This window comes from Semicossyphus pulcher, unplaced genomic scaffold (assembly GCF_022749685.1).
Source record: "Semicossyphus pulcher isolate SPU_LCO1_2020_fin unplaced genomic scaffold, fSemPul1.0.p SCAF_4, whole genome shotgun sequence".
Classification (NCBI taxonomy): domain Eukaryota; kingdom Metazoa; phylum Chordata; class Actinopteri; order Labriformes; family Labridae; genus Semicossyphus; species Semicossyphus pulcher.
The window spans coordinates 2,797,543-2,933,904 of NW_027211715.1; the positions used below are offsets into that span (position 1 = coordinate 2,797,543).

The window sequence follows — 136,362 nt, forward strand, 5'->3', positions numbered from 1 at the left end:
ATTTTCCTGTGATTTCTAGTGAAATAAAGCTGATTTGTTTTTTCATACATGTAAGTTTGTTCTTCAGCAGCAACATTTAGTCTTGGGACAACAAACTTATACTGAACACACACATACAGAAGGATATCTTTTAGTCCCCTTTGGCCCATTAAACAATAAATTGTGTTTTATAAAATTGTAGCTGCCCTCATCTTGTGATTTTTTTACATTGCAAACATTTGATTATTCCACAAAAATGAAAAGTACCTTGCTTTGACTTGTACGCTTCTGCATCTTTTCTTGATACAAAATAAAAGTGATTTAAAGATAGACAAAAGGCCATCAGGGACGAGGGACAGCACTTTCCCAAAAGGCGCTGTTTTATTTTAAAGAAACACACACATTTGAAGTAGACCTTTGACTCCTAATAACCTTCACCGCAAAAGCACTGAACTACTTGAGGGAGAGGAGGAGGAGAGAGACACAGCAGACAATAAACATGTGATTTATTTTTATCTCATTCGGAGGACGCTGCATATTGAGCAAGAGGGAGAGATGAAGGGGAGGGAGAAAAGAGCAATAAAGCAGGAGATTTATATGGAGGTGGCTCTCTGCTGTCACATGTGATCCCACAGGAGCCGGCAGGAGCCCTCAGGTCATATTTCCTCACTGTGAGGAGGCAGCGAGTCCGCCCCTCCACCTCTGCACAGACAATGGCCCCTCTGCCCTCCTTTTCTGCCTGACCCCTGTATATCTACCCTCACACTCATGTTCTGCACACATTCAGGCTTGTTCTGTGGAAATGCTCCAGCAGACATTGCCTAATGTTATTCAGAGAGGCAGCAGGAATGATTTGTAGGCAATAATCTTGCATGATGACTGAACCTGAGGGCAAGAGCAAGATCACTGCACACACAGAAACACACAGAAACACACACACACACACACACACACACACACACACACACACACACACACACACACACACACACACACACACACACACACACACTCATATGATGGAGGTGACAGCTGTGTCACTGCCTATAAATGTGGATGAGGAAAGCCGGAGAGAACATGACAAGACATATGTCCCAATTTCCATTTGGCTTGACAGAAATATTGCCCTCCCTTATACGGTTCATTTTTGAAAATAGATGTTCCAGCAAAAAACAAAGATTTTAACTAGAATCCACTTTTTAAAATAATGATGTTGTAACTGAAACTAGACCAAAAATCTCCGAGGTTCAATATGCAATGAAGATCAGGACACTCCCGTCCACTGATCTCCATTTGTATTACTTTGATAAGGCTTTCAAACTTACCAACTCAGCCCGAGGCAACCTGCTTTCAAATTAGATTAGGGACTGAAGCTGAATGTCAATGAAGGCTGCGTGATAACGGTTGAGTGCATATATTTCTCTGTGGGGTGATTTTTCTTCCCTCTAAGAGCTGGGATCGAGCCAAACACGGGCCGTATGGAAACATTCAAACCGAGAATTAAATCAGTCCAAGCATAATGTGTCAAACAGTAAATATATCTGCGTGTATGAGGCTGTGTCATATTATAATTACAATCTGATTGGTCTTTTTGTTTTCCTCAAAGCCCAGTCTAATCTTAGCATCGTTATCATGTCTAAAAGAGTTCACAGACAAAGAAATGCAGATATCTGCTGCATTCTGTTTATAAAGATGAAGGCTTTTTACATCTTTCTTTTTTGTTTAACTGCTGCCAACCGAGACACAACTAGATATATTTTTGGTAAATCAGAAACACATCACTCAGACAGACAGTTTAAAAGGGAAAAAGTTGACACTCAATATGAACAAAGCCATCAGAGCTGCTTTAACATGATTCCAGCTGAGCCTATAAGGTCATTTGTCAGAAGCCCACGTGCTCTAATCTGTTGCCTACCTCCGTGTACTGTATGTGCCTGTAAACACTAAAATGCAAATCACTCCGGAGATAAAACGACCACGCATGCATAATACAAATCACACAGATAGCGGGACATAAAACAGAATTACTAAACGGAGCAACAAACAAAAACACTGCCACCGTGCAGCATGAATATTGAATGAACTGCTCTGGAGTGTAACAACTTCAAGTGTTCCTTCAAATAACATCTCAATTAAAGCCAGAGTGGATAGTAAAGATCCAGATCCAGCCAGAAATATTATATAGAGTCAATGTGTATTTTGTTTGGCTAAATCCAAATTTAATTCTGCATTGAAAAGCCTTGAGAGGTACGGAAGCCATAAGCGGAAATGCATCCATACATTTTATTTACTCTGCTTCTGGTTGTTTTCTCGAGATCTCGACTTATTTATCTCGTTATCTGGAGATAACGACGCTGCACCACCGTGACGTCAGATGATCATAACTCGGATCCCCAGAGCTGCAAAAGAACAAAACAAACAGAGAAACAGGCTCAACTTACCTCATCAGTGTGGGCGATGGCAGCATGGCACGTCCTGCTCTGTAACATCAGTGAGCAGCCGGTTGTTCTGTTTTCTAGATCGACAGAAAATTGTCTCATTACCACAAGAAAACCAGCTTTGTCATCTCGAGATAACAACTTGAACAAGTCTGTAAGAAAACAACCGGAAATGAATCGTTATCACTGGAAAACGGAGTAAATGAATGTATGGATGTTGTCTGCTTCGGGCTTCCGTAGAGAGGCGAGAGAGAAGAAAAATAAACTTTTGGTGAATCAAGTCAGATCTGAAGTTTTCTCTGCAGTGTTTATGAGGAAAAAGCAGGAAAAATAGCTTGAAAGGACAATTTACTGTTTTTATTTATTTTCTTTCTGTCTGCAAAAATAGTTGAACAAAATAGGCAATTATTATTTTTCTTTTAGTTTCTTTTTTTCAGGCAAGAATTTTCTAAGTACTATGTATTGATGCACATTTCAAGGCTGAAAATAGGAAAAAACACACCTGCCAATTTGGCAGACTTTGTCACCTTTTTTCAACGATTAAATAAATAAATAAATAATACGTTAATAAATAATAAAGTGAAAACCAGAAAGATTATTCTGGCAAACAGGACAGCCTTCGCCTCTCAGTGCTTCTGCATCATTCCAACCAGTTAATGAAGAAAATGTAAATATATTTAACATCTTTTTCAACTGGTATCCAAAACATAACCTGGCCATGTTTAAAAAGAAACATGAGTCATTGATGGCGTATGCAAAAGAATGAGTTCTGGACTTTCATAGACAAAAGTACAAACTTTTAAATGATTAGTGTTAAAAATGATGAAGACTCCAAAGCTCCGTAAGTAAAATTGTTTGTTTGTTCTGATTGAAAGGATGCTACTGTTAACAACTTGGTAATGCTCCTACTTAAAGGAAACGCACCCTCTCCTCCTGTCACTCTAAATCACACATGGTGTTAGAACACAGGAGGATCCTGTTATAATATTCCACAGGGATGCAGCTACAAATAAATCCTGCTGACAGCAGGGTGAGGGGTCTGTGAAAGGGCTGAGGATGGAAATAGTTTCGTGTACTCACCGGTGGCTCCTGATGACGCAGGAACAGAGTTTTATTTTAAAGCACCACATTTTCAGTCATGGGCGTTAAGTTGAGATAGAAAGAAATGTAGAATAAAGTCCTTAAGGTTCTTTAAAAAAAGTGTTTATTTCATATAAAGATTTACAATATTTATTTGACAATCAAATATGAATTATTGTTAACATCTTTACCATTGCTTACAAAGTCAGTTCAAGTCTCTGCTCAAGGCATCACACCCACCACTCCACCGCCTCAGTCTTGCTACAGTACCCTGGAAACAGTGCAGTCCCACGCCAACATGTGATTTAATCGGGGTTAACAGGAACAGTAAGAAATCTGGAAAATGTTTCATATTTAACTGCTTGTTTGGTGAAAAGAGCTGTAAGAAAAGGAGGTTCAACTGGTTCTGAGTAAATTATGGTTTGTTTGTGTTGACTGTGACCTGCTTTTGAAGCTATACGGGCGAGTATGTGACATTTAGAAAGAGAGCACCTGAGAGGACCAGACCTTCACCCGCCAAAATAAAATGCTGATTCTCACTAAACCAGCGACCAACTAAAAACACAAGCAGCTTTATGCGATTAATCAACATGAACACGAGTTTCATTCAACTACAGACACAAACTCTGATGAACATTTGACGTTAACTTTGGTTAATAAGAACACGTATATGATAATGCACTTCTGAATGAAAACAGGTGAGAAACAAGTGTCAGGTGATGATAGTCAAAGTAAGAAATACAGCCTCGAGTGTACTACTTATTCATCATGCAAGTGTGCCTGAAACACTGTTAGATGCAAGGCCGCCACTCTTCATGCATAGATCCTTCTGCCAATGATGTGCGTCATGGGAAGACGTCAGATAGCCAGCAGATTGTCATCGCTGCCAGCAGCCGCACAATGTTGTCCCAAACATCATTCATCATTATCTAAGAGAGGAAAGAGAGGAGAGAGAGAATTATGTTGGGACAGATAGGTCATTAGAGGGTCAGAGGTCATTGTTTGGACCATGTCTCTTTCATGAACGCAAACACACATATCTAATCTAATTCTTGTGATGCAAAGTCAGCCACACCAAACCTTTAGCTAAATTCAAGCACAGTTTAACCTAAACATTTTTAGCTGGGCTCTAGACTCGGCTCTAAGGGTGGCAATGTCCAGTCCAGTCCAGTGCGTCCATTACTTACTTACTAGGAGCCACATAGAGCAGGCTTAAAACTTTCCTTTTTGATAATGCTAATAGTAGAGACTGCAGGGGGACTTGACACACTGAGCTTCTGTCTCTTCCTCTTTCTATCTGTATGCATGTTTGTCCCATTAATGCACGTTACCAACTTTATTTCTGCCTGGGAGTTTGTGAGCTTGCTTGTCTCGCAGGCTCCTGTGGATCGTTGTTGCGGACCGCCTGCTGCTGCGGACCTGCTTGACTCCAACTGCAGCAATTATTTATTTATTTTTTAAAGATAATTTTTGTGGCTTTTGCCTTTTAAGCTAGAGAAGCTGAAAATAGAGAGGAAATGTGGGGAGGGGAGAGTGGGGGATAGACCAGGTTAGCCTGCGAGCACTACACCGAGGACTGTAACTGTATCTACCAACTAAGCTAGACTAACCCCCCTGCTACATTTATTCTTATCAATCATTCTTACATCATCATTATAGTTGGTATGGCTAATATTAGACATATTTCTACTATTATTAATGCCATTGTAACCATATGTTTGTATTATTAGTCCATGGGCCAGACCAGATATCGGTACCATCTGAGTGGGCAAAACCTTACTTATCCTAAATCGTCTATCGTGTCAATATAAGCAAATTAAAATATCAAAGCCTTACAGGAGCAGCTTTTCATATTTTGTGAGCATTTTCATATTTTCCGTTATTTGCGACTTAGCATGATTAGCAAAAAGCACAGAAACAGCCAATATCTTATAAACAGTGATGTAATCTTGAACCTAAGGAATCTGAAACATTGATAAAGGTTGTTCACATTAATTTAAACAATGTGTTTGAATGTGCAAACACATTCTGTTGTTTTAGAATAAAAAATGCTGCTTAAATGAGTACTTATAGGGTGAAGTGGGACATTAAGCTTAATCATTTATGGATATACTAACATCCTACATACTACAGATCAACACTGAGCTCATCATAAGCAAATATGTGATAAAAAATATATAGCAGCCATGACATCTCTTCAGGGGACGTAGAACACATTCAACTCTGCAGTGAACTGTGATGGTAAGTAGCTACATAGTATTCTGTGGGTACCAATTTGTAGTATGCAGTTGTTATATAGTTATGAGATGCAATGGTAAATTAGAATTTAAAACAAACCACATTCATATTCATCTTTTTTTAATGTGATTTATGTGATTGCCATTACCTCGAGTAAACCAACGTGGAACAAAGTCCCAGAGAAAGAAGGAAGCTGGTAGTGGAGCAGGTAAGTCTACAAGAAGTTCTAAGGTGTACTCAGGCTGTGGCTCAGGCTAAGCAGGGACAGTGGATGAACTGAGACAGTGTAGAGAAGAGGAAGCTCAGCTGGAGGGACCTGTGGAGTGTGGAGGATAGTCATACCATGTTCCTGATAGGGGCTACTTACGATGTGCTGCTATCACCCCAGAACCCAAAACGTTGGATAGAGGGGGAACCATCGTACCCATTGTGTTAAGAGACAGACACCTTGAGGCATATTCTGTCAGGTTGTAAGATTAGTCTGTCACAAGGTTGGTACACATGGAGTCATAACAAGGATTAGTAAAATTCACAATTTGAGAAAAAGTGTCTGTAATTAGAAAACTGATGGCACTGATTCTGACCTGTAAATCTGCCAAAGGTAGCTTAAATATTTGTGTATTAGATATTTTTTACTTCAAGCAGTACTGAGGAGCTTATTACAAGTATCTATAGATGGCCAGCAGTCCAGGGGGGATAGAAAGAAAGAAAGAAAGAAAGAAAGATGATTTCAAGTGAAGACACTTTCCTGATTTTGAATGACAGCAGTCCGTTACTGTAAGAGGTGATAACCACTAATAAGCTGCCACTCAGCAAGCTCTATCATATCAAAACATAATCTAGGGATGTATAGGAATTATAAAATCACAACTACAATTTTCCCCCCCAGATGGTAGCGATATGTTACATTTTGGGTCTTGGCCCATGGACTATATTTGTTGCTGTCTTAGTTGCAGTGTGTATGTCCACCTCTTTCTCCATCTCTCTCTTTCTGCCTCCTTCTGTCCCACTTTCTTGACTGTGCAGCCTCAGCAGATGTCTGTTCACCATCAGTCTGGGCTCGAGGTTTCTGCCTGTTAAAAGTTTTTTTCTTGCCACTGTTGCAAAGTACTTTCTCATGTCATTGTCTGTTAATGACATGAGAAAGAGTACGATCCGGACCCTCTCGATGCTCTTAACGTAAAGTTTCCTGAGATAACATTTTTTGGTGCTATATAAATAAAAATTGATTGATTGTTTTGTTTATTATGTATGCTATAATATGCTATTATTATCGGTGGTGTGCGTATTCACAGGAGCTTCAGAGATACCTGATAGCTGCAACATGGATTGGCCATGAAACTTTGTATAAACATCGAGGTAGGCCTGCAGGATACGAGGAAAATCTGCTATGTGCATTAATTGTTCAACATTATGATGGCGATATGCTCTGTAATAATTAAAAAAATAGCGTGCATGTAAGTTATAACTTACAGTTCCCGTGTATTTTGCTGTACAGCATGTTTGTCACAGTACCTGTGTTTGTTACATGTCGTCTCTCTTGTATCTAAATATTCCAAATACCAGAAGTGCTGTTCTTTTCACCATAAGGTTTTTGTCAACCACTGTTTCCTCCCTCCTAACCTCACGGTCAAAACCATATTGGCACCAATTAATCTGAGGGTAACTGACGACGCTGGGGCTTCAACTGACTGGCTAAATGGTGTGAATGCATTGCCACAGTATCCAGGGCTCCATCTGGTCAAATGTTCGCATGCTGGGTGTAATTGAATAGGGCATAAATTTAAAATGTGTATTTTATTCAGTCTTCTGTGATGCGTTTATTGTGCATGTTCATATAACTATAATGATGAAAATACAATTTATCATGCAGCCCTGATTCAAGGTCCCTGAGGGTAAAGACGGCTGACTTCATCTAAACTGTTAAATATCTCAACATCACAGTGTTGGGTCGGCACAGACATACTGTAGGTACAGATGTTTGTTCACCTGTTTATTTCTATTTATGATACTATTGAGTTATACGTCATCCTTTGTTTCTGTATAGATAATACCTGTCTTGTTTGGTTAATTTTATTGTGCTAAATAAATAATAACCAAACATTGGTACAGACATGGCTCCCATAGGAGGTTTCTCGTGACTCTTCCTGTAGAGTGACCATCAGGTGTGCAGTTTTCCAGATCAAATATCTCAACATCTTCATGTCCCCAGCTGGATGACTGTTAACATCTTAAATGATCCTTCATTTTCTATGCACAGTGCTATGATCTGTTTAGTTTTAATTAAATCAAATAATCAAATACATGCAGAACTAATGGCATTCCCATCAGCCTGAGCAGCACTTCAAGTTTAGGGTTAATCAGCATTCTGTTGTGTTTTCTGTTAGATGCCTCAAAAATACTTCAAACGATCCTCATCGTTACGGCTGTATGTGCAGGAGCTTCAAACCGCATCTCCCACAGATCTTGAGATAGATTCTCGAGGGAGATATGCGACATTTGCATCCTTTATTTCTTCTTCTGAAGACAGTAAGAATAGAAAACAAAAGAATGTATCAAAAGAGAGTTTATCTGAAGACTGCTCCCATCCTGAGGGAAACCTGTCAAACTCAACAGCAACACTCCCCCGCCCCTCTTCTCTCTGTATCTGCTGTGGCCTCAGCCTGACAACTGAGTTAGCAAAACAGACGGACTGTTTGTTACAAAGCAGTGAAGAGAAGTAGATGTGAAACAATGTGAGGAAAGATGATAGAATTTAGAGATTACATTAGACACTAGCTGTAATCGGACAGAGCTCTGTGTGTGGGAAACCACTGAGGACACTTCAACACTATTGCTTACCAAATCAAATAAAAGAAATACATTTACCTCTGTGACCTAAACACTCAGGGAGAGAGTAATGTGGGAAATAGAGTTTCAAATACTGTCATTAAAAAAAGCTCCAGTTAAAATGATGAAAAGACATCCTCACTAAACTTAGAACCGGCTACAGTCACCAACCTTCTTGGTAAGCACCGTCTGCCATCACGAGATGGAGGATGTTGGGATACAGATGCTGATGCTCAGTTCCCAAAATGCTGAAGACCAAACTGGAGCCCAGGTCAATATTCTCATCTTCATCTTCATGTATAGCCTTAAATGTTAAAAAAAAAGAACAAAACATCGGTTTAATAAACCTGTTAATCAGCCTTATGTTCAAGCATTTAATATTTAGAGAGAAACATTTCACACCTTTATCTTGTTGTAGGCCTCAATGAACTTCTCAAAGCCCATCTGCTGCTCCAGGTTGAAGCGAAGCTCTTCCAGACGGCTGAAGATGCTGTCATGATGCGCAGCCTCTAAGCCGTGGTCCTCTCCACTGCCATCTGTTGTCCAGCAGGATTTATCAGTTCCCACAACAGTGCTAGACTTACTGGGGAATTCTGGTATTTTAAAACCTGGTCTATTTTAGGTACAAAAAGTTTTGGACTTCAGCAAACAGCCATAAAGCCCTGTTTTGGCCACCGACAGTTTCAGATTGTCTTTCAAAGTGTCCGGCAACATTTCAGGAAGATCCCTACAGAGACAGACATCAGGTATGATCCTTCTTTTTTTTAAAAGCCGTTCCATCGCTCTCTTGAAAGCCACCAGATTCCGACTGAGGGACGACAGACTCTCCCACTTAGCCACAGCTGGAGTAGGAGTCTACATTGGCCTTGGCCTATTTATTTCTCCATGTTTCTCTCTGTACCAGAGCAACTGTAAATAAAGTATTCCTGATTCTGAAAAAAAAATAATATCACACAACCAAAAAACAGATCATGGCAGCAGCTACCATGATCTGTGAGGTAAAATGAAGAATGTTTTCTGGTGGCTGTGCAGACAGGGCTGTGTTTCTGGTGTCATTAAAAGCATCCTACTCATTAACAAGAACGTGCCTCTCTGTGGGGATCCTTCCTGTGATGTTATCAGACACAAATAACTACAATTTGAGCCAACCAGAAGAAAAAAAGACAAGCATATTAAGTGGACGGACTTTGATTGGGCACATTTGCCCTGAAAGGTGACGCCGCTGGCATAGCAGCCCATCTTACAGCCGAAGCAATCTACTGGACCAAGTTCACTTTTTGTTCCTGTTAGTCATTTAGATCCCAAAATATATCAAAAAAATATGTTGAAAAATATCAAAATTCCCCTTTAGGGTCTCACTCAGTCTGACGGTGCTTATTTTATTACATGGCCACTTATTAAAGGCATGAATCATGGGTCATAAAATATTAATTCAACATTATGTTCAAGCTGAAGTAATTTGCAAGCTTTCTCAACTTTATTAACCATGGGTATTAAAATTATATATATATATATATATATATATATAGGATATAAAAATAAAAGTCATGCAAAAGGGTTTGTTCCTACATTAAAGTAATTTATACAAACTAATGTAACATAGTTCACAAACTCTTCCCTCGTACCTGAATGCCACTCTTCATTGAGCTGGCTGTGATTGCTGTGGTTCTCCTCTCCCACACCGTTGGAAAGCAGCTCCCCTGCTTCTTCATCACCAGGACTCCCATTAGAGCACTCCTCATCCTCATCCTCGTCTTCCTCCTCCTCGCCTTCTTCCTCCTCATCCTCCTCTTCTTCCTCATCCTCATCATCATCCTCATCCACAGCCATCTGGTTGCTGTCCTGATTCATCTCAGCTGCTATCCTGTTGAAGAGCTCATCGTCTTTGCCCTCTGGAGGGTTTCCATTAAAGTCTCCTGCACCGACCTCTGCAGAACTCATCAGCCCTCCTTCGTCCTGCAGCAGTCTCTCCATGGAGGCCCGGATGTCCCGCAGGTCTTCATCCTCATATGCACTAGGGAACAGGGAATAGTGTTAATAAACTCAGGGCCTAATTCAGAAAGGGGTTGTGCGGCCCCTGCTAAACCTGTGCAATGAGACAAAAAGACAAAAACAGGTCCTCTAAATCTCAAAGAAGACACAAAGGGTTAAATGCACCGCCAAACTGCACTGCAGAGCTAACAGCGTCTCAGTGCTCCGCTGCTGTTTGTGTGTATTCAAATCAGCCATAATGCATCAACTGGGGCAAATTTGACGATTGAATGTATATTCATAACCATCTGCAGAGAGCTGGTAGTAGCTGCAGTGCTGTATTTATAAGTGTTGCCACTGATCAAGACAATTCCACCTTAGTGGAAAATGTTTTATTGTCAGTAAATGCAGTCTTAAAAAATATTTTCCCGATATAATTATAATCAGGAGATCAGTCGGTCCGTAGCTGTCTGAAGCTCAACCCCGGCACATACAGGCACACTTTTTCAAGACGTGTGGAGATGCTCAGGAGCTGCTACACGGGACAGGGGTGATTATATGTGGACGACCTTCTATGGCACGCTCGCTCAACGAATGAAGATGCGTTACAGACTAGTAAAACTAGTAACACGCCTGTCGAGTCTGGGCTTTACAGTATACCGTTAAAAGAGCTGCACCCTCCTCTCCTTGGTCATCATCGATCTGTGGAAGGAGGTGAGCTCCGTCAGTGTGGAGCTCAAGTCATGATGTATAGTGAGGCTCTGCGCAGCCAAGACTGGAGGTGCAGACAGCTCCTCTCCACAACCAGACACAAAACCAGAGCAAACTGCAGAGATCTGCAACGTTTTATGGGTGTGTTTTCACTGGAATACCATCGAGCATTTTGCCTTGGCCTTGAGACAGAGCAATTCATGGTGCTATCATTGGCTGCAATCCATTGTTTGTGAATTCCCTCTACAGGGCTGCAATTATCAGGCTGTATTTTCAGTTTTTAGCAAATAAAACCAGCTCTTAAACAAAGAAGGAGGATCATAATTTAATCGTGACTGATATCTTGCCTTTACCCTGATTATGTTAGATAACAGAGGCTAATGATTTGCTAAAACTGTGCATCCGTGTTTCTTTTTACTTCTGAGATGTTATCTGTGTTATTCTTACTCCTCAGTCTCTGATTGGTTGTCGTCTTTAGCCGCCTCTTCTAGGTCCTCTATTTCCAGGTTGTTTTCGGGGGCAGTATTAGCATCAGCAGTCACCGCAGCGTCCTGCTGAGAGCTGAAGAGGCGACTGAGGTCGGGTAGAGAGCAGGTCCGCAGCATCTGACAGAACAATGCAAACAGAAAGAGGCTCAGACAGGAAGTCTTGATTGACAACTCGGTCATCAAATGTGAGAAGAAAAAGGTCAATTATATAAAATCAAGTGTGTGAAAATTATGCAACACTGAACCAGGGGAGGCCAATAAAATGTGCTCTGTTACTGGATATATTTTTTTATTGAAAGTACCCCTCAGAATAAAAGCCAGAAACAATCAAACCCTTACTAGAATCAAACCCACCTCGTTGTATACCTGCACTAACCAGTGAGGAGTTGTATGTTAAAAATATTTTAAAACACCTCGGTAAGTAGGCCGACAGTAAACAGGAGAGGTGGCATCACAATCATTTAAAGGAGTCTCTCTCTCTCCGTGTTTTCCTGATTGTCAGTAGATCCTTCTCCGGAGCAGAACAAACAGGTACACGTCAGGTGTAGTGAGTGCAGATGGTCACTAATCAATCATGTAAAAAAAAGAAGGCAAAACAATAGTGGGGGTGTGAGTGGTGACCCTGACCATCTCCTTCCTGCGATATCGCGTTCACAAGAATTGGGCTCGAATAATGATGAAAAGTGTTTTTTTTATAAGATATTATGACTTCACAATGATGTTGACTTTTGACCTTTAGGGTAAAAATCCATCGTTTTATCCTATTAGATATTTGTGTGTCATAATTAGTGTATGAATTCTGGAGTCATTCCCAAAAATACTTTGATGAGATCACAGTGAGAAAGACCTTCAAACACCAAAATCTAATTGAGTTTTAATTTTTAATTTAAATAAATGTCTTTATCGTCGAATGAGCTAACGCAATGGTGATGCAGCCTATGGCCCACTGATGACAAGCGACGTCCAGTTAGTGACGCGTTTTCCATCAGCTAGCAGTGGTTGGTCTGCCAGAGAGGGTAGGCGGAGCTAAGCGGCTGCTTTTCCGCTCTCTGCATGTGTTGCGAGTAAACAGTAATCTACTATGGCTGAACAAACAAAGAAAAGATGGATGACTACAGATACAACTTCAGAAATAAGTCCAAAGAAAAAGAAACAAACTCGACGCTCAGATGAAGGGAAACTGAAAAGGAAAGCGACCGTCAGCGAGGAAAATCAAGAGTTACAACCGGAGCCAACCTTGAACGTCACACATGCAGCACTGTCTGGATATCTGGGAAGTGTGCTCCCTCAGTAACCGTTTATCACCACAGGTGCCGCTAAAGAGAACGAAACTGAGATCTTCGAGATTACCACTTAAAGTGCGTAATTTGTGATATTCCCTCAAGGTGTTCCTGAAATATCTTATTTATGACGATGGAACGAACAAGCAAAGACCAAACCATAATGCCTTTGACCATGGCTGTCACTGGCACAGAGGAAGAGAAACATACTGACAATCCTAGCCCATTTATATTCAATGTAGCTCTTTGTGTGAAACAATGTAGAGCCGGGCTCTGCGGATCTCAGTGTCCCTGATGAAGGTTATGAAAGATATAGGTTGATGGATGCTCTCTCAGTCCTATCAGACCCACTGCAGGTACAGCGGATGTGATTAATGGCTCTGGCTCTATTCCAGACCCCCTCATTAATAAAAAAGACTGAAGTCCTCCTAAAAATACCTCACATACCCCGACATCACACCAGGCATAAGAGCAGGACTGAGCTTCCTCAACCCCTGCTACAGCTGTTCTTCCCCTGGTCTCCTGATCCTGAATTAAATAAGGTCATAGACCACATACTGTTGATGTGATGATTTATCTAACTTACGTTAATCCTCACAAAACTGATTTACTGTAAAAAACAAAACAAAGTGTATTTACATAATTAAAGTAATCACCTTTGGGTTGTTGGCGTCGAACATGCCCGTGGAGAGGCCGATGAGGAGGGCGTCGTGGTGTTTGGAGCGCAGAGGTGAGACGGAGCGCGAGCGAGAGGCCAGAGAGGAGGATGATTCATCCATGGAGGACTGAGCTGAGAGGATTGCAAGGGCAGCAGTGCGCCGGTGGGCCGGGGAACACAACTTCATAAACAGGGGCTCCTCACACTGTGCTGAACCTGAAAGGGGAGGGGGAGGGCAGATTTAATTAAGATACGCTGAAAAAAAAAAAAATAGCCTTTGACTCACTTTAAATTAATCTCACCGGAAGAGTCAGTTGGTTTCTCTGCACTCTTCTCAGCCTCCTCAGAGCCTGCTGGTCTCGTGATACCCTCTGGTGGCCTACGAGAAAAATACACTTTAGCTTTACAAACATGTTTTTTATCTTTAAATATTTTTAGGAAATGTCCTGTATCTATTGGAGGTGCTCCACAATGGTCTTGTTTACTTTACTCTAAAGGTTAACTCATATTAGGGTGAGTGAACGAATAAAGAAATAAAGATGAAAAGTCACATTGGCTGTTTGGCTTGCTGCTCCCATGCCTGCTGCACACCAGTGGGGGGATGCGAGGCCTGTTTGGGCGTGTCCTCCAAAACCAGAGACTCCAATTCTGCTGGATCTAAGAGAATTCAGAACAGATAGGATTGCATTATACCAAATATAAAGCTGACAAATCCAGTCAATATAAAGGTTGAATGTCATACTGACCCTGAGGCTCATTAAGGTCTGGAGGCAGTGTCACTCTCTCTACTGCTCCGTCCACAGACAGTCCCTGACGTGAGGCCTCTGTGGTGACTGCACTCTGCTTCTGAGCGTCTGGGCCCTCGACCACAGCAGACGGCGTTGGCTTAGAAGGCAACACTTCTTTAGGTGTCTCCACAATCTCAGCTGCTGCTCTCTGGATAGACTTATCTAAGAACAATATGACATTATAGGTTAGTGAATAAATAAGCAACACTTTCTCTGAAAGAGCACACTTACAGTAAAAAAGAAAAAAACTTTGTTTAAACTTTAGAAAAAGTGCTATAAAGGTAGAGTTCATTTAGCATCTGTGTGCATTTGTGTATAGCATGATGTTGCTTGGTGTGATCTCCAAACAAACATCCATCTATCGCATGGAGCCAGCTGTCATTGGGCAAGAGGCGGAGTTACACCCTGGACTGATCACCTGTCAATCACAGGGCTGACACAGAGACAGACAACCTTTCATGCTCACATTGACACCTACGGGCAATTTAGAGTCACCAATGAACCTAACGAGCATGTCTTTGGACTGTGGGAGGAAGCCGGAGTACCCGGAGGGAACTCACGCATACACAGGGAGAACGTGCAAACTCCACACAGAAAGACTCACTACGTCCGAAGTGGGATTCAAACTAGAAACATTCTAGCTGTGAGGCAACAGCGCTAACCACTGCACCACCGTGCAGCCCTAAACTAACATGCAAAGCTGTGAGTGTTTCATTGCACTGAACATTTTCAATTAAATTAAGGAGGTAGTTGCTCTACAGGGCTTGTTTGAGGTGCTGTGTGTGGAGGAGTGTATGGATGCTTTTCATTTCTGATTTTGTGTGATCTCTAAAAACGGTTTGATTTTCAATGAAATATTATTACTCTGAATGGTTGCATCGATTTTCTTAAGTATACTTTTATGTATCAACTCTGATGTGTCAAGGATTTTATTTTGGCCTCACTTTTAAAGGAAGCGTTTAGTAAGTTTCTTTAATATTGATTCCTTTTTATCTCTGTTTAATAATGTTTGATCTTTGCCTCTACTTGTTTTTCTTTCTATTTCAACACATTGCATCAACACCTGTCATCTAATCAAATTTGACATAAGTCATCTTTCACTGAATGTGTGTTGTATTCAAATAACTGATGGATTTAGGAGGGCTACACAAAACATCTGCCATGTTTTAATCAAATTTACTTTAGAAACAGACAGGAGAGGTATGTCTGAGTGCTGTTTGTACTTAGCCTTTTTGGATGGTAAGAACATTAAGACTGAATGGAGATTTACCAGGGCTAAGGAACACTTCCTCAGAGATGGTGATGCTCTCCAGCTGCTGAGTGAAAGGCTGAAGCTCGGCCTCCTGAAGGACTCGCAGCACCTGAGAGTCTGGATTCGCTCCCCACACTTTCCGAGGAGCTTCTTCATGTAGAACACCCATCTGTATAACTTCACCCACTGTTTGCTCTGAAACACATGACACATATGCACACATACAGAGTGAGAATGACATTTTAATGTGCCTGGCACAGACTGGAAATCAAGAAATCTGCATGTGTGATCTCACTCACCGATGGTCGGCATGCACGTCTCCTCTAGAGTTTGTCGGGCTACAGAGAGGACAAGTGGTACTCCTGCATCCCACTTCTTCCTGTCTCCAGCAGAAGATGGTCTATCATCTGGAGATGCTGAGGTGGCTATAGAAAGAATTTTGTAGGACAAAGCTGAGTGACGTATCCCACAAAACCTTGAAATAAATGTAGGACTTTGCGATCATACAGGACTTGCGCGTTTTGTCCTGCTTGACTTACTGCTCGCTGTTGCACATGTTCCCTCTAAGGTTTGTTGAGCGACAGGAAGTACAGGCAGTTCTGCTGCGTCCCACTTCTTCCTGTCTCCATTTGAGGAGGGACGTTTCTCTGCGTCGGCCTGGTTCTGTTGGGGAGCAGGACTTGGGTCTGCAGGAGGTGGAGGCGACTCCTCCTTCTCCTCGACTGGGCTCTGGGCCTTGAGGTTCTGGTTAAGTCTGCGCAGGATCTGCTTTTTCTCACTCTGTTTAGGAAAAGCATTTAGTTGTGTCATCTTTCTTAAGATTGATCAGAATACCTCTGATTGAAGTCCACTGTTACTTTAATAAATGATTGCTGACATGTCAAACACTCACCTGGATGACAGCAGTGGTCTCTGGCTCAGGCAAGTTTTGTTTCAGTGGAGTCATCTACCAGACACAAAATTCATAATTGATATAGGAATACAGCTGCAAAACAATACAATGACATATGTTGTGATAAACTTCGTAAATGTATACTGACTGCTCCAACATTCTTGAGGGCAGCAGTCATGGATATGGCGGAGATGGAGGGTTTGGATGCGGGCAGGTCTGGAGCTTTGGCAGCTATGTCTGGCTGAGAGGGAGCGGGCTGTTGAGGAGGACCGTCAGAGGTAGAAGATACTGATACTGCTACTGCTACTGCTTCTGCCACTGCTATGTTTCCTGCTGCCATGCCAACCTTCACCCCCCGAGCTGCAAGCTTTAACAATACACAATACTCAAGATTAGATTATACTTAAACCACCGAACCTTTAAGGCCAGGTATTGCTATCAATCAAAGAATATCAGGGTGGAACTTACGTGGTCCTCCCAAGCTCTCTTTTCCCTCTCATGCGCTTCTCTCCTCTTCTTCTCAAGTTGCTCTTTCAGCACAGCAGCACGAGCATTTGCTTGGGCCTGGCAGGTACATACAAATATACACATGAAGAAGAATAGGAATGTGGTCAAGCATGTTTTTAAAAGATTAAAATAAGAGTTCTGTCCAATTGCAGTCAGCTAGTTCCAATAGCAGATAGCACCTTACTTGTCTTAATGGCATGCTGTCTCATACAAGGGGAATTACAGTAGTTTCAACCTCGGCCCAAGTCTAAGTGGCTATTTTTCAAATAGGTTTTGAAATTGCTCCAGTAGGTAGCTTCAGACCGAAGCCGCGAAACTGGCTGTGATTGCGGCAATGTAGATCATTTTTTTAAACCAGAAACAAACGTTATAGCTCCCTTAAAAGCCACCAAACTCAACGGACAAAAACAGTAATTTTACCTTGGAGAACACTGGAGAAGCTAGTTTACTGTTTCCTTGAGCAGTTAGTTTGGTTAGTTTGTGCGGTGTTTCTAAAAGGTAAATCCCAATCTAACACACAATAACACAGTCACGGCAGCAATAAGCCAGCAACTCTGATGCTCTGCAAGGTTAAATGACCTGTGTTGTCCATGGCTTTGAAGAGAGCAATATAACGGCTGTTTCTGGTTTAAAAAACAAAACATCTTTGTTTGTAGGGATCCTTTCTGTAATACTGTCAAACCTGTAGAACAACAATCCTGTTAGTGGCAAAAACTACAACATTTAGCAAAGTAATCATTAGTCAACGATTGCATTGCAGCCATTGCAGACCATGGTGTCTGCATGCAGCAGCAAGGCTTTGATGATGTGACAATAATAGCCCTGTTTTATTTTCTCTACACTGGTTGGTTGCCAGGAAATTGTTGGATTGATTATAGGACTGCACTGCTTGGCAACAGGGCCCATGTTGGGTGAGCATCAAACTACATCTCTGAGCTCATTAAAATAACCGAGAGAGGCTGAGGTAGTCTGGAGGGGAGCTGTGGATCACTTCAAACCCAGGCTAAGATTGACACACATTAGCTTTTTCTTTCTGTGTCATTTAATTATAATAATAATATTACATTTTATTTGTAAAGCGCTTTTCATGGTACTCAAAGTCACTTTACATAATTAAAGAAACAAAAAAATGTTATTGTTTTTTACAATCTGGTCACTGTGTCAGAGTTTTCGGTGAGCTTAGTCTATGTCGCTCCTGTTATCATCTAAATATAGCATATGGTAAAATGACTCACTTTTAAGGCCTCGATCTTCTTCCTCCTGAGCTCTGCCTCCTCGCTGGATTCCTGGCTGTCAGAACCATCGCTGTCGTACTGAAACGCACGCAAACAGAATCCAGGAGACAAACTGTCAGAGAAACTTGAAAACACCCTTTAAAGCTGCGTTCAGCATCTTAGAGCGGAGGGTCATACCTTCTCTCCTCTGAGTCGGGCTTTGATCTGCTGACGCTCATTGAAGTTCTGCAGGCGGATCTGCCTCAGTCTCGACAGGTACTCCTGAGAACAAATGCAGAACTGTTACATACTGCATGACACATACACCTGCACAAGCAAACAGCTTTCACACCTGTGGTCCCAGAGAAAAACAATTTATATGAACACTTTCAAAAGACAAAAAGTTTTACTCACAATACAGTATGATGTTAAAATGCAACACATCAGCATTCAGCCAAAATAAAAATAACACTTTTCTTACATATTTCAATTAAGGCAAAAAAAGCTACGATACACAACTGAGGAGGATGCAGATATTTGAAATGGGACATTATGCATAATAAACAAACAGAAACAATGGTATTTATTGTTGAGGAAAACAACAGGCATTATTGGGAGGCAAAATAAACACTGGAACAGCTCGGACTGGACAGTGGAACACCACATGTTGTGCAGGGAGTGGACATGAGCTGCTGGGTTGAATTATGGGAGTGTCAAAGGGACTTTTGTGCAGACATATGAAGGAAGACGAGCCAAGCCGGACGGGAGGCGGATTGTGAGGCCGGGCATTCAGGCCTGATCTCCTACCTCCTCCTCTTTGTTGGCTCTGGGCCTCCTGCACCGAATCGAAGCGGCCCGGCTTCCATAGAGAGCTGCCAGGTTTGTCCGAGTGCCCTGTTTATCGATCAATTCAACCAGATTTTAGAAGGACAAAGCGCCTCACATCTAACTGCCACAACAGTGATGAGGGGGCTCCAGGAAGTAAAGCTGCATCAATCAATATTTTTATATTGACACAGAATCAACTGGCCACATGTTAGTCAAAAAGAAGTCAATAATAATAATAATGAACCTACAGGAAACTGTCACCTGTGAACTCTGCAGATATACAGGATTTTAGTCTGTGTTAGTTACCGATTTATTTCAGTCTGACCACTCCCTTTCCTGCAGCATGCAGCTGCTGGTTTCAAAGCAGTAAACCTGCCCAGCATTATAAAGCAGACAGAGAAAGTAAGCAGCCAGCTGTTTAACAAAGTGAAGCATCTAGTCAGCTAAAAACCCAGAAATGTTTCTCTGGGGTTGTTACAGAACAACGACTGTTTAAAAGATGTGGATGTAGCTTTTTTTGTTTTAAAAGCCAATGTTAAAGCTGCATTCCTTTTAATGACCAACAGGGGGCGACTCAACTGGATGCCAAATTAAGTTAGAATTAGTCTCTATTTACAGATTCTACATTGTAGAATAGTCTACATTGTAGAATCTGTATGCAGGGACGTGGATTTCCAGGAAGTGTTCTGGTTTCCATTTGAACTACGCTTGTAGTCCGAGTAATATTGAACAATCACGTATCAGCAGGTTGTGGTGTATGCAAGAAAAACTGCATGTGGAGAGCAAAAGCAGGCGGAACGTAATCCGCCGTATTGCCATCCCGGCTCCCATCAGCGTGATCTGACGAAGATTTAGCTTCTTATCAATCTCTATAAACAGACATCTGCATGCTAACAGCTAACAATCTGCTCTAGATCTAAAATTTAACTTGAGACGAATTCCCTTGACGCTGTCCACACGAAAGCCGTTCAGCGTTCTGATTTCCCGACTTTCTCGAATGCATCAGATTGATCCGACCTCTGTTCAACAAATGAGCATTTTAAAAGTTTTCTTCTCCTCTTGAGGACAGACCTGACAAAGCTTGAATTTTTACTTCTTACAAATCTGCATCATGATGTTGAAATTTGGGCAAAGACATGTTAATAACGAGTACATCACAAGAACACGGTTTCTCTTTCTGTAACAATGCAGCACGCGGAAAAGGAAGTCTTGACGGGAAGTCGTTTATCACTTAGCGCCCGTAACGTTCACTGGTGTGCCCAGAGGCGATATCGTCTCAGACTATAGTCGATGGGATCTGAGATTGAGTTAGAATGTATAGAAGTCTGTAAGTAGATGAGCCTATGTGATTTATTACCTCAGTAAACATTTTCCTAATGAGTTTATGGTCTCAATTGCTATTCTGAAGTCTTCTTTTATACAGCATGGTGTTTATTTAGTAAATTGTGGTTAAGTAGTTCCCTGGTGGCTACATCCACTACTTTTATACAGTGTATGGTTAAGATAAAACAATCCAGTAAATATTGGATTTAGGTTCATCAGGCAGCCAGAAACAAAACGTCAGTGGGATCATGATGTTGCTCTATGACTGCTGGTTAAAGCACAACACAACACATTATCTTTAAAGTAGGAATAAAATGTCATCTTGTAAACTCGCTGAAATTTAAAGTAAATGTTAAAGTTTATAGTTAAAAAGTTGAATTCAATATTTTTTTAACACTAGGGGAGGCAAAAACAACCCACAGCCACACTTTATGTACTCTTTATGTATGTTAGCTAACTATTGCACACATACATAATGAGCGGAACCAAAACAAATGGGCATTAAATTTTAATCCAGCATCTCTCTAACTAGCAGTGTGATTGACTGGAGACCTGTCCAGAGTGGACCCCATGTCCCAACAAATGTCAGCTGGGATCACTCCAGCTCCTCACAACCTCTAAGGATAAGCAGTATAGCTGAAGAGTGGATGGATGGATCTCTCGAGCTAATCAAATATTCACTTTTCTTTAAGCTTTTTGTTTGATGTTAATAGTTATTGCAGCCAGGATAAAAAAAAGACTAAAATTTACCAGTGTTTGGACACAAGTCTTCTGCAACAATTTTTCCCTACACAAGTGCTCCTGCCACGGTCAGCCTCTCAAACGCTGGTGTGCATTCCTTTCCTTTGAGCTCTGGTTTGTTTCACCAACTCATCAGAAAACTTTTCTTCACCAGCCACTGAATTTCCTTTCTTCAATGCTATTTGTTCTAGCTTACAAAAGGCTCAAGGTGAGAGCAGGCCTTTCATGGTTTCACATGGTGTTGACAGCTCTCTACAAACCAGCAAACAAAATGGAGCTTTAAGATTCTTGTTATTCACTAGAAATAAATCATCTTGTGCTTTAAAAAATGTCCTTCCTAGGATGTTAGGGGTCGTAAAAGATTCAGCATTTCAGTTCCAGAACTAAATATTTAATATGTTACCCTTAAAATAACAGTGTAAGTAAAAGTACGTACCAGCTGTCCTTCAGCGCGGACTTTGTTGAGCATGGCTTCTCTCTTCCGCTGTAAAAACTCCTCTACCTGATAGGCCCGTTCAGGAGCCATCTGAAACCGCTGCCTGAACACAGAAGGTAGTAAATAATACTTTAACAACTTTTCACACTGTTAGAGGAGCAAAGAAGCAGAGCTTCAGTTCTGATATGTAGCATCGTATGCTGCTTGACTGACCTGCTGATATGGGCTTGTTTAGAGACATGCTGCAGCCTCTGGAGTTCTCTCTTGATGGCGTCAGGGTTTAGGGGTCGGGCAGGGCCGTTGGGTAGTACCGGGCCAGCAGCAGACGGCACACTTCTTACACAGAGAGGTTATGCAATTAAAGTAAATATTCAACACAATAAATAAAACAGAGACATGTGGACTTACCGACTGGGACTGCCCAGTCCTGCTGAGGATCCCTCCCTGCTGACGCCTTTAGGCTGTGGTTTTGCCATTTGGTCCAGAGCGACGTGGTAGTGTTGATACAAATTTTTACTTTGGACTGGGGCAGGACCCTGACCAGAGCTCGGGACAGCCCTCTTTCCTACAAAACACTAAGTTAACAAGGCAAAAAGGTTGTTGTGAGAGAGAAGAAGGAGCTGTACGACACAAAGTAATATGGATCTGCCATGTTTTAACGATACAGTCACAAAGAATATGGAAAGACTTCGAATGTAATAATACTTTCTATCATTAAAACAGGAAAATGGGCCTCCCTTACCTTCCTCTCTGGGCTGCTGCCTCCACTTGAGCTCAGGACGTGCTTCCAGCCTTGTTCTCTGGCTTGGTTTATACGGTTTATCTGTTAAACATCAAGGTTCTTATTCTTAGTTTCAGACATAAGTTTGGTAGGCATGTGTTTGCTCATTTGAGATAAATTTCTGTCTTTGAACAAGCCAGTCTCATTTCTAGGTAAAGTACAATAAATCAGGATTACTTTCTTAAAGCACAATCTGCTATTCTCCGTGAATTCCAGCGTGTATAGCCCATAGACTGTATAAAAAGATGGATGACATGAGAGCTCCCTAAAAGTGAGCCAAACCCTCTCTATCGCCCCCTGCTGACTGGCTGCAGTATAGGTCATAAAGCCCGCCTCCTCCATATTAACAGATGGGAAATGGGTCAAACTATAAAATCTAAATACACGTGTTAGTTAAGTTTTAATTAGATACTTGATGCTATAAAAAAGGGGGTGTAACCTCATGATTGACAGCTCTGCTGACAAATGTGGCTCCAGCAGCCGATCTGTTCCGGATTAGCAGAGTAGAGGAGGAACGAGGAAAAAGAGACGCAACTAAAACGGTCACTACTGTCATTAAAGTTTCCGTATCTGTGAACTTTTGCTTCAGACCAACACAAGAAGCTGTTCTGCTGTTAAATACGCCGACGTGTGGGATCTTTGCCGGGGTTTTTTGTATGTTAAGTGTGTGTATTGGGTAGCGGAGGTGACTAAGGCAGCTCCACCCATCGATCTCTACTTAGCAGCTCCGGCTCCAAATGACTTCACCCGGGCTAGATGGCAGTGCCTGTCACAGGGGCTATTTTGGCTTCAATTTTATGCAATGAGAGTAGATGGAAATACGTCTTCCATCTTTATATACAGTCATTGGTATAGCCTCATTGAGGATAATTGCACAAGCGTCTGATACTAAATTTAGGCACATTTTTGCAAAAATAACAGACAAAGGTATTTATTTAGTAAAATTAATAACTTTGTAAAACCAACGACACCTGATTTTTATGTTGCTTCCCTTTTACGTAACAAGTTTAAAGAGATTTCTGGGTTCTTTGACACTAGATATTTTTATTTATATACTTGCGAGGGACATTTTATTTTGTCCTGTTGGCAGATAAAATCGTGAGTTTAAGTTATATTTTCACCATTTTATTGCTGATGTTTTGTGGGTTATGATTTTATGCATAAAAAAGAGAAATATCTGACTATCAAAGAGCGAATAGAACACCCACCTTTTCCTTTTCGAATCTCTTCATTTGCTCGGCTTTCAGCAGGAACATCTGAGGGCAACACAGGTCAGGAAACTTATAAAAGTGTAACAACTATTTATTACCTGAACGTGAGGATTCAATTCACCCACCTGCTCTCTTTGTTTCCTTTCTTTCTCAATCAGCTCCATCCTTTTCTTTCTCATGCCATCCTGCAGAGGGAAGCAAAAGCATCTCAATCAGAAAGAGACATCTCGAATAACCCCAGACTGAGGCTAGAGACAGCAGGACTGCTCTGTCACTGAGCAGGCAGGTGAGAAGGGAAAGGTTGGTTAGCCGAGAGATAAATAAATCTGGCACAACACTCTGAATGGGCCGAAAGCAGAAAACAAAAGGATATAGGGATTGAGCGTTATGAGAGGAAGGAAAACTAAAGATGCTGGGAGGAAGGGACCTTCATGTGGGAGTAAATGAGTCGAGTAAATGCAGGAAGTTGAAGAGTAAGTTTAAGTTATGTGGGGCTCTCAGCTGTACCTCGTGTTTTTTCCTCTCTTCCTCCACTTGACTCACTCTTCTCTGGGGGGCTGCTGGGAGAGGGGCCTGAGCAACATATGACACTGGGGTTCAGAGGTTGCAAACAAACTATGATATAAGCAGCACAGACTCACACAGACAGATGGGAGAAGCCTCCAATGTGACACACTAGGAGCTCGACATCAAATAGAGCAACAAAAAATGACGAGTGAAGCTCAAAAATCAACAACAATCTACAAACCGGTTTATGCTTCACGGCTGGTTTCCTCTCCGCAGGCTTTTTGGCTGCTTCTGACACCTTCCTCACAGTTAAAGGCACTCCGTATTTGCTGGCTGGTTTGGTGATCTTTTGGGCTGGGACGAGTGGTATGGAGCCAGGGGCAGATCGCTTGGCTAGCAAGTCAACAGCAGAGACAACGTGAAAATGTGCAAAGCAAACAAAAAAACACTGTTTAAAGTACTGCTTATCATGAGGGGTTCTTCTTACTGGTCTACAAAGTGTAATAATAAGAAACATTTAAAAATCTATATTTGCAGTCTAAGGTCTGTTTATCACTTTATGAAACAGGGTATTTAGGTTGAAAACACAGAGAAATAAACTACATTTTCACAATAAATCGATCGGCCATTTAGTTAATAAAATCAACTTAATAACTTGTGAAAAATGTTCAACACAAATTTTCTGTTATTGTTAACTGATTGCCACAATGGAGCTGAGTTAAGGTACCATTACAAAACATTTCTTCTGGGAAAACATTTCACTTTTAGTGTAAAGAAGTAATAGGAAATACTTTTTGTCATTTTTGTCACCATTTTCCAAGAGCGTCATTAGAAGTGCTATTCTTCAAGACAGGTCTGATTAACCGGATATAATAATTATTATTATAACTTTATTTGTACAGCACCTTTTTAAAACCAAGTTTACAAAGCGTTTTCCATAAAACAAAAACAACGTCAATAAAAGAATTTAAAGAAATCAAACAAATCATGGGTTACATGTGAGGTATACAGGTACAACTAAAAACACGTGATAAAAACAGATGTTGGCTAAAATAATACGTAAAATCAGGGCAAAGGCAATTAAAAGATGCTTTACATAAAAGCCTGATTATAAAAGTGTGTTTAAAGAAGAGATTTAAAAGATGAAACTGGTTGTGCAGGCTTAATTTCCTCAGGCAGGCTGTTCTACTGAACATGAGTCCTGACAGAGAAGGCACAGTCACCTTTTGTCGTGGCCTTGCCAGAGGATCTTAAGCTGTGAGTTGGCTCCGAATAAGTTAAAAGGTCAGAAATATAGCCAGGGGCCAGACCTTTCTGTGCCTCATTAAAATCTTAAAATCAATTCTAAAACTTACTGGTAACCAGTGCAGGTGTGCTAAAACAGGAGTGATATAGTCTCTATATTTTGTGCCAGTTACAATTCTTTATTTTATTCTCATTTTGGACGAGCTGGATTTCTGGCTGAGGCAGGTGTAAAGAGAGTTGCAGTAGCCTAAACAAGATGAAATAAAAGCATGAATTACCTTCTCTAAACCAGCGTGACAATAGGATATGAACATATTCTGCGTTATTTGGTAAGAAGATCAGTTTTAAATAATTCAGAGAGGAAAAGTACAGACAGAAGCAGCCACAGTGAGCCGAAAAGGGATGCAGAGAATGCGCTCTTGCTGTGGTTTGTGATGTCATCAAGGTAAACTACTTGACCTTGCCTGCATGGCATGGCTCAAAATCACTACTTCTCCTCTGGAAAACACATATTTGCTTACCTGGTGGCCCCTGCACTGCACCCACTTTAGGCTGCTTGTGTAGAAAACTATGATGGAATTCCTGAGCAATGATCTGGAATCAGGAGCAAATAAATATCTGTACACTGAACACAGTTTGGTTCACATCCATTCTGAAACTATGAAGACAACTAACTGTGTACTGTACCTGTGGTGTGAGGAACTTCTCTATCCTACAGGTCAGGAAAGGTTTCTCCAGTATGCTGCTGACTGATGGCCTCTCTCGAGGGTTGCGTTTAAACAGTTGAGCCAGGAGAGATCGCAGTTCTTGGGAGTAGTGAACAGACACAGGAGGGTATGAGCCCCGGATGATCTTCAGGACCAGGTTCTTCATGTTGCCAGCCTCAAACTGGAGAGAAATAAATGTAGGAAGTAATTACTGAGGGTAATCAAATGCGATCATGGAGTAAAGCAGAGGTTATTAAAAGTGAACTACGATATGTATGAACCATGATTCTATTCGATTATATTTTGTTATGTAAATGTCTAGTAGCTCAAACAAGCTGGCAGATACGTGGGATGTAATGGCAGCAATATTATCTTTGGGAACAAATGCTCCCAATCAAAGTACATCCACGAACAGTACTTGTTTTGGCCACTGAAAGGCTCAGATTGTTATTCAAACTTTTTGACAACATTACGGAAAGGATCTCAGAGATACACCATATATTTAAGATAAGAAACCCCTTCTTAACTAGAAAAAACATTAAAGCTATTAGACTCCATTGACAAAAAGAGTCATTTTACCATGCAAAACAAAAGGAGCTGCTGGCCTCAATCTGTTAGTTTGTTCTGGTAATTCTGTGGCTTTGGTGTTTTAATAATTAGCAGATCCAACACAACATTTGTTAACACAAAATAACACAAACAAACAAACCAACAGAACAAAGCAGCGGTAGAACTCCTCTATTCTGCGAGGCATAAAGGTTTTGATGGCTGGAGTGATACGAAGGATGTTTCTGGTTTCAAAAAGAGCATCTTACTCTTAACAAAAAGGTCCATCTCTGTAGGGATCCTTTCGTTCACACCAAGCACTTTTAGTGGAAGTTCTTGGAAGGGGTTTATTTAACATGAAGGATAACATTGCAGCCATTACAGCCAGTTTTGCAGTTGCAAGTCTAAGTGTTTTGTTGAAGCAGTTCCAAAACTAGCAGTATGTTAGGGTGCATTGAAATGCTGCATAAGAGAAACATCAAATCTACATTAATTAGTAAACAGCTCACACACAGAATACTTACTGCATGCTTAAGAGTGCACATTTCATATAGGACACACCCTAGGGCCCAAATATCACTGCAGAGGGAGGGAAAGTGAGAGGAGAAAGCAAACAAACGGAGAGGCAGGGATAAGTTCGGGGATAGATTTACATTCATAAAATAATTTATTAACGACTACATTTCCTTTGTGTATCATTTACTGGAATAAAAGCAACGTCATTGCTGAGAAAAACTCTGTATTAAAAATTGAGATACAGTTTAGTTCACTCCATGGTTGTAACTAAAGAGGATTAGATTACATGCACACTTAACATAGTTAAAGAGGAAATCAATACTTTTTTCCGGCTGCAGCTACAGACTGGCAAGTTCACTCAATAAAGGAGGAGACATGATACCTGTACATCACCCACTTCCAAGTCATGAATGTTACACAACTTGCTAAGGCAGAGCTTGTCTCCTAATTGCCTTTTAACACCACGAATGATACACACTTAAATTATGATATTCCAGAATACCATGTTACCTTTTGTTGTTGTATGGTTTATTTTCGCAGATCTCTGGTGATAGGTAATATGGTGTTCCTATACATGTTCTTGCCAGTTCCACAGTGCTGCAATTGAGAGAATGTAAATTGTGTTATGTTTTAATATTACCAAACCTCTTTTATAGAAATCTTGAAATCTGTTCAAATGATAATTTAATTACCTGTTCAGCACCCTCGCAATTCCAAAGTCTCCGAGCTGCACAGTCCCATCTTTTGTCAAAAATATGTTCTGTTCATAAATAATGAAAAGACATGTAACTAAGACAACACATGACAAATAAACAACTTATAATCCCAGAGACGCATGAAGGAATACCTGTGATTTAATGTCCCTGTGGAGGATTTTTCGATCATGTACATGCTTCAGTGCAAGACAAATCTGCACAAACCAATTCAAGATCTGGAAAAGTGAAAAGAGAAGTTTGTAAACCTTCCTTAAACAGATTCAAGATCTAATTCCAACGGAAAAACAACCAAAGGATGAACGATCATCCATTCTAAAGAGTATGATTACATTTTAAGACAGAGGAAAAAATACGGAAATAACAGCAGCTAAAAATGATACTTCACTGCAACAGGTATGTCCCAAATATCCATGATTGTTTCAAAAGTGAGTAACTTACCTGCTCCTCTGAGAAAAGTACTCCTTTCTGAGAGTTGATCTTCTTGAAGAGGTCTCCACCCTCACAGTAGTCCATCACAATATACAGACAGCCCCCCTCTAAAAAGAGTTTTAAAAGGCATTCTAATAAGTCATAATACACACCTTCAAGATATAATTGCAAGAGCAGTAGTTCCTTCACCTAAGGGCTAACATTTTTGGATTGTGTGAATACCTTCAAAAGACTCCTTATATTGCACAATGTTGGGATGACTCATGTTGGCAAGGACAGCAACTTCTTTCCGAGATTCCTGCCTCTCTTTACTAGACATCTGTTGGAATAAGGAACGAAGAAAGTGATAGAGCAACGTAGCAAAAGCGGGGCACACATTATACAGTAACTGCTAAATTATACATGGTAACTTACTCCAGATATGCCAATCTCCTTGATGACATATTGGCGTCCATCCTCTTTGGATTTGACAAGGACGGCCTTTCCAAATGAACCTTCCCCAATTTTCTTCACCTTTTCGTACTTGTCCATGTCAGTAGAATAATTGGCTCCTCATGCTGGTTCTGCAGAGAGATCAAAGAACATATTACAAAGCTAACTTGTGCTCGAGCTGACTAGGCTTTGAACATAAATCCAAGTGTTTAATGAAGGTAGTATTGTAAAGGCAATTATATGTTCCTATATTATTAGCGGCGGTGATGACTATTATTTGTTAAACTGTAAATATACAGAAATGTCAGCTCATAAAAGTGATGCTAGACAGAAAAGGTTGTCATGCCTCAGACGGGCTGTGATGCTGAGACAACACACAATACAGTTGGCAGCAAGACAGCTAGCGTTACCGTTATATAGCAGTAAGAGAAAGATAGAAGAAAAAGACTACACAACCTAAAATATATATCGTGTGAATAATTGAGAAATACAATCAACATAGCTCACTAGTTAGCAGTAAATTGATAACATTAGGGGGCTAACACTGGGCTTACCATTAGTGATTTTCGCCGCTGTCTCGCAGAGGCTCTGCTACTTGCTACAGCAATCGCGCTCTCTATCTAACTACAGTCCTCTTTTTGCTGTATTTTGATTGGCCACCTACATTTTTCTCGATTGGGGATTGGTTTGTACAGCGGTCCGTCATAACAGTGACTGACAACCCTAGACTCCACCCCCAGTGGGGCTGTTGCTGTGGACATTTTCCATAGCAACCACAAGCCAACCGTGAAGGAGTGGCGACCATGGCAGAATTTGAACCGTGTTTTTCATCCAAATAAACTGTGAATTAAAACTATTTTAATTTAAATAGAGCAATTTATTTTTACTGCCAACGTTTTGGTATTCATTTGTGCAAATATATAATTTTACTTTACTTTAATTGAATCAGTAAAAGACCAATGGCTAATAGGCAAACTGGTTCTTATGAAAGTGTTTAACTTCTCTTGAAATTCAATTGTCAAGAAAAAAACACAAATACAGCTCCTGTGAGGAGTTTTTCGCTGGTTATGAAACAGACTGGAAGTAATTCTGATTTCTTTATTTAAGCTCCAAAAGCAAACCAGACCATCAGTGACAAGATTGATTATTTCTATATAGTTATTTGTAATGCCTGAAACTGCTGGCGGGGGGCTAGGTGTCAGACGCAGCGATTACTGCATCCTGCCTTTATTTACATTTGCCAGGGCAAAAATGTAAAACGAGTGATGCATATGACTGTTAAAAGAAAGTAGGATGAGATTTTGTGTTAAAAACCACCACTTAAGCATGTACAGGACAAAATCAGCAAAGAGAAAAGAGGCGCCAAAATCAATATAAGACCAACAGTTTCTCACAGGAGCTTTAACTCTCACAAAAAAAATATAACAACGATGGAAGAATGACCAAAAAGCCTCTATTGTAGTGGCTGAATCCTCATAAAAGCCTGTAATAAGGTAATAATCTATTTTTTTATTTAGGTTAAATTTATTGAGTTACATATGGTTAATCTTGATTGTAGCTATTATAATATAGTATGGCACTTATGGTCGACCAAAAGAAGTTTGTAAAGTTAATTGTTTGTCTGTATGAGTTGTGAATTTTGCCACACCATATTGGTGATAAAAGAAACCATTTAAAAAATATCTGTTCCTTAATTATACTTGAGTTTTGTATACTTTATAACTATGACTATTTTACTGCAAACTGTAGCCAAAAAAAGAACAAAAGAAATGAAGTAGGAGTAGTTAAGGAACAAATATTACCTCAAGTAAAATCAAAGCAGAAAACAATAGATTGAATGGGTGGAACATTTTAGAATGTATATATACATTTATAAAATAAGGAATAGCTGTGCATTAGATAATGTGAAAAACACAACAATATCAATATAGTGTTAACAGTGGCATTTCCCCCCCACAAATACAGTGCCTTGTTAATATTTTATGAAGTAGCCAGATAGCTCCTAATATGTGTAGGTAATAATCTGTCATTCAAACATTCATCTCAGTGTTCAGTGTTTGTAATATACTGTAAACGACTGTGGACGACTTTCACATTTAACTTTTGGTCACGTAAGTCGCTCGCTCACGCCTCCTTGTTTGATTGTATCACCGACTGTGCAGATGACGCACTGAGCCTCGGTGTGTGAAGATGGCTCCCTTTCCGGACGAGGTGGATGTTTTTACTGGCCCACACTGGCGAATGAAGCAGCTGGTGGGCCTTTACTGTGAAAAGGTGCGTGTAAATAATGTCTGTTCCCGATTTTGAGTTTTATAGAGGAATAAATGACGGTGTATGACCAACGGACGAATGAACGTCAGTTAGCATGTCAGCTAGCTCGGGTCTGTAGCACTGAGTCAGTAGAAGCAGATGAACTGTCGGGTGATTGTCTCACGACTACATTGTGACCATTTGGCAGCTCCGTGGTTCGACTTTGAACACATCAGATAAATTAAGGTCCATACTTAGCCACAACTTTAAAGTATGTTGTGGTGTTTGTTACTAAAGTAGTTTCAATATCCCATCCTCTTCCCAGCTAAGGCTGGTTAAGCTAGCCTAACTAACTGGCAAGATAGCTTGTTATGCAACATGCTTTAAGTATCATAATCTAGTTTACAATGTTTCCACAAACTGTCTATAATATATATATATGTCCAGGGTTTCTTTTCAAATTGTCCCACATCTCAGATTAGGTCAGATGTGATACGAGATTATACAAGAAGGGTGTGTTTACGACAGATACGTAGCTATTCAGTAACGGTGTGCTGTTGTTATGTTAGCTGTCTGAGTTTACATTCCGTTAGTACTGCAGCTATCAAACTGTTATATGTCGCCATATCACGGAACCAGCAGAAGTGCTACATGTATCTCGTTTATCTCAGTATAAACTTAGCTGATATTATATTTTATAATAAACGAGTTTTCTTTTGTTTTTCACAGCTGTCAAAAACCAACTTCTCCAACAACAATGATTTCCGCTCATTTCTTCAGTCCTTGTGTGCCACCTTTAAGGAGTTCAAGATGCATGAACAAATTGAGAATGAGTACATCATCGGCCTGTTGGAGCAGCGCTGCTGCACTGTGTACAATGTGCACTCTGATAACAAACTGTCAGAGATGTTGTCCCTCTTTGAGAAAGGCTTGCACAGCGTTAAGGTAAATTTGCACATATTAGAAATAGCTGTTCATGCCCCTGGTTTAACTTTTTTTCAAGGGAAAATATCTGTGATGTCTGCAGAACTCAGCTGATACTTAGTGCTCAATTGTTGGTCAACACTGTCATTAGAATAACTGTTATGTTAGCTATACAAAGATTGTAGTAAAAACAACATTACAATTGTTTTTTCAGGTACACGCGATTATTGTAAAAACTGACATTTATTGTTATATGTCTTTTAAATGTAGAGTAGTTTATATTGAAACCCTCATTGAAAACCAGCTTTTTGTCACTATTACTTGAGCTTAAAACTTTAGATTTTATGTATTAAGGGGCCAGATGCAGAAAGAATGCTGCTGAATTCTTAAATAAGGGCAGGGTTGTTTTTGTGATCTGCTTAACAACAGAGAGCAGTTATTGTTCTCTCCAAACCCTAAAAATGGGCTCTCCAGAATGATGCAATTGTGTAAATCTTTGCTTCCGCTCTGCCACAGTCAGTTTGGTAAACTGAGAGGAACATGGAATTTGATGCCGCACTCTGTGCCAAGGAAAAGATGTTTCTCCTGAGATAGAAATACTGTTCATAGATTTACTTTTTTATTTAGAACCTTGTTTTAAAATGAGTTGCTAAAGAGACTGTGGGCAGAATATTAAGTCAGACAAGATTATAAATTATCATAGACATGTCTAATAATCAAGCTACTGAACTGCTAGATGTTTTAGACAGAATTTTAAGTTGTCTCAAATGCCATGTTTAAAAGTGATGCAGTGAATTAACAATTGTTATGTGTTTTTAGAGTGAATATGAGCAGCTTAACTATGCCCAGCAGCTGAAGGAGAGACTGGAGGCTTTCACACAAGACTTTCTGCCCCACATGAAGGAAGAAGAAGAGGTATAAGATGTTCAAATGTCTCTTTATTGTTTCCATAAATTACTTTTAATTCACTGATTCCCTAAAGAATGGGTAAGACTAAATTTAAAGAATGAACCCAAGGATAAACAAAATTAAAAACATGTTCGGTTCACATCCATCCTGCACTGTATAAAAAGCTGTTTATAACCTAAGGAGATTTGTTGCAGGTGTTTCAGCCTATGCTTATGCAACACTTCACCTATGAGGAGCTCAAGGACATCAAGAAACAGGTGATAGCACAACACTGCAGCCAACAGCAATGGGACTGTGCCGCCGAGGTGCTGAAGGGCTTCAGTTTGTGGAGCCAGGCAGAGGAGCTGCAAAAAGCCTTTAAATATGCCGATCATGAGAAGACAGATTATGGTTAGTGATGTTAATGAAATGTTAAAATGTATTTATGTGAACAAGCTGGGAGTCAGAAATAATTTGAAAGTGCTTCATGTATCTCACACCTAAAGGGAGGTTCTTGCATATGCAGGCTTTAAGTGGAGCACTACCTCAAGTGTTCAAATCTTGTGTCAAGTTCAGGTGAAATATTAAACATATTTGTGAGGGGTCAAGCTCAACAATATTACTATTACTGTACATTATCTTCACAAGGAGAAACTTGTACAGGACCCTGACCCTCATTGCACAGTTTAGTAGTATGTTAGAAAATGTCGCACTTACATCGACATTAATTGGACCTTGTTGAGGCTGTCGATGAAGCTGTCTGTTGGCACGTACTGACTTCCTTCCCTCCTGTCTTGATCGTTGCTTGTGTTGTTTTAACTTTCAGATGTACGTCGCTTTAGACAAAAGCGCCTGCCTAATGAAATTGTAACATCGTAATTTGAGCTACCTTCAAGCTACCTTTACTTCACAGTTAAACTTATTCATAGCAATAACTTATTAATCTCACTATACTTAAATGAATAAACAGAATACAGACTGTGCTTATCGAACTAATACACATAACTTGGCATCGGAAATACTGTTGACAGCTGGTACATGACTGGCTAGTCCTGCCAGTATTCTGGTTACAACAAGCCCTTAACAGGAAAGTCTCTACGCAGTGGAATGTAGGTACATGGAAACACTTAAGCAAACTGTATTCAGCGCAAATAAAGGACAAATTTGATGTTTAACTGTATCATTTCATATGTCAAAATCTGTTTATTAATGGGTCAGTCAAAAGAAGTCATATAGTCGTATCTAATTTTGTAAGCAGTCATTTTAAAATGAACAACTTGATTTACATAATAGTAGATTAATAAAAAAATAGCATTAAGTTTAACATTATTGTTTGAATGTGCAGTTTATTAGGCACCTGTCTCCTATGCTTTCCTTTGACCTGTCATAAAAAGCGCCGGTGTTATATTAACATTAACATTGACTCAAAGTTCAAGCATCACATAAAGTTATGGCCGTTAGCCAGCAGGTACAATAGGATGACTGTGAAACCAAAGCAGCCATTATGAATTTATACCTGTGGGTTTGTTACTGTGACATTTAAAATATCTTTTTTTGTTTTGTTTTTGGGCAGTTAAATAATTTAAGTCTAGCTTCATTAAATGATACATATTCTTGGCATTTGTAAAAGATGCATTTCATAATTTCAGTATTTAAGTCCGTTATAGGCTGAACTCTTTTGCACTCTTCTTCAGAACTGGAAAAGAACTGCAATCCGTCAACCCACATCTCCCAGCTTCCCGCTGAGATCATGCTGAGGCTCTTCCACTATCTTGGGCCTGTAGATCTGTGTCGCTGCAGTCAGGTGTGCAGCTCTTGGTTGGAGCTGGCCAAGACAGGCTCGCTATGGAGGCACCTGTACCCTGTGCGCTGGGCCAGAGGTAGGCTGCTGATAGCTGGTAAAGCAATATAATCTAACATATATATATATATATTTTAAGTATGTATTGTCTATGCCACGCTGATGAATGTTTCTGTGCCTAATATAGGTGATTACTATAGTGGCCCTCCTGAGGATCTGGATCAGGAGCCAGATGAGGAGTGGGTAAAGAGCCGTGAGAAAGAAGGTCGGGCCTATCAGGAGTGGGACGAGGACGCTGATGTAGATGAATCTGGTGAGATTTTGTCTCAAGCTAAGTACATGCAAAAGTTATTTCCTGTAACAGTAGAACTTGCAGTATGTATGATCCTTTTGAAAGAAGTGGACGAAATGGAAGAACAAAAATATGTAGTTGCTAGTTTGAAACCCCTTCAATCTGCTTTCTATGACTTGGTGTCCTTAAAAGTAGTTTATGTGTAAGCAATGCCTTGTGCAGATATCATCTTAGCACTGGTCTGAAAAGGCATGGGATGTGGTGTTTATAACTGAGTTTACAACAGTGTGAAGTATTTTTTTGTTTATGAAAGGTAATAAAAGTACCATGTGATGAAATCTAAATATTTCCCCCGGATCATGAGGCAGGGGACTCCACATTTGCTCACCTGTGCTTTCGTTATCACTTTCATGAACCTTGTAAGACATTGTAATGTAATCCGAAAGGTCCTCCCTCTAGGTGTCAGGCTGCAACCTGGCATAAAGGTAGCAAACAGATCTTTGGTCCATTCATTGATGGTGATGATTAAACTGAGTTCTGTGCCTAGCTGAATAAATTGTTTCCTCCTTTTTGTCGTTTACTGTCGGTTTAGATGTGTCGGGCCGCACACAGGGCTCCCTGGCAATCAGCACTGCACAGCGTGAGAAGAGACTCCTGGATGGGATTATTCAGAACCTCCTGCCGTCTGTGGGTTCATCTGTGAAGTCCATTGTCCTGGCGTACAGTTCTACAGTCTCTAGTAAAATGGTAAGCAGTGTAAGACCTTAATATTGACACTGGAATTGCAAAATACCTGATCATAAAGATTGTGTCAGTTTTGAACTGTCAAACTGTTTTTTCCTCTTTTCAGGTGCGCCAGATCCTCAGTTTCTGCCCCAATATAACTCACCTGAACCTGGCCCAGACTGATGTTACAGATGCCGCATTCGACAGGTAAATATTGAATGTCTTAATATATTATTATTTTAAATAATAATTTTAAATTTTAAATTTTAAACCTACCCTGGTCAATTCTTTTATTATTGTACAAGAAACTCAGCACTCATCACGATACCCCTTCCTCTTTCAGCTGGTCATCTCTCGGAGCTTGTCTCTCTCTGGAGCACCTGGATCTGTCAGGGTGTGAGAAGATTACTGATCACACCTTGAAGAAGCTGTCTGTCGGGTTGGGTGACCGCTCGTCTTTCACCTGCTCAGACCGTCGAGCCAAGCTCCTTAAAAGTTCTCCATTACCCATCACGCTCATGGACGAGAAAGGTCTGCATCAAGTTGTGCGGAAGCGACAGGCTCTCATTTTCAAGCAAGGGACTGGACGGTGGGGCGCTGCCTCCACACCCACGCAGGTGTGGGTCCTGGACTCCTCAGACCTCGCTGATATTGAAGATGCTGCAGAGTGGAGCCGTCGTGGTGGGATGCCACTTCCTGCAGCAGAAAGCTTTGTAGAGACGCAGCTTGTTGGAGGTTCATGCTGCTGCAGGAGGAGCAGGAGGCGCGGGCACAGGACTGGCGCAAACGCCTCCTATTTGCATCAGCAGTATGCCATGTCAGGGGAAATGTTTTGTGGTCACTCCACCTGCTGCAGCAGTGATGTGGCCCTCAGGACTTTTGCTGGGCCTCAGAGCGAGTCGAGCACATTCAGAAGCAGCACTGCGGAGTTTCGGACTAAATGCTCCTCAGGCGGGGGCCTGCAGTGTGACAAAAGGACTGCCCAGTTAGAGGCAAAGCGCTCACTGAGGTTTCTCAGCCTCTCTGGATGTTATCAAGTCACAGATTTGGGCTTGAGGTAAAGATGCGTTGCAGTTATTTAACCTAAGAAAAAAACACCCGCTTTATATAATAGCATGATTTCACATACAACCTGGGTTTATATGGATTCATTTAGTTAGTATCTTTAGAAAATAATAATTATAAGCTGAAAAACACAGCAACATTTTGTGAAGTTAAAATGATGTAGTTTCAAAACAACATTTAGGTGTATATGTTGTAATTTTCATTGTTAGCTGAAAACAAAAGTAACACGCGGGGTGTTTATTTATCTTGGTGAACTCGTCCTCCCTGCCACCTTTCTCTCCTACACTGTTTTAGTGAGAGCTAGTGTGTGTTAATTCATATGGATAAATAAAAAGCAACAGTAGAAATCATAGACTGTACATCAGGAGTGGACGTAGCCACCTCCACCTCATGCATTGCTCCTTTTTGGAAGCCGTAATATTGTCGTTTCGGCTGTCCCATCTTAGTTTTTTGAAGCCAGTAGTGACCCTAATTGTTCAAGAGGGTGAATACCTACTGCTATGGCTCTATCTGGTTGACAGGCTGCTGTGGTAGCGACTTTGTCAACTCTTCATGTTTATTGTCATTTGTGTAACTTCTGGTCTTGGTGGGGTAAAATAGGCATAAAAGCAGAGCATGCCTTAGGGCGGTGCTACCTTGTGTCTGTCAAGTCTCGTCCACAGCGACATTTCACTAAAGAAAGAGCAGTTAGCGAAGCGTATCCATCCTGTCCTCCAAATTTGGTCACTTCTGGCTTGGAAAATACAAGAATGTGACAGCTGAAACGATGGTGGTGAAGACATGGCGACATCACCTTTTTAATACAGTCTATGGTAGAAATGCAGTTTTGTTTATCAGTTAATGTTCCAACAACCTAAAGGCTGATTATTAGAGACGGACATTGCCAGTTACATTTGCTAACTACATTATAATTGTTCGTGTTGACATCCCCACGTTGCTGCACCTGTAATAAGGTCGCACTGTATGTGTGCGTTTCAGGGCTCTCTCACAGCGAGGAGGACTTCCTGTCCTGGAGCATCTCAACCTGTCTGGCTGCCTCTTCATCACTGAGGTGGGGCTACAGGAGCTGGTGTCAGCCTGTCCTTCCCTCAATGATGAGCACTTCTATTACTGCGACAACATCAACGGTAACATTCACAAGTGAAACTGTTGAGGTTCCTTTTTTCTCTGAAACGCAAAGTTGAAAATGCCAATGATGTATTGTGCTTTAGAAACGAGCCGTGTTGTGTTGAACTGTATCTAAATATGTCACAGTGAATGTAAAAGACTTTTTGCAATATGTGGCAACTGTATGAAACATCACTAACCCCACCTGCAAAGCATGTGTCCCAGTGTAAGTGACAGATGCTACTGAGGTGGAAGGTAAGTAGGCAGAACAGTAGCCAGTAAGATGCCATCAGTATCATTTTATTCATTCATATGATTCATTTATTTAATATACAAACAGTTTGTTATGAATATGTGTAGATAGTGTCTGCAAGTGTATGAAAAGGCTTTGATTTTCACCATGACTGTAAATAAGAAGTGGACGTAGCGATATCAACATGAAGCCTCAAGTTCAAGACAGCTAACCCCTCGCTCCTCTTCAGCTCCACCCTAAGTTATCAGCCAGTGCTAGCACTAGCTTGGTTAGCAAGGTGAATCTGTAATTCACAATAACTTTGATAATTGGGATGCTAATTCTGGCTAGCTTTAAACAGGCTTTAAACAAAATGTATCTCACTGTCTTTAAGTACAACCCCTTAAGAAGACCCTACTTTATTGTTTATTTTACCTTAAACGGGACCATAATTTACAAAAGGAACATCATGCTGTATTGAAGACCTGAAACTAGCGATGTGAGACCATAAACTTGTTAGGTAAATGTGTAGTAATAGGTGGTAAGTGAGTGGAGTCTCCTCCTGCTGATCATTAGAAAGATGGCAGATTTATGATGCATCGCCTTCACTATTCAGAACTGCAGGCTGCGTCCACTTCTTATGTACCGTCATGTATTTTTTGTCCCGTGTCTTCTGGTTCAGTCGATGACCTGTGTGGTGTTTCTCCGCAGGTCCCCACGCAGACACGGCCAGCGGCTGTCAGAACCTGCAGTGTGGTTTCAGGGCCTGCTGTCGCTCCGGAGAGTGATCGTGCCAAGCAACGCTCTCCTACATTGTCTCGTCTCATTTTTATTGCACTTTATCCTGGGAATACCGGTTGCTGTATTTTGTGTCACTTCAAAAATGTTTCTGGATGAAACTGTAAATTTTGCCCCTGTAATTTCCATTTCCATCTATATTAAATGGAGGTAAACTTTTAGGAAAGGTAAAGGGGTGATGATGGATTTGAAGTGTCTAAAAATGTAAATTCTGGTTGTTGTTTTTTGGCTTTGAAAAATTAAAAAAAAGTAGAGAATCGTAAACACCAAGTACTTTGAGTTTCTGTAGTTTCTTTTGTCACTCAAACGTAACTCAGACACAAGCGTCCTCCCTGGTTGTGTTTAGTTGATCCATTTATAATCCGAGTGACAATAGGACCACAATGATGGTTGTCATGTCATGTCACAATTATCTACATAAAGACACACTTTCTAATTTTTTGAACCCTCTGTGTTCCCTTACCTTCATTCTAGTTCACTGCTGATGCTGGCACAGCCACCATTAATTGAGACACCAGTACAGGATGTACATACTGTACATAGCAATCAGTACATGATTTTGCAGTGTAGTCTTAACATTTTTGTCAATCTTTCTGATACAAGATGTTCAAAGTCACCAAACGAGCTTTTTCTTCTTTGACTTTTCTTTATGCACTCCAATATTGTGGGCCAATTAATGGACCAATGTTCATCTGAGACGGATTTTGGGTTTAATAATGGAGAATAAGAACACTCAGATTGGGAAAAGCCTTCCGTGTAGATTACACTTCATGTTGGATCATTCTGCTGCAGGATTTATTTGCTTGTTGAAAAGTCTTGCATGAGGAGCTCTAATGGAAATGTTCAATTGATAAATGAAACAATAAAAGTATCTTGGGGTTAAAAGTTTTGTTGTTGGTCATTTAAGTTATTTTGAAGACAATCTAGTGACTCAAAAATGCTTGCAAACGTTTGGTAAACATCTTGCACGAGACAAATATCCTGAGCTGTCAGTAAACTACATACTCTTTCAGTGCAGTGATAAATCCTATTTTTGTTAAAGGTTGTAATCCTGCTGTTTTTTATGACTGTTTGAGGCTACATACAGGAACTCTACAGACTTTTACACCTGTTGCGTGAAGGTCCAATTTTAAGCCAGAAACTGTCATTACATTTCTCTATTCAAAGCCACCAGACTCCATTGAGAAAAACAGTAATTTAACCTTGCAGAACACCTGAGTGAGTTGTCTACTGCTGCAGTGATCGGTTCATGTTTTTGTGTTATTGTGTGTTACACCGATATGGTTTCAGTTTTGAACAAACCATTAAAAACGCCTTTTAGAAAAATAGAGAAGATTCAGAAAGGTTGGACTTGATGAAAGGTTATTTGGACTGGATTTAATGTACAGATACCAAACTGTGTCTTATCAAAATGTACCTCATATATATTATATACATCCGATGTACAATATTGTGCAAATGTTATTAATGAAGTCATCAGTTTAAATAAAGCTAAAGCTCATTAGTATATAAAAGCAAAGTGATAAGACAGGAACGTGTTTCTCTGGGATCACGTTCGCACCAGTGAGGCCAGGTACACCCACACAGACAGGACATTGTTGGGGTAAGGGTGCACATACACGGCCAGGGCAAACTCCACATTTGACGAGTGGACATTGTGCACCCCGGTGCTGTACACGGCCTCTATGATGGGCCGGATCTCAGAGAATGGCAGATGCAAGGGGAATCCTGAAATCTGAAACAAAATAAAAGTCTATTAGCAGTCATTTTTAATCGGAGCTCATTCATGTTAGAACTTGTTTATTTGACAGTAGACAAGAGCATTGCAATTATGGATATCTGATGACATTGACCTAGCCTAACCAAGGTCCTCCTCTTTCAGACTCACCCTGTTGTCTCCCAGCAGGCTCTGCAGCTCGTGGCGGTGCCCCTCGGCCACGTCCCGCCCCCCACTCAGCTCCAGTTTGGGCAGGAATTGTTTCAGGGTGGTGGTGCAGAAGCGGTTCCAGCGTGTTGGGTGGCGAGGACGCCACTCCATGATCTTCTCCTTCAGGATCTTCTCGATTCTACGGAGAGTGAGATGGTAAATGTGTTATCTCAGGTGTGGAATTGTAGCCTGAATTGAAGCCTTGTCTCAGTGTTAACTTGCCTGTCCTGAAGCTCCGCTGCAGCTGCTTTGTCTGTGCGTCGATACACCAGCTCCTCGGGCTGATGTAATCAGATTTAGAAGGAAATACAAGGTTAAAACCAAATAATGCATCAAGATTGTAGAGGAATTTTGCACACTCACTTGTACGCTGGACAGCCCGGGGTGGGAGAAGGATCTGGAGAAAAACGGCTTCCACAGATTGGCTTTTGTGATGTCAAAACTCATCGTCATCGGTGACGTATATTCCTGAATGTTGAACCACACCTGTAGAAATAAAATTAGAAAAAAAGTTAGAGAATCTTCTGCAATCTCAAGGAATGTTTAAGAAAAGCCACATATTTAATAAGCCGCATATCGCATCTCTCTCTTCACTCACATTGTCAGCATTGACGAGGCAGCCGACTGTTTGCAGCGGGCAGAAGGTGTCGTACTGTCCGTAGAACTGACTGCTGCTGGGATTCCAGATCAGGTAGCGGCTCTGCTCATAAGTCAGGACGTATGCTGTGGGTCCCTGAAAAATAAACAGGTAAAAGTTACAGTGCTGCCACAGAGAGACTTACTAATATATTGCTAAAGCTCTCCTACATTTAGGGGCAAAGGGCCTAACTATTCTCTGGAGGAAATGCTTTCTTTACAATATCAATTATACAACTAATATTTTTAACATTTGTCGTGTTTAAAGAAATATTTACAAAGCAAGTTATTCAAAGAATCAACACTACTCAAACCCATCAAATTAGATTATGTTCATTGGGAACCATAGTATCTCACAGTTAGTGATTGGCCGCCCTATTTAGAGGCCTTTTTCTGCACACTTCTCACACATATTTACTGCTGCTGCAAGATGTTGCAGATGTGAGCTGAGAGTGGAATGCACTGTTTGCTGTCCACTTCCTGCAGCTGTACCTTCATTTCAGAATTACTAACCTTCTTTCTTATGGGTGGAGACTGTTGTCTGTTGTCTGTTGACTGTTGTGCTCTATTAACTTTAGATTCTTGTTTAGGTATTCTTGATTTCTCTTTACTTTTGTTTTTACTGTCTACGTCCACACAGCCGTGCAGTCTCATGCCTTTTATGGGGATTGGCGGGGTTTTAACCTGTGCTAACGATGAACAACTAGCATGCGCTTTCAATTTAGGAAAATGGCAGTCAGCTGCAAAAATCTGTGGTTATAGAAGACATCATGAATCTGAACTCTGAGATCTTCATCGAGAACAATATAAGAAAAACAAATAAGTAGATATTGGTGAATAACTGTTGTTGTAGGAGATCATCACATTCCTGAAATCCCCCTGGGTTAACATATGATTGATACACACCTCTGGAATAGCAGTGCCGATTATAAGCCAGGCTTTCTTTCCCATAGACAGGAAGTAGTTGCACAACAGTACAGCGTGTTCTTCCTCGTCTCCGGCCAGGAGGGTGAGGAATTGCTAAAAACAAGAAGAGGAAACACGAGGTTCTGTAAGACGGGTGTTTCCATCCTCTTACAACCGCAGAAAATCAAAGACAGTTCACTTACATCACAGGTGCTCCAAAGGTCACAGACCCCAGAGAACGAAACTCTGTCTGGCAGAGAGGGGATGAGAGAGACGAATCGAGCAACCAGGGCCTGTGGAACGAACGTGTCAGAGTGTCGGTACAGTAAAAAAGTACTTAAAGATGATCAAGCAGCCTGTCTCTACATTCACTCTAATAAGACGACTGACCGTGGCCTCCTGGGGGTTATTGGGGAATTCATCGAGTAACTCCTGCGGGGGGTTAAGCGGTCTAATGTAGCGTGTGATGAAGACCGTCTTCCCATTGAGGTCTATGATGGTGGTGAGGCAGGGTCGGTCCGGGTATCCCTGCGCTGCTTCGCTCTCAAACCTCTCTGCAGCCTGCAGCAAACGCTCGTCCTCCTGGCTGTCAAACTGCATGAAAAGGTCAAAGGTTACGGCAGAAGAACAGATGTCAGCACTGAGTAAATGAATGTATGAAAATGATGTTAGCGTGGATTTGATGAGTTTATAAAAATGTGAGTGTTTTAATGGACAGTTACCTTCATTTCCTTTATCTAGCACATGCAGCAGAGCAAAAGCAAATCATTGACACAGAAGGATAAAAACATGAGAATTAATGAACACACGGATGCATAACCATCTACGTCTAAGAGCATGGATGACATTTCAGAGTACTGACATAGAAACATATGAAATGAAATGGATGTTAACATGTGTTAGAGGAATGATGGACGAACACAAACTAACGCACAGCGACGCAGGCTCTAAAAAGCATCCAACCTGGCACTAAACATGACTCACCTTCTCCCTGACAGACTCTCCGGGCACCAGCTGCGGTTCGATGGTGATGAACAGCGTGATAAACGCTCCCTCGCTGACGCTCCGTAAAGTATCGTAAACACTGTTAGTGCCGTGGCTCCGCTCCTTACTGTACCCGAGCAGCACGGCCGGAGTGTCCACCTTGAATGTTCCATCGATCTATGAATGGATTAAAAAAATAAAATCAGTCAGCCGTTCAGGCAGTCAGCTTATTAACACACATCGACAAAGAGTCTCACCCTGGACTGAGAGTAAATGGTGCTGAAGGGGATCTTCACAGAGCCGAGCCAGTGCTTCTCCACCCGGGTGTGTATGGACTTGCCTTTGTCTTTGTCGTTCTGAGGAGCAAATAAAGGTTAAATTAAGATGTAGACAACAATTCATGGAGCATGTTGTGATATAAATACTTTAAACAGTGTGTCACTCACCACGCCAGTTTCAAAAATGACTTCATCAAATATGTTAATGAACACTTCGTCTTTCAGTGACTGCAGGCTAGCAGCGCTGTAGTCACCATTCGGAGCACTGTAGAGAAAAAGGTTTACATTTAAACTAGTAGGCAGGAATTACAGCTGGGCAATATGGCAAAATATTATTATCATACATTTTTATATATAGAAAAACATATTATTCTTGACATATAATGAGATAATGCTGCTGAAGCTCCTAAATGTACACAGAAGGTCTCGATGTGCTGCAGGCTGAGCTGTCCCTAACTACAGAATCTCATGTTCAGGATTAACTCAGTGTTCATCGTTCAGGAGGTTTTTACTGGCAGCCGAATTATAAAAGAGGTCTTCTCCTTTATAAGACAAACAAACCCGGCAATTAATATTGGTCAACACACTGAATAAAACAGTTTCATGTTCAGTGTTTTACTGATGGTCTTTGGCAGGGCGTCGGGGCTTGAAGCTGCTTACTTACATTAACACAGCTTATTTCTTTCAGAATTTATAGACATCCAATGACTAACAGTGGTGTAACTTGGAAAGGAGCTGCAAGGAAATATTTCAATACCAAACCTGCATGGCTGTCGAGTTTGTTTTCACAGTGTTACACTGTGTACAATAAGCTGTTAGATCATCCACGCACAGTAAAAATTGTCCAAACTTTGTTACCATCATCAACATGAATCCTATCACGATATATTGTGTTCACTTTGAAGCCCTAGTTAGGGATATGGAAGGGTCTGATTTTTTTTAGTTATGTAAGTGAATAAAGCTGTTTTTTGGAATAGACCAAAGAGCCTTTGAACAATCTACCCTGGAAACATAGTTAGGAGCTATGAGTCAGCCTCTTCAGTGTTTCTGATCAAAGCTGTGTCAGGAGGATAGAAATGCCCGCAAACTAAATGCATATTATAAAACACAGAAGAATACAAAGCTGTCAACCTGAACGGCAGCTGCAGCTCCTCGTTCCAGCAGGGGTTCGGTCCATCAGCTGTGGTCGTTTGAAGGACTGTGCGCTGGAAGGAAACCTCCACAAAGGGCCTCACTTGTATCTTAATCACACCAACAACAAACAAAACAAAAACAGTTCATACATGTAATTATATAAGCAACTTTCAAACAACATACTTGCTAAATTCATGTTTGTTGGAGTTCAACTGGGTGGACATGCTCAGACATCACTGGTTCAACCAAGTTCACAGAGTTCTTTATGTTTTCATATTTAACTTTGTTGTGCTACGTTTTTTCTTCTTTTCAACAAACAAATAAATTCATTCATAAAGGTTGAAAAAGAAATGTTGTCAGCCCATCTCTAACAAAGCACCTTCTACTACTGCAGCGTACAAGGGAAATCTCTACATCCTCCTTTCAAGCATTATTTGTCAAATATAACTCAACGAAGATAAGCAGTTAAGGTGTGTATGTACCTGGTTGAGGAGCCAATCACTGTCCTGGATGACACTCTGAGACGTCTGTCCTGGTTTACTGAAATAAAAACAGAAGGTTTAACACTGTGCCAGGTGCCTAAAAATCATGCATTACACTTATCTGTGAGGACAAATTAAGACTTTTACTTTGATCTGAATTTGACTGGTAGCGGTCGTCACTCACTTGGTCTGTGGCCTGCGGACGGGGATGTCATAAGCCCGCAGGATGTTGATCAGCAGCTTAATGTCTCCGTCAGACAGATTCTGAGCCGTCATCTTCTTCCTCTCTTTCCTCTGAGGCTTCAGCGGGCGTTTGGGTTCAGCCAGCTTGAAGAGGTTCAGTCCCAGAATCCTGATAGTCACAACAAACAGCTGTTACTATTTAGCTAACAACCAATAAGGGACTTCAAATTACTCACTGAACTGACAACAAACTGAATGCTAATTATTTAAGGAGAGATTAAAATCTTTTTTGATTGTAGGAGAGGATTTTTACCACCAACAGGACTCAGTCCCGCCAGGAATTTGCAGCATTATCTTTAAAATACTCCTTTTGAGACGATGTTAACTAAAATATTTTCATGGCTTTTATGAGGAGCTTTGGAAAAAAGGGTCAGTAAAGTGAAAAGTGGTTTAAACAATGTTGTTTGTTATGTAACTCCTGTGAACTACAACAGCAAATATTGTGGCTCAGCAGGAAGAGAGTTTTGCCACACAAAGAAAACATACCTTGCTTGTATAGTGTAGGCAAACGAACAAGACCCATGATGCCTTGCAATATGTTTTAGCATGTTTGAATTTAGTACAATTGCAAGAAGCGCATACGATTATAGTACTACTGTTACACTTTGCAGTAAGCCGTCTTTCAGGTTTACATCAAGCAAAGCTAGATTACTATCATCTTTAAGTTTCTTGTATTATATATATATATATATATATATGTTATAAATATATTTTAATCTTATAAAAAGTAAATAGAAATAGAGTCAGCACACAGAGCAAGAAGAAGTCTGAAGAAGAACATAGCTTTGAAACGTTACCCACCCGTGGTGGTAGTTAAATAAAAGGAACTACATGGGAACATGATCCAGCGTGTGGACTCTATTTTTCGCTTCTATGTGCCTTCTCTGCCCAGCACCTGGGCTTTATCGCCTGGACGTGCGCACCTTGGTAAACTTTTTAAAAAAAGTAATTATGGCAATATAAAATAAATACTAACTGCATTAAATATTGGTCAGTAAAATCTGTGTTGGATCATTGTTGGAGAGGTGCTGAGCACTGCAGGAGCACTGCTGTTGAGAAAGTAGTTGCACTCTTGTAGCCTAAGTTACAATGTTTGGACATGACAGTGTTCTGCAGGGTAATGACACAAACACCCTGTTACTGAACCTTATATAGATAGCCATTACCATGAAGATGACATGTTGAGATAGCAAGTAGGTAAATCATTAAAACTCTTTCTTACGTTGTTCCCACAAGTGCGAAACATTTCTCCACACTAGAAAGACATTACTAATTTTTTACAAACTTACAATAAAAAATAACACAAACTCATCTTCCTTCAGCGGACAAATGCTGTTAAACTGCAAAATCCTGGCAGGACTGAATACTACACATGGTCTATGGTCACTACAGTTCTGGTGCTCAGGGTTCAAACTAAACGGAGAATCAAAGACACAGGGGGGGAAAGAAGAAGAGAAACTCCGGCACATACCCTGGACCTGCACCACTGTTACAAATGAACAGCAGAAGAATAACAGAAACATGGAACAGAAAAAATTCAACATCAAAAAATGAAGAAAACATGCAAAGCAACAGCCTGATTGTCATCGACATGTATTGTTTGTATTATTCATCAAAGACTAATTTTCTGTTATCCAGTCCACATGTTGTGAAACCTGCTTTAAAACAGCGACTGAGTCGGTTCCAGAGGAGAGTGTTCGTCAGCCAGGGGAATGTTGAGTTCAAGATCAAATGGGCCGAAGCAGCGCCGAGCCAAGAAACAAACTTACATCAGCCTGTGATTTATATCGGCCTGTCAATATTTCTGAGTGGTTTGATTTGACCCCTGATCCCACAGTTCAAAACAATCCAAGTTAAGTTAACCTTTCCTTTAAAGTCTGAGCGAGGAGTTCAGGCTGCCTTTGTTATTATTTTCATTGCCATATTGTAACGATACATCACAACACTGGGAGTCACAATTTGTATGAATAATTTGTGTGTGATTAGCAAGAAAGAAATATTTGTCATGCATTAAACACAAACATGAAAGAATGTCAGATGTGAGAGAGAGGGCGAGAGACGGACTCAGCCTGGAGGTGTATTTACCCGATGCTCGGTATCTCCTCTTCTAGCACCAAATCAGACAGAAGGTAGTGATGCTTGGCAATGAGAAATCTGTTGATGACAGACTCTCGGATCTGTGGAAAATCAGTCAAATCAGTTTATTTTCAAATGAACCAAAATCACAAACCACAGTTTGTCAGAGATGGTTTTAGGATCTCTACCACAATACATCCTTTATCTGTAGACCCTTGATTTGAAAAATGATCCCTGAAGAGTTTTTATTAACCGAAAGTTGTCTTAACCCCAAGACTAAAGCTGCAGGAGAGCTCGGGCTCACAGATATGATCATAGATTTGCACTTAGATTTTGGCTTTAAACTGCCAACACAGCTGCAACAACAGCTCGACTTCCTGCTGATTTTTAAGCGACTTTTCCCTGACTGTTGTTAGAATATCATAATTACCATCATTACATTGCACTGTAAAATATTTACTACTAAAAAGTGCTAGGATTAATTGACATTTAGATGGACTATATTATTATTACAAATTGGGGCGGGGGGGTGTTTTGGTGTCCAAACGTAACAAACCTTGACTGTAAAATGTTGATAGTTTGGTTAAGTTGAAGAAAAGATCATGATTTGAGCTTAAATATTACATCAATGTGGCATTTTGCACAGTGTGCACAACATCCTGCAGAATCTACGCCCAGGCTTTTTGGGAGTACTTTCTCAGGACGGACACAAAGGAAATAGATGTTGTGCAAACAAACAAGTACAAATCAAGGTCAAGAAAATGCCAAGATTACACAGGACTTGGTGTTAAAGATTGGGGTAATATAGACATGTTTACTCACCTTCTGAAGGTATTTGGCTACTAAGGCTCTGTGTGAATCCAGATGTTCTTTTGTGTCTATTATCTCTCCTTCTTTTAGTCTCCTCTCATAATCCTAAAAAAGAAAAAGAATTAGCTCAACAAGAAGCAAATAAACCCTCATTCTGCCATATCTACAATATTCTGCAATAAATACTGGGACGTCCGACCTGGAACAACTTATCAGTGACCTCCTGCTCCAGAGCAGGAACACACTTGTAATTTCTAAACTCTGCAACCTCCTGGTTCCTGAGCCTGAGCAGGCGAAATCTTTTGGACCTCTCCAACTCCTCATCTGTGACAAAGTTAAACTCTTCCTGCAGCTGTTCAAGACGGAAGTACTCTGGAGCGGTTACCTCCCCACTGCTGGCCACCTGGTGAACCACAGACACGAAGAAAGAAGCCGTGTCTTTATTGCATGAACTAGAACTCTTGCTTAAGCACAGCTCTGTACTCTGATACCAACTTTTAGCAGCTGCATGATGGAGGCATTTTTTGGATCGTTGGGGTCCAGTCTCGACTGTGTGGCCCACTCTCCAATTTTTTTCATGTCATAAAGTCCAGATGCCCCGATGTAAGTGACAGCATCGAATCGTCCCAAGCCACTGAAAACACAGAGACAAAACGTGATTCATATTACTAAGAACAATGAACATTAGTGGTTTGTTACAGAGTTTAGGGACAGACTGTGAGGACGACACAGGTGTATTGACATGTTTCAGTCCAATAACTGCATATTAAATACTTTATTTTCCTAAGCATTCTGCTTTCTGCCTATTTCTACCTGGTTCATCCTTCAAATAGCATCTGCTTGTCTCAAAGTTGAAGTCATGTGAGTCTCAAGGACACGCTGCAAATACAGTGAAACTGCAAATGGCTTATTAAATGATTTTTTTGTTCCTCTGACGTCCTTTGGACCTTTGGACCGATGCAATGAGGTGCTAGTAGAGAACTCTGACATCAATGTTTTGGGAATTTGCATTTCGCCTTGAGATTAATTTATGAGCCAGAAAATACAAATGGGAATGTTTGTGGCTTTGCAGTTTCAATATGATGTCATGAATGTCAGCATTTCTATTTCCACTGAGCAGTTGAAAGCATCAATTCTCAGGACGTTACCCTGCTACATAACCTCTGAAACATAAATAAAGATAAAGTTTAACGTTGTAAAATTTAACTAGTGTCTGCCTGGAGGGGAGGAAAAGAACAACACCTGTGGGATGCTTTGGAAGTGGTTAGCAGAGATGTAAATCACACAGGATGTGTCGTTCAGGTGCTCAAACAAGCAAAACCACTGTATTGTCCTTTAGGTGACATTACCTGTGCATGCCACCAGGTTGTTGAAACACAGGAGGGGCGAGCGGGACATCATCCTCCCCGATCCCCCAGGAAACACAGCAGGACAGCTTCCCAGAGGTCAACAGGGTCTGTCTGTTACCGCCGTCAGCCTCAAAGGAGAGCGGCACGTCTGATGAGGCAAACAGAGAGGAGGAGAGACGGGAAGACAGACTGAGATAAATCTGAGGGCTATGCATCACATTCAAATATAGACGTTATTTTTAGAGTGGAAATCGTTTGTGAACGTATGTCAAATGAAGGTGTTTACCACTTCCTACTCCCTCGTGGTCGAACATCACTCTCTGGTTGCTGCTAAACTCAAATTCCTCAACAGGAGCGCTGCCCGTCAAAACGGAGGGTTCAGGCACCGGAATGAACACTTGAGCCAGGAGGGAGCACGATGAGCCAATCTCCTCAAACACCTAAAATATAGACACACAGGCAACACTGAGAACGTAGTAATTTATCAAGCAGATGTGGATTAATCACAGTGGCAGCACGCTATATTTCTCTGTACTGTACCTGCAAGTTGATGCTTTGGGGACAGTTAACTATCTTGAGGTTGAAGATCTGACCAAAGTGCACTCGGAAGTCAGTGTTCAGGGAGCGGCTGTCTGTTCTAGAGACTTCTTTGTCGTTGTACAGGATCTTGGTGAAAAGAGAACGCCTTGTGACATCCTCTCTACGAGCCGTTTCAGCTCTAAAACAGGAGAAAACAAATGGAAAAGGGAAAAAGCATCAGTCGCACCAAACTTCTTAAAACATTTGACATTTTCTGAAAGAACCACAGACTCTCTCTGTGTGTGCCTGCTCATACCTCGGGCAGAGTTCACTCGCTGTGATGTTTCCAGATGCAGACAGCTCGGGGATCAGGATGGATTCTCCCGGTTTCCTGCGAATCCTGGAGGCTTTCTCTCTAACTCGCTGCTCTATGGAGTCAAACTCCGGCATCTCTGGAGGCTCCGGCTTCGAGGGCCCTTCTTCAACGGGCCCCTCTGATTCGCTCATCTCCTGGTCCTCGTCTTCTTCTTCTGTGTCGTCCTGTGATTGACCTTTCTTCTTCTTTTTTCTCTTCTTCTTTTTGGCTTTCTGAAAACAGTGAACGCAGGATGTGAGTGAATTTTTATAGCTGTTTATATTCACAAGATACAAGGCCGTTTTGATGTCAAACCAGAATATGAACCTCATTTTTTTATCGTCTTATAGTGACACTCTTCCTTTATTACTTTAAACCTAGTTTAGAATTGTTCCCTGCTCTTTATTGTTCCTTATTGGGCAACACATTATTGATACTGTATATCTGCATTAAGCTAATTTCAGCCAACATCATCTTGGTAGATTTATTAGCCTCGCTCTGGTACCTGTTTCCTTCTCCAGAGTTTCCACTCCTCCAGCTGCTTCCTGTACTCTGCCAGCTTTCTCTGGTAGTCCTCGTCGCTCTCTGCCTCCAATTCCACAACTTCTGCCAAGATTTCCTCTTCATACTCTCGCTCATCTGTCGCCTGGTCCACATTCTCTCTGGGAAAAAAAAAGAAATCACACAAATGTCAAGAATGTATGTAATGAATCTGTCCGATATGTTAACATGGAAACACAAACATTTCCTGCAAAGCATTTGCAAAGTGTAGTAGAGAATGTGTACTCAGCTTTTTTATCAGACAAATGTAACCCTGAACAAGATCTACATGCAGGACGGGGGAGGTTCATGCCTGTTAAAAGATCTCTCTGCACAAAGCATCTGCCACCAACAGTCCCAGATTGTTATTCTATGTTTCTGACAACATTAGGGAACGTTTCCCTACAGAGATAAACATTTTTGAAACCACAAACAGCTGCCGCATTACTCCATTCAAAACGACCAGACTCCATTGACAATGTAATTGTGTTACACTGACATTGTGTTGGAACAGAACCATTTAAACACAAAGAAAACAACTGATCATGGCAGTGGTAGACAAAGCATCTCCTCTGTTCTGCAAAGAAAAATGACTGTTGTTGTCAATGGAGTCTGGTGGCTTTGAAGAGAGCGATGTGACAGCTGTTTGTGGTTTCTTCCTCTTTAACAAAAAGAACACAAAGGTCTATCTCTGTTGGGATCCTTTCTGTAATGTTGTCTCACACTTAGAACAACAATCTGAGCCTGTCAGTGGCCAAGAACTTTCAGGGACCATACTTTGATTTAGCGCATTTCATTAATTCATGAATCCACATTTTACAGCTGCTGGAGAAATTCCAAACCCCCAAGATTTGTAGAATAGGGCCCAGGTTAAAAATAGAATTCCCCTTTAAAGCTCTAGGGAGCAGCACCAGTAAATGTATAATCACAGACAAGGGCCGATTATCTAACTGCACAAAGAGATTTACCTTCTCAGATAAAGCTTGTAGGGAGTGTTTGTGTACTTCTGAAAGTCTCTCAGGGCCTTGATCTCCTTCCAGACTTTGACGATGTTCTTCAGCAGAGTCCTGTCTTTCTCCTGCTCGCTGTCTCGCAGCTGCCGTGTGTTCCTGTGATATAACGAAGAATAAAATACAGCAGTAATAAATGCTTGACGTGGTGCTAAAGGTTATCTCTTTATAGGCTGGACAGGATGGAAGGTAATCAGAGGGACTTACCTAACCTCCAGACTGTACTCAGATATCCTGTGCTGCATGGCTTGAGTGAGGCTCTGCCCACCATGGATATTAAGCATATTACGCAGTGCACTCCTCAATCCATGCAGCTGTGGCACACAGGAAACACACAACATACCAGATATTTACCATGTTGTTTACTTGGGTAATTTAAAGATATTTCTAAATGTATTCAGAGAGAACTTTTCAGAGGGGTTGTGAGAGCTCTGCTATGCAAGGACATTCGGCTGGTGAAGTCTACCTTGTCTGTAAGGTGTCCTGTAAGATTATTGTGCTGCCTGGTGAGGTACTGATCATACAGCTGAGCGAGACGGGCACCCAGGACATGTTCACGACTGAAGAGCGGGTGATGGGAGAAGATCAGCCCAGAGACGTCCACGTCAAGCTGGTAGTCTCCTTCAGGGTCCGCCGCACCGGCAATAAACAGATTTGCATACTTGGACTTCAGCGCCTGGGGGATAGAACAACATCATCCATCATGCAATGTTCTGGAAAATGATAATCATTATGAAATATGCTGGTGCTTTTCTCAAGTGTATTTATGTATGTAAGCTTTAAGGAAGCGTGAAACAGTTGGCGAGATTGATAGCAACATCAGGGAGTGCTGTAATGAAAAGTCATGCATGAAAACAGAGTAACATAAACAACCCATTAAAGTAAAATGAATAATCTGTTTCCTGGATGAGGCAGCTGTTTCTAAAACAATGAAAAAAGCATGAGAAGACCGAGTTCTTTAATAATACTGATTAAATACACGGTTGTTTCCCACACAGACACTCCCATCCAGTGAACCACATCTGAACATGGTTTGGGGATCTGTGTAACCTGCATTGTCAGTTTCTTCATGGTTTACATATTACGCCTCCATGAGCAGTGATGCTGCAGCGATAGCTGAGATGTATTAACTTGAGCTGCTTCCAAGGCGGATGCAGATGGACCGTGCAATCACAGAGCTGTCAGTTGATGAGTTGTCAGCACTGGCTTCTTCTGTCCTCGAACACTTGTATTTATTTAATTATTTGGAGATGTTGTTCATGCTTTCATTTCCTCTTGCCTCGACTAATGTAAAACTCATTATGTAGGTAGGAGTCAGTACTTTCTCTCCTGCAGCTGGTTAAAATTTCAGAAGGGATTATTCATCCATCCATTATCTACCGCTTATCCTGTTCAGGGTCGCTGGAGGCTGGAGCCGATCCCAGCACTGCACTCTTACAGTTTTTACATGCATTATCCAACTTTTATGTAAATACAAAGAGGAGCTCAACAATGTGATTGTGCCATTCGGAAGTGTTGTCCCTCACACTGCCTTCTTCTGTGAAGTATTACCATTAGGTGCCACAGTGCCACAGTGCTCTTCAAAGAACTGGGAGGTCTGTCAGAGCTTCGTGGAACACATTTATGTAATGAGGATCTCCTGTGGCTCTCACAAATAGACGCTGAGAAGAGTAATACAATTAATAAAGGAATTACAATTAGCTCTCTAGGAACACGTAGTTTCAGTGTACATTAAACCGACCTTACATCATTTTTCCTTCTGCTTTATTTATTAGTTTATTTGTCAGGGACAATGTAGAGACATTGTGACCGGTTACAGTAACATGAGAAATATGTATTGCATATAGGGTTTCTAGCCAAGGCTTATTTGCAAACCTTGTCTCTGGTTAGGCTTTTCTACTATAAGGTCAGTACAAGTCATCATTAAATAGAGCACATACTTAAGTTGCATTCTCGTACATTAATATGAAGTTTTAAAAATTACAAAAATATACACCTTACAAACATTTAAGAGTGGCACATACAGAATGTATGTATAAAGTGTCTGTGTGCATGATCCCACTTCAGTGTGCTTTCTGTCTGATAAAATGATCATGCAACTAATTTGACTGCATGGCTGTATTTTGGCAACAATCAATATGAAAAATAATCAGAAATTAAGATTCAATAGATTTAAATATATTTTGAAACTGAGAGCAAGGCAATATTTTCCCAATTTTCTTACCGTGGTCATATTACAAAAACACACGTTCATATCCATACAATCTAAATTTTAAAAAACATTTTTTTATCCTATTTTTTAAACAGAGCGATCTGCATTTGTATTTAGTCCCTGTAACATCTTTTTTCATAGCACTACTTTTGTGCAATCTGGTTAATGGAATTAACATTTGCCTTCACCAGTAAAGAAAAATTTAAATCTTTACAAGTAAAATATTAATTAAATATTAATACAATGTATTTGAGAATCAACACAGTATCACAAAACATAACATCATTATATTAACATGCATGTGATGGTGGTGAGCTGTGAGATAATCTCAGCTCTGACAAGTGCTTCAAAGCTGTATCAGGAAAATGTGCTTTAAGTGTTGGTTAACGTGCACTGTGTGTTGACTTGTCTACTCCTGACATCATGTGTGAGTGTTTGTGTCGAGACAGACCACAAGTTTATACTCTCCTTCTTGTGACATAGAAAAAAGGGAGATACATATAAAAGCTGAATTATATTTATTTTCACTGCCTGTATTTGGTTAAATTCCCAGAATGCTCAGAAGCTGTCCCTCGAGATGCTAGAACAGATGGGTCTGCCTCCACCTCTGCTCTGTTCCCTGAAGCCTCCACCCTCTCCATTCCTTTGTACCAAATGCCAAACTGCCCTTTTGCATTTTTTCAAAATGGCACAGGGGTTAGAGATAAGTCAAGTCTGACAGTCAGTGTATGAGTGTGCAGCGCTTTACATGTGGCTACAAATGGAGTGATGAATGTGAGAGTCACATTGGGAGTGTGTCTGACCTTCCTGTACACAGTCTGCAGTGCAGGGTCCAGGTCCTCCTCCATCTGGAAGAGAGGGGGTCGAGTGGAGGACTCCTTAATGGGGTCAGGCAGAGCCATGATCCTGCCGTCGTCTCCAAACCACTTCTTTCCCTTCATGAAGGGTTGAAAAATGTTTATATTTTAAAGAACTCAGAGACAGTGACATATGCCGAATGTTCATTTGGTTTACCTCCTCCATTTTTAAAATGCGGTTCTCCAGAATGTTCTCATTGGTCAGAGACACAGGAGGCCTCTCCCCTACGTACAGACCCTCGTCCTCCAGATAACGAGGCTTCATGTTTTCAGGAAGTTTAATGGAGGTTGGGACTGTGACATTAACAGATAAAAGCAGTCAAAAAAAGAGTTAAAATCCTGAACAGAATATTAATGCTCATAGCATTTAAAAGCTGTGGATGTGAATAAGGTGGTTTCGTACCTGTTCGAAAACTTGGCGTAAAGAGAAGCTCGCTTTCTCTCTGAACAAGCCTTCTGTACCCGACGTACTCTGCTTTCTTTACTTCCAAGAAGTCCTGGGACGACTGTTCAATGACGAATAAATCCTCCTCTTCATCTCGAACAAGTGGAGCTTCTTCCCCCTATAGCAAGACGAAGAATGTGTTTTAAATCTATTCTGTCTCATGTAGCAGCAACAGGACAGATAGAAATGACCATGAAACACACAGATCAATTCCTACAATGTTACTGTTGGTGTCTTACCTGCTCTTCAACTTCATCTCGGTTATCTTCCTCTACTCTAGCTTCGTCCTCCTCTTCAGCCTCTTCTTCTCCTTCTTCCTCACCTCCGTCCTTTTTCTGTTTTTCTTTTCTTCCGCTAACATCCTCAGTTCCATCTTGTGGCTCCGGCTCAAAGTTGAATGTAAAGAAATTGTACGCCTCCTCAGCAGTTGGTAGGCCGTTTTCTGTCTGCATTTACAAAAAGTTAAAAATTAATAAAACACACAAAAATATTTTTCTGAGGAAGATTTCAATTTTGATATCAGGCTTACTCTTCTTGCTGCTTCTCTGAACTTGACCCTGGTGCCAAGGGAGAGAGGGACATCATGTCTTCCAGCTCTGTCGGGATCAACCTGTAAAACACTTAGAGTTAGACCTCCACTGCTGACAGGATTAAATGGGTACCATCATGTTGGGGAACCCTGTCTGGCCACAGTTGATAATTAGATGCTCACCTCTGGATCAAACCTTGTCACAGTGTCTCTGTCTCTGAGTTCTTGTAAGCGAGAACTAGGTGGGTCCGTAGCGGCCTCCTGCTCCTGAAGGCTCTCACCTTTAGACTAGAACACAAGAGGCCATACTTAAATGTCAAAACTTTTCACTTGCAGAGACAATTTATTTGCACACAAGTAGTTTTGTGCTTGTTTGTGCAAAAAAAAAGAAATTTGGTTTTACTCTGGCTGCTTTCAGTTTCTCTTCCAAGCGGCGTGTCACAGAGAATGAATGCTGAGAGCTGGTAGAATGCTGAATTCTGGAGGGTTGACCTAGAGTTGCAAGGTGGTTTGAGCATACTTGCATACAAATTATACACACAAATACAAAAAAATAAACAAGGAGCATGGAGCCAAAATATGTATCTAGAATCACATCTTTTAAAAGGATATCACCAAGTCAGCAGTTCTTTTAATGGCTTCTCGTTCCTCTCCTTATGCATTAAAAACAGTTGCAATTGAAAATTCTAAGACGATTATAAAACGAAGAAAAATAAGATTTTTTCCTGCAGTGAAGAGAAAAGAATCCTTCTCTGATGGTTTAATGTTTGAAAGCAGAATCCTTCAGTAATATTGTGTTTTGGATGCTTTGTATCTGAAACCCGTTGATGTGGGTATGTAAAGTTATCTGATTAATGAAACACTAATACAAATGATCTCATACCAAATGTTGGCACAGAGTGCTTGGACAGCCTCTCCATTTTGTTTATTTCCTCTTTGATACAATATGTATGATATGTTCTACTTTCTAATTGTGTTTTATAGAGTAATTTAATTTGGGTAAAGGTGTTAAATGACTTTATTAACTAGGAGTGTAGGTCACTTTATTTAAATATAAAGTTCTCTCCACTAAAACACCCTAATATGCTGCAACATAAGAACTGTTGATACTGGTTATTTTATCATAATAAGTTACCCTGGAACAGACCGAAAGCATAAAGGGAAACGGCCATTTTCAAGACAATGTGGACACTAACCTCTCTGAGAACCAGTCAGAGGTCTTGACAAAACCACAGGCTTTTCACCAGCCTTTTCAGCCAATTCCTCATCTTTGCTGTGGCGCTGGACGGAGGAGATCTCCTCCACACCATCATCTTCTTGGGGCGCCTGGGCTGAAGACTGCTCAAGCAGCCAATATGCAGAGACACATAAATTATGTACACAGAGCTTTCAAGTGGGTAGTATGAAACAGTTATTATTAGAATTATAGAATGAGGGTTGGAGAGGATGTTGTACCCTTTTCTTTCTCTCTCTTTGAGCCCTAAACGTGCGTTTCAGAGTCTCCCCCGGGTCCTCTTCACTACTTTGAGGTTCCTGGTGAAACACAGTTATTAAGTAAGTAAGTAAGTAAGTAAGACAGCAAAAACTGCAAACTGCACATCAGTCCACACTACTTTTTAGGACAGCTGGAAAGTGGCTCATTGGCAGAGGGAAGAGAGCAGAGGATTGTTATGAGCAGCCAGCAACACACACAACTACAGGCTACAGGCTAAGCTACAAAACACACACCAACCTTCATTGTAGTTTGTAGTTTCCCCTTACTCATTTTGGTAGATGGAACCAGAGCCTGTCGAGTATAATTAAATTTACTAAAGCATTAGCAGCTCTTCTGTCTGTGTTCCTCTGTGTTTCCGACTTTGAGTGTGTATACTGTGAGCTGATACTCCTCCAAGTCATGTTGAGTCTTGTTAAATGAGGGCTCTTGTGATGCACTTTAAGAGGTCGCTATCAGTCCACAGAAACAACGCTGGATATATTGTTTATCTGCAATATCATTCACTTATGAAACAACTTTTATAGATTTACCTGAATGTCGTCCTCATTTTTGTTTTTTGCCAAAGTGTCTTGCAAAGCTCGCCGTTTCTTTCGCAGTTTTTCACGAATGTCACTGAAAAAAAATTGATTCACTCGTATAAAAAGCCTGTAGAGCTAACGTTAGCTTAGATAGCTAGCGTGATGAAAGTGGCATCTCAGAGACGTATTAGCTTGCTACATTGAACTGGCTATTGGCAGAAACCAAGACATTAACAACTAACTTACCCTGGGGAGGCCATGGTAGTTTTCTTTAGAATAAACACCAATGTTGTTTTGGTCCAGTCTTATAAACGTGTGACTTCCTACAATGTTTGCATCTCTTCCCTTGTTTTCTTCCTGCCTTCGTTTTGAATTTTTCGTTGACAGAAAATATCTAAGTCTATTCAGGGAGTTTTTAAAGATATTCTCCCTCAATTCTTAGCAAACGAGAGCCGTTATTGCTGCCTAGTAACGGGATAAACTACTTCTCAACCTACCCACGAAAGAACCGCGATGCAACCGAACATGTTTTACTGTATTTCGATTTCCATTCGTCCGGCGGACCGTCAATCAAGCAGACCTAGTGACAGATTGGCTCCGCCCACTACGGGGTCCGAGAAGCCACAAATGCGCACTCACAACATTTGTTTTTCTCGGGTTTTATTTGTTTGTATATTTTGCAATATGTTTGTGTCACATATGCTTAAGTTTACTCATTTTGTAAACAAAAAACAAAAAACAAAACCAAGCTCTAACTGTCAAATGTGTTTATTTATGTCTTTTTTTAATCATAAATCCACCCAAAACAATTAAATCAGAGACTTATTCAAGCTTATCAAACAGTATAATTTTAAATCAGTAGATAAGTCTCTATATAATAATATAATATAGCATTACAAACATTTGTACAAAAATATAGTTTGACCTAACCACATATGTAATAAAATAACATTGACTAGCAGTTCCTGTTTTGAGTTTTACATGGTTCTATGAATAGTCCGCTGCCAGTGTGTCAAAGTAGTTTGTGTCTGCATAAAGAAGGAAGCCAGAGAATAAGCTATCAGCCCATCCTGGGTCTGCAAATAAACCATTCTGGTCGTTGAAGAAGATCTCCATCCACACCTCATCTTCTGGGTTCAGATACATCACAGTGGACCCAGAGGCCACGTCGTGGTTCCCCGTGTTGGCATCAAAGGTTTTGATGCGAAACTGACCATTCTGCACCAGACCAATGGCCAGATGTTTGTTGGCCAGTGTAATGTCATAGGAGAAATAATAAATGCCTGGGTATGCACAGATGTACTTGCCCGTCTGTGGGTTGTAATGTCCACCCTCATTAAACAGCACCTTGTTAAACTTGATGGGGATTTTCTCTGCAGGGTAGCTGCTGGTGATTCCCACAGAAAAGGCAGATTTCGGCAGCAGGCTGCCACACTTGCAGGTGCCTGCAATCCCACGTGGCCCTCTCGCACCCTTGTCCCCTTTGTCTCCCTCACGACCTGGAGGGCCGAGTAGGCCCAAAACTCCGTTCTCTCCTGTGGGACCTCTTTTACCTGCAGGGCCACGCTCACCTCGGGTTCCAATTTTACCTGTTAGACCGACTCTGCCCTTTATCCCTGAAACAGAAAAATCAGTTGAATCATTATTTCTGCAAAGTTACTGACAGAATGATTTCTTTGGTCAGTTCTCTGCCTTCTGTTGACTGTTAACGTAACTGTCAATGGAAACATAAAACCCCACCCAGTGTCGTGCATTAAGTCAACCTTGGAGCACAGCCACTTGACATTTGAGCAGCACAGCTCTGATTCATGCAAACTTTCTTATATCCAGTTCACCACATGAAAAAATACCCTGTAGCTAGGAAACAATGTGAATCACATACAGTATGTAGGATATTCTGAATATGTAGTTTTATGTTCATATACAGGTGTGTGGCTGAATTCCTATTCTCACACATAATGGAAAACTCGTGCCTTCAGCTTATTACTCACTGACAGATTTATTGTTCTCAGACTGCACAGATGATACAGTACAGTACAATGGCACAGCTGGAAGAGACACAGTCACGGTCCTTCCAAATATTTTTACAGCTTTATGGCAGCTTTACCTGCATGACATTTTTGGCTGTGAACACCAACTATCAATCTTTCTACATTGCTCAAATAACTCCTCGATGGTCAGGCTGCTCCTTAAGTGAAGAAAATGCCATGCAGTACCGTAAGCTGCCCTGCATGTTACACAAAGTTTGGGAATTGGTCATCATTAATACTTTTGTTGTGTCTGCCCCTGTTGTGATCTATGGAGGACAGAAGCTAAGAAATAAAAACAACTATTCAACTAAGAAATAAAAGGAAAAAAACAACTCCATAAAAAAATTAATATGCCATTAAATTATAACATATCATATCATATCATATCATATCATATCATATCATATCATATCATATCATAATCAATACTGCTTTTCCTGTTCAGGACTGCGGAGGGGCTGGAGCCTATCCCAGCAGTAATTGGGCGAGAGGCGGGGTTACACCTGGACTGATCGCCAGTCAATCACAGGGCTGACACATAGAGATAGAGAACCTTTTACACACCTACAGGGAAATTTTAGAGTCACCAATGACCCTAACGAGCATGTCTTTGGACTGTGGGAGGAAGTCGGAGTACCTGGAGGGAACCCATGCATGCACTTGGAGAAAATGCAAACATGCAAACACCCCACTACGTCCGAACCAGGATTGGAACTACAGACCTTCTAGCTGTGAGGCGACAGCGCTAACCACTACGCCACCGTCCACCATATATATTCAGACACATATGGTGGTTGTGCTTGTAGATTTGCACATCGTGGATGACTGGACTAACGGTTGGATATCTGCATTGTGTGAGTGTCCTTCTGATGTTTGTTTTTGTTGTTTTGTGTTGCATCTTGGGAAAACACACACAGAAGCTGCTGTTTTCAAGTTCAGGTCTCATTTGTTTTTATAATCTTAAATGATGACCATCTTCTTCTGCGTCAGTCAGATGCTTGAGGCCTGATCACACAGATTTGTCATTAATGTATAAACCTGCAGTCGGTGCTTTTCTAAACAACTTCTGCATAGTTTGTCTGAAGCATCATTTCATAACGATGATATTAATAGCTATTAATCTTCTGCTGGAATTCATGAGTTCATCTTCTCCATGGCAGCTCCCACTCATGCCAGCTGTCAAGTAGGAAACTTTTCTGTGCCAACTTTTCTCTGGCTCACAGCGTTTTTTTTTTATCTACACACATAAGCTGATGCTGTATCTGTTCATGTTTTATATTATACCTGTGTCTCCCTTTTCTCCCTTTTCACCCTTCCTGCCATCTCTGCCATCTCTTCCTGGGATACCCACATTCCCATCTGCTCCCGGGGGCCCGCTGGGGCCGGGTTTGCCGGGCAGGCCAGGTGTCCCGGGGACACTGCAGATCAGGCGTGGTGCTCCTTTCAGCTTGGTGTCAAACAGCTGTCCAAAGACACAGTGGCAGAGACAGACTGCTCCCATCAATGCCCACATCTTCACATCTGTGAATGCAAACAGCCATGTTAAGATAATATTTACAGACATCCCTCTAATATGTTCATGTTTTATATTTCCTCCTGAATAGACTTAAATATTTTGTGTTTTCAGGTGTGAGTTTTGTGGTGCCAGACTCTTAAATAAGTTCTGACCAGATTGGGAACCTGTTAACAGTTTTGAAGATGCTATAAAACACAGAGGAGATCTGAAAAACAAATCAATGATCTAATTTTTGATCAAATACAGCATGAGGCCAGATGTGATCCTCTTAATGAGAAGCAATGTCTGTGTGACTGTCTCACACTGATGTTCTCATACACCACAGACTCGCATGTGAGAGACCTCAAACTAAAACCTTGTCTCTGATCCAAGTCCTCTTCTTTTTTGCCAAAACATTCCCAAGTTATGACATAACATCCAGCACGATCTGTGTCAGGGGAACATAATCATGAGGCACTTGAGTGGACAGAAACATAATACATTTACGTTTCACAGAGACAAAGATCTCAACATATTAACTGACAGGAAATAAACATGACGTCAAAAGTAACAACACAGATGAAGATCGAGCAGTTGTTGTGGGAGACGATCCTCCCTCCCTGGTAACCTTTAAGATGTTTCCAAAATTCCATAATAGTGACATCTATGTGCACTTCACATTGAGATTAGTGGTTTTGATTAATGCACATTTGTTCTTTGCATGTTTGGCCATGTGGGCGTGAGAATGTGAGTTTTGCATCTGCTCTTTGGCCGGCCGTCTGCGGCCCGTGGGGATGTTGGAACATGTGCGTCAGGTTTAGAGAGGAAGATCATCCCCTAGTCTGTCTTTAAAAATAACTGCGTCTCTTTGTTGCAACATGATTTCTTTGCTATTACACATTCGGTTTGTCTGGCAGTGTGAGATGTCAGCACGTCAGACAAATAATGTGCTTACTACGAGACGATAAACACGATGGGATAAACAGGAAGGACACTGTCACAGACATGAACAAGCTGGGCCTGTTGTGTGAAACACACACGGTCCCTTTGCGCCGTTAAAGCAGCATGTTTTTCATTTTAAGGGTAGTGAACTGGTCACCGAGCCAGTGTGAGGTCCTGAGAGAGAGACACCCCGCCCGCCTATTCCGCTCTGACTGCAGGAATGATGTAAGCATCAGTAAAGTGGCTATTATTAAAAAAATGTTGCTCTTTTACACACAGGCTCATTCACTTGTGCATGAGGACATGCAGTGAATGCATGTAAAAAATGCACTCACGCACACAAATATGATTCAATCACAAGCCGACCAGGGATTATGGCCCACTAGGAACTAGCTAAAAACTTGAAGTTGGCATTTTATTTGAAGGAAGCATGTGGAGCTTATAAAAAGATGATGTTCGGACATTCTTCACAAAATAATATCTGTGTCCACTTTAAGTAATGGCAGCCTCCAAGATGGCCTCTAGGTGTTTGTAATTCAGGTCAGGCACAAGGCTCCCGATAGTTCCTGATGCAGTTTGTCAGTTATGTGAAAAACGTACCCTTTTTTAAGGGGTTAATTGGACATACAAACATATTTAGATGAACACATGTACACATGTTTAGAAGCATGCATGCATAAATGTGGCTTAAAGTGGACACAAACACTAACACAGACAGGTATTTGCAAAGTTATTCAAGGTTTTTAATCTGAATGTTCTGCTGAAAGTCTGCTGAATTTCTAAGCTGTGCATCAGTCTTGCTAATGATCACTAAACACAGACGGGATTAAAGAGATATCTGTGTGGTTAGTGTTCTTACCCCACAGTTTGCAGCTGTTCATCTCCAAAGCTGATCCAGAATGGTCACAGTACAGTCTCCTCGTCCTATCTGCTCAGACTCCGGTCTTTTTGATGATCTGACTCCTTGGTTAACATTTTCTTCGCCTCTGTTCTGCCGTGCTCTCAGACATCTGCGTGCAGAGCTGCTGACAGCGTCTTGCAATGCAGAAGCTGCACAATGCACTCCCTCAATCCCTCCCTCCCTCCTCCGCCACACTCCCTTTATCCACTCCCTTCTCCCTGCCTCATAAACTTCCCAAAGGCAAAAGACAATCGTGCAGCCAAAACACAGTATGTGCATACAGAGTCAGCTCCATTATGTCATCCATGCAGACTGCGTCAGTATGAGACACCCAGTGTAAAGTCAGCAGCTTGGATGCTGCAGAAAAACACTGTCGCTCTATGAAGTCAGATTAATGAATGGCACAAGTCATTTGGGCCTCTTTGACCTCAGTGTTCACTGCTCTTGTTGTTTCTGGCAGTCGCCCCTTGATGAGGCCAAAACTGAACATTGGAGGTGAGCCACAAACGGTTGGGTTGGGACCACCGTTATAGAAACCATATGATAACTACATCTCCAACATCAACTTATTAACTTTGAAAGTGGTTACACATGTATGTGTATGATGTAAAGATATATACTGTATGATGTAAAGATATATACTGAAATGTGAATATGGAACTCAATAATCCTGGTAACTTAAAGAAATGTTTTTTTCCTCATGCACTTTGTATAAGAGGTGCATGTAGCTTTCGGCTCTGAAAAGTGAAGCCAACGCAGAAGGCCTTAAACCTGCATTATTTCTCATGGCCAGCAGGGGGCGACTCCAGTGATAAAAGAAGTCTACAAGAAAATAAGCCTACTTTCAACTCCATTTATTGCCTCAGTAAACATTTTCCTAATGAGTTCATGGTCTCAATCTCTAGTTTCAAGTCTTCTTCAATACAGCATGATGTTCATTTAGTCAACTTTGCTCCCATTTAGAGTCAAATGGACGATAAAGCAGAGTATGTTTTAATGTGTGGATATCTTTGGATAGACGAGCAGCTACCACAGCAACTCGAAATATGTCTTGATCAGTGTTCAGTTGGACTAAAAGACACTCTGAGGAGTCGACTGACCATTTATTTAGTTACTACATTTTGTTTAAAGCCTCCTGATGAATATCACATTTTCTGTGATTTATGGATGCATATTGCTAACCAAGCTAGCACAAGCGTTTAACTGTATGTTTATTAATCTTTTACTCCTCTCCAACTCTCCACCTTCCCATTATCGTCACTTCTGGCTAAAAAAAAAACAAGATGGCGATGGTCAAAATGATTTCAAACAACTTTAAAACAGTAAACCTCACTGTGGACAGGTCCACCTCTGACCTCTGGTATAAAGTCTATTCCTTAATATATTTTGTACCTTTAATTAAATAAAAGTATAAAAGTGTATTTAAAGGTTCAGTAGGTAACATTATTAAAGCTTTTGCTCAAACTGTCACTTTAAACATGCAGTAGTACATGAGAAAGATAATCTGTGAGAAAATCCTGTTCTTCTGGCTCCTCCTACTGCTCCTAATGGCATTTGCAAGTATCCACCACTCTCGAACCACAACAACCAATCAGAGCCGAGCAGTCTCTCAGGCAGCGCCACTCCTCCGCGCATGCTCACATGGTCAAGCTCAATTTATTCAGTGTGCGCAGCGTCAAGCCGGTTTGTGTCCACAATGGCTGAAAACAACCACAGGAAATGAAAAAACTGCCCATTCCTCCTTTGTCAACTACGGCTTACACTACAGGACCGTTAAACCGAAGAAGACAAATGAAGAAAAGCAAGCTAAAAAGAAAGAGTGGTAATGAGACAGAAACAAAACCAGAGTACATCAGAGCAGCATTTTCGAGGTGGAGAGAGCTACGGGACCTGAGAGGATTAAAAAGCGATGCTGTTCTGCTAGACAGGTAATTACCCCAGCTTCATTTCTGCTGTATTTATTTCACATTGCTAAGATGTCTGCGGTTACTGTGAGGCTGTGTTATGTTGGTGTTGCAGTCAGGCTAACGTTAGCTTGTTCTAAATGCTGCTGCTGTTCAGCGTTGTTTCATGGCAGAGTGGCTGAAAATATCTCTGTGAAGTGCCCAGACAGTTTGACCGTTTCAGACTTTCTCCTGATAGTTCTGTGTGCCTGTGCTCTCACGGCTAAATGTTCACAACATCAGTGTGTTAGTGCTTAGTCGGCACTGTTTTTTACCACAGTCTCTGTTAGCAAACTGAGTACTGGTGGTTTTGCCAAATAGAATTAGCTGTAGATTACCGTTCACAGCAAAAACACTGATTTTCGCTGGTTTGATGTGTATCTGCTTTGATAGTGTTGGTGGTGTGATACAACAATTTCACATTTTTACCGGTGCGCCATATTGTATACCTGGCTTCTTCAATTGCCGTGGTTACTAGCCTGCTAGCATGACAGCCTCCTCTGCTGGGAGGGGCTTTTGCGGCAGGACTGAGCGCAGCGGAGAGAGAAGGGGAGATGACCTGGAGGTTGTCATCTTTAAAATTCTGAAGCAAAGTCTACTCTCTTCTCCGTCTTACCTACTGCAGCTTTAAAGAGACAGACATGCAAGTTATTCTTTAGCTGAGCACAGAGACGCTGTTTGCTCTGCAGTGCAGTGTGGGGTGCATTTAATCCTTGTGCTCAGAGAATTAGGCTTTTTGTGTCATTTGCTCAGTTTTAACGGGCGCAAAAGCCAAAAAGTGTCAAAAGTAAAAGATGTTATTCTGCAGAAAAAAACCCTGTAAGAGACAGATGATTAAGTATGACATTATTAGATTGTTGAATTTAAAACATTTTATTGTTGCAGTCGATGGAGTTGGACCTAGTTTTAACTATTTTATTTTACTTTATATGGTTCCAAACCTTGGGTCCTCGCCCCTCCAAAGGATCACAAGATAAATCTGGAGGAAATTGTGTTTGTTCACCATCTGGCTCTCATAAAGCTCCTACTGTCATCCGTAACAGAAAAACCCTGGTATTTTCATACAACACTTTGATGTACAACTGGCCGTTAGTTATCCTGAATCTACATTGAATTTGTGTGCAATAAGACAAAACAAATAATTTATTGAAATCAAATTCTTCTTTTGTTTTTTTTACTTATTTGATTAATAATGTTTTACAGTATTCTGCAACACCCTGTAGTACAAGTGTTTCTCAACTCCTTTGAAGTCAAAACTGCTGCTCCAAATAAAATAGTTTGAATCAGCTCACAATAAGTAACGACTGGACAACAACACTGTCTTTTTACAGTACAGATTTTTACCATCATCTGGAGATACAAGGTTCCACATTTTAATTAGTCAATCCTAAATTAATTTTGAAGCTCGATCTCAGAATAAATGTGCACGAAGGCCCTTAAATCATGTGCCCTGTAAACGTAGTGTTAAGTTAAATCTATGTATCCTTGTTTCTTGTCTTTCATGTTGCAAATGGACACGACTGGGATGCAGGAAAATTCAGACTTAGTCTGGCGATAAAATATCATCATCATCATCATCATCATGGTTATAGGATGATTAACAAGGGCTGGAGAGAAGGAAAAGTTCTGCTTCACACATTTTTATTAAAGTTTTAGTTTTTTCTCCAGTGTTTGTGATAACATAATTAACTGCATCCGGCTGCTATTTAACAGAAACCATGTGAGAGAAGTTTTGAGATGTAATGTGTCCTTGCAGGAACTTCTAACCATTCATAGACATCTGAAACTGGACAAGACGCCCCCAATTGTCTCCGCGGGAAACCACTGGATCCATCTTTAACATCCTTCCATTATCTATACCACTTATGCTGTTCAGGGTCACGGGGGGGCTGGAGCCTATCCCAGCTGTCATTGGGCGAGAGGACAGATCATTCACAGGGCTGGCACATAGAGGCAGACAAACTTTCACGCTCACTCTCACACCTCCCTATGTCTAAACCAGGATTCGAACCAGGAACCTTCTAGTTGTGAGGCAACAGTGCTAACCACTGCACCTCCGTGCAGCCCTAATCTTTAGCAATTCATTGTGTATCATGAGATTATCATCAGTTTTTCATATGTAATTGTAATCTGCAAAGTAACTGTGCCTCCAGCTGTCTAACGTGGCTGCACACTGCCCAGGCAAACGCAGACCAACACAAACTGTCGTTTCAGTGTGCGCCGACAGCCTGTTTGGAGTTTGACATGTCCAGTCGCCACAGACGCCCAGTCTGTAATAAGACTATATACTGCAAATGCAAAGGCTTTCATCAGTGGGCCATAGGCTCAACACCATTGTGTTACCTCATTCGGTGATCGATAGTGACCTAACAGACATTTATTTAAATGAAAAAGTTCCTTTAAACTTTAACAAAGACAAAAGTCTGTCCTGTCAGTCTGGGCAGTGTGGAGCTGGCAGCTGGTTTTCAGAACATTGTGAAGACGGCAACCAGCAACTGCTACTTTAGAATGTTGATGTGAGTTGGGTGTTTGTCTGGGCAGAGTGCAGTCACCTTTAGTGCCCCATCAGACAGAGCGCGTTTTAGCAGCTAGGGGCGTTTTTTTTTTGTAGTTTTCAATGAGGGGGAAGCTTTTTGCGCGCTGGTTTTGCGCCCAATGTCATGGGCATTTTTTTTTATGATTGTCCAAGCGGATTAAAGGAGAGGCGGGCCTTCTGTCAGTTTACAATATAACAGTTGGGTTAATGACAGCTAATGACTCGGTGGTTGCCTTAACAACAGTGAAAAAAAAAGGTGCAGCGAGCTGCTCTTTTTTAAACCTGCAAAACGCGCTCTGTCTGATCGGGCCCTTAGAGTGCAGTAAAAAGCTGAGTCTTTCCCTCTGACGTGAAAATGCAAACGCCCATTTTAAAATGAAACTATGACTTGTATGTTTTCACTCTGTATTTGATGTGTTTAGCTTTGAAGCCATGCAGCAGCAGCAGTCATGTTGTGTCCAAACAGAATGGGTCTTTATTCAGGAAGTGAAAGAAAAAAAAGATTGTAATCAACACCCCATTTAAATACAAAACCAACAAAAATAAAAATAACCATGATATTCATTTTGCATATCAAAGAACCATTCAGTAATAATTACAATCCAAACACCTCATAAACCACTTTGTGAATCTATACACAAACTCTGATTTAGAAATTAGTCACTTTAACAATAAAATTACAAATATTTAGCTTTAAAAATAATTAAACTCAAAATAATATCTTAGCAATTAGCATTTTAAATTTATATATAGTGTATTTCCACATAAAAATACAAAATAATACCAATGACATTTAAATATGAAAAATTATTCAGAGAAATCTGCTACTATTAAACGAAAGAAAAGGTGGGATAAAACAAGATGAAATGAAATAGAAATATGCATGAAAAAGTCTCTCCTTTTGTTAGCAAAACACTATCCAAAATAACTACAATCATTTACATCAGTACAAAGATATCTGGATTTAAAAATAGTTGCAATGAAAAAACGGGGTTTTATTTTTCTGACAGTAAAAAATGACACTGTGGATCAGAAATCTGCAAAATATGCAATGAAAAAAATAAATCTGCATTAAAAAGGTTTACACTGTAGTTCTTACTTTTATACAAACATTAGAAACAGTATTGCACATCACAACACAGATTCGAGGTTAGTCAGCCTTTCAAAATGTGTTATATTCAAGTTTCAGAGCATCTACGAGGACAGGCAGCCGGGGCCTCGATGCAACAGGGGAGAATCTCAAGTGTCTTCCAAGAATAGAATAAAACCTTCATGTTTCCTTCCTTCAAATGAAATGTGTCATCAATGTGTATCAAAAGAAGAATATATCAAAAACTTTGATGTTAATGACATGATTCTTTGTCTTTGAACAGAACTTTTGGACATAATTAGCACAAGAGGGGGAGGGGGAAATAAATCGTATAATAGTCCTATTTAAATAGAAAAATACAATCAAAATCAAATAGGTTTTTTTTGTCTACAAAAATAGTGAAATAAATATGATTTTTACAAAAACAAAGACACGTACAGAACAAAGTAACAGTGTTCAACATAGAAAATAGAACCTCACAATAAAACAGCACGAGTCAAGTGTTACAGGTGACGATATTCAAACATGTTCGCATCATGAGAACAGAAAGCCACGAGGCGGCGACGGGAGCTCGCTCTGTAACGTCACGCTCTGACTCCCGCGCCGCACAACATCCAGACTACATCAGAATATATTAGAACATATTGGATTCCTGCTCTACTCATACAGAATATATAGATAACTTAAGACCACTGCTTCACGCTACATCTTAAATAAGTAATCATGAAAAAATAAAAATTTAATAAATCATCTGTAGAATTATAAATAGGTGGAGGCTTCTGCACTGAAATCACTTACAGGGGTGGATCAGAAGTAAAACGGGAGGGGGTATAGAAAAGTAGTGCATAAGATATATTATAAAAAACATACTGTAGGGCCAGTGATGGGTAAGTAGTTGACACAGACAAATTTGACTCAACTATAAGTAAATAAGTTTCAGTTTCATTAAGGTTTTGTAACAGTACACTTTGACGCCTGAACATCGACACAGAGGAGCACACAGCGGGGCGTGGAGCACGAGACGACACGAGAGCGACACACTTTTACAGTACCAAACGGACGGCTGGGCCACCGTCCTCACAAAAAGATTGTCCCTAAATACTTTTTTAAGGGTCGTTCAAGGGTGAAAATCCAACAGACAAACATTAGAAACAAAGAGTTTTATCTTTAGTGTCACTGATGTGGAGATCTTTCAGTAAGTGATCCGGAGTTTCCCTGGATTTAAACAGCATCAAAGCCCGACTCTTTCAACTAGTCCTCACAAAATGAGCCGTTCAGTTCATTTGGAATTCCTAACTAGGGCTCTGTTTTTATATATTTCAGGGTCTATTTTACTTATTGTTGCAAGAAGTTTTGTAATTGCTCCAGTAGACTGCTCGGTCAGCCGCAGCAAAACAGGCTATAAAGACTGCAGTGTAATCTCTCAGGGTGAATGCTCCCAATTACAGTACATCCAATAACAGTGCTTGTTCCGCCACTGGCTCAGGTTGTTATTATAATATATATATATGTGTGTTATATATAATATAACAACATGAATGAAAGGTCCCCTACAGAGATAAACATGAACAGCAAGATGCTTTTTTAACTAGAGAAAGCCGTCACATCACTCTCTTCAAAGCCACCAGACTCCATTGAGAAAAACAGTAATTTTACCTTGCAGAACACAGGAGTTGTTGGTCTACTGCTGCCTCAACTGGTTAGTTTGTTCGTGTTATTGTGTGACTTTGGTGTTTAAAATAGTTAGTTAGGACACTACACAATGTTTGTGAAATTCACAATAACACAGAAAAAAACGAACCAGTTGAGGCAGCAGTAGACCTGCAGCTCCTCTGGTCTGCAAGGTAAAGTTACTATTTTTGTCAATGAAGTCTGGTGGATTTGAAGAGAGCGATGTAATGGATGTTTCTGTGTTTAAAAAAAGTTACTTAATCCTTTCTTTAGGGATCCTTTCTGTAATGTTGCCAGACACTTAGAAAATCAATCTGAGAATGTCAGTAGCCAAAACAAGAACTTTTAGTTTAATCAGGCGCGTTTGCCACCAAGGAGGTGGCAAAGCAATCTACTGGAGCCATTTCGAAAACTACTTTTTTAAACAATTTGTTATTTAAACCCCAAAATATGTAAAAAAAAAAAATAAAATAAAAAAAAATTAGAGCCCAAGTTTAAAAGTACTGGCATCACCCTTTAAGCCTTCTGTTTGCATTTGGTCTTCCAGGGCTACATCAGATTATCCTTTGGAACTATACCAAGACGCAGGACAGGAAGGGTGAAGGCAGAATAACTATGATGTTTCAATAATCTGTTGGAAACTAAACTAGAGCCTCAGTCTACACTAAAAACAGTCACACGGCACGGGGACGACACAAACACAAACCACTGAACACCACTCTGCTTCTCAAAAGGATTTTTTTTGCCGTACGAGCCATCGTGTCACAAAAAGATGGCGTCTGCTAAGTCTACAGTAGAACCAATATCACTTTTTAAGTATGTAAACGGATCAAACGACAGATAAACATCAACGCATGCAAGTTTAAATATGTCTTTTTTTACTTCTTTGTCAGATTTTTTCCCTCTTAGGCGTTTATAATAGATGGTCATGCTACTCTGTAAATTTAAAGTCTTTAATTTATGATTTCAGTGGTTTGTTTTTTGTTTTTTTCTCTCACACATCTCTCCTGCATGCTATCTGTGCAGCTAATCCTATTGTCATCACATGCACTTTCCATGGCAATGGGGGCCATTAGTGGTTGAGTGCATACTGCATTTCATTTCACATGATTCTGGTTATAAATGGCATTAAATATAATACCTACACATTTATTCATATATATGTATATATAGCAGCAAAGCTTCTAAAATAGCTTGTTTAGTATAAATGTTGAATAGCAGAAACCAGATTCAGTATTTTGAGGTATCACTCAATGGGTCAGTATGAGCGCAGAAATAACCCTATCGTCTCTTTTTGATAATAAACCCTCTAAAAAGAAGAAAGAGCCCATGGCAACGTTAGAAAACAACCGTTTGTTTTGCGGCAGAAAATGTGTCAATTTTACGCGTCCTATCTTTTTGCTACCTTTGGTTAATGACCTGGGGCAGGCGTCAACGTTAGAGAATCAAGATTTTCCCAGAAACAAGTGTGCACTACACGCACTGTAGGGTGGCTAGCAGCAGACAAACAGACAGACAAGCTGCCCCCATGCAAAAACATTCCCATATCTACTTTAAATCTCACATACAAAAATAATAATAATAAAAAAACCTACAAAAATCAATCTCTTTTTTAAATCTCCTCTTAGAAAAGATGAAAGTACCACAAAAGAGTTGTAGAGTTGTCAGAGCCTGAGATGTGAGGGGGGTTTTGGTGAAAAACTGAGGCTTGTGGTGTTTGGCTGCTACAAAAGATATAGAGATATATATAGTATATACTGTATAGTGTTACGTACTCGGTTATACTGATAGCTTAGAGAGCAGGAGAGGCAGAGCGATGCTCGTCCTGTTAGCCAGTGTTTAGTTTCCCTTCCCTCTGACTGTGTCACCGTGGCTGCGGTCGCGTCTTCAGTTCCAGCGGAAGTGGATCTGGCGCGGGCGGTCGGCTCCCTCTTTCACCAGCGGCTTGTGAAACTCTCGTCCAGCGCGGGAGTGGATGTTGGCCCAGCAGAACTCGCAGTAGTACTGCAGACAGGTGACGTTAGCGCAGAAAAAGGGAGCAAACTTCCCTCCACAGCGTGCACCCTGACACTCATCACACAGCTGGTCGTCCAGGACGTACGGCTTCACCTCGACCTGCACACACACACGCACGAGAGAGGACATAGAAAGTGAATGGATATATACAATAATATGTGCTCATGAAGGCCTGTAACAGCAGAGAATGGGATGGAGGCTAATTCAATCCGCTCTAATAAGCTTTTACTCGCCATAGCAACAAGCTGCTTTGTCTGGGGAGATGTTAATGGAACACACACACACACACACACGAACAATAGGACTTGCTCACGTTCTAGCTTTGCTCTCAGCCCACAGACGTTACATTGTGATAACGTCATAGATATTTATTTAACCTCAACAGATCAAGAATTCATCATATGAAGAATCAAAATTTACCCTGTTTCAATTCAAGGTGTCCAAACAGTTTTACAGAAATCTCTTTCACTATGGTGGCCGATGAGCAGACAGACTGGGAACAAAATTCAGCCCGAGCTAATTTTCGCATGCAACCCGTCCCGATCCCTTACAGCACTCTGAGAGCTACGCTACCACCGTCAGCACTGTCACAACATTAATACACTGCTGGGAGGTTCTAACGGCTTCCTCTTGCTGCTGCTCAGGCCTTAATAATGCATTCATAAATCACTTATTGACCCATCACAGGTCCTGCCACCTCAGTTAGGGTTAGTGAGCACAGTGTGTATTAGCTTCTTAGCATCAGGCAATACATGTGATAGAAAGATATATTCATCAGCTTCTATAGATAAGGTAATAAGATGTGAATTGTGCAAAGACACAGAGGAAGACGAGGCAACCTGTCAGCATCTCCTCTTTGCTGTTTGTGTCCTCTGTTTCCCTGGTGTGAGGTCCTTGCTGACAGCTTTTTCATACTTTATTGCCTGACGCCCTCAAAGTAATACACATTTCAACAAGTGGGTAACTGTTGGGAATGAAATGACCACAACACCTTCCACACAGTCGGGGTATTGAGTGTTGCTTTCACAGTTACCACAGCAATGTCCTTTAACAACCTTCATATTATTGTTTGAGCCTAACACATAGTCAATCTAGCTCAGTAACTCTGTAAGCAGCAAGGGGAAAGCTGACTGAGTTTCTGCCAGGGATCAAGCTTTGAGCACTTCTCAAAAAGGAGTTGACAATAGGAAGGGTCAGTTGTGTGAATGACACATCGGAATAATCACTGAATCATATCCACTTCAAATAGGACATTTGGGAATTGTGACAGAGTCCGTACCCGCTTGTCAATGTCTCCGTGCTGCAGCTGGACGAATCTGGCGCTGATGGCAGCGATGTAACTCTGCTGATTGGAGAAGGCCACTCGCCCCGCCCCCTTTGGGTACTTGAGCTCTGGGTCGGTGTCAATTCCTGCGTAGCAAACTCCGCCGTACAGACGATCCATGATCATAGCCAGCTCAACTAGACGGAGGGTACAAAGAGATGATGTATTTTGATTAGTGAAAGGACAAAGAAGGAGATGTGGATGTGAGGAAGCAGAAATACGGCAGGTGTCTTAGGCTCAATGTGGAGGGGATTTCCAAAAATCTGTTGTTAGACCAAAATAAATAACTGCTATGAAATTGCTTGAATAAAATTATGAAGTTTAATTACTTGCTCTCAGGGGGCGAGGGACGCCTCCCACAAAGATGGTCTTGCGGGGATCAAGAGGCTGAGATCCGTCCATCACAAAGTCGCTGTCGCTCAGGTTCCAGGGTCGAATTTGTACCTGAAGTCAGAGTCAAAATTTTACTTTACAGTCCTTCAATTTCTATTTATTCAAATAGAAATGACAGCACTGTGTCTCTTCAGTGTGAACTGGTGAACTCACGGGTTTGTCCTTGATGGTGGGGCTGGAGACACACAGGTAGAGCTTCCCGTCCTCCTCCATGCAGGCTTCAATCAGAGCCTGCACTGAGGTCTCCTCCTGGAACAGCAGGAAGGCGTAACCTAGGAAAAGAAAAAGATTCAGGGTGTACATTAAGAACATGGTTAGTATTTTATTTTGTGATCCTAATCACTTATAGTTACATAGAGTCTTTGAATTGTTCTGGAAGGTTGCAACAACCATAACATAATCCTTTGGGGCAGATGCACCTGATCAAAGTACGTCCAGTAAAAGTTCCTGTTTTTGGCACTGACAGATTCGGGTTGTTATTCTATGTGTTTGTCACACTTTACATCACTCTCCTCAAAGCCACCAGACTCCATTGACAAAATAGTCATTTTATCTTGCAGGATAGGGAAGTTTGTAGCTGCCTTGATTGTTTAGTTTTTGCTACACAAATATTGTGTTGGGTCTGAACTAACCATTTAAAACAATAATGTGTCAAAGTAACACTGACTAAGGAGGCAGCAGTAAACCAGCAACTCCTGCTCTCTGCAAGGCAATAGTCCTGTTTTGTAAATGGAGTCTGGTGGCTTTGAGGAGAGGCTACAAAAAAGGAGAATTCTCAAATAATGCTTTGTTTATTAACATCCCATCTTTACAGCATCCAAGCTCAGTGTAGATAAAGTTGAGTAGACAGTGTTTAATAAGAAGGCTCATGTTTGTCAATACCTTTAGGTGGAAAATAAGACTTGCTCTCTGCTTTGTGTGGCCAGTCCACCACCAGGTGACCGAAGCGGCGGAAGCTTGAGGTTATTTCATCTGAGGAGAAAAAGAAACATTAGACAGGTGAAGAGAAAGACAGAACTTTCAGAGTAATGCTGAAAAAGTGTGGCATAGCTGTCCTCACCTTCGTCTATGTCAGGGGGCAGACCTCCCACGAACACCTTACGGGAGAAGCGCTCGATGCGTTCCCCGTTTTGATGTGGGTAACAGTTGGGGGAGCCGAGGACTCCTGGGACACCCTGGTTGCCGTGTCCGTCATCGAGGAGATTGTCATCAATAGGGAAGAGGGAGGAGCGACCTGGTGGAGAAAGAAAAGATCGTTTAAGCTACAGCGTATGCAACATGCACACCCAAACACACAGCAGAAACACAAATCACAAACATGGATCTAAACCTGCAGAATCGTATCAGCCTGTACTTTATGGAGGTGTATATTACTGCCATGACAAGGACACATCCAGAGCACAGTCTATAAAATAATGTTTCTGCTTTTATTGCAGTTTTACGCTGCGTGACTGTGAGACAAAGCACCAGATTAAAGTGAGGAATCGTGTGTGTGCCGCTCTGAGCAGTGTGGAGGGGAAAGCAGGCGTGAAAGGCAGGCTGGGTAACAAAGCTGTTAAAACATCGCTCAGCAGTATGGAGGCCCAAAGTGTTCAAAACTAAATATATAAATCTGTAAAAAAAATATATTCATATGAATACGTAAACATAACGTGAAGTCTTTCAGTTATTACGATCTTATTTAGAATACGTCTTGTTGGTCGATTCAGAAAACATTAGCATTGTTATTGTTGCTTTAGCTAACAGAAGCTAAATGGCTAACTCTGATTAGCTCTGCTAGTTTATGAGAGGTAGAAGGCATGTGATTGGCTCTTACCTAATGACATAAAATGCTTGTTGCTGTGTAAAATGACATCATGAAATAAAAGTGTCATTAAAGCAATTACTATTATAAATAATACGTTATCAATAAAAATAGACTTTTGTGGAGTTTTAAAATAAGAGTATCTATTATGAAATTTGAATGTATTAAAATGATTTTTGAATTTTTCTTAATTATTCTTCACATTATTTGCTCATTGATACACAGTAGTTTACTCATGGTTCAGTAGGATGGCACTGCCACTGTGCATCAAGTAAATGTGACCAACCTTTGATATCATGCATGTCTGAACACTAAAGGATTTTGTCTATAGCTATGCTTTTTGATAGCTAATATAATTTACTGGGAGAAAACCTCACAATGGTAAACAACAACACAACAACAACAAAAACAATCAATGCAATCCTGAATATGAAAACAGGAACACGTCTGGCTCCAGGCTAAAGGCCTTAGTTTGGTATCAATTGAAGCAGTCAAGCATGCCACAAGAAGCCACAAGGAAACAGGCACGTTGTAGAGAGTTTACCTCGACGTCTCCCATAGCTCCGGGCTGCATGTAGAAAAGTACAGAGTTCAAGTTTCAGCTGAGCAGACATTCTCAAAAAATATATATTCAACCTCTAAAGACCTCTTTTTTCAACCACCTATCAGTTTAATCACTGTCGAATAAGCTGTCAATCAAAAAAAGTCCATTAACTTAACATGGGTAATACTAATACAGCTTATCTTAGATCCTCCTGAGACCCAGATCAGGATTTATGCCTTTTTATGTCTTATGAAATAAACATGATAGAAAAAGCAGCATGTATCCTCTATTGAGGACACGAGGACAAGGATTAAGAGTCTGAAGTTGTGCAATCATGTTTCACCTTCAATGCTGCGTAGTAAAAAAATAATTGATTAATCTATTAATCTAAATATTCTGCATAAGACATATAATAAGACATTTCCCAAACAATCCATTTGGCTTCTCCTTAGACACTTTTGAAAACCTCACGTCTGTGTTTATATAAATGTGTCAAAAGAAGCCATTTTGGAAAGCAGAAAAACTCCACATGTTACATCACTGAAAAGCCCTGGACGTCCTCTGTCAGGGACAACAGGGCTCATCGCAGCTGCATGTTCGGCCTCAGAGACACGAGCCAGAATCTGCCTCCGACACAGAGCCAAATATGAATTTGTGATCGCTGGGTCTCAGGAGGAAAACACAATAAAAAGCAGGCTCACAATTATTTCCAAACCTGTCTGACCCAGATTCGTGTCCTGTCGAGACTGTTATAGAACACAATTTATTTCTGACACCGGCGTGACGTCTGTCCTCATGTTTGCCTATTTTAAGTGAGACTATGAAATTAATCAGGAAAGTCTTGTTTGAGGTGCAGTCAAAGTCCTCAGATGACTTAGTGTAACAATGGAAACAATGTTCATCATGTGAGCGCCGTCACTAAACATGAGTGAACACCTTTGAACAAAGGAAACGCACCAGTGGCATTTGGGAGGTTACAAATTAAACATAAAGGGAATTCTGGAATTCTGTTTATACTGAGGCTCTCATTTTTTAGTTTCTTTCTTTATTTTTTTTGAATATATTTTGTGTCTAAATGACTTAAAAGGTTTGTGCCTCTGTTTGCATCTGACCTTCTTCAGTTATTCTTTGTCTGACAACATTACAGTTCTTTTTTGTTTAAGCAGAAACAGTCACTATTTTGCTCTCTTCAAAGCCACCAGACTCCATTGAGAAAAACAGTAATTTAACCAGAACACAGCAGTTGCTTGTTTATCACTTCTTGAATCGTTCAGTTTGTTTTACGTGACTCTGGTGTTTTGAATCATCACTTCTGATACAACAATATGTGTGTTTTATAAACAATGCCACAAAAAACTAAACAATGGAGGCAGCTGCAGACCAGAAAGTCCTGTGTTCTGTCAGGTAAAATTACCGTTTTTGTCAATGGAGTCTGGTGGCTTTGAAGAGAGTGATGTAACTTCCTAATCTTCCTCTTGAACAAAAAGGTCTATCTCTGTAGGGATCCTTTCAGTAATGCTGTCAGACACTTAGAATAACAATCTGAGCCTGTCAGTGGCCAACAAGCACTTTTAATGGATGCACATTGATTGGGCGCATTTGCCCCTGAGGACAATACTGCAGCCGTAACAGCTTCATGGCTGCAGGCTGAAGCAATCCACTGGAGCAATCTAAAAGTTTTCATACCTTTTAATCATTTATACCTTAAAATTATGCAAGAAAAAAGACCCCTTGTTATATTGAAATTCCCTTTAATGCAAATATACTGTGTGGATTTGTTAAATAAAATAGGCGCTAGATTAGGTGTCTGCAGCAGGCCACATGTCACCTGGTGTGACCCTATTGTACCCCTGTGAGTCTGGAGAGTGTTTCTAATGAGGCTAAAGATTAACAAAGGAAGCATCATGGGAACAGTGCTCATGATGCGCCCATTGTTTCTCTGTTGAAACTGTGCGTTAAAACAGCTGGATGGAGAGGCTGAACATTTGCAACAGAGGCAGATGATGCTGAGAGATAATTACCATTGAGCATGAGTAGGCCGTCAGCCCCGGGGTTAGGGCATCCCACACGGCCTGACACGAGGAATAGACACACGCGCACACACACACACACACACACACACACACACACACAAATAGGGATGAGACACAGAGCAGATGGAGAGGACAGGGTGAGGCCAGTGTGTGTACATGGGAGCGAGAACACGCAAACAAACACACACACATATAAGTACAGTTCCTGCCTGTGAGTGTGTTACTGCAGCCTTCTCACATGTCTGCAGGGAGCATTACACAGGAACAAAGCTCTCCTTATCCCCAGTGATCATTTGAGTCGGTAAACAGAGGAAACTTTGCAGAATGAAACACAGCAGATAAAAATGATCAGTTCTGTCTCATGTTAAAGAATCAGACTCTAAAAGGTTTCATCCTATGATCTTATTCCCGACTGAAGAAGGGGCTGTGAGTCTGGAGGAATCACACTTTTTTGACATAAAAGTTAAGTTAATTCAGGTTCTGGATAAAATATCACAAAAACATGAAATGCTAGACGTGTTATATGCAACAAATTTGACAACTGATACATTAAAGACATTTTTAAGCGAAAATCATGAAAATAATCATCAGTTGCATCCCTAATTTCAATCACTATTATTGATTATCATTATTATTTCAAGCTCCATATTTCACTAGAGTAGGTTAGCATAATTTACAGTAAAAAAAACTCTATTTATATCACACTGGTGCTCTGTCCAGGCCCTCATACAGCCTCTGCCTGAAACGCCTCAGTCAGCGCTGTCCCTTTAAGAAACCCCGCCCCTACACTTTCTTCTGATTGGCCAGCTCTCCAAAGCCCACAGCGACGTGACAAAGTGCAGCCTGTTAAAAAAACGGTCTGAAACCTGGCGATCACAGCAGCCTGCAGACTGAGCTGAGAAGCCTGCGGATTACTCCAACGTACTTTTACATTGTAACATTATATATGTTGTTATATATGTTGAGGCTGGTCTTAAAATGTGACACAACATAATACGCCCTCTTTAATTAAGAAAAACCTTGGTGCAGCCGATTAATCGTCCGATACTGATTGTCTGCCTGTCTTGTATTGTGGACAAAGAGCTAATATTTTTGTGTGTACATTATATTTGTATGCTAACTTGTGTGGGCAGCCCTGTAGAATCAGCTGTTCTGAGGTTTAACCAGGAACAGCAAAGGTTTAGCAAACATTTTCTTGGAGAGGAGGAGAGCTGCAGATGATTGGGCTCCCTGTCAAAACCACATGAACTATGAACACTTAAGTAACCCTAACCGAAAAACAAGCTGAACACAGAGAAACACACTATGCTAATAGCAGACAAGCTAGTTTTTTACTTTATATTAAAATTTGTATTCAGCATTGTGAAGGTTTCTTATGTAAATGTGTATTTTTTTTAGACAATTCTGCTGGAATATTGTGTTTTTGTTAGAATCAGACAATAACAGAAAAATTGCTATTCAGCATTTCTTTCTCTAATAGGGCATTCATTGCTGTCTGTCTGTCTGTCTTTGTCTTTTGACTATATTATATAATAAACTATATAAAAAGTGACATTCGGATCTTAAGTTTTATTGGCTGGTTAGAAAAAGAAGCCAAACTGTATTTTCTTTTAACTTTTAGCATCACAGCTTTGGATATTTTCCTTGCTAGTCAGACCACTGTTTTGTTAGCTGCAGCAATGCTATAAATGGCCGAGCCCACCCCTGCAAGCCCTCCTCCCCTCTCGTCTCCTCTCTTGGCTGTCATGCACAGTGTGTGAAAGTGTGATCACATCTAAAATTAGTCCAGATCCCCCCTCTCTCTGCTGTGCACACTGGCCCATGTCCTCTCCATCTGCTCGGGCAGGAAAAACAAGGAACTCGCCCGCGAAGAGGAGGGCGCAGGTTGAGCCCTGAGGTTTCATCAGGGTCTTAATAGAGACTACAATTAACTTCTCTGTTTAAATGCACGGTTTGTGTTGATATATCTGGGTCATATTTAAACATGAAAGTGTAGCTGTCAGCCTGTGAGGCTGTAAATGAGCTACAAGCAGCCGTCTGTAGGAGGGGAGGGGAAGAGCAGTGCAGATATTTGACACTGCTCCTCTGATGTCCAGCAGCTGAGCCCAGGAGGCCACGGCAGTGTCACACTACAGTGCACTCTCTCCTCACTGCTGCCTGTACCATTGTGAATAATTTAAATGAAACCCATGACTGCTTATATCTCTTTTAGTTTAATCCAGGTTCATGAGTCTAAACACCCAGAAACCACCATAGCAAAATAGACATGATGATTTCTCTCCTTCTCTCAGCAGCTCTGTGTTCTGCTCAGGTTAAGTAGCCACAGGATCAGAGCTGGAAGGTCACGTAAATGTGCAGCCGGTGGCAGAAGTATTCTTAAGCTCTCAGCGGGGAGAAAGTAAGCTGGTGTGTAGAAAAACAACACAGCTATGGGAGCAATGGGCCTGTCACTTCTCTGCACCGCTGTCAGGCCTCTGAACCGAACACGATCACCTTCGACCCCCACAAACGTAGACAGAAAGGTAAAGGCCGTCTTACCTTTCATCGGATCCTGCTCGGCTCGCATGATGTCGATCAGAGAGCTCTCCAGGGAGTGCATGTTCAGACTGTCGTACATTCTGGAGCGGTCCTGAAAAACACAGAAGGTTTTATATCATTAAGAGTCGCAGCTTACAAAATAAATCATGATACACGTCTAAGTCCTCACGTTTGTCACACACTTCAGTGATTTGGCTTATTCATAACAAAGCCCCTGAAGAGTGGGTATTTGGCTTAACATGTAAGAGATTATGGAGTATGAGTAGCTCACGCTTGGATTAACATTCTTTCCATATTTATGCACTTTATGAGTCTGAAGGTATATTTGTGAGCCGCCTATAGAGCCGATTCTGGGAAAGGATCTCTTTTTCCCAGAGAGAGACGGAGAATGGAAACCAAAACCAGGAGCTGCAGAGATGAGAGGGAGGTTATGAGATTATCAGCTGATCAATGAGACATTAGAGACAGAGTTTCAGCTGGTCCTATCCCGACAAGAAGCTGAGAAAGTTGTTTTTGCATTTACTTCCAGTAGATGAGAATACCGTAAAGCTATTTTCACTTTCTAAACTACAGTCATGTCAGCCTCCTCACTAGAACAAAAGAAAGACTACTGCTGTTTCACAGGACAGTGAGGTCCTGACATTGTCCGGACTTGCCCTTTCACACATGCAGCACACAGCGTGATGGTCTGCAATCTGTCTGGTGTAGGGGAGCGGGCAGGAGGAGGAGGAGGACTCTTCCGTAATGATAAATGATTTTGTGTTAATATCTCTTTGACTAGAGGAGTACTCACGTTACTGTAATTAAGTAGTTTTTTCGTGTACTTGTACTTTTTGGAGCATTTTTTAAAGTCAGTAAATGTAATTTTACTGAAGTATGTTTTCAGTAAAGTAAGTAAAGTAATTTGCTACATTTGTACACCCATCCGTTACCGAGTAAAATATTTATCTACGGATAGAAAGAAAACTGACTTTGACCAGACACCAATCAAATGCATCGCATCAAAAACCGGCCAATCAGATCAAAGTGTCGAAAAAGCAGTGCCGAAGATTTTATTTAACCAAAAACAGCTGTTAGATCGCTCTCTTTAAAGCCAGTAATTTTACCTCACAGAACACGGGCCTTGTTGGTCTACTGCTGCCTCGTTACACGTCGTAACACACGTTAGTCTGGAACTGAACTAACCACACAACAACACAAACAAACTAAGCGATCCAGGCAGCGGTCGACCATCAGCAACTCCCCGTGTTCTGCGAGGTAAAATTACTGTTTTTGTCAATGGAGTCTGGTGGCTATGAAGGGAGCTGTTGACTTTTGTTTTGTTGAGAGTCTGAAGAGTGTAAATTCAATGATGTTTGTTACTGAGGCCATGGTTAAAGGTGGCGTTGTGCTGAACTAAATTACATTCAGATGTGTCTCTAATTTTTTGTCTTCCCTATTTACATACATGAGGGGGCCAGAATATTAGAAACACCTCTGAATATAATGCAGCTCAGTACGGCCCCACCACCAATTATGAGTTTGAAATATCATTAAATTAACACCTCTATGACATTACAGGAAACATAAAAGGTTGAGCTTTGAGATTTTTCAGGTGTACCTAATGAAGTGGCCGGTGAGTGTTTACAGGTAACGGAGGCAGGCAGAAAACAGCATGAAGCTCTGCTCACTCGGACATTCTTCGTATAGGCGGCCGACAGGTTAAAAAGCTGTTCGATGTCATCGAACGGGTCATCGGATTCGGACATTTGCATGCTCACAGGCAGCTTAGCCGGGTAATGTCCGGACATGTTCACAATTCGTAATTCGAGGCTTTATTGGCAGGATTATTGTGCTAGTTTACAAGACGCTTAATGGTATAATGGGACCGGCCTACATTCTTCTTTGTTTCATAAGCCCTCAGCCGGTTTACAAACTGTTACAGGAGTAGAAAAATCTGGAGCTCAGTCTTTATTAACTTTGCACCAAAACTCTGATAATCTGCACCGAACATATTCAAACTCTGACCGTTTGTTTGAGCTTTTTGTTGTCTGATTGCTTGGCTTTATGGCATATATTAACTTGTTTTAGCTTGTCCATTTTGATTTATTCTCCTGTGTCTTCACTTTATTGGCTGCTTAATTAGCTTTTTTTTAGTTTCCCTTTTGTTGGTTTTGCACAATAGTGCCAGTACTTCATCAAACAGGGAATGAGGAGTTGTATTTCTGCTGTCGTGCACTGGGGCAGCAGGGTGAAAGCATTCAACGCCAGCAGGATCAATAAGCTCATCAGGAAGGCCGGCGCTGTCCTGTCCTCTGACTGCAGCGCACTCCACAAAGTGCTGAACACACAACAGTGTAATGTTTTGATGCAGCACAGATCACCACAGGTAGTTTTCTCTTAAACACAAACAGGGAAAACAACATACCATTTCTGTCAACTAGTTTTGCTACATTTTGAGGGGGCTAAACTCACCCCTTTTGCCCATATTACCCACAATGCAACTCTAAACAATGGACTTCAATGGACAGATTTAGCTGTATTATGCTAGCAGTGGCTAATGTAGGCTTGAACAGCGATCCAACCTGCAGAGATGTGTATAAACCACAGACTGCATAAAAAGATGGCCGACATGACGGCTCCCTAAAAGTGAGTCCAAACCCTCTCTATCGCCCCCTGCTGACTGGCTGCAGTATAGCTCATAAAGCCCGCCTCCTCCATGTTAACAGATGGGACATGAGTCAAACTATTAATGTTAACCTCAGACCAACACAAGAAGCTGTTCTGCTGTTAAACACGCCAATGCCCGATCTTTGTTGGGGTTTTTTCTGTAAGTTAAGTGTGTGTGTTTTTGTTAGCGGACGTGGCTACGACGGCTCCGCCCTTGGACCTCACCATCGAATGACGTCACCATCGCAAGGCTATTTTGGCATCACAGATGGAGACGATCTATATATACAGTCATTGGTATAAACTCTACTGTATTAAAATTCAAGTAAGCTTGTGTCACACAACATGCACAACGGGGTGTTCAAACTACATCATTTCTGTTTAAATAAACGTGTTGCTGTGTTTTGTCAGGGCTGACAGCATCCCCTGTGCCCACATTACCCACAAAGCAACTTGAAACACAACTCTAGAGATTCAGGTGGATTACGCTAGTAGTGGCTAATGTAGCCTTAAGCAGAAACAAGGAGCAACCCTACATCGGTCAGGGGAACGCTCAATACCAAACAGTTTGCTCCTTTCGGCTTGTCCTTCGAGATAGAGTACCATTTGACCCGACGCAGTGTGCAACAGCCTTTGACGTATGTTTTTCTCTTGTGTCAGAGGTTTTACAATGTCAGCAGTGACGTGTACCTGACGTATTAAAAAGTAAGCAGAGTTAAGGGGTGTCAGTTTAGCTCGGTGGTTAAATCGTGCATCCCAAATACAGAGGCTACAGTCCTCTATGCGGCGGCCCCGGGCTCGACTCCCACCCTCGGCCCCTTGCCATGTGTCATCCCAACTCTCTTTTCCCCTGTTTCCGACACTATCCACTGTCCTCTCTCTCTGAATAAAGCCAGAAAAGGCCAAAAAAAATTAATAAATAATAAAAAAAGCTTGAGTAATACATCATGCATAACAGGGTGTTCAATGCAACACCATTTCTGTCTACATTAAAGTTTTGCCTTGTTTTGAGGGGGCTGCATGCTGCCGTGCTGAGCCCTTGACCTCAGCAGAATAAGCAGAATAAAACACAGGGCTGTTGGAAACACGGAGGCAGATCAATACCCTCGCTTACTTTAGTGTTTCAGAGTTATTTTGTGCATTAACGAATTATTGATGAGTAATTCCAAGAAAGGTCGAGGCAGAGTTCTGTCAGTGAAAGTCAGAGCGGCTCTCTCCGCCTCTGCGTAACACATGACACAGCAGACGGCCACTGACTGCCAAACATTAAACAGAAAGGAAGGAAGGAAAAGACCTGGAATCTGAAAAATTCTGGATCCGACGCTGTTTATGGAAATTAACAATCCACAGAGTCAGAGCTCTTTCCTGGAATAGGAAGTGTCGTACTTCTTGGCACTGACATCACTAATAATTTGATCTCATAGCAACAGTAAAGCATCCGATGACACCACTGTCTCATTACTTCAGTCTGAATGAGTCACAGTGATAAATATCTTTTCTGATTAAAGTCATTAAAGTGTTCCCTTTATTCTTATTATAAGCAGACGCTCTAATTTATTAACAATGCTTTTATGTTTAATGGTGTCTCCTGAGCACGTTTCCTGCATTATAAACTGCTCTCTGACCTCTTTATATGGAGAGACACTTTTACAGCAGTTTTTCTACTCAGTTAAACTCGTTTTAATTTAACTACCAGCTCTGTTAAAACAATCATCAGCACCTGTAGATGAACTAATATAGACAATGATGCTGTGGGTTTTCAGGACATTCTGTTGAATTATAAATTACAGACAGAAAACCAGTTACACAACTATAGAATAATTAAAACATCCAAATACTTACATTAGCCACTTATATCTAACTGATGCTTGTGTAAGATATATAGTTGACCATGTTTAATGATCATTTACAATTATTTACTAGTGTCACTCACAGGATGTAGACTGTGCATATAAGCATGCCAGTCAGGGGCGGATCCAGACCTTTTTGACTGGGGTGACTTATGCAGGGGTGGCATGAGGTATATGTCCACACACACACACACGATTTAATAGCATTTAATTAACCCTTTCTGCTCAGCTAAATTCTTTAACTCAAAAAGATGTATGACCAGATTAACAATTTAAATACTAACGGCTATGTGCCACACTGAAGTACAAAGAAATCTACTCGCAGCCTGCTGCAACACAGCCCACATAGTTTATTTATTTAAGCCCCGCCTCTTACAGGGCAAATAGCCAATCATAGTTTAGGGGGTCCCAGGCCGCCCCTGCTGCCACGTATGACTTTCATGTTTTTTGAAGTGTTTTCGTTTGCAAAGATTTAGTATGGACTGTATAAAAGAAGTGGATATAAACCATGGTGTCCACCACTGGTTGGTGGACTACCATCTTAAAGCCTCGAGTTTGTCCCCTGCAAATATTGGAGTGGCCCCCTGCTGGTCATTAGAAGGAATGTGGGTTTAAGGCACTCTCTCATTGGCTTCACTTCTCTGACTTGTAGACTACGCCCACTTCTTCTTTATGCAAATGTTCCACCACAACAAGTCATTGTCCTGTCCGTGTTTTGAAAGGGCGCTGTCGCTCCACCCTAGAATCAGAGCTTTCCAAGAGAATGAAGCTTGTTTTAAAGAAATACAAACAACAGAGTGTTTTCTCTCTTAGTAAGAGTTCAGGCAGACCGTTCTCCATGCACAGGGCAGAGTGGAGAAAGATTTAATGACATACAAGCACAGATAGCAAATGACGACCAAATGGTGACTATGGTGACCCCACTGCATGTAATATATATAATTACAGCAGAAAGAAAACACATAACTTGGTACATATAATATGGAATAAGATTAGCCTCTGATTCTGTGCACACAAATAGCTTTAGAAGGAAGCTGAGTTAGATCTCACCTACAAGATGTGAGCTTCCTGAAGTGAGAGCAGCCCAGCCCCCACTTTGTTACACCTTCAGCAAAGCCTGCAGAGCAAATCAGCTCAAACTCCCCCCATCTGTTTGAAATGCTAACCATGGCTGCCACTTTTATGTTGATCTACATCTACAAACTGCTCTCTAAGTCTACAGACTCCTTTACTTTTAGTTTCTCTTCTAGTCTCTCACACAACAACCTCTCCGTCGTTCAAAGGTTTGGGTTTTTCTCTTTAAAAAGTTCTTTCTCACCTTTAAAGCCTCCGATTCTCACGCTGCGCTTACTCACAGACAAACACACATTAAACTGATTATCCTACAGCCAAAGTAAAAACACCCAAAACACTTACCTGCAGGGGCAACATGGTGTTGCTGTTGCTGTCTGTGCGAAACATGTTCTCCTCGATCCAGGACTTAGGCCCCAGTGATCCTGCAGAGCGTGGGAACTTGGGAGGAGCGATGACGTTACTGGAGAAGGGCTTCTTCAGGGGGGAGATGTGACTGACCGAGCCAGGTACGCCCATGCCACTCCCTCTGCGGTGGTCCCGGCCCCAGGACATCCCCCCGGAGCCCCAGCCGTTCCCCTGATGACCGCCCCAGGGAGAGGGCTTCACCATTGGCTGCAGAGGGAGACGGAGGGGGTGGAAAGGAGGGAGGTTAGAAAGACTATTTTTCTACATCGTATTATTTCTGTTTCCTCATATCCTTCTTTTTCTCCCACAGCCCAGCTTGATCTGCTCTTGTACTGGGGGGGTAGATAAGAAGATTTAGGGCTTTAACACTAATACTAAGTATCCCGTGCGCTGCGACACCGCGAGTGTAAGTTACACACACACACTCTCTCTACCTGGACCTTGTGTCCACTCTTAAGCATGTCATACATTGAATCGCATCAGACTTAATCTTGCGTGCTTTCACGTGAAAATCTTACAAAGACGACAATCGACTTTCTGTTTCTCACACGCTCAAATTTGATGTGAGCTGAATTCTCCTTTTCTGTCTAAGAACTGCAAACAGCACCGGAGCGGCTGCAGACGTGTTGAAGGGCCATGCGAAGGACAGGAGGACAGGAGGAGGATGATTTCTATTTTGCATTGGTGAGAATTATGCGGATGTTGACAATAAAGTCCATCTTTAGGTAATAATGTTGGGTTTAAGAGAAAATACATCAGAAAAGGAGGAATTCCTTAATTTATCCCCACTGATTTATTTTTCTTATATCTTGCACGAATGCTGAAAGTACGACTTCATTTTCAACTATTGACTTTCTTGACTTTCCTCCTGTCATTTTTTTCAACTGTCCCTGACTACTTCTGTACATGGTGGGATGGGAAAATGTTCTGTATAACCTGAACAAATGAGATGTTGCAAGCTGTGTTAAAGAAAAGGGTGACTCCTGCAGAATTTAAAACCTTGATGGAGATGAAACCTGTTAAAAATGGCTGCTTTACTCGTACACAAAAGAAGCCAAATAATGAAACATGCTGGATATCATTAAATAAATCTCCTTTTAATATGTTAAAGCTTCGGTTTAATGAAACTACATTCTACTCAATAAGACACACTCATTGGCAGGCCTGGTCTTCCATAAAATGTGTATTTAGTAAAGTTAAATGTTTTCCTAAACAAATACAACCATGCACTATGTAGTGAGCTGTCCCATTTCAGCAATAAAAGCATTTAAATTCTGTTCCCTTCATTTTTTGACTAGTTTATTTCCAAAGCACTCCTAATCAAAGCGCAGGGTTAAAGGTCAGTGAAACAGCGACACCATAGATGCCCTTTAAGACACACCCAGTCACACACACGTCTGCATACACACCCAATATGCAAATCACATGAAACCTGAAGCTGCTGACACGTAGGCCACAAGACGTTCATGTAAGCACCCACTGAAACTGCTGCTGCCCTAACACAGTGGTCACGACCTGTTTTAAATAATTCACCTCCTTTAAGGGACGTTACCCCCCCGACCGGCAGCCTTCATGCTGCTGTAGGCTCCACTGACTACGTTTTAACATCCATTTTTTAAATTACTGTCTATCCTCCAACACAGAAACTGGCTATAACGCTACAGACAAACGTAAACTTGAATATGCTTGTAGGGACAGTTTATGGAAGTTAATTATTGCACTGGAGGAAGAAACAGGCTCATGAAATACAAAAAATGTTTCTTCAGACTTACATGTACATTTTTTATTGAACTTTTATGTTAAAATATATAAATGTTTCAGGATTTATGCATGCCTGATATTTCTGAAATATAACGCTTTCATTAAAACCTCAAGTAACCCCTGCAGTCCTCTGAAACACCCCTAGGGGAACTGAAAGACCCATTTGAAAAACACTGCCCTTACAGACTTTCAAAACACACAAGCACACGCGCACACACACACACACACACACACACACACTCCTCAAAGATACAAGATGTTCTCATTTCACCCAAAAAGAAGCGTCCATTTATGACAGCAAACCCTGCCAGCCTTTGTGTTCCCACTGACTGAACCACAAGACAGGGATGGTGCACCATGTGACCACATCCCACTGCTGCTTCCAGGAGAGAACAACAGCCAGATTCAGAGATGCTCCCTCACTCACCCCCTCCTCCCCTCCAGAGGACAGATTCTGTCCTCACATGACAAATGGATTATATGGAAAAAAAGACTATTTATTTTTCAGAGATTAGGGAACACAATGTACAAACACACATATAACGCTTTTAGACTAGCTATTTGCAGACGCTCCCTAACCTGAGAACACCCCTGCCTGAAAATGAACGATGAATGGAGACATTTCCTCATTCAGATACTCTAAAGAGACTAGAGCTGTGCGGAGCCTGAGGCCTACTTCCTGTCATCTAACAGGGATCAATAAGACAGCAGAGCTCCTGTGTCAGCTGCATGTGATGTCGCCCTGCAGCAGCTCACCTGATGTTGGTTGTAGTTGTTCCTCTGCTGCAGGAAGGCTCCCTGCTGGGGGTGCATCTGCGGACTGACCGGGGACCTGCGACTCTGCGGCTGCTGAGGGACGTTGATCTGAGGCGAGAAGGGACCGCTGAAGCCCTGCACGTTAATCCCGGCGCACGGATTAGCTGACACCGGCGAAAAACTCTGGAAGAAGGCCGGGTTGATGGAGGAGGGGATACCCGGGTAGAAACTGTTCTCAGAGTCCGTGTTGGGCATCTGGTTAATGGCGTTGGCGTGTATGGGGTTGATGGGTGCGGGAGGGGGCGATGAGCTGGTCTGGACGGACCAGGGGGTGCCGAACCCGGGGAGGGAAGGTGAGGACGAGCCGCCTACGCTGCTGCTCTGCAGCTCCTGGGTGGGGAGGTTCGGGAAGGCGGCGCTGAGACCTCCGGCCAACATGTTGCCGGTGCTGCTGCCATTGCCATTGATATGGTGGGCGATGGGGGAGTCCATCTGGAGCCTGTTTGGATTCACGGAAGTAGGCGATGGCGACGCAGCATCAGCTTCAGCCTCCTCCGGTAGAGAGCTGCGGGGGTCGGCAGCGCGCTGCTCGGGCAGGTGACTGAAGTGTCCCTGCGGTGGGGGCGACTCTGAGGGGCTAAACTCAGTGTGCTGACTGAACTGCTGATGTATTTTTCGGCTGTGCTGAAGGTCACAGAGAGACTGCGTCGGGTAGATACGCTCTGGGTTGAATTCGGTGAAGGCTACCTCCTGGTTCTGGTTATAATCCGGACTGGATGAGCTCAGCTGGCAGCCCTGCCTGTCGCTTTGGCTCGGTTGCTTTCCGGATTTGCTGACCGTGCTGCTGTTGCTGTCCTTTTCCTCGGTTGACGGGGGTAATTGCGTGGTTGTCACCCCCACAGGCTCATCCTGCATGTTTTGCTGATGCGCAGCAGCTGACAGGAACAGCAGGGACGCGGCGACGCTGCTGAAGGGCGAACCGGGGCGCAGGAAACCGGCAGGACGAGGCGAAGGCTCCGTCAGCCGAATAAAAGGAACCGTATTCTGCTTTTAAATGAAACACCTATGTGGGTTTTAAATATATTGAACCACTGTTTCTTTAACAGGAGAAGGTCTGTGAAAAGGCTCCAGGCAGAGGCAGAGAGGAGGGGGTCCGGCCTGTGCGGATAGTCGGCTCGTTCTGGTCCTAATCTCGCTTTTCCTTGGTGATATTTTCATCTAACTAAAGACCGAGCTATTTCGGCCTTGCAGTAGGCTAGGCTAGCTTGTGCGGTCCATTCCTGTCCGACCGTGCTACCCCCTCCTCCGGTTACCGGCTGTGCTGCTGCGGCAGAGGATTAAAGATCCCCGACTGAATCTACGTCACCGCCGCATCACGCCTCGCTGCGCCCGCCTCCAGCCTCGAGCCCGAGCTGCAAAGAGGACCGCATTGTTTACGTCATTTTTTCATTATTCATAAAGTGCAGTAGGCCTACACCCATCCACAGCGCTGGGAAGTAGCCTACACCACACTCTGTCTAATGACAGAGAAATAGTTCATTAATGATCCTGTAGAAGGTCGTGTCTCTGTAATGAGTCTGTAAAGACCCCGGAGCAGCCAGAGTCTCATTTATAAGGGTTTTAATTTTGTATTTATGTCGGCTAAAAGTCTGTAATAGTTTTGTCACGCTCCTATTGTACCAAAGTTACGTTTTTTATTTTATTGAAATGATCAGCTGTGACATATCCACAAGCCCAGAGACATTTATCAGATTTGATTTCAGCCTCGATCAGAATAAATATTAATCTGACGCAGAACTCAGAGGTTTCAGAAGTTGCTTTAAGAGAAGAATCATCGGGAACAAAATGTTTCCTTTAAACTTCACCTGAATACACAGTGTGGAACAGTTTGTCTCTGCTTGCAGTGAATCAGTATTCAGTCCACAACCATTGTTCGTGCGTCTGCGCCAGCGTCACTTTACGCACGGACGCCAGCAGCTAAATATAGTTTTCTATGTCAGCGCGTGTCAGGGGAGATGAATCTCCATCGCCTGTTCTGAACCCAAAGCTGACAAGCAAGCCCGCCATATGATCTGCCTCGTAAATGCCCCCCACAAATGCTGGCAAATGATAGTTTAGTGTTTATGGGAAAGTGTGTGTATGTGTGTGTGTGTGCTCTGAGTACGTCACCATCTGACTGTGCTCATTTCTGTCTGATTGAAGAGTGAGAGAACAGAAGGTTTTCGGCTGCCTGCTCCCTCACCTCATACATATTAGACGTCTTTTAATACAGAACATGTTTCCGCGGAGGCTCAGGGAGACGCTAATGAGTAACACTTTCATTTCACTTTCTGGTTTGTACAAAAAGTCAAATTAAAGGTGCAGTTACAGATTCAGTAAACATTTACATTACAGAACACACATTCACCACTAAATAGTTCCTTATAAACATGCATGTTAGCATGTTTGACTCCTTGTTGGTCATTACAAGGCACCTATACACGCTACATTTAAATATATGAGTGTTATGATTTTGTACTCTGCAGCTTCAGCACCAAGTAAATGAACGTGCAGGCCTTTTTCACAGAAGACTTTCTGACCCATCACAGGAGGAAAGGTGCAGGTGTTTATAGCAGCATTAATGATGGCTGTGTTCCATTTAGCTGCTTCAATTTCATGGTCCTGGTTGTGTGCACGCTGACTGCCCGTCATGGCTTTCTCAGACACCTGAATATAACAGAACCATTGTTAACGTTATTATTACCACCTGTGCTTTTCCTGCTGTTAGCAGTCAAAATGTCCGCTGTGAAAAAAGCCCGTAGGTTCGAAAGGGATAGTTTGGCAGCACCAGGAAGGATTCATGTTCTTTACCAGTGTGAGAAAGACTACAGGCAGCATTGACTTTTGTTTGTTTGCACAAAAATGGTCAAATAAACCAACATAAAGCTACTCGCCTCAACAATGGACGGTTTCTCCCCAAGTAAGATCCACTGCTAACGCGCCTCAGCGGCCCTTTGATTCAGAGTTTGTTTTGTTATTTAACAGTTGGTAGTTTTCTTTGAATAACCTCCTAATTATTGCAGACTGATACTATGGCAGAAAGTTGTTGTGCATGAATTAGAATCTTAATATGCTTTGTTTTCAGTATTGTGGTAATACCAACTTATAAAGCAGATACAGAGCAACAACTTCCTCACTGATAGTATAAATATGCAGTAGTTATGAGTGGTTAGGCAGAAGAAGGCAGTAATAAATGCTTTTGATAACTTAAAAGGGTAAAAATTCTCCTTACATGCAGCTAAGAAGCAAATAGTTATTTGTACGTTTGCGTAACTTGATTTAAAAGTGATCGTTTTGTGCTTTTGTTGCAATTAAACACTTATTTGTGATAAACAGACACACAGAATTCATCAAGACCAAATAAGTCACTACAGCCTCTACTTTAAGAAATAAATCATCCTGCGTGCTCTCTGCATCCTGTTGGGATAAAACAGAGACAAAGGAGTTTCATTAAAAAGAATAAACCCACGAAAGAATAAATGTGAAAATAAAAGAGTGTACTGAGTTAGTCCAGAGTCTTTAGGGGCAATTAAACGTATTCTTAATGAACATACGAGGATCATTTCTCAGCACTGAAGCTGAACAAATCACCACACTCAGTCTCAGCAAGTGAACGTGCTTTCTAATGAGGAGGACAGATACCAGAGCAGCTCAGCAATGTGCATGATCAACCTACCATCTGCTCGCTGCTAATGATGAGGGCTTATCTCAGCACAAACTACTCACAGCTTTCCGCCCGCCATTGTCACCTATACAATGCTTTTTCTTTTTTAATTTAAGAGCACCTGATTACAGAAGCAAAGAGGACTATAAAACCTCACCTTCAGCTCGGAGGATATTTTTAGACTGAATGTCATAAAGTTTGTTGTTGTGGCTGCTGGGAGTCTGCCAAGTGAGCGCTGACAGCTTCTGGATCACACAGATCTCCACTGTTACAGTCTGAAAAGTGTTTCCTGCTAAAGTTTCTGTTGTGAGAACTTTAAACAACATGAACCACGATCGATGACGGGACTTCTTTCCAATCTCTGACGTCTTGATTTACTTATCACTTGAGCTGTTTTGAGAAGTAAGAAGACACCCCCCACCCCCCCACCCACCCCAGAAATTCCCCATCATAAGGTCCCAGATGGGACAGTCCCACCACCAGTGAGGGGGCAGGTGTGGCGGCCGGGGATGGTGCTGCTGAGCACCAGTGATTAGCCAGGCCCAGTAAGTGCTGGAGGGACTTCAACGGGGCAGGCTGCCAGCTGCTGGTGTCTGATGATGATGATGGGCTGGGGGAGGGGGTCAATCAGGGTGGAGGCGGGGGTGGTGTTAAGAGGAGGTCCTTTCTGTGACTCCCAGCTGCCCTGCTTCATGCAGAAGGTGACACATCAATCTTAATGACAAACCTGAGCATACTTCTGCACATGCACCTCCAAACTCCTCTCTGCGCGTGAACACTGCAGCATGTTGGGTGCAAACGTGCACAAAAATGTCAATAATAGCATCAACATATTCTGTGATCATGCATATGGATCTATCATATTAAACTGAGTGCATACAAACATGTATATGCTGCCTTCCAACCAGGTTAGTGGTTCAGTTGCCACCGTCGGTTCTTAGGAAGCACCTGGCCCGCTAACAAATATCAAATTTCCCTGTGCTCGTAAAGCTCGCTCTATTTAGGTCTCTGTCAGGGCCGATGGCTGTCACGCTGCAGCTGCAGTCGTCATAGCAACAGGTAATCTGCATTCCCCTTTGTGTGCTTGATTAGTCTGTTTGAGTCTCACTCTGTATGTTTGAAGGGCTGGGCGGGGAGCATTGATCAGCTCATCCTGTTTGACAGACCTATCCATCAGCAGTGATGACTCTATTCTGGGACCTATGGGGTGTGTTCGCCTCTTATAATCCAATCTGAGCATACAGGAAGTGTGGCTCCTGTGTGCCACTCAGCGCCGGCTTCATGTTTCAGAGATGTCATCTGGCAGAGGAGCCGTAGACATACTTATTCAGATTCAAGCAGTGCTGATAAAATCAGATTAACAGCAGAATGTCATTAAAGACGAAAAAGCAGCTTCACTTGAAAAACAAAAACACACTTTCCCGTGTAACGTCTGTGGTGTCGACCTGCGCAGGTTAGTTTGGTTGAATTTGTTCATAATTTTAACTTTCATAAAGACCCTGCTGTAAAAAGGTTTATTGGTACTACTTTCTGTGATAATTATAATTACGTTTCATTAATATAACACCTTTCATACAGGGGCAGACGCTTACAGTGAAGAGACAAGGGAATAAATCAAAACAGGAAACTTAAACATGCAAAAGAACACAAGAAATATGTAAGAGATCAGGATACAACAACGTTTATATTAATATTTGGACTTTTATTTGATTTTGTCATTTTCCTCATATTTTTATAATGTCATTCAATTGGATATCATTCATTAAATTGCTTCAGCTGTTCCTTGAAAAGTCAAGCTGTCAATCAACTGGCTTTGGGCAGGTTCTTCCATGGTTTAATAACAAATAAATAATGTTCCTGTTTACTTATGCACTCTTCTTTTTGGAGCTGCAGAGGATATGAACAGCAGGACATTTGCAGTAAGTCCATAACTCTTCACAGCACAGTCATATAATCTGAAGGTATCGTGCAGCTGAATCTGTGAAGTAACTTTGACACATTTTGAAGTGTTTTTGTCTCCAAACTTGAGCTATCAAATCATCCATCACAGCGTGTTTCTACCTGAGGCTCTGACTGAGCAGTGCGCCGTTCTGATGCCAGCTGATGGGAGGCTTTTTGTCCAGATCTGCACCCAGCATGGCCTCCAGGACGGAGGTGTCTTTGTTGCACTAAATTGTCCCTTTGTTGCGTCTCTCTGGCTCCTGAATGGCTCTTTGTGCTGCTGACTGATAAAGCTTCTGCAAACAGTCATCTCACTCACACACACACACACACACAAACACACACACACTCAGTCAGAGGTGTCGGTAACGATGTTATACACACATCAGATCACAAACTTACAAACAGACTAACATACAGAGTGACAGGAGACGCCCGGCGAGGCTTATCTCTTATCTAAACTGGGCCTCGTCCGCTGAGGTCACACCTACTTTAAACCTCAGAGCCAATCAACATGACTCAACATGACTGTTTATTTTTTATAGACGTGTTTATTTTGTTTTCAGTAAGAAAAACGACAAACAACTCAAGCAAAACATCAGGACACAGAGCAATCCTGCTCACAGAGACATCGACACAGGAAACTCAGACAATACGGCATGCAAGACCATCAAGTGACCCTGTAGATAGACAGGCAGACAGACAGACAGGTAGGTAGGTAGACGGATAGACAGACAGACAGACAGACAGACAGGTAGGTAGGTAGGTAGGTAGGTAGACGGATAGACAGACAGACAGGTAGGTAGATAGATAGATAGATAGATGGATAGACAGACAGACAGGTAGGTAGACGGATAGACAAACAGACAGGCAGACAGACAGGTAGGTAGGTAGGTAGACGGATAGACAGACAGACAGGTAGGTAGGTAGATAGATAGATGGATAGACAGACAGACAGACAGACAGACAGATTATGATATAAAACATTAGTAATATATGACAAAGTCTTAGCCTCCTCCACAATATAAGAACATATACTATATATAATATAACATACACTACAGTGGGCCGCTGGTTCAGCTCAGTGGGTCGAGCAGGCGCTCCACATACAGAGGCTCCAGCCCTCGACGCAGCAGCTGCTGGCTGGACTCCCTCCCCCGGCTCTTTGCTGCATGTCTTTCCCCACTCTCTCCTCCCCACACTTCCTGTCTCTGTTCAGCATATAAACATACTCTGCAGTCAGGGAGATACGAGTTAAAATGTGCACATGCACACATTGAAACGTCTACCTGACCCACAGGTCTGTACGTATTTGTCAGTCCATGGTGCAGCAGCATCTCTTGTTTCTTATTCTGCACTTGCATACGTGAAACTGATATTCAGGTTGTTTTGGTGGTTTGTATAACCTTTATATGTCTTCTGGGTTTTTATATACATTTACAGACTTACAGCACAGACACACACACGCTTTTATATCTTAGTGATGTGCTTTGTAGTTCTTATTTTCTTGTGTGAAACCAGTAAACTAAACTAAACTATAAACTAGGATGTTGTAGTAAGAAAATAGGTTTCTGTCCTCCCTCTGAGTGTCTGACGCACAGACACCTATTTTAAAGTGTACACTGAACTGTTACTGTACATATAAGCTGGATGGTCGTGCAATAATACACTGTTCTTTTGATCTTTATTTTTTGCATTTAATTTTATTCTGGCATTCATATTTAAATCACCATAGATCCATTTCTCAGCATTTGATCTTTATCTCTTATTTATTGTATATGTAATGCACATATTTGACATTTTTCTTTCTTCTGTTTTATGCCTTAGACAGTATTTCTCTATGCTTCTTGTCACGCCTTTTCCACCCAGTGATTAATAAAGCATGTCTGATTCTAAGCAGAGTAGAATTACCAACCCATCGGACATTAAATGCTTCCATATTCAATGTCACGAAGGACTTTATGCCACAGTGTTGTAGTCGGGTCTTTGTCTGTTATCCAGGTTAACAGTCTGTACTCTGAATGTTTTATAAAGATTCTCGTTATATGTAAAATAAAGCAGTTTATTTTCCAAAGGTTCCCAGTGTCCTGCCATGTAATATTAGAATCAGAGTCAGAATCAGCTGTATGTATATTCCATAACACTTTTCCTTTGAGACCAACGCACTGAATGTGACCGGCCGTCTCTATGTGACACATATGGGAGAGAAGTTAGCATAAGGCTAACGGCGTTTGGAAGGCTATCCTCCCTTCTATGATGGGTATTATGCTGTGAGTGTGTCGCTAACAGAGTGGCACACATTAGCATTTTATTGCCCGCTGCAGAAGGCTGATGAGGTGGTTTGTGTCTCTGCGGCTGGAGGACAGAGAGCAGGCACATCTGTCATGCCGTACACATCTTACAAGTGTGGAGGCGTGTGATTTTCCTCATCAAACTGGGCTGTATTCAACATTACAGCAGCAAATGTAACTCAAAAGATCAATCCAACGCTTAATTTATCTTCTTTAATCAACACTTTCCTGTTTTCTTCCTTAAACCTCTCCTACAAGAGCTCCTCTTGTCTCTAATCCCATTCCCAATATTCCCACGAGTGCTCTCCACTGATTGTGTCCACATCACATCTGTCTGCTCTCTGGGCTTCAGCTTGTGTGTGCGTGTGCGTGTGTGTGTGTGTGTGTGTGTGTGTTAGAGAAAGACGTGGTATTATCTTAATGTCAGAGTAAATTTCCTTTGCTTGTTGCACAGAAGACAGAGCTCTGTTGTAACAGCAAACATTCACATGAGCAGATAACAGCCTGCAGCCTTCTGCTTCCACAGACCGCTTATTTGCACACAAACACACAAAGGACACACACACACACACACACACACACACACACACACACACACACACACACACACACACACACACACACACACTGTAATGTCAGGCAGCAACAGGGGTCTCAGACATATGGGGATGCCTGTGATGCTGTTTGAAGGAGAAACAAAGAGGACACACACACACACACACACACACACACACACACACACACACACACACACACACACACACACACACACACACAAACAAACAATGTTTTCTGATTCATTATATGAAAGCACCTGTCCGCAGTGTATTGCATTATTGTAGGTAATGTGATTACGTGTGTCTCTGTCTGTGCGCGTCTGCATGCGTCTTCCATACATTGTCAGAGGGCATCTCAAGTGTCCCCAGCACAGAGCTGCAGCTGGGGGTCAAAGGTCAATGATGACAGGTGTCTCTGGACTCCAGATGCCTGGTGGGGAGGGAGTGGGTGTAGAAGAGGCAGGTTGTTAATGAAACTGACTTGTTTATATTTTCATATATTTGTCCTTTACTGGAAATGTATGGAGTCACAGGGCTGCAAAAGAATCTGAAACTATAAAAAATAAGTAATTTATTATTTATGTAATTATTAGTAAACATTTAATTTGTTTTCACATTTGTTGTCAAATGTTTTGAATATTTATTTGTACATTTTTATCTATCTATCCAACTATATATATATATCTATATATATATATACATTTGTCAATTTCTTCTGTAGATTTAATTATTATTTATTCTATTCTTTAAATTTTTTAATGAATTGATTTCTACTGGGCTGAAGATCTGCTAAAAGCTGACGACAGCTTGGCCCATGAAGCTGTGGCAAAAGCCGGAAAAAGAATGAAAGTAAAAAATATTATTTTAAAAAAGTAAAAATTTAAAAATAATAATACAGAAAAAATAGACCAAATATTGTAATAAACAAATAAAATATAATTATTTTACTTTTATTTATTTTTATGCTGCTCCTATAACTCAATAAAACTGATCATAAGTTAAAAGAGATTAGCTCAAATGTTTTTTTTTTCTTTAAATATAATTCTTTGTGTTTTCTGATTTTCTTTTTGTACCTCAGATGCTCTTAAATTGCTCTTGAAATTCATAACATTTAGTGCTACATTATAGAGCCATCTATCTTCTTCCTTTGATCTGCAGTGGTGTAAGTAGTGTTCTATTTACACATCACTGCCCCCTAGTGGTGAGAATATCAGCTGCAGAACACACTGAGAAAACAAGCTGCATTTTGTCTCTCCTCTGTTCTTTAATAGTGGCTTTAAAGATCAACAGTTTGTTTCTGTTATAGTTACACATTATAATGTAGCCCAAACAAATGTAACTGCTTCATATTGTGGCAAAGTGTCATGACTTCTCAAATTGTTTACTGTTCTATCATCACAAATAACCTAAGAGACTTAAGATCCAACTGTGCTACTTTTGGAGCAGCATATTCCTGCACAGTGCAATCATGCTCAGTCAAAAGCATCAATCATACATAAGAAGTGGCATTAGCCAACATGACGTCAGCCTTTGGTTTGTGTGCAGATGTTTTGGAGCCTCAAGTTTGGCGATTTCAGCAGTTGCCATATTTGCATGAGAGGGTGGAGCTGGAAAGGAGTGAGGATAGGCAAAGGCTAATGAATCAGCTGATGTGAGTGTCTTTGTAACCGTACATGTCATATTAATTTGGACGATAATTTGTGAAAAAACGGCTAAATTAACTCCTCAAAGTACACATTATGTACAGGAAGGCACGCTTGTTGTACACCCTTCTGTGTTGCCTATTTGACTCTAAATGGGATCATAATTTACTAAATGTCGCCGTATTAAAGAAGACACGAGAGATTGAGACCATTAGGGCCCAGTCCTAATCTCCACCCTAAAGCCTGAGCACTGAACACTCACAGACTTTAATGGCGTCAGGCGTGCAGAGCAAAGCGTGAGTCTGTGAGGGTTTGAGAACTGCATCAAAATGAGGACTGGGACGCACTATCATGGCATCATACGTTACCTGGAAACCAGATGGGCCATTTAATCTAATAAGTAACAATGCTGACCTGCAGCATGTATCTGTGTCTTACAGTGTTTACATATTTTAAGATCAGATAAGCTTTATTTAACAAACTATCAGAAGGCAGAAAGGCATCAATGTTCATCATTTGGGAATATTTAATTGTTGTCACTTACTGATAAACGTATTTGTGGTTCCCGTCACCGTCCACGCTCGCATTGTTTACATTTTTTTTTTTTTTGTTCAAACTTTATTGAATACTACTTTAATGTACAAACATTTGTTTACATTTAGTCGGGGGCTGGACAATCACATTTGTATATGTCACCAAGTTCGCTATGAACCCTGGGTAAGCACTACAGGAAAGTCTGCAGGAAGTCAGCAGATATGTGGTCCGTAATTTGGCGTTGAAAAGTCGGCATCAGAGCCCTCACACACTCTGTGATCTGACAGTGGGACAGCACTAAGCACTCACACACTTACCGGGAACGCGCCTCAAAGTCCGTGAGTCTGAGTGTGGAGATTGGGATTGAGCCAAACTCATGGTTTGGACCTCTTTTTGCAACTAATGGAGCACCCCCTGCTGGCCATTAGAAAGACTGCAGGTTTAAGGCACTTCTGCATTGGGTGAATATTTACTACAGCCTCCTTCCTACTGACCTAAACCATCTTGATCTTAATTTTACCTCCCACTCTTATACAATCCTGAAAACGCGTAGAAATTGAGCTAATCTAAAGTTTATTTTAGTTTCAGGTAGCGTTTATTTTTCTATGAGGTACCATTAGCAAACATAATATTCTCTTCTCTTTGATATTTCTGAATGGTCCACATCTGTCAGAGTCACCTGTTCAACCTCGAGTCTCCTCAGGTGTGGCAGCTCAAACAAACAAACCTGCTTTATCTGACAGTAAACAGTCCCCTCCCCCGACCGGCCCTCCTCCAGCTTTGTTGACTCGTCTGCAGCTCAGCCTGACAGTTTGTCCATTGAGGGCTCAGAGAAGGTTGGAGAAGGTGAAAGGAGACGGGCAGCTGGAGCAGATGGTCCCTGAGCAGCTTTATGGAGGGCTTGTTGTTAGATCAGAAAACAAAAGTAGCTCAGTGTGGCAGTAATGAAAGACCTGTCAGGTGGGTGTGTCGGCTAATTATGTTATTACTGTATAATAAGGTTTATCAACACCAAACACAAGGATTACTATTACTGTTGTTTCTGTCTTGAATAGTTCTGTCTGGACTTTATTGTTGAGTTATTTTGTTTTTAATGTTATGTATTGTTAGTGTTGGGTTTTGTTGTGTATCTTGTGTATTTGTTGAGTTTGATGTACTTTAAAGGCCCATCAGAGGACATGCACTGCAAATTAGCTTCGGCTATAAATGCTGTGGTCAGTGGCGATAATTTATATGCTACAGATTTGTCCCTGTACTATACAAATATACATTTAATAATATTAGCAGCCTGAATAAAGCAAAGCTACAGTTGGACAGTGATACATTTCTCATATGTGATGCAGCCAATAATTGTGCCCACTGCTGGGGTTGGAAGTGAGGTGTGTAGTTAAGGTTAGTATCCTATTTTAAAATACTTTCACTGTATTGAAAGACGTTTTGGTTGCTGTCCACGCTCACTTTAATCCACCATGTATTTCCAATTTCAGTGATTTAGAATAAATCCACATTGGTTCTATGAACCTTTGAGGTATCCATCAAAATAAATATTTATAAAAAATTGTTGCCATAAAATATCTTCATCAGTAAGGACAGTTTAAAGTTATAATAAGTAGGATTTTTCCTGCATTTTGTCAACAACACATCCAAACTGGGCCCCTCCTCCTGGGCTCTTCGTCACCAGAAGCTCACTCTCACTCTCTCATGCGAGAACACGCCCACCCCGCCGAGCTAACACCAACAGCATCATGGTTACCTTTGCGCTAGCATGCTAACCGCCGGTTAGCTTGTCCTACACGGTTTGAGGCACCTACCTGTCTGACAGAAAGAAGGCCGACTCTTCATCGCTCTCTCGCCATGTTCGCCGGTCTGAATGGGGCCCAGTTGCTAATCTGAACCACTCCCACACTCACCTGTACGCTTTGATTGGCTCAGAGAACCACAACAGCGCCCCTCCTGAAAACGTCCCCTGCAGAGCAAAACAACAGAATAGATGCAGAGGGAAGGGTCTCACAAGGGTCTGCACACACACTCACCAACGCACACGTCCAGAGGCCCATAAGTGATGATATATATTGTATTTGTGAAAGTCTATATTTTACAGGAAGATCCTACTTATTATACATTTGAAGTCAGCCTGCTACCTGTCCTACTGCACATAGCACTTTATATTATTATTCACCCCTTTAGTGTTCACCATTAAGAACCTGGTGCCTCCTTTAATGTTGCTTTTTTATCATACGTTGCGTTGTAAGCATTTTAAACATGTCACCTTGTGTAAATGTGTTACCCTGTGTTTTATATGGCATATATTTGCACACACAAGTCAAAGACAAACGTCTGCCTTTTGCATGCAGAAAGTAGACAATGAAGTATTTTCTATCATATTCTATTCTATTATAAATACATCAAATACTATAAAATGTTCTCCAGTCAAATGAGAGCTGCACTGGATCCCGTTGAATCCAGAATCTTGAAGAAACAACAAACCTTCTTGTATTTTCTTGCTGCCAATTGTTGCAAGTGTTCTTCAGTTTAATAAAAAGTTTGATGACATTACGGCAGCAGCAACAGCCCAAACATCCAGTGGTGAAGTGGAGCGTGTTGTATTTGACTATGTGAGTTGTCAGTTCAGCATCATGAGATGACTTTCAATGAGGAGAGACTTCATTATGAGTGAACAATTATTTATTTACAAGTGTGGAAAGAGCTGTGCGATTAGGCCCCATCATGATGTCTTCATGTACTCGAAGGGGTAGTGAGGCCGAGAGCAGGATAGGATACCCCCAGATGGAGTCTAGATGCTGGAGGTGGTGGTGAAGAAAGGATGCAGGATGAGCTGTGGAGCTGGACTTGGACACTGAAGAGATGGATTTGGAGGTGAACAGGGTGAAGGAGGGTCACCTGAAACCGCGGAGGGAGGAGGACAGCTTTAAAATGTGACAGCAGCAGGATGATTGGTCGACAGACGTCGAGGCTAAATGTGGTTGTTCAGAGCTTAGCATGCAGCCACTCCCTTCTGAAGACGGCCTTTTTTCACAAACTGTTTGCCTGATGAACGTGGAGCCCTGAAACGTTGCAAGCAAATAAATGTATTGTGTGCACGTTTGACAGTGTGCGGGAGTTTACTTGGATCTGTGACCTCGCTCTGTGAAGGATGATGTACTGAATAACTTTTCTTTCTGTACAAAAATGTAAGGCCCTGTTAAAAAGCGATGTAACTTCTAAATGCAATTTCTTTGGACACAGACATCAAGGTCCCAGTTGTACATCTAATTTCAATCTTAAGGGAGTATAAGCACTACAAAGCTCACCCAGACATGAAAGACTTAAACAAATTCAACAGAAATGGTTGCAGTGAGCATCTGTGGCCACAAGGGAGCAGTGTTTCCATTCTTAATACCTCACGTCTCAGACATTTCCTGACACTTGGGAGTGAGCTGAGTCCTTGGGACTTCTTAATACAACTTTTCCTCTCGTGTCCATTAAAGTCAATGAAACATCTTTTTATGATGCATTTAATTTATGTGTTTTCAGTCCAGTAAACTGGGTCTCCATGTCCTGAGTTTCCTCCAGGGCTCTGTGTGTGTGTGTGTGTGTGTGTGTGTGTGTGTGTGTGTCGGGTACATTTGTTCATCTCCAGCGTTTCATATCAGAGCTCTGGAGTTGGCTTGCAGCAGCAGTCTGTGATATTGTTGCTGGAATGTTCTCTGTGAGGATTTTATGGTCTTTTCCTGTAAAGTCTCTTTTGGGACCGACTGAAAATCTTCCTGCGCACACACTCAGGACGTTCCAGTGTGTTTGCAGACGTCCCCCCTGACATCCTCAGAACAAATCTAATAAAGTCTGAGCACCTCGTTGGGCTTTCTCCCGCTCTGTGATGATTGCAACATCTCTCTCCTGAAACTCGCAGAGACGCTCTGGTTGATGCATTAAGAGACGTTTCGCATAATCATCGTTTGCTCAACATTATGAAGTGTTAAAGAGTGCAGGTTGATGTCTCAGCTCTGTATTATTACACAGTATATATGAAATACAGCTGTTGAGCTACGCATGTATCCAGTTTTGAATCCATGATTTATATCTGATGTATGTTTCCAGTTTGCTCTCTGTTTCCTCCGGACCGTAAAACATTAGAGTGAATCCTGTCTTTGAGACGGAGAGACGAGAAACACAGACTTTTCATAGCAATGTCACAAATGATCGACTCTGTTCACCAAGTTATCAAAGAAATGTCAAATGTCCTTTTTCTTCTTTTTATGTTGTACATATTTTTTTGCACCTTCATTTGTATGAAGATGTTAAAACCAATAACTGTATATAAAGATGGACGACGTGTCTCCATCTGCTCCCATTGTACGTAAGTGAGGTCAAAACAGCCCCCGTGATAGGCGCTGCCATCCTGTGACATTTGGAGCCAGTCTGCACAGTAGGGATCGGCGGGTGGCGCGGCCGTAGCCACTTCCGCTAACCAAAACAAGCACTTAAAAAACAGCAAGGATCTTTTAACGGATCGTTTAACAGCAGAACTTCTTTGTGTTGGTCTGAGGTTCACGTTCACTGAATGTGTATCGTAAAAAATTGCTGGTTATTGGGGAATTAAAGTCCACATGTTTCTTTTAGCTTCTTTTATATTTAAAGATTAGAGATCATCCATGTGTCACACACATGATGATTGTCTTTATACCACAGCTTGTAGTTTGACACATCATAGCCGCACACAAACATAATCCTAACTGTCTGTGACACAGTCCATCAAGTTCCCTAAGTTCATGCTTTTATTTCTTTTCATTCATGTTCTTATTTCCTGTTTTATTTTGAAACTCACCTTTGTCAATAGTTGTGTCCCAACTCAGGGGCTACATCCTTCGAAGGCCGTAATTCAAGACCGCTTGCGTCACAGCGGCGCATTGAAGGCTGTCCCAATTCTAAGGCTCCTTTCAGCTTCGGCTGACAAATGCGTCCTCCTTTTCCTGGGCCACGAAGGACCCATCAGGTGCATCCTTTGCTGCCCAGAGTATCCTGAGATTCATTACACACCAATTCAAATGAGATATAGCTGCGATACAAATGTTAAAAAACTAAAGGGGCCTTGAAACTTTAAGTTATTTTTAATTTAATGGGTTAAGTTACGTGACGGTAGTTATGATAGCTAGTTACCTGTTGCTAGGCGACAGGAGCGACATTTGACGATGCAAGGTTAAGTGAGGGAACAGCTGGAGACGCAAACAGGAAATCCTCCATAGAGCAGACCGACTCATTTCAGTTCAGCCTCAGCGTCTACACAGGCTAAGAACAACGCAGCCTCCGTAGACCGCGTCCTTTGAAGGATGCAGCCCCTGAGTCTCCCACCTCGTATGTCAACCCCGCCCTAATTAGACTCACCTGTGTCCTGTTCCTCCCCGATTGTCTGTGTGTATACACCCTGTGTGTCTTCCCTCTCGTTGCTCGTGTGTCCCTTCGTGTCGCCTCGTTCCAGCATTTTTCTAGGGAGTGATTTTTGTGTTTGACCGGAGCCTGATTTTTGACTTCTCCTTTTTGCCTGCCCTTTTCAGATGATTACCTGTGTATGGAGCCTGGACTGGACATTAAACTGTGCCTTTTTGCCTTGAGTGAGTCGTGCATTTTTAAGTCCATCACCTGTTACACATTGCTTGTGTCAGTCTGAGCTGGATGCTCACGTGTTGGAGCCATTTGTCACTCCCTGTGTGCATGGTCCATGGATGCAGCTGTTATGTCCTGGAGCATGTAACAGTGTCACCTTACATTATAAAGCCACCAAACCTCTTTATCTTTTTACCATAGTTTGTAGCAAATAACGGCCTGTCGCTGCAATGAAGGATTAGATTGCTGTTGGCTAAAAAATAGGGTTTGATTTCATGAAAACCTGAGAGATGTTCACTTTATATTTCAGTTTGGATAATTTATGTGACTGTCGGCGGAGCAGCGTGTTACAGATGATGTCATGTTTCTGCTGGTTTATCCTGGTCTCTCCTGCAGACACAGAGCAGATCCTCCTCCACTCGTCTCCTCTCGGCTGTGTTTACATCAGCATACCGCGCCTGGAGCTGCTCCATCTAGAGTTTCACTAAAAAGGCCCGGCACACACTCCTGCTTGAATCTTCCTGTGTGTGTGTGTGTGTGTGTGTGTGTGTGTGTGATTGTGAATCTAAACTTTGCTCGTGTTGTTTATGTCTGTCTGTCCCCGGAGTATTTCAGGCACCGCTGACATGCCGCTCCCTTCTCTGGATAATAGGATGAAGTTGGACGCTGACACTGCTGCTCTCTTATTGGATAATGAGAGGAAGTTAGGCGCTGACACGACATGCGCTCTTCACTCGTGTCCTCTTTCATCTGGTTTCAATTGTGGCTTTCAGTCTCTTTTCTTCTCCATCTAAAGCCAGAAGAAGCTCAGAGAGTGAGTTAAAGGACGGCCTGTTGTACGGTCTGTATGTTTGTCTGTATTTATCTTCACCACACAAACATTTAAAACGGTCTAAACTAACGCTCCCCTCAGGCCGGCCTTATCTCCCCTCACAGGTTGACTTTGTGCGAGCTGACAGAGGTATCTGCTGACGACCAGGTGGGCACACAATGGAGTAAAACTCACACAGGATTTCCCCCCACACAGCCTGGTTTCCCATCACCATCCTTCCCTCCCTCATTCTTTCCCTTGAACTGTAACCCCCTGTCTCTCCTCCCTCTCTATCTGCACGGATGATGCCTTCAGTGTCACCGCTGTGTGAAAACTGCACATTCTGGATCTGTTGTACAGGATAGCATGAGCAGTGTGTGTGCAGCTTTGAAAGCAGCTCCCACTGACCTTACACTGGGAGAAGTTAAACTACAGCAAAGCTACAGAGAGAGACTTTGGTAAGTGAGGATGAAACGCTTTATTGTCCCCAGAGGAAAAGTGTCTGCTGTGTGAAAGAAAGAGACCAGAGTTACAAAAGTTACAGCAAATTACCAAACAGAAAAAGTCACAACAAACAGTTCTACTCCACAGAGTTTATTTAAAGCACCTGTGAGGAGTTTGAAACAGACTGAAATGAATACTGATGCATCTTTATGACCTAAAAAACCAGGCAAGCCCAACAATGCGTGAGACTGCTGCCGCGGGGTCGCTGTCAGGCGAGGACGTTGGTGAAGCAGCCTTTGTTTACATTCTCCAAAGCTTCTCGATGAGTGACGTGTTTAAAGGTTCAAGTTCGAGTTTTTTTGTACAGGACAAAATCTGCAAGGAAATATTAGGTCCTTCTTTGTCCACAGGGGGCGCCAAAGTCAGCACAGATTGAGTTCCTAACAGGGTGTTTATTGTTCACAGTGAAAACTGCATAATTCCGTGTTTTTCCAGAATGACATCTTTGAAAAGGTCGCCTCTGAAACAGGCCGTTCAGAACACCTGCAGGTTTGTACATAGAACCTTGTTTTCGCTGAAACCGACCAATCGTCGTTCACCGTCGTTCACCTCAGGCTGCCTTCTTGCACGAGCTTGTAGTTGAGTTGTTTTCAGCGTACCATTCCGATACCTCCTGGAGATTCTGTCTCGTTCATATAAGGCCGAATAACCGATCCTGGAGCAGCCAACTTTGGAGTGACGGCCGTACAGTGCGGCCGCTCCCCCACATGTGCGATTCCACGTGGGGGAGGGGCTACGCGGTTGCTACAAATACTGTCAGCCAATCATGGATAAGGTCTGACCTTTGAATGGCAAAATGGCTTGTTGGTTTGAGAAAGGAGAGATTGAATGATGTGTACATTTTTTAAAAGGAAACAAACTTTACCAACGTGATTCAAAAGCACTTATATATAGAATAATAGAAATGTATTGCATCGCTAAAATATGTCACCTTTAAGGTCAGATATGCCTTAACATTAATGTTTTATGCCGGAGTTTCCACACGGAAGCTAAGCTAAGCACCGCTGCAGACGGGGTCAGGAGCACCACATAAAATAAACCTTTAACTTAACTTTAACGCCACTTAAAAGAGTCCTACATGTAAACAAACATTTCAGTTTAAGTGTACGCTCTATTTTTAATTTCGTCAGCGCTTCACTTTGGCGTAGGACCGTCCTTTCCCTCTGCACCCTGTCTTACTCTACACAACAGCCCTGTTTACCTACGCGTGCAGCGCACAGTGTCGGGTCAGCTGTTTGTGTCAGCGGTTTGTAGAAGAGACAACAAGTGTAAAAGTCTTAATGTGCATAGGGACGTCATCCACGGTTATTTTACACTTTTAATGACATTTATTGATCAACTGAAATTTAAACCAAAACAAAACAAGTGTCCTGATATTCATGGAAATGTTCAACAAATGTCAGCGCTGGTTTTGTATAATGCCCATCACTCAGACAACTTAAAAAACATGCAACAACTTCCCTGAATATTTGATCAATACATAGAAATAACCAACACTAATTACAAACACCTAACAAAGTGGTTTTAATTTAAGATTCAAAACGAACAACTTCTTCTAAAGTTTTAAACAGGAAAAAACTGCACGGATATATTTGTTTTATCAGATTACAACAATAAAGAAAAAACACTTCTGGCCTGAAGTAGTTTGAGAAGTTTGACACAAAAACAGATGATTCCTGAAGCGTGGCCCGAGCGTAGCATCTTTAGCGTCTTGCAGGTCAGAGTTCCCACATTGCTCCTCCTCCCTCCCTCCCTCCCCCGCTCAGAGGAGACAGCAGGGGAAAAACTGATGTAGAAATGTTTACAGAGCGGATGTTTGCCTGCAGCTCTCTCTCAGCTCGGCTGGTTAATAATGAACTCGGTATTCTGCTGCTAAAAGCCGGCCTCATCCTCCTTTCCCGTGATGGAAAGCCTCTGAGACGACGTAAAACGGATGTGAGGTGAGTGATGAAGATTACACCTCCCAGGCCCCGCTCAGCGTCATATGAATGCGTCTCAGTCCAATAAGATGTGAGCGTCCATCCTCCCTGCTTTAATGGATCACCTGAGCGTGCGGGGAGGTGTGAGAGATCAGTCAGGGGAGGGAGGCCGCAGTCAGCGACAGTTATTCCCCAAAGCAAACAGACCGAGCTGTGCAATGACTCCCAGCATGCATCTGTTGTTCCTCACTGACCTGCAAACATTCAGCCACACAATACCACACATTTAACATAAACTCACATCATTATAAACCAGTATTCTAACACATGTAGAGGCGCACACACTGCTGACTCTGTGATTACATGTAAACACTCAGGATAAAAAACAAGGTCACCGACTTTCAATCCAAAAAGCAAACAAGCTAAACCCACAACCTGTGCGTGCTCCACACTGATAATAAGCCATTAATCATCCCTGTAGTTAACCAGGTTTAATCCCTCAGAGATAAAGGGCTGTTTCACCCAAATTACTGAACCCATTTTTCTTGCTCTGAGAGAGAAACACGGAGATATCAGGGGGCTTTAGGTCAAGATATGTTTGTAACATCGTAAGGCGAGAAGCAAACAACGCGAGTCTGAGAATGTTTTGTTTGATATAGATAACATAAGGACTGTGAAACAGATGTTTGCTCTGCAGACTGTTTTCCTGAACTGATTTCTCTGAATAAACCAGAAGTCACGTGGGTTAAAAAAGACGTCCTCAGCAGTATCCTACATAACATGTCCAACATCTGTCACATGAGTGACGACCTTCCCTGCCTGACCTCTTGACAAAGGTTTGATGCTAGCGACCGCATGGATTAAGCTAGCTCAGCTAAAATCAAAGCTATTAACTTCTACTTTTTAATAAATGTTTGGTTGTAAAACTACTGATCACCTTGAAACTTTTAATACAAAACAATTTGAAAAATTACTGTGACCCATAAAAATCACAAAATGTCATCATGGCATCAGACCGAATATCTGATATGAACATGATGAAACAGCGCCCCATCGTTTGGCTGCAATCAGCACTGAGACAACTAACACGTGAGACACTCAACCCCGGTCTCCCGTATATCTGGGGCTGCACGGTGGTGCAGTGGTTAGCAAGAAGGTTCCTGGTTCAAATCCTGACCTGGACGTAGGGGCCCTTCTGTTAGGAGTTGCATGTTCTCCCCGTGCATGCGCAGGTTCCCTCCGGGTACTCCGCCGTCCTCCCACAGTCCAAAGGCATGCTCGTTAGGTTCACTGGTGACTCTAAATTGAGTGTGAGCATGAAAGGTTGTCTGTCTCTGTGTGTCAGCTCTGTGAGTGACTGGCGATCAGTCCAGGTGTAACCCCGCCTCTCGCCCAGTGACAGCTGGGATAGGCTCCAGCTCCTGAGCAGGGTGAGTGGTTCACATAATGGATGGATGTGTATCTAACCCGGATACTTTCTTAACTTATAACTTTGTTCTGATTAGACTGAAATAATTTACTACGATTTCCAAAGCTGAAGTGAAAACATATGCAGAGGAGTGTTTGTGTTACAGGTTGCAAGATGTCAGTTTGTGTAACACGTTTGTTGTAGAAACTACCAGATGTTAGTGTAGCCTGTGACTGTGTCGGTGTGAAGCAGGGTGTTCCTACAAAGTGTTCTGCAGCTCAAGAAGAAAAAAAGTTAAAAAATGTGTTTTGAATGTGAATTTTTCTTCAATAAATCTGTTAAAATGAGATTTTCTGTCTCAGCAGTGAAACTGAGCGGAGGGATTAACTCTACAGGAGCGTTCTGCACCTCCTCCCTCCATCTGTACTAAACTGTCCCTGGTGTGGATACATTTTCAACATTCTGGCATGTAGCTGGGTCACTGCGTGTGTGTGTGTGTGTGTGTGTGTGCGTGTGTGTGTGTGTGTGTGTGTGTGTGCGTGTGTGTGTGTGTGTGTGTGTGTGTGTGTGTGTGTGTCTGGGTTATTGTGAGTGTACGTGTCCCCGGAGAGGATTCGTTTTCACAGCTTGGTGGTGTGGCTAATAGCACATTCAATTTGGCATCTATTTTAATCCCAGGATGTGAAAGTCACAGCAGCACTAATCACGAGTCCAGGCATCAATAACTGTAACACACACACACACACACACACACACACACACGTCCACGTATGCAGGTTGCATGTGCAGATGCATCAGCCTTCCCGGCCTCTTTGTTATTAAAGAAATGTTACAGATAAAAGTTCTGCAGTCTGACTGATGCTTAAGAGAAAAGTCTTGTGATGAAGGACAGTTTACACACTCTGGTAGTCTAGACAGTCCTTTGGGCCTAACGTAATGATATAATTATAATTTGGTTTATATAGCACTTTTAAATTAGACAGAAAAGGTGGTTTGGATCAGTTTTAAGCAGAGAAAGAGACAGAAACACAGCAGAGAGAGAGAGAGAGCGAGAGAGAGGGAGAGAAAGAACTGACGATGAAAAAGGAGGACGATCAAAGAAACAGAATGAAATAAAAACATAAATAAAAGAGACATAACTGAGAAATAAAAGAAGCGAAATAAAAAGTGAGTAAAACCTGCAGGCAGAAAAAGAAATCTACTTTTTGTTCCCAGTGAATCAGTTTGTTTTCACCGTGTTCTTGTTTCAGCCTCCGCTAGATGACGCTGTTGTACCAACTCTCAGCAGTCTGCTGCCCTACTGATCTGCTATCACTAACGAGTGACACACACACACACACACACACACACACACACACACACATATTTTAAAACATCTGAAATAAAGAACTCTCTGTAAACATATTGTCATTTTGTAAGTTTGGTTGTCACCTTTCTGAAATCTCATTTAACCTTTGAACTTTGTGTTAGTTTGACTGAATGTGTGATTAAAAATGTCAAATGATGGTGATGTGTTTTATCTCGCAGATTTATCTCTCCAGCTCCCGCAGGAAGCTGAATGAACCTGCAGCCGCTCATGCGTAAAAACCTGCAGCTTCACACCACATGAAAGACGGTCCTCCTCCTCCCTGAGAGGAAACGGCAGCATCCTCTAAATCTAGATTGCAGTGGACCCCCATCAAGCCATAAATTAGGGTGCAATTCAGTTCCGAGACAGTCAATGGCGCTTATCTTGGATAAATATTTGCTGAGGCGCAGGGACACACAGCAACAAAGATGGCTCGGTGGGAATTTCCACAGCTGATCAGCAACTTTGAAAGGCCTTTGTGCGTAAATCTACTCCACTCGCGACTTTCTTTTTCCGCACTCTCCCCGCTGTTATCAAAGCTTCTGTGCGGAGCAGAGGTGTGTGTGATCGTGTTTTGCACACACAGGTATCAGGGGCCCGTGATGTAACTTGCCTACTGTAGCCCCGAGGGTTGCGTGACTCGTACAAGACGCCCAAAGTAATAATTTGCAGGCAGCATCAGAGTAAACACAAGGTGTGAGGGGGAACCCCGCTGTCTGCACATTTATGCTGCTGCGGCATCGTGTTCAGTCTGCTCCCAAATAAAGTTTAAATTGTGTTTTTGACTTTAAAAATAAAAGCTCAGAAGAGTTCATGACGCCGGATCAGTTCCTCTGAAGCAGAGTTTAAAGTTTTAGTGCCAGAGTGAATCTGTCTGCTCCCTCTGTAGTTGTTTCTGCTGTGCTGAAGAAGTGGGCTGGTTCTGTGTCTTGGACTCGTCCTACAGAGCGCGCAGAGGGAAGAAGTTCGCACCAGTTTTTTTTTGCCTCCAATCCAGAGAGGGTTTCAATAGCAGCAGCGCGGCAGGGGAGGGACGCACTGCCAGCACTCAGGATCCCCTCTCACTCACTCACACACACTCTCACACACACTCCTGCCCACTAGAGACCAGTTAAATCCGCAAGAAAACTGCAAACACGCACCAGAGCGGTCGCCTAATCCGATGATAGGCACCAACAAAAGAAGTGAAAACTGAGGGAACTACCGGACTCTGCAGAGGACAACTTGTGTTTTCATTTTTCTTTCAAACTGCCTGACTTTGAAGGCAGTTTTTAAGTCTTGGTGATAGCAGAGTGCTTCTGAGAGCGCCATCCTTCAGACGACTTCGCCGTTTCGGACTTTGGAAGGTAAGACTTGTCTCATGTAAAGTATTTTTCCGTATTATCTCTCCTGCAGCGGTGCGTCTGATCCAGAGGAAATTATTAGCTCATTAAAAACTTCCTTCTATTTCCGTAACTTTTCTCGGGCTTTTATTTTTTTAAAGTCCGTAAAAGCTCCATATAAATTGAGAGCCGGGCTCCCGGAGTAAAGTGGAGCCTTTGAATACTCTGCCAGATCGAGAGAGACACAGCTAGAGAGAGAGAGAGGGAGAGGGGAAGAGGTTTTGCGGTTTACAACTCCGGGAAGTTAAAAGTTTCAAACACATTTCAGTCAAGTCCGAACTCGCAGACTCTTTTAATCTCACGTTATTTGGGTTTGGGATGTATATCTCAGCACACGGCTCGGTGCTGCTGGTGAGCTTCGTGAAGAACTTCAGAAAATCCTCTTGCTTTTGTGGCATTCAAAGGTTCCCATGCTCCCAGGGGTGACACAGCACCCAATAAGGCGATTTATCAATCAGTATTTGTAGCGGCCGGTGCGCGAGGATCTCCATCCGTGCGTAAAAACAGACTCTGCAGTGTTTTTAATTAGTGTGGATAAATGTTGTTTCATCCTGTCTCTCTGGGCTGTTTTTACGCACCTGTAAGAGCCCGGACGCAAATAAGAGGAGCGCTTAATGAGGAAACTTTTTCATTGAACTGAAGTTTTTATAAATCTGACTTCCCAGCGCTGCCTCCGCGTTTTACATGTTAACGATTGAAGGCAGATTAATGACAGTTTAGCTCATGTTGGGAGTTGTTTTTCCTCATCCGGTCCCTGTGAGCGAGAGCCGTGTTTTTCCTCTCGGCTTAATGAGAGACATACCCGGAGTGGGGATTTGAATAACTGTATTTAGTAGCTTGGTGAAGCCACCACACTGCCTCCCTTCTACTTTCTCAGGAGAATGAATCATGAACAAAAAAAGTCTTAAAATGGGAAGGTCTGCGTCGCATACCGTAACTAAACCGTGATTTGCATATGAAAACTCTGTGGCTGAAAGAATTCCGCCAGTGCTGCTGCAGCCGTGTGCGTCCAGAGAAGTGACAGGCTGCGCTGTATATACTGTCTGCTCCGCGCTGCCTTTTGTCACACACTCGGAGAGTCAGTGGTGGAAGATTAAGGACGTTAAGTTTTGCACTTCCTTCCTTGTTAAATTATTCATCATATCCACACCTCTCCTCCCGGCTCCCCGGGCGCATTCATTACGCAAAGCCCCTCATTGTGCTCCTCAGATGGACACAAGCAGGAGGCAGAGCGGCTCACAGTCGCTGCTGAACAGGCTTCCCTTCAAGCACAACATAACGGAGCATGATGGACTCAGTTCCCACGACGCAGCCGTGCAGGCCCGTGCGTGTGTGCATGTGTGTGTGTGCCCCGGATGATGGGCAGTGGGTGGATGTCTTTCCCATGGGGGCATTTTCCCCTTCTAATCTTTAATCACCCCTTAAAGCCACAATGCCAGCACATCAGTCAGAGCCCCCACCCCTCCATTCTATCTGAATGCTTTTTAGGCAGAAAGCGGCCCTGCGACCTGACCCTCCTCACAGACACATTCCAGGATGCGGCGCTAAATGCAAGCTCCAGAGATGGACTATAAAGCGGCTGCAGGGAGGGGAGGAGGGTGAGAGAGGGGAAGGAAACTGGGCTCTCCTTTTCCATCATGCTATTGTGCCAGCGTTGGTGGTTGTGATGATTCAGAAACTCAAACTGTGAGTGATGTTGTGGATGGCGAGGAGACGGGTCGAAGTGATGATTTAGACTCTGCAGTGGAGGAATGTGATGGTTTGGACGCACACACCAGATAAAAATCTCCATTCCTGGATCTGATTCTTCACCACAGTCTCTACCAATCCATTAATGAGCTGTTTCGCTCTCCAAGAGCACCAGACCTGCTTTTTTGTCTGGTTTTGGCCTTCCTATAGAACAGGTCCAGGTCCTGTGTGGTTCCATCCTTGGCTCCCAGCCCCTGAAACACCCCCTCTCATATACCCCTCTCACTCCAATCCCCACATTGGCCCTGAAGTGACAGCAGCGATGGAGCTCGCTACCGAGGACCCACCATAAATCTGCCTTCAGAGTTTCCTTAAAGAAAACACACACAGAGGCTCCGGGTCCTGCCAGGCGTCTTGTTGGGTGGAATCCGAAATGTCTCTTTATTTGTGTTGAAATTAAACTGTCTTTTATTCCCTCCCGTTCTGTTAATGAGCTCCATGTGGCAGCAGGCAGGAGGCTTATCCGTCTTGACAAGGAGCTGGAGGAGGGAAGGAGAGAGAGAGCGGTTAAATAAAGTGAGGGGAGAAAAGGGGAGGTCAGGGGCACGAGGATATAGCCACGGTGCATGTTGCACCTCCATACCAAGCAGCAACCTCCGGGCAGAGAGACGAAGCAAACGCAGCAGTGCTACAAACTGCAGTCCCTCGAGTGTCCACTCGAGGCTGGCTCCAAAAGCGAGTCAGTCCCCATAGAGCCCCATGTTAAAATGTCCAACTTCACTGCAGATTTAAACGTGTTTACAGCCTGGTGAAGAGAAACGTTATGTGTCGGTGGCTCGATATCATGACGACTGTACTGGGGATACATTTGACATAACTCAAGCTTTTAAAAGGCTTAAAGTTATGTATCATTTAGGGGCGTGGTTTCTATTTGCGACATGTCGATGCAGCTAGCTGTCTGCTCGGTGTCACCTCAGTAAATTCACTGAGCTCAACCTCTCGGTTTCTCGTGTTTGTGCCTTTTGGAGAATTTTACATGCAAATATCAGACAAATAATCCGTCCCTCTAACATCGAAGAAGTCTGTGCATTAGCTTTATATTTGATTTTATTGATGTTAGCGCTTTGTTAGCATGTAAGCAGGTTTTGTTGTCTGCGCTCACCATACCTGGCTTGTTAGCTCGTTCAGTGCTTGTCAGACATTGATTTTGTGGCGGCTCGTGCAAGAGAGTCAGGATTGTTGTTTCCCAAGCTCCCTCTGCCACTCGGGCGAGCGATCAACAGCTGCTACGTTTCAAGAGCTCCCTTAGCTTCTTAACAGCTCAAATCATTCGCTGGAAGCCATGATGGTTAACTAGCTTATTCACCAGCTAATGACTTAGCCACTGACGTAGACTGTTTAGCTTTGATAACTTAACACCTCGCTCATCTCCAGCTCTACCTCCTTTTCAAATATGGTCACTTCTGGCTCCATAAACCAACATGGTGACGGCCAAAACTCGACTGCTGACAAACTGATAAGGGACGTCACGGCAGCTACGTCCATTATTCATACAGTCCGTGGTTCTGCTGCACATCCATACATGGAAATAGTGTGCTTATAATGAGTGTGTTCCTGCTGTAAAGGACACGCACACACACACACACACACACACATGCACTGAGCTGATCAGGTGGCTGTAACTGATATTTTGTTCTGCTTTAATCACGAGTAAATTGAGAATGATTTTAATGCTGCAGTTGATTGATGTCAGTGAAAACACTGCGTCCATCTGGGAGATGTAAAACCCGGTGTGAACACTTTGTTTTGGCTTTGCACATGATTTGCTTGTAATGACCCTAAATTAGAGTGGGGTCAAAGCTGTTATAGCTGTAATTCACCTCACAAAGGAATGGAGATTTTCTGCACGGTCGTTTTCTTCTTCTCTCTGTTAAAGATTCAAATTGTTCATGTGTCAAAGACAGCCATGGGAAAGCAGATCATCACCATTTCCTCTGCTGGTTCAAGCTGCATTTGTCCTTTAATCCTATTACACAGATTCTACAGCTTGCCAATTCCAATATACAGCATGTTTTCCACCAGAAAATCCTCAGCAGATTCCACAAGAAGTGACACAAAAACCTTCAAATGCATGAAAAACAGATAAAAAGCAACAGCAAAACAAAGTTGACACGACTGCGGCTGACCTTGCCTTAAAATTATCCGTTCCTCAAATTGCGATCATACATTCTTCCCCCACTCTAATTAAACATTAGACTTTATTTGTTCCAGATGCAGCTTTTTTGATGTGTTATTTTGGTAAGGGAACTCTGTGGCATGAGAATGGTGCACGTAAACGCAGATCCAGAGCGGCCCGTGTGACCATGTTGACTCTGCGCTGTTCCATGCAACCGCAGCGACCCGACACCGCTGCTCTAAAATTCAGATGTCATCTCTCGGTAGGATATACTGTCAGTACAGGCTGAGTGGTTCGGTGCATGTGGGAGGAGAGGAGGTTCAGTCAGAGGGTTTAAATCAGCGGTGTCACATGTGAGGAGCACACATCAAATGTGCTAATGACAGTGGTGATAAAACCCTGACTGTATGAGTGATAGCAGACATTATGGGTAATGACATCAGTGTGGTGGACGGAGCAGGGCAGGGGGACGCGGCCCTCGCTGTGCCTGTGTGAAAGACAGCTCTGAGCGGCTCTGTACATACCACCTCAGCGCTGTCTTGGGTATTAATAGACATGTCTTTGTTCCGACTGACACGCTTCTGAAGTGGAATGGGACAAGCTGAGGCGATAAGGATCTCCCTCTCTGTGTGAGTCAAAACCTCAAAGTACCACTTAGGCGGCTTTCCTTCTGCTCTCTGAAGTTTGGCGGTGCAGCGGGAGGCCGGGGCTCAGACAACGGCACAGACAGAGACACTGACAGGAGCTGTCAGGGGTTTCTTTTTACTGCTTGTGTTCTTAAAGCCTCTGGAAATCTGGACTGGAATAGTACAAATGCATGATATCAAAGTGTCGCTAAGCGTCCACTAAAATCTGAATAAAAGTAAACCTTCAAGTTTTACTAAACCCAGTTCAAACATATTTTGCAGTTTAGAGCATTTCTCAAGTCTTTGTAGGCGTGGACGATCACATTTGATTGACATCGGTCCGGGGCCTCTGCACAACAAAGCTACATGTGAGAATCGGTGTAGTGGAGTTTTATGTAGCTCCTTTCACACTGCCAGTTCAAGGCAAGATTATTACGCCTCTGTTACGCTTCGTCTTCCATGTTAAACACACCGAGACAGGATGGTGGGGCAGTCGCTCAGACACACACTGGGGCGGATTCATCCCGCCGTTGCTTGGTCAAATGTAAAATGGTGATGGCAGCATGGCAGCAGGCTACGTTACGGCGCTGTGGTGGAACCACAATGTAAAAAGGGCTTATATTTTACGCCATCTGAAAATTATTCATTTCAACTGCTCACTGAATTGTGAGATAGAAATTGTTATCAAAATCACAGTTAGCAGTTAGCATGCAGGTGCTACGTTAGCTGAGCTAAGAGCTATGAATGCGCTGCTAAATGCTGGCTATGTAGCATTAGCTTGTGCTATATTTTTACAGAACTTAATTCATCTCGCTTCTACTCAACACCTGCCACGGAAATAGATCATCAGCCCGCACTGAATACTCGCAGTAACAAATAGACGACGGGGGTAAAACTGAACTCCAGCCACCGTTAGCGAGGTCATCAATACTTGGTGGATGATGCTAACGTGTGTGACTTTTCCGATGATTAGATTCCTGAATTTCATGACAAACCAGAGAATAACCAGGCTAATCAGGAAAGTTCAGGGACACTTACAAAACAGAACTTCAAGTATTATGTACATAAAGAGCCTGTATTAAATAGTTTGAAGCTGTTGGGGTTTCCAGTTGCTTTAAAGGACGATAATGTAGAATTGAAGCCGTGTTTGTCGTGTGGAGGTTCATCCATGCCTGAGTCCTCTGCTTTTACGTATCAGGGAGTGGGTGAGCAGGAAACGTAAAGAGGGAAAGAAGTTAAAAGGCTTAACTGTTTGTGAACAAGTGTGAAAGAGATTAATTGTTGATGAAAAACTGTGATCAAGAGAAAGAGACGGACGGGGGAGGGGAACAGAGAAAGGGAGAGGGAGAGAAGGGTCATTAAAAGGACACATCTCGCTTGCAGTAAATGGCAGTAAAGTATCTGGCTAATCTGCCATCATTACACTGATTAAATCACAGGGGATTTGGCGTTCCCATCAGCTGCAATCAATGGGGCAAAATCAATAGACAGGGGATACGTGAGAGGCTCTCAGCCACGGTCAGCTGCACCTCGTCCCGAGCCGCAGCTCCATCTGTGGACTGCACCGCTAAACATTTTCATTTTCACAGCAGTAAAACTGAAATGACATGGATTTGGGGATTTTTATGTTAAGCGTTTTATGAAATAGTGCGGTTCCCTGCAGTTTCTAGAGATTTCTTTCCCTTCACACGTCTGTGTTTAAATCCCCCCGCCTCAGAGTCCTCGCTCACTCTGCCTTCACTTTCTGTCTCACTCCGTGATTTACTCAAAGGTGGTATCTGTGGCGTCGCCTGTTTTAATTTTAAATGTTAATTGAGGTTAAAACCAAAAGGAAAAGAAGGAAAGAAAACACATTTCAACAAGAAATAAAATATGTAATGTGGAAAAACCTATTAAAACACTGTAATGTTTGTTGCCAAAGCTCAGAGTTGCCAAGGAGAACTCATTAAGAGCTTTTTTTGTGTGTTTTAAGCGAATGCCAGACTGAGCGGAGAGGGAAAAACAATTCAGAACTTCCATGGCAAAAAATAGACATGTTGGAGACATTGCAGGCAATATTGATTGATAATGTGCATTAAGGAAAAACATTTCTGTTTGGTTTCACGCTAATGAAATAGTCTGACTTGAAGTTTGTTTATTCAAAAAGTCAGTTATGTGCTGAGAGGTAAACGAGAACACTGACATCACTCCTATGTCTCTATGTTTAACGCTACATGAAAACCAGAGGCTGATTAGCTTAGCTTAGCATAAGGACTGGAAAAGGAGTCTTGCGTCAACGCGCTAATTTTGATGGGAAAGGGGTATCAACTAACAACTAGCCTGGCTCTGTTCAAATGTTAAAAACTACTGTCAGTGCTTACTTGTAGAGTTTTGTTCAATCAGCTGAAGACGGGAATCAACTAGCTTAGCTTAGCATAAAGGTTAGATACAGGGGATGACAACTTGCCTGGTTCTGTCCAAAGGCAAAAAAAGATTTGCCCACTAGTGACTCTATGAATGTTACATTGTCAAAGAGTTATTGTTGTCTTAAAAGGAAGGTTTTGAAATTTTTCTTGCCAAAAGTTAGATAAGATCAGCTTAGCTTAGCTTAACTTAGCGTAAAGAATGGGAACCATAGGAGACAGCAGGCCCGGCCCTGTCCAAAGTTGACAACCTGCTTACCAACACGCTAATTATCATGTCGTATCTCATTTCTTTAATTGATACAAAAAGTAAATGTTTAAATGAGATGTGGTTTTAAAGAGGGATATGTGATGGACGCTTTCTTGGCTGTTGCCATTGCCCTTTTTGGTATCTTTGGATACTGCCAGGCTAGATGTGTCAAGGCTTTATGCTGCGCTAAGCTAGTCAGCTGCTGGCTGTAGCTTCTTATTTACAGATATGAGAGAAGTATCAGTTCAGTCATCCATCACCCTGTAAGAAAGAAATATGTGTTTCCCAAAACGATTCCTGTAAAATCAACCATAACTCATCGATGAAACTCTTCTGTGTCCAGCCTGTCGTGTATTTGAAGCTGAGTCCATCGTTCCGTCTCTTTCAGAATGAGGCAGTGTGAAGGCTGGAGTGTGTTGCTGCTGGTGCTGTTGGGTCTGGGAGCTTTGGCCCAGAAGTTGCCCACGAGAGACGAAGGCCTGTTCCAGATGCAGATCAGAGACAAGACGCTGTTCCACGACTCCTCCGTCATCCCGGATGGAGCTGAGATCAGCGGCTACCTGTTCAGGGACACACCCAAGAGGTAAGACAAACAGAGGCTGAATGAATTGCACAATCCTGGTGATTAAATCTGTCAACATGTTGTTATGGTATGAGCGCAAAAAGCAGCCAAATCCATCATGTGCCGGCTGCAGAGGATCACTTACTGTAAACAGATAGGAGGCATGAGATGTGGCTCTGAAACGTGATCCATTATGTTGATGCACAAAGTAAATAATAAATGAGAAAGTCGTGTTTGTGTAATCGAGAGCTCAGAGCGAGAGAGACCAGTAATAAAGCTCCCACCACAGTCTGAAGCCGCTCGGTCATTTACCCAACATAATATTTTGGATAACGTCAAAGTCTCATGAAGTAATGTCAATATCAGCTCCTTTAACCTATTATCTTCACATCCAGGTACTACTTTGTGGTGGAGGAAGACAACACACCCCTGTCTGTGACGGTGACACCTTGTGATGCTCCTCTGGAGTGGAAACTCACCCTGCAGGAGCTGCCAGAGGAGGCCAGTGGAGAGGGATCAGGTATAATTGACATCAGGCAGCAGTGGAAGAGGTTAATGACACGTTATGTGGAAATATCACTATCCCCCACACACAATTAACCTACGATGATGTTAGGCTCTGTGTTTTGGTGGGTTTTAATTAAGTCACAGTCGTAGTGTCTAGTCTGACCACTTATGATGTCTGACTCGGCCCTGGCTGACGTCTATAATTTCAGAGCAGCGCTCCAGCCTGCTGAATCAAAGCCATTACATCCCTTTACTTAAGCCGTCTTGGTTCTTCTAAAGGTAATCCTGCTTTCTGTCTGTCTTCCTCTGTTCTTCTCCGTCTTTCTGTCTTTATTTCTTTCTCTGTCTGGAGGAAGTCCAGTCAGCGCAGGAGACCAAGGCGGTGGTTTAGATAATACATGTGTGATGTGATATTTGAATATCATCACACGAGCACCTGCGCGTATGTCCATGCATCTGTCAGATCCAATATCACAAAATGATTTATTGGGTGTTTGCACCGTTGGAGATGCAGTGATGGCAAAAGAACAAACAACTTCCTCACCAAAGTTCAGCCTCTTAAACGTCCTCACAATGTGAAAGTAAAGTGTCTCTCTGAAGGACATTTCTACCGACTGTTTCTGTGCGAAGCTAACTGAAACTCACGTGTATCTTGGGAGACGAATGTACTTACAAACTAAGCTAGACTACATTAACTCAATTGGCCGGGGTCATTGTTGATTAGGGGTGTTACTTGACATTAATGACTCCTCGCGTTGGCCCTTATGACGTTAATGAGGGTAACGTAACAGATATTAATCGTCTTTTCTATGTGTTATTGTACCATCCATTAAAGTTGGAATCTACCTTGATGATTGAAAGGTGACTACGCCCTAAAGTTAGAGTCACAGCTCAAAAAGGTTCAAATGTCCTAGTTTTTGTTTCTTTGAAGTTTATGACTTCATAATCTCAAACATTTGCAAGTTTTTTCTGGCAACTTTACGACTTTAATTTTGGAATTTTTATATTTTTTCTCTGAATAACACTCCTCTCCTCCCGCTCTGTTTTTGTTGTTGTTGGCCCTAATACGCCGTTGTAGGCGACAGGCATCGATGCAAAATGAAAATAATTCCCCTAAAATGCATTGAAGCTAAAGTGACGAGCCTGTTTTGAAGATGTAAGGGGTAGTAAGCACAGATATTTATGTTAAAAAAAAATAAAGAAACTGAAGTTAAGTCTGAAGTTAAAAGCATCTTTAAGAAGAAGAATATTGACCCAATCTGTAGGAATCTGACCTCAAATTTTAGAGCTGAACCAGTGAACTACTTCCTGTCTTCGCAGCTCTTTTTGCTTAACGTCTGCAGTGGGAGTAGATCTTTGATCGTTAATTTTTAGTACACCGCTGAGCACACTCTCTGGTTGACAAACATAATATTATGCTTGGACCGTCTCTCTCATGGAGAGGCAACACGGCTCGTCTTTGTAGCACAGCTTCCTCAGAGAGGCCGAATAAATGCTGCTCTGTGATCTTTGGGGATGTTTGGAGTAAAAACATGGCTGCCATGTGAGGGGCTAATCATGCGTGATGCTTGCAGAGCTTCATGACCTCACAGCATCAACACATTCAACTTTCTAAAACATCCTTTATGGTGTAGATACCACTGATACACTTCCTGCTATTTAAACGTTTTAACTTTTAGTAACCCTAAAAAGATACACAGTATATGAACATTAAAATACCAATATAAACTACTACTTCCTAAGTGTATATATGGATTTATATTGTACATGTTTACATAAATATCAATGCGGACAAACACAGTGATACAGAGTAAAAGAGCTCATGTCGTGCCTGTTTGTTCTCTTGTTCCAGGAGTGCCTGAACCTCTGGACCAGCAGAAGCAGCAGGTGACCGTAGACGAGGGGACAGAGCTCTTCACCTACAAGGGGAACGACGTGGAGTCCTACGTGGCCACCAGCACGCCCTCTGGCCTCTACCAGCTGGAGCTGCTGTCCACAGAGAAGGACAGCAACTTCAAGGTGTATGCCACCACCACTCCAGAGTCCGACCAGCCCTACCCGGAGCTGCCCTACGATCCTCGGGTGGATGTTACCGCACTGGGTCGCACCACCGTAACCCTGGCCTGGAAGCCGACACCGACCGGCTCGCTGATGGGCCAGCCGGTCCAGTACTGTGTCGTGATCAACAAGGAGCACAATTTTAAGAGCATGTGTGCTGCTGAAGCCAAGATGAGCACCGATGATGCCTTCATGCTGGCTCCAAAGCCTGGTAGAGACTTCAGCCCGTTTGACTTTGCGCACTTCGGCTTTGTTCCCTCTGACAATGGCTTTGGCAAAGACCGAGGCCTCACAAGCAACAAGATCTCACGGGCGTATGCAGTCAAGCCCAGAGCCTCAGACATTCAGAAGGTGTGCATTGGCAATAAAAACATTTTCACCGTGTCAGACCTGAAGCCAGACACGCAGTACTACTTTGACGTGTTTGCTGTGAACTCTGCAACCAACACCAGCACAGCGTACGTGGGAACATTCGCCCGCACAAAAGAGGAGGCTCGTCAGAAGACGGTGGAGCTGAAGGACGGCAAAGTGTCGGATGTTTTCATCAAGAGGAAGGGCAGCAAGTTCCTGCGCTTTGCCCCAGTGTCCTCCCATCAGAGGGTCACTCTGTTTGTCCACACATGTCTGGACGCTGTGCAGGTGCAGGTGAGGCGCGACGGCAAGCTGCTGCTCTCCCAGAACGTGGAGGGAGTACGACAGTTCCAGCTACGAGGAAAGCCCAAAGCAAAGTACCTCATCCGTCTGCGGGGCAGCAGGAAAGGGGCCTCCACTTTGAAGGTGCTGGCAACCACAAAACCCAGCAGCAAGCAGCCCTTCCCTTCGCTTCCGGAGGACACACGCATCAAGGCCTTCGACAAGCTGCGCACCTGCTCCTCCGTCACTGTGGCTTGGCTCGGCACGCAGGACCGCAACAAATTCTGCATTTACCGCAAGGAGGTGTCCGACAATTATGGCGAGGAGCAGCGACGCCGGGAACAGAACCAGTGTGCCGGGCCAGAGACCCGCAGGAAGTCAGAAAAAGTCCTGTGCAAGTACTTCCACAGCCCGAACCTGCAGAAAGCTGTGACCACAGAGACCATCACAGGTCTGGAGGCGGGCAAGACCTACCTGCTGGACGTGTACGTGGTGGGACACAGTGGGCACTCGGTGAAATACCAGAGCAAACTGGTGAAAACAAGGAAGTACTGCTAAATGACTCTGCAAAGAATAAATCTATTATAAATATATATATTAAATAAGTTTATTTAACTCTAAGTGATATTCTACTAAGGAGTGTATACAGACTGACTACTCACACAGCGGACGGGCCTGTGGCAGTGACTGAACTGTTTGTAGAGAGAGAAATCAACCTGTATATTTATGTTTACATCCATCGCGGCGCCTCTGGGTGGCCCGTAGCGTGAGGTGCTTCGTTTCCGGGCTTGACATCATGTTGCCACTGGGGAGGCTGAACTTTGAAGAAGATCATCTTTCATCTCGTACGTTTCTCTGTCGCTGCATGACATTTGCTTTTGTCCGTCATATTTGTGTGTTTCTTCAGTTTCACATCACGTCGACCGGAGGAGGCACAGCAGCTCCCTGCGTTGTATAGATCTCTCTCTGCATATTCACATGTTTTAGAAGGAATTTAAATTATTTCATACTTTTCGTCTCTTTTTGATTGTCTGTTTTTATTGATGACAATAATAACTGTTACCAGGAAATTCCAGTTTTATGAGGAGGCTGTCGTAGTTCGGACATTCCCTTGTGTATCTCAGCCAGTGTTTGCTCTAGAGCCCATCTTGTAAATGTGTTCTGTGCTGAAGATCTGTGTTATTATCACTGTATCGCTGTGTGTGTGTCACATGTACAGAGTTGTCCTGCCAATATTCATGTACATAAACACTAAATATAGAACAAGTAATCCCTCTGTCACCCCGGGTGTCATGTTCTTTTGCCAAGCAGTTAACAACACAGTCAAGACTGAGATGAAAGAGCAGACGGCGTGTTGTGTTTATGGACTCGGACACTTAAAGTAGGATTGCGTAAGCACAACATGATCCTTATGATTGGAAAAGATGACTTGATTAGAGATCGGGACGAGAGAAGACGGACAGTGTGTAAATGATTTGCTGCATCACACGAGTGGTTTCTTATCTCCTCTTTGGAAATTAAACCAGCCGACCATTAAACCACAGCGGGTTATAAATCTGTGCATCTTACTTATAAGCAAATCTCTTTGTCCCTGCGATCACGTCGCATCATGTCACAGTACATATTCAGAGCAGACATTGAAGGTGAAAGCTTGTTTGAGCCCAAACAGCACCGATCTTTTTCACCTGGTCTCCTTTTGTTCTTTCACTTTTCATCACTGCTCTGATCTGCTTGATGAGGAAATACAAGTGTGACACTTTCTAAGATAAGAAATACTTAAGTCCTACGGTACCAGACATCCAGAGTTATCCTCGTTTCTAGCCTGGTGTCCTCAACAACCAGCATGTAACACTAAAATGTCCCGCTTTCACATTCCACCACATTATCCCAGTTTCCACCCCAATTAAAATAATTATATTACAACACTTGTTTTTAGCGCTTACAGACGTGCTTATCATGTAATTCCCCACTCATTACCTCACCCATACACAAATGCGTCACGTGGCTGAATTCACCACTGAATCCTCGGTGTGAGTGTAAATCAATGTGTTGTTGTCGAGGCTGTTTTAAACGATGAGTCAGAGGCTAGCGTGTTAGCTCCCCCTGACAGGACCTGTCAGCATGCTAACGTTTAGCTAGCTGTGATGCCAAGAAGAAAAGCTGGTCTTTGGTAAAGAGCTACAGGGCGCTTATTCCATGCTGCGTTCACGGCATAAACTATGCTGTCGAAATGTGCGCTTGGTTCTTAACGCTAAAATATAGTTCTCCATCCTGATGAAACATCTAAGGCGCGTGCATAAGTGCGTTCATGGGCATGAACGGAAGGGTCTCAGTTTGGGGGGTCTGGTGGTTGTGACCTCCATGGACTTTGTACAGACAAATCAAAATACATGTCATAAAACATACATAACACACTCCTGTCTGTAATGAAGAGGGACAATTTAGGGTCAGCTGTCAATCCTTTCAAATCTCACAGTTTTCTCCTTCTGTTGAACGACCAACTGAGGTTTACATCTATATTCACCCGAGCTCTACAGCTGTCCATCTGAGCTTTTATTTAATCTATTCTATATTATATCTATTATATTTATATCTCTCTCTGTACCTGCTTCCATACTCTTCTTTCAAGAACAACTTCCTCCTCCTGTTGGCTAGCGCACGACTGACGGTGAAACTTTGCCCTGCAAAATTTTGCAGGGCATTTTTGCAGTCTGAATAAAGGTTTGATTATTTCACATCAAGGTAAAAACTCCTTATAGTTGGTTTAATTTGAGTATTGTAGTCATGAAACGTAGAAATATCGGCCACATGAAGCTAACATTAGCCAAAAGCTGGTGGTTATACCAGACTAAGTGAAGCCCCTTTCCCACTGGTCATAAAACCCGCTAACACCCGACTTTTTTGCTTAGTTGGAAAGGTTACGATCGGCATTCAGACCGGGTCACATGACTCTGCAGTAGACCCGGGTAATTATCGCCTCGGCTCCGATCGGCATTGATGGGAACACAAAACCCGTGTCGACACGCTAATCTCCGCCCCCTTTCCGGCGCGATGCTATGCTCCCTTGGTAACTTCTGCGACTCCTCGTCATCTTAGCTACAAACTCCGCCCGTCTCCGTCCGAGCAGCGCTCGAACATCGTTCCAAATTTGTCGGCACTGAGTTTGATAAACAGACTGAATGAGTAATAGATACAATAAAGACCAAACCACTGTCACATCTTCACTATTTACTTACCCTGTTTCGGGCGCGTTTGTGACGTCAGACAGCAAGGTAGCAGAAAAGAGACCGACAGGAGGATACTTCACTGGCAATGGGAAAAGAGACATCTATTAGCGGGTCTGAAAAAACAGTGTCAACGCGCTAACTTAGGTGGGAAAGGGGTATAGCGGTGACAATACGGATGATTGTTTAGAAAGTCAACATTTTATTTGCAAGAGAAAGAAGAAGAAGAATGCTCTTAATCTTTAGGTTATTTTTAAAATCACACCATTACAGAATCAAAAAGCAGCTGACACTAAACAGGCACCTAAACGCATACAATTAAAAAACAGGCCCCATTTGTGAGATTGAATGACTTGCAATGCTGCTTAACAATTAGACACATTTACCACAAATAAGTAAAGAGGAAAGCCAGACGCACATCAGCGCACGTATCCACACGTTCCAATTAAGAGCAGTCTCAGGTGAATGGAAACGCTGTCTCCGTTGTGGCCAAGAAAAGCAGCTGTTTGCCATGTTTCCATCTCGACCCTGATTCTTGGTAGCTGCGCTACGATTCATCGCCACAGCTCACTGTCAATCAAGCGCTCCTGGTCAGAGGAAATACAGGGGGCTCCACCTGGCTTCCATTAACCTGCTGTTGCCCTGAAATAATGTGGAGGAGCTTCCAGAGAGCTGTGGGAGCGTCATGGATATCCCTGTAAATGTCCACTAATAAAGCTGACCGGGCTCGGCTCACATGTTACCCTGCATGTGTGAATAAGAGCTGCTGTGAAGTGGCTTCTTTAAAGAAGCTCCGGCTCTCTGGTCAGCCCGAGAGGTCTAGCATTTGGAAAAAGTGAACACACACTTCTTTTCTGCCAACGTGCTTCAGGGAATCTCCTCACAGACACTCAGCAAACATACACACACAGAGAAACCTCTATCCCACAGCTAACCATCTGCAGGGCTGTCCGTGTTTATCTTGTGCGTGGTAATGAGCGCGGGGCTTTGATGTATGAGGTTTGTATATATGTGCGTACACGCAGCAGGCTGAGGAGTGGAGACAGACATGTAGTGCTCGGGTAAGTGGTGGAGTAAATCGCAGCAGCGCACGGAAGACCTGGCTCGGATCCGGGTTCGGTTAGTTTGGCCTGCCGACAGATTAAATTCAGCCTGATGTAAGATGTCAGTTAAAAGCAGCTTAAGTTAAAGAAACAGCCTTTAAAACATCTCCACTAAACCGAAGTTGTGAAAGCATAAAAGTTGTGTTTTAAGTTTTATACACCGCGTAAATAAAACACAATCTGTCATTTGAAAAGGAAAAATATGTGTTGTTAAAGTGCTGGAGATCACGTTAAAGAAAAAGTAGAACATTTTGGAATATAATCATAATCAGTCTCTCGATACAAAGCTCGGCTGCACGGTGGTGTAGAGGTCAGCGCTGTCGCCTCACAGCTAGAAGGTTCCTGGTTTGAATCCCGGTTCAGACGTAGTGGGCCTTTCTGTGTGGAGTCTGCATGTTCTCTACGTGGGTTCCCTCTGGGTACTCTATCTGCAGCGACATATAGCCGAGCTGCCGTGCCGGCACTCCGGCCGGTTTCTAAACATCGGGGACGTGCTGAACTTACTATTGAAGTATCTCATACAACCTCATTTCAAACAAACCAAACTACCCCTTTAATATGCTGCTACACTACACTGTGACATCCACAGCAACTTTTTACCTCATGTCAGACAGGGAAAATCTCCCCCCGTGAGAGACGTGTGAAAGAGAAACTCTTTGCCATTTAATATTAATATGCTTCGAGTGAATTAGCTCAGCATTAAAACTTGAAACACACAGAAACAGCGAGCTCGACTTGATCAAAAGTACAGGCTGTTCTTAAGAAGTGGACGTGGCTGCTGTGACGTCCCCCGTTAGTCTTTGGAGCAGCCGTTTAAAGCCTTAAGAGAGTGGAGTGAAGAGGTAGGAGCTGGAGAGCAGAGAGGCTTTAAGGCCGTGGTAAGTTCTGCACTGACTTCAAACTACATGCTCTTTTTATATACAGTATAGCACTCTGAAGCTAAGCATTTAAAGTGATATATCTTGATGTTTTTACACCCTGGTTTTCCCTTTTTTGTGTTACTTAGTGAGCTTTAGAGGTGCAGGTAGGCTGATTTCCACAGACTGTATAAGAAGTGGATGAAGCCCCCGGTGTCTGATATTACGAGGACTGATGTGCCTTCTGGAAACAAAAGAGTGTCCCTCCTAAAATGTCGAACTCTTCCTTTAGGTGCGCGACCCTTACGCTGCCCGTTTCAACAAGTTTTGGAGAAAACACAACCTATAAAATGTCACATGTGCTTCTTAGACAGCAGTTGAAACTTGTAACATAAGTAGAATTCCCACCACCAGCGTGCCTTCACAGAGGGCTTTAGGAGTTGGCATTTGTGAGCGTGTTATGTGAATACACTTGCTGCTCAACTTAGAGCAGAGTGACACTTTTGGACAGAGAGCGTGAAAAGGGAGGAGAGGCTCGAACAGAATCCAAACAGAGACAGACAGCAAACAGACGGACGCGCTGGGAGGGCTTTGAGTGTGCGGCAGAGAGAAGCAGTGAAACATTGTTGTGAGGGAAAAAAGCTCAGCTCTGAATGAATGAATGAGGGCTTCTGCCATCTATGTGCTTAGCACTATACGACATCGTGGTTAAATGAAATGATTGGGCCTCACACTGGAGCCACTGTCTCAGAAATCTCCAAAGTAAACAGCTCAAAATGGAATTATGACGCTTTGAAATCTCACACACGCACAGAGAGGGAGCCCCAGCTGCGAGGCAAAGAGGAGACGACCATGATGGAAAGGATTCCACTTTAGCGGCTCCAAGATAGATCATTGTTGGGGCTCAGGTCCAAACCTACATAGCTGTGATTTAGCACAGGGCCAGGCAGGAATCAGAGGCTTCCTTCCAAACCCATCCTGACCAAGATTTCGTTCCCAGGAAGGGTGGAGAGGGACCAGTAGCCCTTGGGCATTACACGTCTCAGACGATCTCCATTAGGATAACTCAAGTGCAGTGGAAAAACAATCCTGAAATGACTTTTATTTAATCCCAGTGTATATTTAACTGTAAGGTCAGCTTCATGCACAGATACGGACAGAACTGGACCCTTTGACGAACCTTGGAAAAGAGGCCAGTTGATGCGTCTGCACTTGAATGTGATCCTCTGTGTGTCCGTGTTAGCCGTGTGCACATGGAGAGCCGTGTGTTTGTGTATTTGTGTACTCACTGCCATCGCTCCCTCTCGTCCGAGCTGCATGAGGGGTGGTCCCCCTGCTCTCTTGTGCTCATGAAATCACTTCTAAGTGCCTGTAATTTCTCACGCTTCATCAGTCCTGTAGTATCAAAAGGCTCCCTCTGAAGACCCTCCCTCAGAGGCGACCTGGGGTTGTCAAATGAAAACATCATTTATCCAGTGACCTCGGAGCTTCAGGAAATGGTTTGCTGGCTATTCAACGACAGCCTTGAAATAGGGAGCTGTGGTGAGGGACTGCGGGGGTTTGTGAAACATGAAACAAAAGGTGGTCTGGCCCCTAAATCTACAGTATCAGGTTAGAGAGAGATTTCAGAAAAATGCACACATCCATTTGGAAAAATCTTGTATGGAACCATTTGTATGTTTGCCAAACTGAGGTTTTCCTCCAGTGAAAATATTTACTTAGAAAAAAAGAAACTCTGAAAGTATTTATTTCAATGCGATCCGTTCCTTCACCATGTCCTAAATGTGGTTTCTGTAGTTTTTGGCCTTCAGAGACTCAGCTGGCAGCGCAGCCACTGAGTGGCTCAGAGCCACGGCCGGGTACTCTCAGGTTCAAAGTCTGGGTCCCGTGGGGCTGATGATCCAAATGTCTTTGTTTGGTTCAGAAAACTTCATCATGGTAGATTTTATGTCCTCAATACTTCATTGTCTGGTGGTGCTGGTTTGTTGCTGTCTAAGCTTTGTCATCACTTTAACAGGCCAGTCATGGAAAGTTTCTTTCGCTCACATGTCTGTATTCATCAGTGATGGTGAGAGAGGCTTCAGAGGACGGCCTTCAGGATGTCTTTCACGACTGACTCCAGTACTATTGACTTTGTGTTCACTACTTTACGTGATGCCAGCAGCATCAGCATGTTAGCATTCTGATGTTAGCATTTAGCTAAAAGCACTATTGTGACACCCTCACATAACTGCTATCATGACTAGCAAGGCTCTTAGTGTTGGTTGAATAAAAGCGACTACACCGGGGGCTGAAGAATGAGTCCAATGTGGAAGTGCCAAAAACTGCAGTTCCTCTCTTGTCCACTTGAGGCTGTCTCCTAAAGTGAGTCAGTCCCCACAGAGCTCCGTGTTAAAATGTCTTTACAGCAGAGATAAACATGTTTACAGCCTAACTAGTGAATCGTAACTAGCTTATGTCTCCATTTGTAACAACTCTGGATGGTTGGGGTTATAAACACACCTGTTTAAATTATATTAAGGCTTTAAGTTATGCACAAAAAGGGGCGTGGCCTCTTTGATTGACAGATGGAATCCACTAGCTGTCTCATAGGTGCTACCTCAGCTAATTCCGTCACTGAACCTGTCCGTGTTTGTGGTGTTGGTGCCTATTAGAGAATTTTTAATGCAAATATTGGACAAACAGACCCTTAAAACAGTCTCAGTCTGTGCTCCTTTCCAAGTGTAATTATATTATCTTTTATGTTAGCTCTAAATAGCATCAGAGTCTGTGCTCGCCAAAACTTGCTTGATCACCTGGCTCGTTATCTGTCATATTATCCAGCTATAACTGTATGACTTCGATGACTTTGTGTTTGCTTGCTTGCTCCTCTACAGCTCCAACATTTCTTTCGTGTATCATCCACTTCCTGCTCATAAAAACCGAGATCATGATGGCCAAAATGCCAAACTTGAACCTTCAAAAGTCCACAAGCAGAGGGTGAAGTCACTGTGGCATTGTACACTTTTTTAAAAGAGTCTCTCCTTAAACTACTGAATATTTTGTATATATGGACTTCAACAGATTAAAATCATGGAAAAGAATTGATAACAAAGTCAGACTTCTGGATTGTATTCAGATTGTCCGGGAACAAACAAGCGATTACACAAATCCGTCTCACTCCCAGTCTCTTAGAATGGCCGAATCGGGATTATCATCCTGCATGCTCTCGTCTTGTAATGTGGTCCCAGCATTAGCAGAAGAGGTCTGTGTGTGTGTGTGTGTGTGTGTGTGTGTGTGTGTGTTTCTGTGTGTCTTTTGTGCAGGTGTTGGAGATCAGAGGTGGTGGGGATAACCCTGGGATCTGAGTGAAAGCTGAGTGAAAGTTAATGGGATGGAGGGTCCTCAGAGGGCACGCAGGAAAAAAGGGGTCATGACATTTAATCGTCCTGCCCCGACAGGCCGAGGCACTGACAGCGAGGTCAAGGGGGGCAGAAATGGACCAAGAGGGACAAGGGTGGGGCAGACGCACACAAAGGCCCTCTCAGTGCGGTGATCAGGCCTGTCACCCAATAAGTCTCTCTCTTATGGCTTCGCTCTCTGAAGTACACCTGGAACATGACCCCGGGACACTGATGACACCACCTCACACACAATACAGATCTGGGGGGTAAAAAAATCCCTAATGAAGGACATGTTTACCCCGCTTTTAAAGCTTACAGCAGTCTGTGAAGTCTGACTAAGACACCGGAGCACGACAGCTCATTGACTCTGAGGTAAACACGTACATCATGATCCAGTCTTTGCTGTAATTGTTAACCAACTGGTCGTCTGGACCAATCATGAAGCAGTTCGCCGCACAAAACAGGAAGCCGTTGGCATAAACACGAGCTATAAACACAGTAAACAACACCAACATAACAGTGACACTCTGCTGATTAAAGGGGAGACGTTTGTTAAAGAGGTGTTCAGAAACAGAACGTACACAAACAGTCAGTGATTAGAGATGATGCTAATCTCTTCATGCAGGGGGAAAGTGAACACATGGAGGTGAGTGCAGATGAAAAGGACATCATGTAGTTTATATGAGGTCAGCGAGAGGCCGGATGAGTAAATCCATAAGTTGTGTTTTTCAGCGCAGCTCAAACCACATCCACTGCTGAGCTTTTACACTAATTGGTTAGTCAGAAAAGAAAAAGAGTCATCTGGCTTTACTTTGAGGACTTTTATTTTGAAATTTCAGGAATTCCCTTGTTAGAACGGCTTCTTCTCTGTCTCAGAAAACAACTGTGGAACTTTAATCTGAAAATGAATTAAATAAACCTTTAATACATATTTATACTAACACTTTTAAGTAACGTTACAGTCAGACTTTTTCTACGTCTTTAAAAAAGTAGTTGTTAAAAAGTTGTTAAAAATAACCACTATGTCAGAATTATTCTTTGTGTCATTTGTAAATGACCTTTGACCTTACACTTCACCCACATATATAATAAAGATGCTCCAAAAGAAGAAGAAACGCCTTAGCATTATTAAAAATGAAAAGAGTCATTATAATATGGTTCAACAAGTTTGAAATAAAGTTTGAAGTAATCGTATAATCGATATGGTACCTATCATCCGTATAGTTATAATAATACTCCAGATTTATGTTTCAGCCTGAAGGGTTCGGGTCAGATGTTCACTGACAGCTGGCTTCAGGCCAGAAGAACCATCTGTCCCCACAGTGTTCCTTTGGTTGTTGGTAAATTGTGGTTTCTGTCCCGCTGAGCCGACTCTTTAGAGCTGGAAGGGTCAGTCAGGCCGCTGGTCGGCTGCGTGTTGATGCAGGGTGGTTTCTGAATCATAGAACAGATCAAATTTAGCCAAAACACACAGCCGGCACATATCTGAGGTTTAAGAGGTTAACGGTGAACGGTGACACTATGTGTGTGTTATTTAGTGAAGGTAAATCGACTGTGGAATCGCCTGCAAGCATTAAACTATTCAAACAAGTTAGTTAATGGTGTTCCCACAGAGGGTCAAAATAATAGAGACAAACAGAATTTAAGGATTTCACTGCATAATTTTCACCTGCATATTAAATATAAAAAACCTGATGGACGGATTACTGAACAGGCCAACCAGGGATGGATCTGGGCAGAGATATGGACTTGAGATTTGGTGACCTGGACTTGAGTTGACTCGAGTCACTGTTTTGATGACTTGCGAATTGACTTGACCAAAAATAAATGACTTGAGACTTGACCTGACTTGAGGCATGATGACTCGGATGACTTGCGTGTGTTCATAAGTTTGAATGTTAGCTGTTAAATATAAAATGATAAAATTCAATGTTGTCAAGTTTCTGTCTAACTGTCAAGTCTGTACGCAGCGCAAACTGGGAGTCATAACTGGACGACTCAAAAAGCTCCCCAGTATGTGATTGTTATTGATTGGATGACTGGCTGTCAGTCAAACTCCTCGCTATGGCAACACGCAACATCAAAGCCCCCAAAGAGAAGCCTCATCAGTCGTACTTGTTACTCCTCAACATGGTCTCAGAGCAGACCATCATCATGGCTACGTCTGTGCCAAGATAACACAGATACAATTCATTGTCATACTTTTTGAACAGGTTATATAAAGATAGATGGGCTGCTAACACCTTGTCTTTTCTCTTTATAAAGGCCAGACACTACAGGTAAAAGTGGTAGATCTTAGGTGGAAAAAAAGTGACTTGACTCGGGACTTGACTTGACTTTACTTGACTTGCCCAAGAAAAAAATGACTCGAGACTTGCTTTAGACTTGGACCAAATGACTTCAGACTTACTTGGGACTTGAGCAAAGATGACTTGGTCACAACCCTGGATCAGGGGCCCCAGGTGTCATGACGCCCGAAGACAAGAGCCTGTTTAATGTGACTGTTAACATTTCTTGTTGGAAAGTTGATGTCACAACACAAAACAACCACTTGTGATGCAAAACGAACACAGAGAGAAGGAAACTACTGAAAGAGACACAAATGATAACGAAGACAAAAAACAAAAGAGATGCAAAACAACAACAAAAAGAGACACAGAAGTACCAACAAAGACATGCAAAATGACCACAGAGTCACACAATCACAAAGAGACACGACAACTGCAAAGAGACAAGCTACTACAAAGAGACACAAAACAACTACAAAGAGATGCAAAAGTACCACAAAGAGACACACACTACTACAAAGAGTTGGAAAACGACCCGAGAGCAAAGAGACATAAAACTACATCGAGATGCAAAACAACTACAAAGAGAGACAAACTACAGACACATAACTACTACAAAGTTAGCAAAATGAGCACTAAGAAATGCAAAACGCAAAACATGATGCAAAACGTCCACAAAGAGACAAACACAACTACCAAGAGACACAGGACAACCACAGAGTCATGCAAATAACCAACAAAGAAACAAAACAACCACAAAGAGACACAAGTGACAATCAGCATAAAAAGGTCAGAAAATTGCTAAATGACCACAAAGAGAGAAAACAAATATAAAGACACAAAACTACTACAAAGTTACAAAAAGGGCACAAAGAAATGCAAAGTGATGCAGAACGTCCTCAAAGGGACATCTACTAATAAGACACGTAAACCTTCGAAGAGATGCAAATAAACCACAGAGACGCAAAATGACCACAAAGATACAGAAATAGTTTTAAATAGACATAAACAGGACTACAAAGTGATGCACAGGAATAACAAAGATAACAGAACAACCCCAAAGAGGCACAAAATGC

The 136,362-nt window shown here is 42.2% G+C and overlaps 6 protein-coding genes across 12 annotated transcripts; 2 read left to right on the top strand and 4 right to left on the bottom strand.

Annotated features, from left to right (window-relative positions):
• Positions 1-3,625: 3,625 nt before the first annotated feature.
• Positions 3,626-29,343, bottom strand: nek1 (NIMA-related kinase 1). Of its 2 annotated transcripts, XM_069679600.1 has the most exons (36): positions 29,298-29,343; positions 28,726-28,874; positions 28,534-28,630; positions 28,321-28,418; positions 28,014-28,097; positions 27,859-27,926; positions 27,677-27,763; positions 27,175-27,229; positions 26,085-26,285; positions 25,919-25,991; positions 24,394-24,545; positions 24,153-24,218; positions 23,771-23,830; positions 23,643-23,690; positions 22,396-22,476; positions 22,062-22,228; positions 21,867-21,986; positions 21,654-21,756; positions 19,133-19,219; positions 18,524-18,607; positions 18,347-18,424; positions 17,073-17,168; positions 16,753-16,971; positions 16,605-16,658; positions 16,252-16,492; positions 16,012-16,137; positions 15,731-15,907; positions 14,419-14,622; positions 14,224-14,329; positions 13,975-14,051; positions 13,671-13,888; positions 11,694-11,851; positions 10,190-10,578; positions 8,967-9,100; positions 8,736-8,868; positions 3,626-4,426 (listed from the first exon to the last, which is right to left on the bottom strand). In XM_069679600.1, exons 2-36 carry the CDS (start codon positions 28,840-28,842, stop codon positions 4,413-4,415), a joined length of 4,272 nt encoding a protein of 1,423 aa, XP_069535701.1. In that variant the 5' UTR covers positions 28,843-28,874; positions 29,298-29,343; the 3' UTR covers positions 3,626-4,412. The 2 variants fall into 2 exon arrangements, with proteins under 2 accessions (XP_069535701.1, XP_069535702.1); XM_069679601.1 differs by lacking the exon at positions 19,133-19,219.
• A 1,570-nt stretch (positions 29,344-30,913) lies between these two features.
• fbxl5 (F-box and leucine-rich repeat protein 5) lies at positions 30,914-39,699 on the top strand. Its single transcript, XM_069680474.1, has 11 exons — positions 30,914-31,017; positions 31,723-31,938; positions 32,737-32,832; positions 33,021-33,216; positions 34,500-34,685; positions 34,794-34,919; positions 35,491-35,645; positions 35,749-35,831; positions 35,968-36,681; positions 37,668-37,816; positions 38,740-39,699. The coding sequence occupies exons 1-11, from the start codon at positions 30,934-30,936 to the stop codon at positions 38,814-38,816; spliced, it is 2,082 nt and encodes a 693-aa protein (XP_069536575.1). The 5' UTR covers positions 30,914-30,933; the 3' UTR covers positions 38,817-39,699.
• A 504-nt stretch (positions 39,700-40,203) lies between these two features.
• On the bottom strand, positions 40,204-58,579 carry cc2d2a (coiled-coil and C2 domain containing 2A). 2 transcript variants are annotated; one of them, XM_069680376.1, is made up of 38 exons: positions 58,378-58,579; positions 58,144-58,225; positions 57,851-57,904; positions 57,574-57,651; positions 57,315-57,456; positions 56,522-56,610; positions 56,302-56,406; positions 56,119-56,199; positions 55,829-56,035; positions 55,548-55,707; positions 55,302-55,438; positions 55,091-55,222; positions 52,542-52,751; positions 52,283-52,389; positions 52,034-52,174; positions 51,031-51,187; positions 50,487-50,758; positions 50,192-50,369; positions 49,938-50,091; positions 49,652-49,799; positions 48,798-48,936; positions 48,502-48,705; positions 48,315-48,407; positions 47,502-47,593; positions 45,358-45,525; positions 45,174-45,231; positions 44,689-44,798; positions 43,726-43,822; positions 43,537-43,635; positions 43,280-43,456; positions 42,686-42,889; positions 42,499-42,588; positions 42,296-42,409; positions 41,352-41,486; positions 41,117-41,239; positions 40,976-41,034; positions 40,715-40,892; positions 40,204-40,561 (listed from the first exon to the last, which is right to left on the bottom strand). In XM_069680376.1, exons 1-38 carry the CDS (start codon positions 58,389-58,391, stop codon positions 40,376-40,378), a joined length of 4,974 nt encoding a protein of 1,657 aa, XP_069536477.1. In that variant the 5' UTR covers positions 58,392-58,579; the 3' UTR covers positions 40,204-40,375. The 2 variants fall into 2 exon arrangements, with proteins under 2 accessions (XP_069536477.1, XP_069536478.1); XM_069680377.1 differs by lacking the exon at positions 57,851-57,904.
• A 336-nt stretch (positions 58,580-58,915) lies between these two features.
• On the bottom strand, positions 58,916-63,629 carry LOC138607452 (complement C1q tumor necrosis factor-related protein 7). 2 transcript variants are annotated; one of them, XM_069680062.1, is made up of 3 exons: positions 63,458-63,629; positions 61,446-61,682; positions 58,916-59,747 (listed from the first exon to the last, which is right to left on the bottom strand). In XM_069680062.1, exons 1-3 carry the CDS (start codon positions 63,477-63,479, stop codon positions 59,119-59,121), a joined length of 888 nt encoding a protein of 295 aa, XP_069536163.1. In that variant the 5' UTR covers positions 63,480-63,629; the 3' UTR covers positions 58,916-59,118. The 2 variants fall into 2 exon arrangements, with proteins under 2 accessions (XP_069536163.1, XP_069536161.1); XM_069680060.1 differs by lacking the exon at positions 63,458-63,629 and having other exon boundaries at positions 61,446-61,917.
• A 4,811-nt stretch (positions 63,630-68,440) lies between these two features.
• cpeb2 (cytoplasmic polyadenylation element binding protein 2) lies at positions 68,441-90,972 on the bottom strand. 4 transcript variants are annotated; one of them, XM_069679710.1, is made up of 12 exons: positions 89,887-90,972; positions 87,303-87,576; positions 85,016-85,020; positions 81,392-81,482; positions 78,842-78,892; positions 76,821-76,844; positions 75,533-75,706; positions 75,355-75,444; positions 74,626-74,744; positions 74,409-74,523; positions 74,035-74,216; positions 68,441-72,854 (listed from the first exon to the last, which is right to left on the bottom strand). In XM_069679710.1, exons 1-12 carry the CDS (start codon positions 90,799-90,801, stop codon positions 72,627-72,629), a joined length of 2,268 nt encoding a protein of 755 aa, XP_069535811.1. In that variant the 5' UTR covers positions 90,802-90,972; the 3' UTR covers positions 68,441-72,626. The 4 variants fall into 4 exon arrangements, with proteins under 4 accessions (XP_069535811.1, XP_069535809.1, XP_069535812.1 ...); XM_069679708.1 differs by lacking the exon at positions 85,016-85,020 and having other exon boundaries at positions 87,307-87,576; XM_069679711.1 differs by lacking the exon at positions 76,821-76,844.
• A 22,227-nt stretch (positions 90,973-113,199) lies between these two features.
• On the top strand, positions 113,200-125,703 carry ndnf (neuron-derived neurotrophic factor). The gene is made up of 4 exons (XM_069680154.1): positions 113,200-113,492; positions 121,060-121,254; positions 121,629-121,753; positions 123,593-125,703. The coding sequence occupies exons 2-4, from the start codon at positions 121,061-121,063 to the stop codon at positions 124,987-124,989; spliced, it is 1,716 nt and encodes a 571-aa protein (XP_069536255.1). The 5' UTR covers positions 113,200-113,492; position 121,060; the 3' UTR covers positions 124,990-125,703.
• The last annotated feature ends 10,659 nt before the right edge of the window (positions 125,704-136,362 follow it).

Excerpts from the sequence above, each read along its gene's own strand:
- nek1 (XM_069679600.1), bottom strand. The coding sequence starts at position 28,842 with ATGGACAAGTACGAAAAGGTGAAGAAAATTGGGGAAGGTTCATTTGGA. Across the intron at positions 28,631-28,725 it reads AGGAGATTGGCATATCTGGA|ATGTCTAGTAAAGAGAGGCA; the intron begins GTAAGTTACCAT and ends TTATTCCAACAG. Across the intron at positions 19,220-21,653 it reads TCCGCGCTGAAGGACAGCTG|GGCACTCGGACAAACCTGGC; the intron begins GTACGTACTTTT and ends ATCGATAAACAG.
- cc2d2a (XM_069680376.1), bottom strand. Across the intron at positions 56,036-56,118 it reads TCAGAGAAGCAGCAAGAAGA|ACAGAAAACGGCCTACCAAC; the intron begins GTAAGCCTGATA and ends TTGTAAATGCAG. Across the intron at positions 43,636-43,725 it reads TCATTTTTGAAACTGGCGTG|AACGACAAAGACAAAGGCAA; the intron begins GTGAGTGACACA and ends TTTGCTCCTCAG.
- cpeb2 (XM_069679710.1), bottom strand. The coding sequence starts at position 90,801 with ATGCAGGATGAGCCTGTGGGGGTGACAACCACGCAATTACCCCCGTCA. Across the intron at positions 78,893-81,391 it reads CGAGCAGGATCCGATGAAAG|GCCGTGTGGGATGCCCTAAC; the intron begins GTAAGACGGCCT and ends TCCTCGTGTCAG. Across the intron at positions 74,745-75,354 it reads GTCTTATTTTCCACCTAAAG|GTTACGCCTTCCTGCTGTTC; the intron begins GTATTGACAAAC and ends TTCTTTTCCTAG.
- fbxl5 (XM_069680474.1), top strand. The coding sequence starts at position 30,934 with ATGGCTCCCTTTCCGGACGAGGTGGATGTTTTTACTGGCCCACACTGG. Across the intron at positions 33,217-34,499 it reads TCATGAGAAGACAGATTATG|AACTGGAAAAGAACTGCAAT; the intron begins GTTAGTGATGTT and ends ACTCTTCTTCAG. Across the intron at positions 35,832-35,967 it reads ACAGATGCCGCATTCGACAG|CTGGTCATCTCTCGGAGCTT; the intron begins GTAAATATTGAA and ends TTCCTCTTTCAG.
- LOC138607452 (XM_069680060.1), bottom strand. The coding sequence starts at position 61,725 with ATGTCTGTAAATATTATCTTAACATGGCTGTTTGCATTCACAGATGTG. Across the intron at positions 59,748-61,445 it reads GGGAGAAAAGGGAGACACAG|GGATAAAGGGCAGAGTCGGT; the intron begins GTATAATATAAA and ends TTTCTGTTTCAG.
- ndnf (XM_069680154.1), top strand. The coding sequence starts at position 121,061 with ATGAGGCAGTGTGAAGGCTGGAGTGTGTTGCTGCTGGTGCTGTTGGGT. Across the intron at positions 121,255-121,628 it reads TTCAGGGACACACCCAAGAG|GTACTACTTTGTGGTGGAGG; the intron begins GTAAGACAAACA and ends CTTCACATCCAG. Across the intron at positions 121,754-123,592 it reads GGCCAGTGGAGAGGGATCAG|GAGTGCCTGAACCTCTGGAC; the intron begins GTATAATTGACA and ends CTCTTGTTCCAG.